The 144179-nt window shown below is 39.9% G+C and overlaps 6 protein-coding genes across 6 annotated transcripts; 2 read left to right on the top strand and 4 right to left on the bottom strand.

The window, feature by feature from the left end:
• Positions 1-53344: 53344 nt before the first annotated feature.
• Positions 53345-69120, bottom strand: nomo (nodal modulator). The gene is made up of 31 exons (XM_031753831.2): positions 68913-69120; positions 68303-68392; positions 68176-68221; positions 67965-68065; positions 67589-67695; positions 67400-67472; positions 66553-66705; positions 66229-66366; positions 64953-65042; positions 64721-64826; positions 64459-64609; positions 64189-64366; positions 63604-63745; positions 63340-63471; positions 62666-62802; positions 62479-62566; positions 62239-62302; positions 62044-62139; positions 61682-61903; positions 61357-61439; positions 61088-61247; positions 60054-60180; positions 59332-59445; positions 59076-59203; positions 58791-58932; positions 58512-58595; positions 57649-57759; positions 57418-57519; positions 55637-55756; positions 55432-55524; positions 53345-55200 (listed from the first exon to the last, which is right to left on the bottom strand). Exons 1-31 carry the CDS (start codon positions 69066-69068, stop codon positions 55069-55071), a joined length of 3666 nt encoding a protein of 1221 aa, XP_031609691.1. The 5' UTR covers positions 69069-69120; the 3' UTR covers positions 53345-55068.
• Positions 69121-69685: 565 nt separating this feature from the next.
• On the bottom strand, positions 69686-81706 carry LOC116331233 (transmembrane channel-like protein 7). The gene is made up of 16 exons (XM_031753843.2): positions 81558-81706; positions 78487-78751; positions 78246-78394; positions 77913-78068; positions 77740-77822; positions 77512-77657; positions 77288-77435; positions 74337-74519; positions 74075-74220; positions 73863-73977; positions 73459-73556; positions 71960-72143; positions 71725-71855; positions 71378-71533; positions 71212-71290; positions 69686-70592 (listed from the first exon to the last, which is right to left on the bottom strand). Exons 1-16 carry the CDS (start codon positions 81571-81573, stop codon positions 70392-70394), a joined length of 2256 nt encoding a protein of 751 aa, XP_031609703.1. The 5' UTR covers positions 81574-81706; the 3' UTR covers positions 69686-70391.
• A 136-nt stretch (positions 81707-81842) lies between these two features.
• tmc5 (transmembrane channel like 5) lies at positions 81843-92166 on the top strand. Its single transcript, XM_039613861.1, has 21 exons — positions 81843-82532; positions 82999-83191; positions 83780-83979; positions 84175-84243; positions 85294-85410; positions 85548-85650; positions 85941-86019; positions 86129-86410; positions 86937-87070; positions 87342-87486; positions 87619-87771; positions 88070-88245; positions 88702-88777; positions 88894-88991; positions 89075-89170; positions 89314-89389; positions 89935-90068; positions 90243-90416; positions 90596-90674; positions 90832-90924; positions 91013-92166. The coding sequence occupies exons 2-21, from the start codon at positions 83118-83120 to the stop codon at positions 91589-91591; spliced, it is 2937 nt and encodes a 978-aa protein (XP_039469795.1). The 5' UTR covers positions 81843-82532; positions 82999-83117; the 3' UTR covers positions 91592-92166.
• A 140-nt stretch (positions 92167-92306) lies between these two features.
• LOC116331734 (germ cell-specific gene 1-like protein) lies at positions 92307-97486 on the bottom strand. The gene is made up of 5 exons (XM_031754515.2): positions 96903-97486; positions 95469-95516; positions 94722-94874; positions 94037-94148; positions 92307-93412 (listed from the first exon to the last, which is right to left on the bottom strand). The coding sequence occupies exons 1-5, from the start codon at positions 97189-97191 to the stop codon at positions 93118-93120; spliced, it is 897 nt and encodes a 298-aa protein (XP_031610375.1). The 5' UTR covers positions 97192-97486; the 3' UTR covers positions 92307-93117.
• A 7826-nt stretch (positions 97487-105312) lies between these two features.
• Positions 105313-114670, bottom strand: sec23b (SEC23 homolog B, coat complex II component). The gene is made up of 19 exons (XM_031753818.2): positions 114508-114670; positions 112677-112904; positions 112236-112293; positions 111996-112082; positions 111235-111471; positions 111003-111085; positions 110748-110892; positions 109590-109748; positions 109390-109505; positions 109160-109283; positions 108943-109023; positions 108761-108850; positions 108395-108501; positions 107704-107857; positions 107451-107528; positions 107151-107312; positions 106923-107009; positions 106581-106802; positions 105313-105946 (listed from the first exon to the last, which is right to left on the bottom strand). Exons 2-19 carry the CDS (start codon positions 112895-112897, stop codon positions 105857-105859), a joined length of 2301 nt encoding a protein of 766 aa, XP_031609678.1. The 5' UTR covers positions 112898-112904; positions 114508-114670; the 3' UTR covers positions 105313-105856.
• Positions 114671-115880: 1210 nt separating this feature from the next.
• Positions 115881-138500, top strand: ccdc85al (coiled-coil domain containing 85A, like). The gene is made up of 4 exons (XM_039613135.1): positions 115881-116549; positions 117856-118954; positions 135055-135112; positions 137437-138500. Exons 1-4 carry the CDS (start codon positions 116304-116306, stop codon positions 137453-137455), a joined length of 1422 nt encoding a protein of 473 aa, XP_039469069.1. The 5' UTR covers positions 115881-116303; the 3' UTR covers positions 137456-138500.
• The last annotated feature ends 5679 nt before the right edge of the window (positions 138501-144179 follow it).

The raw sequence follows: 144179 nt of genomic DNA, 5'->3' as shown, positions 1-144179 counted from the left end.
GATTGTTTAAATCATGCCACCTATCTGAACAAGCAGCATGACTGTCAAGTCTCGTTGTAGATGTTTTAAATCCCTGAAAGCCAGTTTCTAATGCACCTGCCTGTGCAACCTGATGTCGTTTCATATTAAATAACAGAGGTTTGTAGCCAACTACGATATCTCCCCAATACAAATAAACCCAGATAGTCTTTATCTTGCTTATTTACAGTACCTGCTAAAAGCTGCATGTCATTGTGTAGATTACAAAGAGCGGGAGGGAGAAAAAGAAAAAGGATTGTTAAACATCAGTTACTAAATACCAAATTACTATAGGCCATCAGAATTTAGAGGGAAATATTGCTGTCGTATATCAGGGTGACAGCCGAGTTTCTCCATGTTGAAACAGGGACGGTTGCCCATAATGAATCTTAAATGCCAGTGCCTACTGGCAATATAGCGTTCACTCCTTCACTCTTCCTTCCTTCCTGCCTTACCATTTCTGTGTTCACTCGTGTTCATACCCCTGTCAGGCTTCTCCTTGCTCTCTAGTTCTATCTCTCCCTTTAATTCTTGTTCAATTCAGCGTATCATAGGCCCATAGTCAGACATCCTGTATGACAGCAAGCTGAAGAGCTCTGAAGGCAGTTAACCAGTTCTTTTCTCTCTCTCAAACTCTTTTCTCCACACTTTTTCCTTTCACCTTACTTGTTGATAGTTTCAATTGAATATTTTTCCAGACTTCTATGTGCACAATTTAAAGATACCACCGTTAAATAACTTCTTTTTGCATTGGCCCTCTGAAATATTTGCCTCCATCTACACTTTCAAGACAGATGTGTTTCAAACTTTTCCATAGAAAAGAGAGACAAAGGGTGAAGAAAGGCATTTTACACAAATATATATTCAGTTTCTGTGCCTATATCTTTCACTGCTGTAGTCTTCCATTGAACAGATAGACCAGTGATTAGCTTCCCTGTGATTAACTGAGTGTACACTATATTAGCTATTACATTGTCATGCTTGCTTTCCAAACCCCTAGCTGTATAAAAGTGGAATTTGGCCAGTGACAGTGAAAGCATCATCAGCTTAATTTCAGTTTGATGATTGCTGCCCTCGAGCTAACCTAACAGTGACAATGAATACCACAGCTTGCCATTGCACCATGCCAAATTATTTTACTACTATATATTTTACTGCTCTTCTCATATCATTGTGTAACTCTCATCCTATCGACATATTTGACATACCGGTACACAAACTACTAGCGAGTCCCTGGGGACACAAAAAATAATTTACTGTGAGAAGCAAATATGATATCAAAACATATGTTTTCTCAGATTATTATTATTATTTGTGCAATTAATGTCAACCAATAGAGAAAAAATATTATTATAATTATTGCTGAGTTACAAAATTATTTGCGCATTTTGTAAATTTTTACTTTATAACTTTTAGCTTTTATCCATTATTACTTAAAAGCCTGTTTGCTATCCTTTAATTCAGGTATCAACTATTTTTTCAGTCATTTCATTTAAACATTATTGTTTATGTTATGTTGTATTTATGTGATGAATTAAATCAGAAACAGAGCAATATCTAATAAATATACAGGTAGCCCAGAGATCTCTCCAGCATGTTCTGAGTCTGCACAAAGAACTTTCTCTGTGGAAGGTCATACCAGAAACACCTACGAGGTTTCCAGGAGGAATTCTGGTCAGATGCAGCTGACACATTTGGTTGAAAAGGAGTAGCTGCTCTACTAAGACTGAGTCCAGACATCCTTCAGAGGAAACTTATTTCTGCTGCTTGTGTTCTCATTCTTATTATTTCGGTCACTACCTACAACTCATGACCACAGGTGAGGGCGGACTGACCTGTAACTCAACAGCTTTGCTTTCAAGGTCAGCTCTCTCGTCACCACAGCAGTACAACATCTGTCTGTCAGTGTCCAGCTCCACTCTCCCCTCACCCATGAACAAGACCTTGAGGTACTTATACACATCCACCTGGGGCAGCAGCTCATACCTGACCTGGAGTGGGTACTCCATCCTTTTCAGAGGACCTCAGAGGATGGCCTCAGAGATGCTAATTTCAGCTGCTTCACACTCAGCTGCAAACCTTGCCAGTGTAAATTGGAGGTCATCACCTGATGAAGCCAAAAGAACATCATCTGCAAAAAGCAGAGACGAGATCCCGAGTCAGTCGAAAAGGAATTTTCCCTTCCAGAAGGGTGCAGACGTTTCATTTTTAAAATGACTGACAGAGTAGCCCTATCCCTCTTGATACTGCATGACATTAATTATGTCTCACGGCAACCATTAACTGAATAAACACTTCCATTTATTTAAACTGCATAGGTTTAATTTGGTGCTTTTCCCTGAAGTCCACTGGGACCCAAAACATTTGCAGTTTTAAAAAGCACCAATAAAAGCAGAAATAAAAAAAACAATGGTGTTTTGTTCCATTAGGAACAAAATGACTGACAAAGTCAAACAAACAAACATAATACCCAAACTGGAATGATAGAAACAAATCTGAGATATGACAAAAAATATAATTTTGTGGTCTAAATGCACCCCAATAGGTAGGATGAGGGATAAACACAGTATTATGATTCAGACACTGTTTTACTAAAAAGAGTAAGCATCCCAGTTTCTCTCAGGCTGTGATAAGGATCACTGACTTTAAATCATCCTTTAACCCTAAGGGTCTTCATTTTTTAAGGCCGTCAGCACACTCACTTGTTAATGCATAAACCAGCCACTAGTCTGTAAGACTTCCATACACTTGCACATAAAAACACATAAGGACAGACACAAACTCACAGCCATGTACCGTCATCTGTCTCTGACATGAAGTGGGTAGCCGCACTGAGGCGTGTCTAGGGTTGGAGGGCATGAATCAAGATCACCATAAACAGAATTAAAGAGAATAAATACTCAGCTATCATAGAGGCCGAGTGATTTATTCTGCACTTTCACAACACTAGCAGAACAGCAGCCCCCAAGAAATCAATATGTAATTATAGACATCCTACCCTGGGCCGTTCCTCTCCAAGCATCAACCACCCACCACCTGCCCTGCACCGACACCACCGCCCTCAAAACAAATGTCAGAATGGGACAAGTCCCGGAACAAGAAATAAAAGGCTTCGCCCTGCTGAGAATAGCCCTCTGTTTTAGTGTGTTTACTGTCTGTGCATGCAAAGTCTTGCACACATGTCTTAGAGACACTTTTCATTACGGCTTCTTCCTCTGGATTCGATTTTAACTTTATAGATAATTCAGATTGTTATAAGTTGGTATATACAGAAGACATTTAATTTTTTTTTTTAAAGGCGATAAAGTAGGAAATGGAATTCAGTTCATTTCCAGACTTATATTTATCTCTCCTTCCTTTTTTTAATGGTAAAAGAACCTAACCATATCTCGGCTACAGCTTCTTATGTGGTGTACCAATATTAGAGTGTTAGGCAGTGTGTCTTATCTCGATTTTGACAAGCAAATGGAGGTATTCCCACAAAGGGAAACCAGCAAATAGATGTAGAGTTTCATCCATCCATCCATCCATCCATCCATCCATCCATCCATCCATCCATCCATCCATCCATCCATCCATCCATCCATCTTCTTCCACTTCAGCTGCCATAGGACAAGACAAACAGTAAATCCTGGACAGGTTGCAAGTCTTTAGCAAGGCTAACAGAGACACACAACTATCCGCACACATTCAAACCTACAAGCAATTTAGAATCACCAATTAACCTAACTCTGGTAACTGGGTGTCTGGATTGTGGGCCAGAGAGATTCCATGCAGACACAGAGAGAGCATGCAAACGACCACGTGGTGAATTTGAATCCTGGACCTTCTTGCTGTGAAGCAACAGTGCGGTGGAGCAGTAAAAGTAATCCAACTAGCTAACTAAAGAATGTTTTCTAATAGTAGAAAACTTACTAGTAGGTTTTTGCATCAACTGGAAGCCAATATGTCATGCGGCTCTTTTGCTTGTTTGATATATTCAGATACTGCTGTATAGTTACATTGTTTATGCTACACGGATAGCAAACATTAAGCCAGGATGCAGGCTAGACTCCAGCACACAGCTGTTTAATTCAAAATATTTATAAAACCACGGACATCAGAATATTTTCCAGACTTACAGAATGCAACATATTTTGACTGTTTTGATTTTGAGTCAGCACGTGGTGTTGTGCTTAGCTCTGCCATCTCACAGTAAGAGGTTCCTGGGTTTAAATCCGCTGGCCAGCTGCAGCCTTTGGTGTTGAGTTTGCATGTTCTCCCATAGCTGCATGATTTCCTTGCGTTTGCTCCAGTTTCCTCCCAAAGTTCAAAGACATGGCTATTAGATGAACTAGTGACTCTAAATTGGCCGCTGGTGTGAAAACAAATGGTTGTCCCTGCCGCCTGTCCAGGGTATAGCCTGCATCTTGCTCCATGACCAATGTGATAGGCTTCATCCCGTCTGCAGAGTAGCCCCACAGGATCATTTACAATCAAAAACCTGAACATCAAAGTAATTTTATAACAAAATAACAGCTGTCTTTAAGATGTTTGGATATTTACCTAATTTCCCTGACGCATTTGTAATAAATGTCAAAAAAACATGCATGTCATGTGCAGACTACATGTGTATTTGAATAACTATTATATAACACATCTTCACACTTCCAAATATGTTATCAAGAAACAAATGACTATCTGGGTTTTGGAATGACATTCAAAGATGTCATTCCAAGATCCGGGATAAAAAATAGAAAACAAAGTTGAGCTCTCACTCTAGTGTCTGATGACTCTAGTCCTTGTCAGTTTCTGTTGAAGTGAGCAGCATTAGCTCAGTTGATATGGTCACAGACACAGGCCTCGGTGGGCCCCGCATAGGCCCTGACACATTGATAAACAGCTGTATTAGTATGAACTCTGCTCATCGCTCTGGGGTCTCTCCCAGTTAAATCAATGATGTAACCAGTCAATTCTTGCCCACACTCAAGCTATTGCCAAGCCCTTATCTGGCCCTTGCAGTTTAACACTGACCCCCGCACAGGTAGCAGGAGACACACTAATCCATCTCTCGAGTCCAGACAGACTCATCTCATCTCATCCCAGCTACTCCTACCCCGTCTCTCCACACTTCACCCATTCTGTTATTCAAACACCTTTTTCCACCCTTTCCTTCACTCGCTCCCTTGATGTCTTGCACAGTTTCATTTCCCCCTTATCTGCGTTCTCATCCATTTCCCGGCTGCTGCATTTCTCTCCGTATCCTGAGCTATCTCTACCCCCACCCACTGTTTTTCACGCCTTGTTCATAGCTCTCTCCCTTCCTTCTTCCCTACTCTCACTGCGGGTGCCTCTTGGTCTGGCCATGGGGAAACAGCTCTGGTCAAATTAACACACACATCATTGCCTATCAATATCTGCTCTCAATGAGGGCAGAAATTATTTAGAATTTGAGCTGTTTTGATTCACTTCTCCCTCCTATCACCTCAGGCTCCAGTATTTGATTACCAAGAGCTTTGGTTGAGCTGCACGAGAATGTCTGAAAATATCCATAATGGCCAAATGGAAGTAAAGTCATTTGATACAACACACCTCTAGGATAATTGCAGAGGAAGAAGTGTGATAGCAGATTGAGGCTCCAGACATATAATTTTATCATACAAGCAGACAGTAAATTGGAAACATCATATCACTTATGGTGTTATCCTTGTGAAAACAATTAGCTGATGTTGTAAAAACAAAAGACTTACATAGCCTAGCAGCTAAACACAGTTTCTATGGTGATAAAACACAGCCAAATGGAAGCCTTATGCGAACCTATTCATTGTGAGAAAATCCCATACAAGAAAGCCATGTAATTATTAAAAACACATTTGCATATGGCTGCAAAGCTTGTCTTGTAGCTGTATGAAGTGCTTAAACGACAAAATAGAAAAAAAAAATCTCGTCAGTGCCTGCAAGACAAGGCAAACCCAAAATCAGTCAACAATTTGAGTATTTTTGGATGTGGTTACAGAGATCATCTTAGGATTCCTTATTCATCTGTGACACATGTACCATTACGACGATGAATGCTCATTGCAAACATGGCAAAAATTTCAAATAATGAGGTCAGTGAAAAGCTCAGGCTTTCGTCTGCTCTAAATGCTTGATTTCAGAAATCTTTACTCTTGATGCTCTTGGCTTTGTATGATGTAACTAGAACAGATATCTATAATATGGCCATCTCAGAGACAGAGCTCTATGAGCCCAAAATCCCCACTTACATGCTGTGCAAAGCTTTTGTTTGTGAGGGGCAGACAATCAGAAAAAGTTGGCTCGGAGGTTGGGAAAGGAGCTAAAATGGATTGTTTGAGACCTTGACTTACTTTGGGGGCTCCAACAAATCACATCACATAATATAAGTAGGGCACTTATCCAAACTGACATACATAAAAAAAATTAAAATTCAATAGGAATAAGAAGACACTTTAAAAAATATCATCAGGAATAAGAACGAATCCAAGTCTAAATCATCAGAGTTGCCTTTTAGACGGCCACTATCAGAGCACCAACCCATGTTAACTCCCTCGTTCTGATTTATGGGCCTCTTCCTTCACTGTGCTCAGTAAATAAATGACAACTAGCCCTGAAGTATTCTCCTCTGTGATCCTTAGCTTGTGGAAAAAGTTGCTTCAGAATGTAAGCACTTACCTCTTTAAACCTAATACGTTCTTTCTCTTTCCATCTATCTCACCATTCTTTTCTATCTTTCCTTTAAAAAAATCTCATTTAACAAACACTTGTAGTCCAGAGCCAAAACATTTGAACAGTTTCACATTTTTAAGGCTCTGAGCTTCATCACATTCAGTGTGAAAGAAAACTGATACTACATTCAATTGCTAAGTTGGAGTTTTATTTTAACTAGCTTCACTTAAATACAAAGAGACTTGTGTGCAACAAACTCCTGCTAACATTTCATTTTAAAGCTTTCTTATGTGTATAGCTACAGAGATGTCACACAAGTGGTCACACAAAATTATCCTATTTAGTAATTTGTTAAAAATTCTTAGCTGTGGATGACCCCCAAATAGGAAGATACTAGATGCTTTGTATCTTACTGTGGTCTGCTCTCCCAGACCTTCACTGCAAACACCCTTAGGCTTTGTTGGTTGTGAAGTGTCTCTGGCTTCATTCTGCTCTACAAGTGGAATGTATTGTGTTGAAATCAGGGGGCTAACCTTTACAAGGATATGTTCAAACTTTTCCCTTCTCTCAATGTCCTCAATGATAGTTTATAAAGGTACTTTAAAGTATTTCAGGACCTCCAGCAATTGTGGTTTTAGATACTCAGCAAGAAAGCTAAATCTGCCAGAGAACTTCATTTGTAGAGTTTGCATGTTCTTCCTGTGCTTGCAAGTATTGTCTTAGCTATGACAAGACATAATGGCTGATGCTATTGAGGTATTCACTCACAAAATCAGAAAATAATCCCCCCAGCATACGACTTGTCTCTGTGTCTATCTTTTTCATGTGCTTATGCATAGTTATCTTCCAAATCCAGCTACTAAAGAGGAGTAAGGGCATGTGGTTTTTCAGAGGTTGTGGCTAATTTCAAATGTAATTTTTGAAACAGCTCAAAAATACCAAATACACAAAGTGTTTTATATGTTTAGTTATAGAACACCAGCTTATATTCAACGAAAATCATGAGACTATAAGCTCATGTTTAAAAAGGTAATGTAATTCCTTTTTACAAATGACTTTAAACCAAATAATGTACTAATTAAGATTCTTGTTAATTCTTATTGGGTTAATTTTTTAAAATGGAAGTTTAATGATAATTACTTTTTATCTCTGTAACAGACTGATGATGCATCATTCTGATAGATGAATAATTGTTTTTATAAAGGCTGCATGAAAGTACTGATCACAAAAACAGTACTTGAGTTAATATTTCATTATTTGGGGCCAAACAGGTAGAGGGACACACACAGCATGGCTGACCTGTTAAAGCTTAATTACTGATCAGCAAAAGCGCAAAAAAAAAAAAAAAGAAAAAAAAAATGGCTTCATGGTTTGTCAGAATACAATAACAATTGGATACATTGAATCTTAAGATGGCACAATGATTCTAATTCTTTCTAATTAGCTCAAAGGGAGTTTCTGTTAGTGGAATGCTTTGTACTGCAGCCTTGTGGCGTGAGGGTTAAGGGATGCTGTTGTATTGCATAAAAAACAATATATATGATATGTTGTATGGCGTTATTTTTGTGCCACTATTCTGAGCGCACGTAAAAAAAAATTGAGCGCACGTAAAAAAAAGTTTGCAGGTGCAAGTGTTGTATTTTGAGGAGAAATTTATTTTGAGGAGAAATTTATTTTGAGCGAAGAAAAGCTGAATTTGAGTGAACAAAATTCATTCCTGCGTGCAAAAAATGTATTTCAGTGTTTGTTATTATCCACACACACACACAATAGCAGCCCCTCTTGCTCAGTTTTTGCATTTGCGCTCGCTCGCAATGTGTCGCTCGCGCTCTCAACATTTCTGCCCGTGCGCGCTCAACTCTTTCTGTACACGGTTATAAATCAATCACAGACTTGGATGCAAAAAATCTGATTGGCTGTTCTGGTCTCCAATCAGCTTGAAATGACGAAATGCAATATCCCAGAATCCATTTCGTCCAAAACTCAAACGAGGCAGTGGTGGAGGAACACAGATTGGCAGAGTTTGAAATATTACTCTTTCTGGGTCACAAAATAAACTTTAAAGATATTTTCATGCGAGAATGGTGCTGTGTAAACTTCTAATACCTGCTCGATTCATCAAGACATCACATATTTGCATAACTGCTCTAATGTTTTCCTAACCAGGAAGTGTTAGGAAAACTAGGGATCACTGAAAATAGATAATTGATTTTAGGAAGGATTAGGAATGGTTTCAAATCATCTTGTATTTATTTAAGTAGCGGAGTAAAGTTCAACAATTAATGCACATATATTTAATGTTTCCTGTCTGAAGGTTACACTGTCAGCCACAACCCCCTCATTCAGACAAAGTGGTAAAATGGTAGACTTTAACTAGTTTATTGAGTAGCTGGAAACGTCTGAAAATGAATCAATAACCTTAAATGATTGTGGCAGAGGAGAATAAAGATCCTGAAGGAATAATAACACATCATCTGCATAAAGGACACTTCTGCGTTCTGTATTAAATGTTGAAATGCCTTTAATATTGCAATATTGCCGGTAGCAGCAACTGGTTCTACAAATGACACAAACTAATAGAATCTCCTTTTGCACATAGCAAGAATGCCTTGAAGATGTTTGCAACGGTACAAAAGCTGCAAACTGCATTTGTGCTTCCAGATTTGCATGAATGAGAAATCAATTGGTTGACTGAATGTATAAAGTGTAGCCACATATTTTGCCAATAGACCAACTTAATTTTTCATCAAAATATTAAATCCCCTTGTAGATATTGACTATTAACCATGTCACATGGTGCTCACAGCTTTTAATTCAGTTGGGAATTTTCTGTCTTTTTTACATTTCAAATGTACTTTTTAAAATCAAAATCTTTGCTTGTGTTTCAAAGCTCATTATTGCCTTTGCTTGTCCTTTCACCCTGCAAAAGTTGCCTCACCCATACTTTTGTCCACATGTGACAATAGACTGCAGTATTTAGTATTTACACTTTTTGCTCTGTGTAAATATAAAGCACACAAGATCATATTTTCTCACTTGTGATTCCAAGGTGCTGATACATTTGGTGTTTTAATCTATAACCATGTTTTCACTCTGTACTGACCATTTATCTTCATAGTATTTTAGCTATTATTTGTCAAATATACTGATATAGTGTTTAATATGTACATATCTATATCCACTTTGTTTGCACACTTCTTCTCCTTAGTCTCAGGACACTATGAATCTCAAGCACAGACTCTGTTTCTACTGTTACAGTTACTGGCAACAAAGAAAGCACCTATAAAGCATTTCATTTGCATTTCATCTTGCCTCTGAACACCTCAGCAGTGACGGGCAGCTTTTAAAGATAAAGACATTACAGCGGTGAAAAAAATACGCCTGGCACTAGAACCTTCTGTCATCATTCCTTCTTTGCTGACAGTTCAGGCAGCACTCTGGGCATCGCCCCATCATCTTTTCAGTACATGAATTTGATCAAGATGGAGGCACAATGAGAGGCAACATTAACATGATTTATAGTTGCAATCACGGTTGTTGTGGCAACCCAACTTTCAATACTCTTACCTCTGTGAAAGCAGTTTGAATCCCTATTCCTTGCCCACTAATGCTTGTGCACATTATATACTGGATGTGGAAACACTCAGAGACCATACTCATTCACGAATGCACACAAACACAAACACACCCACACAAAAGATTGCTCAGTGAAAGCGGCACAGTTCTCCCAAGGCCAAGGAGCTTGTGTAACACACTTCATTTGACACATTCATCGTGCAGCTTGAGCTAAAAGCATCGCACTCAAATATAAACTGAATTCATTTGCACGAAAATAAGAGAACAAAAACATTTCAATAACCCACTGAAACGACACTCGTTTTCTCCATCTACTGTGACTCGGTGCCTGCATGGACAGAATGAGTTATGGCTGGAAAAAAGGAGACAAATCCAATCCACTAGAGCTGTCGTTGTGCAGATGAGTATAATGCCACCTAAGCTCATCCCTCAAACTCTCACTTGCTGTTTCTGTAGCTGAACCACAGCCACTCATTGCTGTTTTGCTCCTGTAGTGACCCATCAAAGTCAAGGCAAGGTTTCAGTCATGTCTTCCTGTTTTCAGCTCTTATGTCTTTGCCAAGGTAAGGTTTAGCAGCCCCCCCTGTGGCGTTCATCAACTGCATCATGACAAAAAAAGGGGCAATCAACAGCACAACACTTCACACATGACAAATAGAGAGATCCAAGTGGATCGAATGTGTAATCTGTGAGAAGGGTGGTGGTGTTGGGGAGCGGAGTAATGAAAGACTATCACATTTTATGATGGATATCCTGTCAGTGAGAAGGCAGGGCTGCAAGCAGCATAGAGGCATTACAGTACATGTTCCATCTAAACTGATGCCTGAACATTACCCGTTGTAAACAAAAGGACATTCCCCAAGAAAAAGTTGCTGCCATCATGTGTCAAAAATCTTTTCTTTTTTTTTGGTAACGTCTTTGAAAATATTTTGATTTGAAAACACTGTCACTGAAAAAACCCTTCTTTCAACACATTTATCAAAACTTTACCAAACCATCAGCAAAGTCAGTTTATAGCTTCACAGCTTTTCAAACAACACTGCAGTTTATTGTGTCTTTTACCACTTAAGCATGATGCCATCCGTGACCGCCTGCCTTAAACTATACTGGTCAGCTTCATGCTCAAAAGGCCATACGGCTTTTCTAATTTTATGGAGTGATGCAGGGATTTGTAATTATGTTGATGTTCGACGAGTGAGTCATGTTGCTGAAAGTAATGAGACATGATAGAAAACAAACGTTAAATTGATTTTCATGCCGTGTAATATAGTAAGTATGTGATAATTATACTAAGGAGTTCCCTGACAGACGAAAACAGACGACCAAGAAGAGGAAAAAGGTAAGGGATAATCTGATAATCACACGGATTTCTTTCACTTAAAGACTGATAATGTTTATTATTGGCTGGACCTTTGTTTTAACAAACCAATTAATAGAACAGCAATGATTCAATTCAATTCCAGTCGCCTCAAGGCGCTTTATATTGTAAGGTAGACCCTACAATAATACATTTAGAGAAAAAACCCAACAATCATATGACCCCCTATGAGCAAGCACTTTGGCGACAGTGGGAAGGAAAAACTCCCCTTTAACAGGAAGAAAAGAGCCTGGCAGAGCCAGAGCAAGACAGGAAGAAGGACAGGATGATGAGTTATGGATTACTATCTGGCACCAAAAGAGTTACATCTTACAAAACAGTTTCACGTGTAATTGAGTGCCCATGTACAACCCTATCTTTAAACACGTCTTTTCATTAATGTCTTTGTGTAAACCCAAAAAGTTTATGCTGTGTCCCAACCCTTTTTAGGATTGTTGTGCCATCAAAGTCAAGATAAGCTCATATTTTTCTTTAAACGCTACATTGTCTCACTTTAAACATCAAGCATTTTTTTCTGTGCTCTAGTATGAATAAAATGGGTTTATGACGCTGGCAAAACGTTGGATTCATTTTTTTCAGAATCAGGTTTGTATTATGTAAATAAGAATGTGTCACATGTGGTTGGACACCTGACTAAGCTGTGCTATGTAATAAACGTAAAAAGCTAATTAGTTTTTTAATGAGTAATGTGTAAAGACTAATAATAAGTTACCCTGTGTAATATTCAGTTGACATGTCAGCATTAGGTGCATTTGCTTCAGATTACAAATCTTGTCTCCATTTCTCCTCCATTGTTATCATCTTACATCTTTTTCCACCAGTTAGGTCCCATCCAGCATATATATATACACACACATATATATATATATATATATATATATATATATATATATATATATATATATATATATATATATATATATATATCTTTATAGATATAGATATATAGATATAGATACAGACTATTTTATACCATACATGATGATTGATCTGAATAGAACTCATAACAAATAGTCTTTTTCCCTTCCAATGTTTTGCATAAGTGCAGATTTTTGAGGGGAGGGTTTGCACTCACAAAATAACATATCTTTTGTCGAGTATGTTCCCTTGTATTTTCCTGAAGCATTTGTTACACACACGTTTTTAATGGAAATTTGTCTTTGGCCAGATGGATTTGGATTGGTTGATGATTTCAGTGCATCTTTGTGAGCTGGATGGATACACTGATGTGCTGTACAGCCTTGGTTTTATGGGCATCTGAGCTGATGTTGGATGACTCACGTTAGCAACCATTGCATTGTTTTTCTTGGCCTTCATGCATTAATTATATCGCAGTGTGTGTTGTGTTTTCGGGTGGCTGAACAAGTTAGTTGTGTTGCTTTGCACCACAGACACAACTCTACAGCGGTCGTTGCATATGATTTCTTCTTCGTTAAATCAATTGTGCTAAATCCAAAGTATTTCCCTGCAAAAATTATTATCCATCTTGGGAGACAAGCCCTTCAATTTCTGATGCACCAAGCCTTTACGTTTTCTTGTATACTGCTCTTAGTTGCCATTTTCATGGCAAAATATTAAAAAATGTGTGGTATCTGAAGACCTCTGCACAATACTGTAATCCTTGTGGAAATTGCTGCGCTAACTTGCAGAAGTCTATGATTTCCTATTAAGCTGTAATTCAAAATTCATACTTCAAGGTCAAATGTTAATGCATCATGGAACATAAAAGGTAAAGCACGGTTTAAGACTAAAAAGTATTATTTTATAAACTCCTAAATAATTTACTTGTTATGAAATATTGACTGGGTCTGCTGGCATGGCAGGTTAAGCATGCAACAGCACATAGGTAATTAAGCCTTCTTAACATTATCCCGAGTGTGATGTTATTTGCAAAAGCAACTTTATTTAAATGCAGCTGAGGATTTAATATTCCTGTAGCAACATTATATCTGCCAAGCGATCCATATTATTTAAATGAATCAATGCTAATGTGACGATTTTTCACTGACACAAGCCCCATGGGCATACCTGACCTGCCATCCCTCTTCTTCTGCTCTCTGCGCACTCCATCCATCTCACCTCACCCCTCTCTTCCTACTCGTCTTCCTGCACTCCATCTTGTTTTGTATCTTTTCTAAATGTCTGGCCGTGACCTATTTTCTATCATCACTTCTTGCGGCTTCACCATTTGAATCAGAGACAGTGGATAAGCACAAATAAATAAAACATCACAAGATAGAAACATATAGCTTTAATGTTTCAGTTAATATATGAAAAGTACAATAAGTTGACAGAAAAGGATGCTCAGGATAGGGTGAGATGAAGGCAGGCGATCTGCTGTGATTACTCCCAAAGGAGACAGCTGAAAGAAGAAGAGAGAAAGATACGAAAAGAGTAAGGGTAAGTAAGGTGTCTAAAAGTTGTAGATAATGATTGGTGCCTTTTGACCAACACTTCTGGCTCCTCTCTTTCTTTGGCCCCACTCTGTATTGGATTTCTTCTGTTTTGTTATTGCCAGCAAAGTAATTTCACCTCAGCATACAACTTTATTTACATCTCCCCCAATTCCCTCAGCAATAAAGGCCACAGCTCAAAGCAGCTGCAAGGACATGAGCTTGAACGGGGCCTTGCTTTGTACGTGTTTATGCATATCTGTGTGCTTATGTTTTGAATTCCAAAAAGTTTTCAGACACATTATAGGTGATGTTTAGAGTTCCTCAGATGTCTAAAAGGAGGATTTGTTGCATACAGAAAATTTGGATTCATACGAAACAAATTCGGCTCTGTGCAGGCCTTTAGTCTTTCAGTATCTCTTGCGTCCCTCAACCACAGCTCTAGGTCAACATCCCCCCCAAAGCCCTATCAGTACTTTACAATTAGTTGATTGAACCTGCCTCCAGTGAGCCGTCTGCCTGGGCACATGGTGGAACTGATGTCCTCACCTGCCAGAGGCAATTAACTCTAAATACGACTGTCTCCGCTCGTGCACCACAATTCTTCTCCCAGCTGAATATAATAAGGTTGAACTATGTTGAAGATGAAGAGGGGGTGGGAAGCCTGCTCATGGCCCCCAGAGGGTGATGGGTAATTACTTCCGTCAGATTTATACTGGCAGTCATGCGGAATGGTGGACGACTGTCTTCGACCCTCGTAGGCAGGAGAAGCAGCAGAGGTTTTCTCTGCCGCCTTGGGTCAACTCGAATTGGAGGATGGGACTGAAAGATGGGGGAGGAAGGCAAAGGAAGGGCAGCCACTTGCGTGAAGCCAAGGTTAGGTGATTAATTGGAAGAGCGGCTCAGGGTCAGCCTCTATTGTTGGGGTGATGGGTCAAATGAGTGCAGCATTGAGAACATCACCTGATGCATGGCTGACCCTCCTGTCCTCTGATATGGCAGAAAGATGATGTTGTAACTCAGAGCGGTACGAAGAGAAAGATAGATGAGAAATAAGAGAAGGAGAAGGGATGAGGACACAAAAGAGACAAAACAGAGAGATTCTTTAGATTTGGAGTCCCTGTCTCTCAGCTGACATTTCAATTAAATTGGTATCACAGTTGCCAAGAGTATTGTTGACTTCATATCTTTTTTCACACTGAAGGATTTGAATTATTTGAAAAAGTGCAAGAAATGTGCCCAGCTAAAGCAGGAAAGGATAGACGTGCCAGAAATTGTCTCAGGTTTCACTGCACTTGACAATAATGAGATGTCTGCTTGTAGAAAAGAGCAGTCTAAACAAACAAAGGTAGGGAACAGCCAGGGAGCGTGTTTGTTCACAAAAATCAAAATTCACCTAAAAATTAAGGTAATTTCTCTTCACCGTTCCACATGTAGAAACCGACATCTCTAGGTTTTTTTTTAAATCTTTTCTTTAAACATCCCCCCAGGTTTCTGTGAATGTCACTGCAGCCCAGTTCTCCTGTTCACCCATTAAAGTCAGCCTGGAACATGCCAGATCTTTGAAGCTGCACCCCCCACTCTCACCGGCGATGTTCCTCTCCTTACTGCCTAAAACAATGAGATCTGTGCAAAGTTACAACGCTGTATTTCAAACCCATAGTGGTAACATTGTTGACAGTGGTGTATTTCTTCAGAGTGCCCTACCTTTATTTCTCCCATTCCTTCTATTGCATCTCACTCTCTATTATTCAGAAATGGCATTTTATATGGTGTTGTATACCCCCAATGTCCTTGACGAAAAACAATGGAGATGTACAGAATGCTAAGAGGCACATAGGCGTATCATTGATAGCAGCAGAGAGCTATCAATCTTCGAAACAGATGGCCTATCAGTCGCATGGCTTTGTCCTCGACATGTCTACTACACTGCTTAGAGGTGACCTTTAGAAGATAATTCACACTAAAGATGATGGTATATGCTTGATTCAACTTAAAGTAAATGAACTTTTTTTTTTTTAAGTAGGACGCCATTGTATTTTACTACTTTCAGAATTTTGATAATCAATACTAATGTACATAATTAACAGTACTTCTTATATTTTCATGCCCTGCTTTTTTTGGAAGCTAATGAAAGCTCGGATGAAGTGTAAAATAAATGATTAGGCTATAACCAGCTGCCCATTGTTCCAGCAGCACATCCCGCTTATCAACCGCTCCATGTTGGCTTTCACTGCACAAGAAAGAGCAGCCATGTCAATCCTCATTAATTCTCCCAGTGAATTAGAAGCAAAGTAGATGATAGGAAATTAATGTCTGCAAGGAGATACTTAAATTATTCAACAGTAACAGGATTATGATGAAAGATCCCTACACTGACTTCTTTCTCTTCTATCCGGATCCATTCTTCTCTCACTCCTCCACCACCCCCTCTTCCTTTTTGTGCTTTCTTCAGCTTTTCTTTCATTTTAGGCACATAGCAGCCATTGCTTGGGCTATATGCATGTATGAGTGAATACATATATGAATCAAACAATCCTGCCTAATACTAGTTTTATCCCCATTGTTGGTTTTGGTGTTACATCTTACCATGCATCAAGTTATTCTAACACTGTTGTTTTCATCTTTTAATCCTTAAAAAATCAAGTACATGCATTCAATTTTTCCTCTAGGAGGAGATTAAAGTATATTCAGAGTCCAGTCTCGTTTGTTTGCATTGTATTCAAAAATAAAAAAAAATAAGGAATATTAGCAAAATGTGGTGGAATATGACTTACATGACTGAGAAGCCAGACTAAACCCCAAAATGAACTGGTGTATAAATGTGTCTGTACGTGTTTGTGTGTGTGTCTGTATGTTTGATAGAGAGAAAACAGGAACCAAATAGACACACTGTACATCTTGATTTAAAAACAGCATCTTTTTTCATTGGTGAATGTCGTTCATTTAGAAAAATAGTCTAGTATTTTTTAATTCATTATGTTTGTTGTGCAGATTTCAAAGATATACGGTGTTAATTACTCAGATGCTTATCTACATAACCAGCCAAGCTGTTCCCTCCTATTTTTAGTCTTAATGCTTAGCGGTGGTAAAGGTCGTACGACAGAGATCTGTGGTATTTTTATGCGATAACATTATCATTACCATTTTATGTGTATGAATCTGTGTTGCTAGAACAAGAACTGGAATAAGTGGCCCACGGTCACTGGTCACTGTTTACTGATTTTTATTACATTTTGACATTGACACGTCTCTGCGTGTTATCGGTGACATTGTTGATGATGATAAAATGGTAAATTGACTTTTCTACTCTACCTGAGCACTCCAAGAGATTTATCCAAGGAGTAAACATAGCTCATTTGTGATTGATGACAGTGATAATGAGGTGAGTTGTTGAGGATATCTGTAATTTTCTGTAAGTATGCATTGCTGTTTTTGCATCCATTAGCTGCTGTTAGCTCCTGTTCGCTGCTCTCACTGAAAGTTTTGTTGAAGTAGATCTTACATGGGTAGACTCGTATTTAGCATACAAACTCTCATATGATATTAAAATGTAATCAAACTATTATCTGATGGAAAGTATTAGTATTAGCAGTTTTAGGACATTCAAGTCTAACATTTGCTGTCATAATGTTAGCTTATAGCATTATGTTGTTGTTCCATCCAGCTCTTGTCAGCTTTCCAGGGATGGGAGGGTCACATGTCTAATCTGCTGGCAATAACTAATTGTGACAACACCAAGAATAAATTAGCATGTAGGTTTTCTTATATTAGAGCTCTGATTTCATGAGTGAGCCTTCAGGTCAGGCGATAACTACCTGTCTGTTATCACATCCAATATGGGGGACAGCTCGTGAGCGATGTGCACATGACTTTACATGCAAAACCTCCCATTTCTCCGATGTCTTGAACCCTTTTTCCCTTTTGCTCTTTAGGGCTGACCTTGCAGTTTATAATAGCCGATCACCAGTTGTACAGGTAAAATAAAGCCATTGTTTCATTTGTTTCCTGGGTTTGGGGACTTCGGATTGATCTTTCCTCTTTGTTTAGAAGAGGAATCAGACGCATGTCATCCTGCTCAACTACAATTTAACCTGAGGATTCAGCAACAGATGTAACAATATGTCAGAAGATACTGATATTAGTGAAGTTGTTCTAAAAAATATCTGAACTGTAACTCTATATACTGTGATGCAGCAGCATTCCACATTCATTTTAATCGGAGTACTACTCAGCCTTTTCATTCACTGAGCTATGCTTTGAAAAATGATGCCGGCTGAGTTTTTATAAAAGGTAGATCCTCCAGAGTGGAAGACGTTATGATCTAAGTTTGAGTTATTTTTGTAGAAGTGGATGACACTTTTTTTTTTTGCAACAACCAAATACCAAAAAAACTTTTGCTGATTTTGGGAGACAATGACAAGCAGCAACTCCAGGCAAGAAGACAGATTGGAGGGGCTGTGGAGACATTTGAAGATGTTATTGTACTATGACACCAGAGACTGAAAAATATACTGTATGTTCTGCCCATACAGTCTGTGCCTTGAATAGAGGCATGTGCCACTTCCCCTTAAACATAAGCATGGTAAAAGGAAGAACATTGTGTCCTACTAATGATCAGTGAGTTTAAGTATAGATGAAAAATAAAAGTGTTCTGCCATGCAGAAACAACCACAGTAAAGTGAAACTGAAGAAGAAAAACAGCATCTGAATTTGAAAAGGAATTAATATAACATCAGTTTCTTCAAAGTAAATAATAAATACGTAAATGTTCTGGGTATTACATATTTATTACACAATCTAAACTTAAATTAGAGCTCTTCTTGTGTTGTGACTGAGGTCTCTCTGTACTTTTAAAGCTATTTAGAACAGAGTGCTTTGATGATACTTTGAACCTGAGCGATGCCCCAGTGCTTGCCATCTCATATTATGTGAGAGAACATTTCCACCTTGGTTACCAAATGTGGCAATTTAATTGGGCCTGCTGCATCATCCGAAGTGCATGGTACCTGTTAGTGTATTCATTCTTTTTTGCTATAATGAACACAGTTATCCAATGAAAAACTCTTTTTTTGTAAGAATATATTGAAAGAACATGACTGTATAAATGAAAAGCAAACCAGTTCTCTGTAGTTGAAAGGCCTTGATTATGAGTTCCCTCTCTAAAGTTTCTATAGCGTATATTCTTTTACCACTAAGTAAAATATGAGGCAATTTTTGGAATGCATAAGTTATAAAGCCAAATGTACTCACATCACATTTTGCTTTTACACAGTCTAGAGAAAAGGGGTCCTTAAATGCACCACAGCTGGCTCTCCAGACTGAAGCATGAATTTGTTAAATGAAGCCACAGAACAATTTGTCCCACTCACCAACCGGTGCTTTGTCCTTAGCTGGCACTGCAGGACGACCTCAGAGCAGTAACCTGAGGCCAGGAATATACAGCGACTGTGCTCTAATTATCAGTTGCTGCAGGTAATGGTCAATTAAATATTCATCTGTGTGGATTATAGGGACATGACACCAGACTTGCATGAGAGGTGCCTGAGTTTAACCTCAAGCGATTGTATAAGCAGGGTGGGTCTGTAAATGTTAATGTTAACACCATAATGTGCCCAGACATAGACTATTAATATGAAATAATAGCCAGTTCTTTTCCCAGTCACAGTAGGAAGTGCACATTTTCCCCCTCAGCTTGTCCCTTAAACCCTTATATTTAAACATTATTTTGAGCAATAGCACTCCTATACAGACTGTAGACTTGGTGTAAATAACTGGGGGAATGAAAACAAAAGGTTTCCCTAATGTCACAAAGCCTGAGGACTAGGTTAAATGTGAAGCATCTGATGAATTTGCTCTAAAGAATTATGCAAAAAAAGAAGAAAAAAAGGAAAAGGCAAGTGGAACAAAAGGATACAGAACAGTTGATTCATTGTTTCTCCTGGGGTCATGGAGAGAAACCAGAGCAGGAAAGAGGCAGAGAGAAGATGTACAACTGGAGGAGTAATTAGACACAGTTTACAGCACATAGTGGACATAGCTTGTATCAAAGCTATTGCCATGACCCAGCTGAACGGAAGGACATATTTGGCATCATGTGGATCTTTCCTAGGACATTTACTGTACTGTATATGTGGAAAGCATAGGTTAGGACAAGCAGCAGCAAGATTGCAGAATAAGGCAGCAACTAAGGAGAAGCTGGGTTGTAAAGCAGCTTGAAGATGGGAAGTGTCAGAAGGCTAAAGAGGCTTAAATACCACGCCCACCTATATGAGATTTGCTAGTAGGATGTGTGAAAGGGTATCAGCTCAGCCACAGCCTGATGTGGGCTGGCAGTGGAAATCAGCTGATCTGCCTGGATTGAAGCTGAGCTTGACTTTACAGGATGCTGCTGTGCTTGATTTTTAGAAAATAAGAAGAATAAAAATTCTCACCACAGTGTAAAATTTTAAATAGCTATAGACTATATTAATTTGTCTGTGCTTTTATATGCCACAACTGGAAAACCTCTGGGCTTAAAAATAATATGAAAACATCACAAAAATAGTAACATAGTAACACTCAGAACAGCATCATGTGTGTTTACTTTAAGTTGGTATCTCACCCTCTGCAAAGCGTTCACTCCGTAGCTCCCAGACACCGATCAGAGAAGATGTCGTCACACTGAAAGAAAAGAGCGAATGAATCCTTTACTGACGCCAGCATCTATTTAAAACCAGCAGATTGAGTAAGCCAGATGTCAGATGTGTTTTCATATTAGTCACAGCTCACTGGCAAATGGGATGAAGTTGGCCACATCAACAAGACATCCTGGCAACCAGCCAGGGCTACCCAGGCAAACACAGGCGACAGCCCCATCAACTGAATGACAAAGCTAGGTGGCTAAGATAATGTGATGTAATTCATTGACAGTGCATTTTCCTACTGAGCCATTCAAAAGCTATCTACATAAAACTGAGCTAACAAATGGCAGACAGGACTATTAAGCGCTACAGAAATGAAGCTCCCTCTCCGTGAATCGCTACCTTATCGTGGTGGAGGGGTTTGTGTGTCACAGGGATCCCAGGGGCTATGTTGTCTGGGGGCTTTTGCCCCCTGGTAGGGTCTCCCATGGCAAATTGGTCCTGGGTGAGGGACCAGACAAAGAGCGATTCAGAAGACCCGTATGAAAAGAACATCGAGGGAACAGTTTACCCTGCCCGGATAGGGTTACCGGGGCCCCCCCTGGAGCCAGGCCCGGGAGGGTGCCCGAGGGCGGCGTCTGGTGGCCGGGCCTTAGTCCATGGGGCCCGGCCGGGCACAGCCCGAAGAGGAGACATGGGCCCATCCTCCCGCAGGCCCACCACCCGCAGGAGGCGCCATAGGGGTCGGGTGCAATGTGTGTCGGGGGCGGCCAGGAGCGGAGGCCCTGGCGGACCGATCCCGGCTGCCAAGACTGGCAATAGGGACATGGAATGTCACCTCTCTGGTGGGGAAGGAGCCTGAGTTAGTGCGTGAGGTTGAGAAGTACCGGCTAGATATAGTCGGGCTCACCTCACGCATGGCTTGGGCTCTGGAACTAGTCTCCTGGAGAGGGGCTGGACTCTGTCTCAGTCTGGAGTTGCCCCTGGTGAGAGGCGGCGGGCTGGGGTGGGTATTCTAATATCCCCCGGCTTGCTGCCGCACGCTGGGGTTTTTCCCGGTGGATGAGAGGGTTTGTTCCCTGCGCCTCAGGGTCAGGAACGGGTCCTGACTGTCATCTGCGCTTATGCGCCGAGTGGCAGTTCAGAGTACCCAGCCTTCTTAGAGTCCCTGGGGGCGCTGGAAGGTGCCCCACCTGGAGACTCTGTTGTCCTACTGGGAGACTTCAATGCTCACGTGGGTAACGACAGCGAGACCTGGAGGGGCGTGATTGGGAGGAACGGCCTCCTGATCTGAACCAGTGGTGTTTTGTTATTGGACTTCTGTGCAAATCACAGTTTGGCCATAACGAACACCTTGTTCAAACATAAGAGTGTCCATAAGTGCACGTGGCACCAGGATGCTCTAGGCCGCAGGTCGATGATCGATTTTGTAATCGTATCACCAGACCTGCGACCATATGTTCTGGACACTCGGGTAAAGAGAGGGGCTGAGCTGTCAACTGATCACCACCTGGTGGTGAGTTGGATCAGGTGGCGGGGAGGACGCTGGACAGACCCGGTGCACCTAAACGCGTGAGTGAGGGTGTGCTGGGAACGTCTAGCAGAGGCCCCAGTCCGCGAGATCTTCAACGCACACCTCCGGCAGAGCTTCAACAACATTCCGAGGGAGACTGGGGACATTGAGTCCGAATGGACCATGTTCAGCGCCTCCATTGCCGGGCTGCTGCATTGAGCTGCGGCCGCAAGGTGGTTGGTGCCTGCCGTGGTGGTAATCCCGAACCAAATGGTGGACACCAGAGGTGAAGGGAGCCACCAGGCTGAAGAAGGAGTCCTATCGGGCTTGGTTAGCCTGTGGGACTCCAGAGGCAGCTGACAGGTATCGACAGGCCAAGCGGAATGCGGCTCAGGCAGTGGCTGAAGCAAAAACTCGGGTGTGGGAGGAGTTCGGAGAGGCCATGGAAAAGACTTTCGGACTGCCTCAAGAGATTCTGGCAAACCGTCAGGCGTCTCAGGAGGGGAAAGCGGTGCTCTACCTGCACTGTGTATAGTGCTGGCGGTGCGCTGCTGATGTCGACTGAGAAAATTGTCAGACGGTGGAAGGAATACTGAGGACCTCCTTAATCCCACTGACACGTCTTCCGAGGAGGAAGCAGAGTCTGGGGATGAGGGAATGACCCGCCAATTTCTGGGGTCGAGGTCACTGAGGCAGTTAAACAACTCCTCGGTGGCAGAGCCCCTGGTGTTGATGAGGTCCGCCCGAGTTCCTGAAGGCTCTGGACGTTGTAGGGCTGTCCTGGTTGACACGCCTCTACAATGTTGCGTGGAGATCAGGGGCAGTACCCTGGACTGGCAGACCGGGTGGTGGTCCCCATCTTTAAGAAGGGAGACCGGAGGGTGTGTTCCAACTATAGGGGATCACACTCCTCAGCCTCCTGGGAAAGTCTATGCCAGGGTGCTGGAAAGGAGAGTTCGTCCGTTAGTCGAACCTCGGATACAGGAGGAACAATGCGGTTTTCGTCCTGGTCGCGAACACTGGACCAGCTCTTTATCCTCTCGAGGATACTTGAGGGTGCATGGGAGTTTGCCCAACCAGTCTACATGTGTTTTGTGGACTTGGAGAAGGCATTCGACCGTGTCCCTCGGGTGTCCTGTGGGAGGTGTTGCGGGAGTATGGGGTGTCTGGCCCACTGTTACGGGCCATTCGATCCCTATACAACCGTTGCAAGAGTTTGGTTCGCATTGCCGGCAATAAGTCGGACTTGTTTCCGGTGGGTGATGGGCTCCGCCAGGGCTGCCCTTTGTCACCGATTCTGTTCATAATTTTTATGGACAGGATTTCTAAGCGCAGCCAAGTGGCGGAGGGCTTTCACTTGGTGGCCTCAGAATCTCATCTCTGCTTTTTATGGATGATGTGGTTCTGATGGCTTCATCGGTGGGGGCCTCCAGCTCGCACTGGAACGGTTCGCAGCCGAGTGTGAAGCAGCGGGAATGAGGATCAGCACCTCCAAATCTGAGGCCATGGTTCTCAGCCGAAAAGGGTGGAGTGCCCACTCCGGGTCGGGATGAGTTCCTGCCCCAAGTGGAGGAGTTTAAGTATCTCGGGGTCTTGTTCGCGAGTGATGGGAGAAGGGAGCCGAGATCGACAGACGGATTGGTGCTGCGGCTGCAGTGATGCGGACGCTGCACCGGTCCGTCGTGGTGAAGAGGGAGCTGAGTGTAAAAGCGAAGCTCTCAATTTACCGGTCGATCTCGTCCCGACCCTCACCTATGGCCACGAGCTGTGGGTAGTGACCGAAAGAACGAGATCGCGGGTACAAGCGGCAGAAATGAGCTTCCTCCGAAGGGTGGCTGGCCTCTCCCTTAGAGATAGGGTGAGAAGTTCGGCCATCCGGGAGGGGCTCAGAGTAGAGCCGCTGCTCCTCCACATCGAAAGGAGCCAGTTGAGGTGGTTCGGGCATCTGACAAGGATGCCCCTGGGCGCCTCCTGGGTGAGGTGTTCGGGCATGTCCCACCGGGAGGAGGCCCAGGGCAGACCCAGGACGCTGGAGAGATTATATCTCTCGGCTGGCCTGGGAACGCCTTGGTGTTCCCCCGGATGAGCTGGAGGAGGTGGCTGGGGAGAGGGAGGTCTGGGCTTCTCTGCTTAGGCTGCTGCCCCCGCGACCCGACTTCGGATAAAGCGGATGAGGATGGATGGAGAAATGAAGCTCTTTGTCATATTCATACTGATGTTTGTATGAGTTCCAGCTTAACTTTTTCTCCCCTTTTCTCTTTAAACACAGGTCTCCATTGTATCAAAGAGAATAGAAAACAGGGCTACGCTTGTTTCAACTGAAACCTCAAGCAGTGTGTCTTGATTTCTGCTAACACTGCATCACATCCATTTTTTGCTCTCACCTACTTTAACTTGAAGAGCTTTGAAAAAAATGTGACAGAGCATGTTGAGGGAATAACCTCGTGCAGCCTAAAGGGGTTACATGTTAGGCTCTTATGGTATTTCAGTGACGGTGTGCAGCTTTTTCTTTGTGTAGTATTTGACATGATTTTGTGCTTGAAAGGGGCACTTTTGAAAGGCGTGATACTACAGCACAAATACTTGTGGCTTTGATTAGAAGCTTTTGATGTTTTTCTTTGTATGAAACTACTTGATTTGATTAATGTCATGAACTGCTATTTTTATCCCAGAACAAAAAAAAACAAAACAACTTTTGTTCTGTCAGAACAGCAAAATATACCAAACATGCTGTGGCGTTGGTTCCCCACCACACTGTAGTACTACTGGACACAGAGAAATAACAATTACCTTTTAAGGAACTACAAAACCCAAGTTAGAGCAGAGTGGAGTGCAGTGGGGTAAATCACAATTTTAACTGAACATGCTGACATTGATGCTTACTGAGTGCTTTTAATTGTAACATCAATAGGACTTTTAAAAGTGCCCATGTGTCACCATAGGCCACTTCAATAGATCATTTGCTTCCATCTCATTCCTATTCTGTCCTACCAACCTTCTGTATGTCCTCCTTCACTATATCCATCTTCTTTGTAGTCTTCTTTTACTCTTTTCTGGCAGCTCCATCCAATATATTCACTATTCCTTTGCTTTACAAGCCAAACCATCTCAGCCTTGTTTCTTCTCTCCAAATCACTTAACCTGTGGTCCCTCAGATATACACATTTCTAATCTTGTCCATTCTGGTCTCTCACAATAGAAATGTTAGTATCTTCAGCTCTTCCTGTCTTTTTTTTTTTTATTGCCACTTTGTGCCACTCTTGTCCATTGTCTGTGCTTTGGATGGTTGATATTTAAACTCATCATCTTTCATAGCCTCTACTTCTCTAATTCACACACGTGTTCCTTCTTGCATCTACTGAATATCATTCCTCTTCTCTCCAGAACATATCTCCACCTCCTCCCCACTCTCACTACAGATCGCAAACTCATCTGTGAACATCATATTCATACTAATGCCTGACATCATCTATTAACCTGTTCATCACTATTTCAAGTAAGAAGGTGCTTCTAGTTGATCTCTGGTGTAATCCACCCCCTGTCATGAAACAGCTGTGTAAAGCAAGCAGGATAGAAGCCCCACTGTAGACTCATAGGCTGAACGGAAAATACTACAAACCTAAACCGGGGAATTACAGGAAACTAAACACATGGAGAGGCACACAGAGAAACACACACCCACGAGGGAGATCACAACACTGGACAGAGGGAAACAGAGGGCTTAAATACACCAGGAATGAGGAGGGAACAGGAAACACATGGAGAACACAGCTGACGCAAATTAGACACAACGAGATAGAAGAAGCAAAACTAAACACACTGAACATGGAACGCGAGAGTGTCACAATAAAACAGGAAATGATGGAACGCAAGGCGGACGCACAAGCGTGACACAGGAGTGGAGGAAAGACAGACGAGAGAGGGAGAGAGGGAGGACAAGAGAGACATGATGGGTTGGGGAACATGGATATACATGATAGACGGGGTGAACATGGAATGAAACACAAGGAGAGGAACATGGGAACAGAGAAGGGACACACACATAAACACTGAGACGGACACAGAGGACAAGGACACAAGGCGAACATAATAGACAAGAACTAAACAGTGAAACCTGTTTAGGTCCTGTCTTGTGGCCCCACTGTGGCTGGGTTGGCATACAGCACTGAGGGGGTCATAATTATTCAGAATTTAAACAGTCTGGTTTATTGTTCATTTATTCATTCAAAATGTATTTTACTGTCGACCTTGCACAGTTGCCTACTTGTTTACTCTTAGGACAGTAATCAACATTCAGTTAGAGTTTTTATATTCGCATGAGAAGCACAAGGGTGAATTGAAAGGCCAGATAGTTATAAATTGGAATGATATGCCAAGCTTATGTCTCCACGCACAGACAAGGCTAAATAACAAAATGATTGATGCTTGAACAAAGTTCTGCAAGATCATGTGTTTCCACACACAGCATTTCATTTAAAAAGGCATTTTGCCAGTTTAGCACTGTATGTGTACAAAGATAGATAGTTTGAAAAGCAGCAGAATCTCAGATAGTTGGAGTTTTGATTCCTAATAAAGGCCAAGAACAAAATTACTGGATCCTACTTTCTAAATAAGCTGAATGTCATCATGGTCAAGGTCATTTTTTCAAAGAAAACACGTCCATGCCCACAGGCTAATCAAAAGCATAAAGCAAGTCGGCATTGTGCTTTTTCTGAAAATGTGTTAAAACATCTGATCAACAAGTCAATTACAAGCAGTGTTTGACTTGCAGAGGTGAAACAGATGCTACTGAAGTGAAAGAAAAGTCACCCCCCCACCCCCCTTTTTTAATTGCCCACAATGCTTTCCAAGGCTGATATAGCAGCTAATTTAAATCTATCTAATGTATTTGTTTGAATTCATAGGGGTAGCTAGAATACATTGAAAGAGTCTGGATAACCTTCAGGATTGGTACAACAGGGCTCAAAATCAATCCAGTCCACTCCATTGTTGCTTGTTAATGCAAACAGCACTTATTCTGCAATCTAAACAAATAAAAACAAAGAAATAAATAAAAAATGGAGAATTAGGATGTGATAAGCATTAAGGTGATATAGTTCCAAGAATGCTGTAAGGTAAATTTAATGGCAGTCTGACAGTATGGACTATAAGCAGAAGGAAGAGATGACCAATAAGGTAAACTGTTTTTGTATTTAGCTCTGACAAGGTGATTTTTATTGCTGGTACAAGACTCATATACTTTGAGAACAAAATGATGAAACAAAAACCCACTGCATAACATCTGAATTTAAAAAAAAAAGACAAGAGCACAAAGAGTCAAAGGTCTGCTTTTCAACTGGAGGACAATTTTGGCTTAGCAGGAAAACAGCTGAAGTTGAGATGAAGGTCTGCACTTCGGTTACTAAGGTCATCAGAAGGCAGAGTCAAAAGTGCAGCCAATCCACAGCCAGACATGTGCTCCACTTTAATAGAAGGCGCCCATCCAAAGGTCAAATCACTGGCAACAAAATTTGTCAGAGCTTCATTTAAAATGATTTTTTTATATTACGAAAAAAAAAAAAAACCCCACACACAACAGCACAAGACACAGACATTTTCCAATGTCACATAAGATGGAAATTTTTTAACAAGTCTTGAAAGGGTCAGACAGGTCAGACTCATCTGGACGGAGACACTCGAGGAGTTCTCTAACAGAGAACTTTTCATTTCTACAGTTTAAGTGCTCTTCGGAAGACAGCAGGCTTTTTGTAGATGGTCGATTAAAGTGTTGTCTATGGGGGCATGGTTTAAAACCTTCAGAGTACATTTCATAACCCACAGATAAGAGTAAAGTGGTCTTTTTTACTGGTTTACACTTTTAATCATTCGTGCTTCCCTCGCATGCAGACAACACTAATGTCCTTGGAATTTATCCATTTCCCATTTGTAGCAAAAAAGCAGAAAAAAAAAACAAACAAGAAGGGCACCAGTAGATCCTCTGATGTAAGCAGTAAAAGTGTTTATATAAATGTTACTGAAACAACTGTTTGAAAATGCAAGATGTATTTATTACCACACCCATCTGCAGCCAGTGGACAGGTTTTTTTAATCTCCGAATTGCACTATACTGCACTTAAAATAGAGAAAAGATGAGTCACTTCAGCAAAGGAGTGGAGGCGGCGTTTTAGTGTTGTTCAAAGAAAAGCAAGCACAAAGTGTAGAACATAATGTGGTGAAATGGCTGTGATGTTTGTTTATGACAGATGATGTTTTCTGTTTAATAACCAGAGAGGCATGAGTGAATCATAAAGATGAAGCCTCTCTCGTCCTTGTAACTGAAGTATAGGAAGGAGGGTGATACTGAAAAGCACACTCATCTGTGATGACTTCAGCTTTTGGACTAAATACTAAACAACCTCCAAACTCACATGTATTCTTAATGATTTATTACCCAGGTGTTGCCTTATCTCCATATCCATGACACTGGTCCAGCCTGCCGTAAATAACCTTGTGTCCTCTCATTAGTAGGACAGCCATGTCTCCCTTTGGCCTCGTTGGCACATACCCACACACAAACACACACAATCCCCTCTGAGACCTGGCCAGCCATCACCATCATAAATCCATGGGACGCACAGTCTGGCAGCGAGGGCTGGGCAGCTAATTATCCAGACACGAAGAGCTGGGCATGGAGGTGACCCAGACGGACAGATGGGGAAACCCAGATATGCATATGCAAGCTGGTGGCAAAATGTCGCGGGTCCTCCGCATGAGAGGTGGACCCCTAATCTCACTTCATGACCGAGAATTAAGTAATCAATTGGCTTTACCCACTTGTTGCTAATTAGGGTCACTTAGGGTAAGCATTTGGCTTACACTGGATGGAAAAGAGCCTGGACAGGTTTCTCCTCATTGCAGGATCTCACTGCCGAAAGGCCACTGTGATATGTGAGGTTTTTATAAAGTGCAAAATATAAAATGCTATACAACCACTGCATGTTTTAGTTTCTAGACTCTGTATGCCACAGCCAAAATCTCAACAACATTTACTTATTCGATAATAATAATTATTATTATAATAAAGAACTGAAATCTTGACAGCTTGAAAAAAAAGCAAATGAACTTCTTTAGGTTTATGAAGACATTTCACCTCATCCAAGAGGCTCACTTGATCAATAGTGCATCAGTGACCCTCAGAACGACCTCCACTCGGGGTTAGATATCCCAGACTCTCCGCCGTTTGTTTTTAGTATTGAAGAAGCCTCTTGGATCAGAGGTGAACTGTCTCCACAAACCTAAAGAAGTCCGTTGCCTTAAGAGCTCTTAAAAGCTCTTAAGATTCCCATGACCTGTGAAAATACTTTCAAAGCCAAAGAGCACAAATTGAAAAATGGTTAGCTATGAGAAGTGTAATGAATGAGGCTGGAAAGGTGGGGTGTTATACACACTGTAATATACTGGTGGAAAGATGTAAAGTATACATGACTCCTACAAAAAGGTTAAACACCCAGTGGTTAAGTATCTGCGGTTGGTATTTCTGGGAGAAACCTACAAACACCTAGAATAATATTTACACCTGTCAAAATGCAAGATAACAGGTAACCCTGGATAATCACAATGTTACAGTACAGTACAATTACAGTACCCACTCATATTTAATAAGCCCGATTCATAAAGGAAGAAACTATCTTGTCAAGTGAAAGACAAAATGAAAATCAGTTCAACTTGTAACAGTCTTTGGATATTTTAGAACAATAATCCATAAATGTAGACTTACAAATGAGTCAGACCACTTCCATTCAGAGTTGGCACTTCGTGGCTGTCTCCCACCTGGTGTAGTCACGCTCCAGTGGATCGACTCAGTGGGGGGGAGATCAAAGCTCGCCAGACTCAGCCCAGCTGCTGATAGAGTCATACTACTGCTGCACTGGGTATGTTTATGGGGGAGGCACTGACAGACAGGCGATGGCGGCCTGCTGTGCTGCAAGGTGCCAGAAAGTCAAGGTGCATAGATGCAGTATGTGTGTGACTGTTTATATCTGTATGTAGTGGACTTGATGAGCAGACTGTGAGTGGGCTGTGTGAAGTGCCAGGAAAGGTTGGGGTGCTTTAGTATCAGAGTGTCGCACTAAAATATTTGTCATATGAAATGATTTGATAATTTCTTAATGGGGAGGAATGCATAAGAGAGATAGTTGTTTCTATTTCTGACTCTATTTACAAAAATCAGTCAAAAGTCTGCTGTTGGGAACTCAGCTTGAGCTTGACACCAGTCAGTTTAAATAGGTGTAACATCAGAGATCTATTGAAAATTATAATTTCTTCTCGGACTATTAGTTTATAGCCCTGAGCAATGTTTTTATTTTTTGCAAGTGAAGTTGTGTGCCATTTATTTATGATTGTGAAATATCCAAGGGAGTGAAGTTCAGGGTGGTAGATGGGGTTGCAACATGACTTGGATGCAGGATGCCAGGGTTTGTGCCAAAGATCTTCAATAAACATTTGCTCTTGTTTTAGCTATTTTTCCTCACCCTGGTTTATGTGCCAAACCAGTGTCACAGGACCATAATAGTTGATAAATATGAGTCAATAAATATTGGAACTGAATGTCAAAATGAAATAGTAATTAAACACAGCTATATGTTTTACACAGCTATGCATGTTCAATGTCATTTGGATGGCAGGTTCAATGATAATGCTTGTTTTTACAAATAAAATTCAATTGGCCTAAAGTTTACCATTGTGTGCAGTCATGTGCAAAGGTTAGTGTGTTGTTTGTTTTTGTTTTTTGTTTGTTTGTTTGTTTGTGACCACCTGGGACAATACCAAAAAAAAGATTAACAAAAACCTGACGTGTTATCACAGTAAAGTTGAGGTCAGTGTTTCAGCAAACACTTCTGTATTTGCAAATCAAGTGAACAACACTGGAGTGGTGTTTTTTAAAGTGTAATATTTTGTACTATTCTTGCTGTCTTGGTTGATAATTTGGCTGCAATGATGGTTATCGATCCAGGGTGAGTAGCAGTGAGTGAGCATGCAACTGGATGAATATATCTGCAGTCCTTTATGCAATTTTGATTTTTTATTTAGTGGTCTGCCTATCATCATGTATGGTTATGATCGTAGTGCTGTGGAGGACTTGCAAAGTTGAGCACTTTAAAACAACACACTCTTGTGGAAGTCTCCATTCCTCTGTTTGACAAGTTTCTGAGGAAACTTCAACATTCTGTTTAAGCACTGGTCTGTTTGTTACATTTTTTCTCAATATATCCCTCCTCAGAAGTCTCCGATTTTCATTTCATAAAAACATGTGAAACCCAAATCAAACCAGGGTCAGATCTCCGACGTCATGAAGCTTTAACATTTGTCACATCTCTCTAACACCCAACCCGTTCCATCAGCTTTTGTCAGAGCTGGTTTCCAGTGCAATCAGGTTTGTGTTCTGCATGTCACCTAGCAGCTGGCTGCATTCTGACAACCCAATCAAGAGCACCAGCGGGAAACCAGTAGGACCTAGCCACACTCAAAATGAGATTACAGTCCAGTTAGCAATACACCTGCAATCATGGTCAGAGTAACACAGAGCAAATACCACGATTTCTGTACTAGTGAAATCACTTACGTGTTTTTGGGCTCTGGTATAGTATTAGGTTGCATATATTAAAACGAAAACTGCTTTAGCTGCAAATGTTGTACAAATGGCTGCTGACTTTATAGACATTAGAAATGAACAGATGCTTCAGGTACATGTGCATGGAATTCCTTATGTAGGCAATGCAAATTACCCAGTACTCACAACAGTCAGGAGAAGCTGTATATCAAATAAATAATAACATACACAATATTGCATAAAACAGTTAAGATTTCAGCAACAAAAAAAGCTAAAGCAGTCAGGAATCAGCAGTGCAGAGTAACTAAGCAGACGAGCATTTATTTCTCGCATAAACTGCATGTAGGTGGAAGAAAATACAAGGTTGACTCCAGCCACCCCAGCAGTCATCTGACAAATTCATTCCAGTGACACTGTGCTGTACACGATGGATGGATCTGCCAACTGCCAACCTCTCACCTCCCGGACCAATCAGAAAGGAGAATGAGGTTCATTATTCAGGACAATTAGCCAATGGGCTGGGTGTCCTCTGTTGTTACTCATGGCTCGTTTGGTCACAGTCAGATGACAGTGCCATGTCTACTCAGGCTGCATGCCACTCAGGGGAGCTGACACAGAAAGACTAGACAAGCAGCCAGTTCAAGATCCGCTCAGTCAGGAATACAGCCCTGCTTTCTGGTGTAAGGTGTGTTATATGCTCATGACTGTATTCATCCTCTTTATAGCAGATTCTGAAAAATACACAAATACTGTAAAAAGTGACAAGAAATAGAGAGAAGGGGAGTCATAGCTAAAGACAACAAGGTAACAACATAATATAGCAAGCATTTGATGAGGTAAATATTTTACGGCTTTTATCATATAATGTATGTGTGATTAAACCAGAAGTCTCCTCTCCCACAGTATTATTAGATCAGTGTGTAACTGTGTAATCAGTAAAGTTGGCTGTTGTATTTTTGCATGTGGGATCCTAGCTATCTACAAAGGAGACAGCATTTATAATTTTTGATTTATCAGTGTTGTGGCGTGGGCTCATATTTATGATGTGTGGTACTCCCATATGGGATTCTGCCTGTGCATCAAATTAATCATTAATCATCAACCACAAATGCTGCTGAAATAGCTGATTACTTCTGAAATCTGTTTCTTGTCTTTATAGCAAATAAGAGTGTTATTCTTCACTAAAGGGGGGTGGCGGTGGACTAGGGGGTGGGGGTATTTAGTGATGACTGCCCCTTGATGACCGTTTTTTGACTGGCTTGACTTTGGACTTTACTTTTTAAAGCCAAACCTCTGGATACCTCTAGATCTTCTCATATCATTGCTAAAGTTTTGTCACATTTATCAGTGTATCACATGTACAGCTTTGCTTAACCACTTTCGGCAAGTTTTTGATGTATGTATAAAGGGTCCCTGCTCCATCCTGAATAGTAGCTCTGACACCTGCCAATCCTGCCCACTCCTTTAACCCATCATTATATGGCTTTAAGAGTCTCAGGGCACTGGGTTTTGGTTGGGACCCTCCATGCAATTTGAGGAGTGTTTGGTAGTATCCATCTCCTCCCTGTGATCGCTTGGATAATCATCCTACCACTGAGCTGACTTCTCTGCCCCCACCCCATGGAGATGTTTTCCTCTGGCTGACTTTCTTGCATCCTTGTAGTTCTTTCTGGACTATAGGATACGCAGGTTGTATGTTTTTATGCCCAGTCTTGCCTTTCCAGTCCCAGTCACCTTCCCTTATATTATAAATTATATTCCTGTATCCTCTCCCTCAATCCTGGTAAGGTAGATGAGTTAGTCAATGTTGTTTACACCTCTTGCAAAGCTAAATGTTATCCACACACAGGAGGCGGCTGATGGTCATTTCATTGCTAAATCTGAACCCATATCTATGCTCTGTGCATATGCAATGGCCTGGGAGCCAGCCACATTAAATTATTGATGGAAGTTATCAGTGACCATTTAGCCTCTAGTACTAGTTGCTTAGTCGCAGAGTCTTGGTTGATTATGCTTATTGTGCTTACTCGGCCTAGCAGTTATGATGCTTGATGTGTGCTTCATTGATGTAAAGAGGCAGTTTATGGGCTTGTAGGTCAAAGGTGGTGTACTCTTGTGGGGATCGTATGTCTGTGTCACTGCCTGCTGTTAGCAGTTCACTAATTATGCTACCAGGTAATTATCGAGAGTGATTTGTGTCTGTTTTTGGTGTCCGTTCAAAATGCATCTTTCTCTTTTTGAACTTATTTGACCGTTTCTTGTTTGAAGAGTTTGCTGTGATCTGCTCTTAGATCCCTATATGGTTGCTTGTTGAAACTCCCTGGATGGAGTCTTGAATGGGTAGGGTGACCAACCGTCCTTTCACGTTCTGTCCGGGGCGTTCGGGGGTATTTTCGAGATTGATAAAAATGTCCGGGTTTTTCTGTAGTCCGACAGAGGACCCATGTGTGTGACTTCATCCCCGAACTGCTGCTTTGTGAGCGCTTGTTCTGCAATCACAGACCGGACAGACAGCGCGCAGCAACGCGCGCAATGATGTTTAAAAGATCCCAAAGTGCAAGTGCATCTTTTCAGACGAACTGCAAAAGAAATTTCCCTCGTACCGTCCTGGTACTGGTAATTTTTCTTATGCAGATGAGGCATTATTTCTGTACCATTATTTAATTCCAGAGGTTTTTAAGTTATTTTTTTTTGCACTTGTTGACTTGTAAAAGCCTATTTGACATATTTTATTTCACAATTCATTAACCGCACAGAGAAGGCATCGTTTAAATATGTTAAATATGTTTCTTTAAGCAAGTTCTTCATGACTGAGCCAAGTGTCCTCTTTTTTGGAAATCAAAATATGGTCACCCTATGAATGGGAGAACAGATCTTTGTCTTCTTGGTTTCTGGTGTTTCTCCTCACATTAGTAGCCACAATTGTGAACCTCGATTTGCAAGTTCAAGATGCTAGCAAGCTAATGGGACTCGCCTGTTTTAGCCAACTAACATACAGTTTCTTGATCTTGATTAAGCACCATGACATGACTGCTTTTGTGATTTGACACTATATAAATAAAACTGAGTTGAATTGAACTGAATGTCGGCATGGAAAGCCCTCTTCCACAGATGACACTTCCTGCATGATACTGTTTTGATTACTGTTGCAGTGTAGCATACCAACGCATTTTATTTCAGATGCTAACAAACTTGATCAGTGGATAGATTGAGTTGACTAGTCCTGCTAAAAGCAGGCAGCAAAAGTTCCTGATTAATTACTTTGACAGACCATGCACATTACAACTCAGCAATACTTCATTAGTACATCTATTATTCAGGGATAGAAAGCTGACTTAGTTTTATAGATTTGTGTGTGGCAGCCGAAAGTATTGATTCCTAAGAACAGTGCATAAAATTCAAGTCTTTGCAAAGTTTTGGAAAGCTGCTCAGGTCTTTAGGTACAAGGTTTACTGGATTTTGAATTGATTTAATTCTTAAAATATTGAGACTGAATCATGTTCTAGAAATATACCAAACTTCTTTTTTGACTTCTACTTGCCAATTTAAATCATTTACAGTGTATGGCTGTCTAATCTTATGAGCTGGTGGGATCTTATGGTACCTGTGGGTGTGTTTGAGCAAAACCGAAGTCATTATTAAATCTACTATTTTTGGTTTTTACTCGAGGAGCTTGTTCGCTTCCAAATGCAAAGAGTGTAATCTTAATCTCTCCATTAAACTCATACTTGAAACAGATGGACATCGTTCTTTTATAATTTTCATCTCTGTAATGAGGTTTAGGTTAAGTATAAAAAGTTGTATAGACTACCTATTGCATGACTGGTCTTTAACACCTCTGTTTTTGTATAGGAGAATTACATAATAGCTTTAGTGGGAGTGTCCAGAAAACATGGTTTAATCTGTAGGATTTATAAGCAGGTGAATATATAAAATGACTCCGGTTTCCATTAGGCATGTTGCACCAAATTGTTTATCGACCCATATCTCAGCACTGACACTCTTTGATTAATGATGTTATTAAGGAGGGAGGAGCAATGGGGGCTAGGACATGACAAGCCATTTTGAGACTGCTCAAAAACACTGAGCATTAAAGCGTGTGGTTGTGCATTTGTGCATTAAGTTTAAAACATGCCCATTCTGCCATGTGTGTCAGTGTAAAAATGTACATTTTAATGTGGCCCTCATCATTCTTTCGTGTTCATTCATGCTGTTTGTAGAACTCCATCACTGACTGTAATGAGCTTTGTGGATATTAAAGTAAACATGTATGGATGTACAGTATGTATTGACAAACTCATCAAAAAACAGCGTAATGTAGTCTGGCAGTGAAGTGTTTTCGTGTTGTTGTACCAGTGTGGGGTAATTTCTCGGATAAAAACGCACATTCTAGCAGATTATTGCATCAAATACTTATTTGTGAATATCGTCTCCACTCTGGATTGCACTTTTTGCCAAATGGAAGTGCTTTCATTAAGAACGACAATGGCCCTTTCAGCCTGGTTAAGTGTTCAGCCTACATTTTGAACAGCATGCTAATAATAGCAACCAAATGCCGAGGTTTTTGCAAATGACAAGCTATATTCCAAATTTCAGCTTTTATGCTCTGTTTTACAATGAGTCTGTGACATTGCAGAAGAGGCATTTTTCCCCACTTCTGTAATGACAAGCGAGATGAGATGATTTCTCCGAATCATATGTTAGGAGTGATTAGTAGTCCAAAATTGTCACTACCGCATCTCGTGTTTTTGCACACACACTTGTATCACAGAGGAAAGTTTTTTATTTATTTATTTCCATCTAAGGCTGAAGGCAATTCCCATCACTCTACCCGCTTCTTGAAGTACTCTGTCAGCCATCAGTCCCCCTGGATGGAGCCTTGTCCACCGGCTGTGAGCCCAGTCAGACAGCGGTACTGCAAGTCTAGGTGACCTTTGAGCTGTGGCAGGCAGCAAGTCATCTGACACCTGTCTCATTCACATCTGCTTCAGGACCCATGGGCCGCTGATTTTTAGTATGTGTGTGCTTGGACTCATGTAAGTGAGACAGAGTGAGAGTGAAAGAGTGAGAGAAGCGGCCGTGCCTCACTACACCTACGACGGATCAGTCGGGAGGAGGAGAAAAATGAACTAATCAGCCTCTCCAGTGGTGGAATCTCACCCAATTTATTTCCAAGCTAACAGGCGTTGGTTAATGAGCTGAAGCAAAGCATCCTCTCTTTTCCTTCTCTCTCCTTTCCTCCTGTCCTCTGCTGTTCCACTGGTAATTCTGCAGACCAAACCAATTACTCCTGAGAGCATCTATTCATTCGCACACACGTTCACATTTGTGGGACCAGTCATACATGTTCACAATGCAGTTTGAAGAGAGAAAAATAAAGCACACTGGTATATAGACAGTCATTTTGAAGCCCTTTGTGCTCTTTGTGTGCCAATTACAAAAACTCTTAGCGAGGGTAAAGTTCCTATTATTTTAAAAAGCTGTGAAATTCAGATAGTGCCTCTATCTAAAGATCTTACTCGACATAATATCTATAGGACCCTAATTGAAATAACACCTTGCTGACTTTCTGTTAAGGCTAAAGATGCAGTTCACACAGCTCCATGACTAAGCTATAGTGGAAAACAAATCCTTGCAAGCCTGCCGCGCCTTTTCGGTTTTTATGCTCATGTGGCAAAATAATGATTTTGAAAACCTTTTTCTTACTCTACCTTTGTTTCAGTAACATCTCATGAATAGGCACATCTTACTAGCTCTCTCCCTCTTCTCAACTTCTCAGACTGACTAGATAAACAGAAAAAAAACCCATCTGTCTCCACAACTTTATATTCCAAGGCACAGTGTGTATTCTCTCATCCATCAATGCCTTCCAAAACTATCACAAATTACTGTCCGAGAATCAATTTTTTGGTGTACCAACAATGGTTAGAATTAGGCACAAAAACCCACCTGGCTGGGTTTAGAGAAGAATCATGGCTTGGATTCCAATAAGCACTTAGCTGAGGTGGGAAAAAAACATTGTGGTTTGGGTTGTGGATGCAATGCTAAACGTATTTATGGTCATGCATAAAACAACATTGACTGTAAGTTTGAAATAGGAACGGCACGTCTGTCTCCTCTGTTGATGTATAATTAATTTTTCTTACAACCTTGTGCATTCAAGCATTAAAACATTCAAATGCTTGTCTGTGAATCTGATGGTGGGAACATCATGCTGACTTGTCAACCGACCGATCAGCGTCTCGACTAAACGTCCAGTCCTCTCCTGCTTATTTAATTGAGGGTTGCGGGGGGTGAGGTAGGGGACTGTGTGGGGTCAGCTGGAGACTATTTGAGCTGCCACAGGGTGAGAAGCTGACCTGTGACTGTTTGCATGGTGTTGTATATCTTCCAAAACCATGTTTGACATGTAGGAAGAAAGACAGATATAACAATACTGCACATTACTGTGAGACTAGGTTTTCTTCTCTTCTTTAAACATTCCACTTCTGTTTCTTTGGCTTTGGAATTTTGGCTCAGCACAAAACCATCCTGCATATATTCTGCAATCAATAACTATAATAGTTATGGGCTTGCCTGCTGATAGCATGCCAGTATCACCAAACATATCTGTGAAAAAGCATGCTCTGAAAGTTGTACAGTATAACTGAACAGTGAACAGCTAAGCTGACCTTTTGAGAAAATGCCAAGAAAACCTTGAAGCAAAATCCCACATTCCTGGAACAGCGGTCCTGACATTATGGATGGGGGTTTGTAAAATATGTGGCAGTGAAATCTGGCTTCCAGTGCAGGAAGCTAGCTGACCAAAAGCCATGGAGTAATTAACCCATTACAAACATCCTCACACTCCAAACCTCCTTTAATGGAACTGAGAAGGGCTACAAAAGTTTATAGGAAGCTATGATCCACTGATTTCTAACATAACACAGTGATGGGTAGAAAAAAATGTCCATGTTAAGTTACACATATGTCAACAGTTGGTGCGGATAATAGAAAATTAGTTTTGCATTAGCGGCAGTCTGAATATTAATATACTTAAAATGAAGGTTTGACTCAATGACAGATTCATTGTGATCCATTAAGTATTAATTTACATAAGAAAATTATTTAGAGTATTCAATAATAGATGGTGATGGATTTTTGTATTCTAAGCTCTAAACTGATAAATGTGCTAGTTTGATTAAAAGTGACAACATAACTGTAGTTGAGCTGTCAAATGTTACATCCGTGACAGCGTTCATAGGAGGATAATGTAACGATCAAAAGCATATACAGCAAAATTTCAGCTGAGAGAAACTGATGTGTCAACTCTGATAAATCACTTGATAGAAGAGGAGAGTTTAAATTAAGTTACACGAACAGTTTATGCTATTTTTAAATGTGGAGGATGAGTTTCATGTATCCTCAAAATGCAGAGTAGTCGGGTGGGAAGCAGTAGGACGTGGGAGCGACAGTTTTCCCCTTGTCTGACCTGTGACACATGATGTTTATGATCTTGACCTTGGGGATTTCAAAACCCATGCCTTTTAACCACATGATTAAGTGAATTAACACGCATTTTGCATTTAATCTGAGCTCATTAGTGTGAACCTGAGTTTGCTTGTCACGTTTGATCAGCTCGTTTCTGAATATTCATGCAGAGACGTGGCAGGAAAGGCCAAGAGTTTAAGCCCCGCAGGCACCGACACCAATCACTCATGAGGACAAGGCACCTGCTAGTCATGTTCCCATGACAAGTGTCTTTTCCCTCAGTGCTGTGGAAACCAGGCGTCCCTCTGTGTGCAGAGAAAGAGAAAGTCAGAGGGAGCACAGACTCAAGCTGAATAGCTCAATATTCTATCTGAGCCTAGTCTCATAAAGAAATCAATAAAGTCAGAACATATTGGAGCACAAACGCTGTTCAACACAGTACAAGAAAAATTCCAAGTGATGGCTCCCATTCAATAGCACACTCTAATAGACTGTTACACAAAATCTAGGACATAATCTAAATTAAAATGTGCCCGTGGATCTTTGCTTCATTGTGAGATTGTTTATTTTTTTTATCTTTCACTTAGCAGATTTTTTTGTGAGGTCTCTTTTTCCAAACTTGTTTAAAGAGACGCTTCTTTTCTTAGAGGGGAAATGGCAACAATTAAAAGAAAAGTGGCTTTAACAAATTCCGAGCATATCTCTGAGTGCTGCTTGGGTAGTAATTAAGTCCTCCAGAGTGCTGCAGCCATTAGACTCTAAGAAACCAAATGAGGACACACCCAGCCCAGTGTGACCAGATTAAAAGAAGAGAAATCAGCCCCTTGCTGCTCCCAAATGGCCGTCATCGCTTCGGGCAGTCCATCAGTCTACGATGTACGACTTGAATCACGCTCCGTCGGTATTAAAGTGACATAAAGTTCCCAGCTGGCTGCTTAACAGCAGTCATATAACTGTATTTACACCAAGCTGCTCCCCCAAAATATTGTCTCAAAGCTTTTCAGGACAAATGTGTACTGGTCTTTTGGGTATATTTTGTGGGATGATAAATGGCTTGTAAAAGCATGACAACAATAACTTTCTTTTAGGCGCCATCACTTTCTTGGCAACATCTAGCAGAGGAACAGATGCTGCAAGTTCACATAATGTTACCTCTAATACCCATGAGAAACATCATCACACAAAATTCAAAAAACAAACAGTGCTCTAATGAAAGCGATATTCCACGTTTAGCTTCTGTGGTCTTTTCAAAATCATTTTCCAAACCAAAATACAAAGGTGTAATGGCTGGAAATGGATAAAATTGTGTTTTTCTCCTCTGTTTCAAGCTGGCTAATAAGCTTTCTACCCTCAGTAGAAAAACAAGCATAATTTAGGCAGGCCACAAAGTCAAGCTGAGCCACAGACCCAGCAGGTCAGCTCAGCTCCCATCCTTGTAGATATTACAGTGAGAATGTACAGTATATCTCTCAGATACAGTTTATGACTTTTGCTTGAACAGGTAATGCTACTTTGTAGCATTGATTCAGCAAAGTGCTGGAAACATTCCTTAGAGATTTTGGTTCATTTTCACATAACAGTCTTGCAGATTTGTCGGCTGCACATGCACGACGCTAATCCACTCATTCTCTGATCACCCCAAAGGTGCACTATTGGAGTGAGAATAAGGCTGGGTGGATCAATGCCTACATGTTGTTTACGCCTAATCTCATCCTGCCGTCTGAGTGTTACAGAAGAAATACTCATCAGACCAGACGACGTTTTCTGGTCTTCTGTTGTCCAACTGCAGTTTCGGTTTCTGTTCTTAACTGGTCATTCCTGTTTGAGACTTGGAGATGCTCTCCTGCATACATTTGTTGTAACGCATGTTTTTTCCTATCTGTTTGATGAAGTCTGGGCTTTCTCCTCTGATCTCTGGCATGAACTTAATTAATCTTTTCTATCAGTGATGTTTCTAGTACAAGTCAAACACCTCACCGATTACGATGAACATATCAGACCAGTACAGTCTCCGGCACCAATGAGATAGAGTCCAGTTCTTTCGATTTGTCTTTCACTTGAAGACCTCCTGAAGAAATATGACGCGAGGCTACTCGGGAGGAAACAAGGAAAACCCTTTCATTATCTCCTGTGTCTGCGGTGTGGGAGAAATCAATAGAGGTGTCCATGCTGGATTCATCTATATTCTACTGTGTGAACCTAATACCCTCACATTGGGAAAGGAAGATGAGTGGGTGGTTTGAGGGGAAGAGGTGAAAGAGTTTGAGAAACAAGGAAACACACTGGAGGGGAAAAGGACATTTCAGATGGAGAGGTCACAGAATTGTTTATACACAAAGTTTTTTTGTGCACTCGCACAGGTATGAGCGACTTGCAGCTTTGGGGAAGTTTTCTCGATTTAGATGCAAATGGGGCAGTGGCTGTGCAAATATCACTCGTGAACTGGTTTGAACTGCAGCAGAAAACAAAACCTCTCCCAAGTCTAAGAGATATAAATGGAGACAACAGCATGTGGGTTTTTTTCTGAAAAAAACATATGAAAAAGAAACATAACAGACATAACAGGCATTTCAGCTGTGGGAGTCATGCTAACGAGGCACTTGTTCAAACTCTGTGAAAATCCACACCCACACACGTACGTTGACACACACGTTCTAACAACCACATCACCTGTCACTGGGAGCCTCATTAAGCTGACAGGCGCTGGCCTGTCAGGGCAGGCCAAGACGTCAGAGCCCTCTCCTTCCTGTCATGACATGATGGATCTCTCCACCACTGGCTGCCAAGCTGCCACTCAAGTCCACCTTCCTGTGGCCGTCCATCAGGAAACACTCGCAAAGCATCCTGTTGATCAGCTTATTTGTATATCCACCATCACCTTTCACTCTCAAGTCTGACTGCATGTCCAGGAGAAGATCAAGATTAGCTCTTTTAGAAAGTTCTTCCCCTGTCCCCACTGTCAGCATGTGCACCAAAGTATTTGTATGAATGGAAAACTTTAAACTGTACTGTATACCAGCATTGCCTGTTTATATGTTATGTATCATTGCGATGTCACACATTCACCCACTGTTTAGACCAAGAGTGAGTGCTAAACTATCAGCTAATTCTGCAAATAAGTGGCAAATAACAGACAAACTGAATTTCTCACCAAAAATCAGATTTCTTCAGTGGTCTGAACATCACAGCAGAACAAATGATTTTCCAGATAATTCCAGTTGCTAGTCACACTTGTGTATTAGCATTTGTTTGGAATAATGTTATTTACCCTTGTTTGTCTCCTAAACTGCCAGATCTCTATTGAACTCACCTGGTAGAATACACCTGGTACTGGACAGGTACACAGGGGGCAGAGTTTATAAGCACAGCTCATAGGTTATTTGAGATTGAAATATCTTCAGAAAGTTTGCTAGCTTCTGCTCTGTGAAGTAAAATAAAATAAATACATAAGAATCCACAGTTTCTGTCAAAAGCATTTCAGGATTTGGATTTCCTTAAAGGGTGATTACTTTAATCTGTGATGTCAAACTGTCTTTCAGCATAAGCGTTAAAGTAGCATTAAAATCCTGAAATGAGTGAATTTTGGTGCGGACTAGAGAAACATTCAACTGCTAATGACGAGTCTGACTTTGATGAATTCCCTCGTGAGTTTTGGTATTTTAAGGTCTTTGAGGAGAACCAATAAATTGTCGGTACAAGTGATGATCAAGCCTGACTGGACAGCTGTCAGCAAATGGGTGGCAGTGAGAGCTGCATACAGATGTGGTGCTGTATTGATGGTAGATATAGTTCACTGGTTTCAGTGCTATTAGGGTTTATATGGCTTTTTTGATGTGGGATTTGTAGAACTAAATGTCATAAAGGATCATCCATGCTATCTTTCAAATTCTTCATGTGATTGGCTACAGATCTCAGGTCGGTCAGTAAATCTAAAAAAAAAATGCACGGTTCGATGAATGTTCTCTTGTTTTAAGGATCTTGCTGGCTGCCTGCAAAGAAAACTAAGACCTATTGATTAAAGTCATGCTTCATTAGGTGTGACTTTGTACTTCAGCTTAGATCAATTTCAATGAATTGTCTTGTGACTTCACTAGAAAGGAATAATAAAGTCAGATTGCCGTGCACAAGGATGTGTAGCTCGCGTAATTTAGGTGCTCTCCGAAAAGAGATACACTGCATCAGTGTCAGTGCCATGACACAGGACCAGATACTGCGTTCATCAATGTTGAGCCTGTGTGCCAAAAAAACACAGTTACAGTAAACTGTTCTTTTATGTAGTTACTGACTATTTGTGAGATCCACTTTCACCAGATTTCTTATCATGAGGTCAACCTAGGTCAGCCTGCCAGTTGGTGCATTTGTGTGCGGAGTTTGCATGTTCTCTTTTGTGCATTTTCCTTAGCTAATCCTGCTTTCTTCCACATTTGAAAGGCATGCATGGGTTAGGTCATTTAGCATTTCTAAATTTGCAATAGCTGTGAATGTGAGCAGGAATGGTCGTCTGTAACTCTGTCAGCCCTCCAATAGATAGGTGGCTTGTCTAGGTGTACACTGGCTTTTACCTTATGATGTCTGGGATACAATGGATGGACTGGGTGTGTACAGATGTCATATAAATGTGTGAGATTTAGCCATATAGACTATTTTGTATCTGCAGTAGCTGGCATGTTGACAGTAAAAGAATACATATCTTCTATATACTTGTCATTTTCCAGGTCAAAAATGATGCTGGTTGTTTAGGTGCCTATATTAAGTTCTTTTCCCCACATATAATAGTTGCTTTTCAGTTGGTATTACAGACTGAGTAGGAGGTGGCATCTCAATTCCACGTCTCCCTTACAATATTTTGGTTTCACTTCAGGGGTGGCTGTCATGTTGCCCAACTTCAAACAATCTATGGCGTATACCTGCTGGTGCCTGAAGTCTGTGAGCCGAGCTAATCTGATACTGAGATTTGTTGACTGTCAGCCTTACACAGAGCTCTTTAAGTAGTTATGCAAACACCTTTTAACCATGCTGAAGCTGAATACACAAAGATCCCAGGCCGGACGTTAATATCAGACAACCGTTAACTACCTAGAGACACAGGACGTTGAATTGTATGATTAACTGAATGTATTTCTTCAAACACTTCTCCTGAAGCACATCCACACCTCACAAAGTGTAAGTACACAGATATTGTCAGCTTTGGAGATAACAGTATCAGACACCTGACACCTCCAGTGCTCGATCCCTCCATCCAACATTCCTGTGTGTCCCTTTCTCTGTTAGTATCATCAAAGAGCAGCTGGTGGCAGACGGTGTCCCATTGAGATGTGTATCCATCTGGTGGAGCCATTTGACAGCAGACAGCTAGTGAGGCACACGTACGCTCAGCCAGTTTGTACCAATTTAATGCTGCATGGTCTCATGTGTGAGTCCCAGCGGTGACCCTGTGACCTGCACACGGCAGAGCAGGCGGGGTTGTAAATAGCTTGGTGCACATAAGTAATGAGGTTATCAATTAGATGGAGGCTTGCTTGCATTTGTCCCTGTTATGATGCTGTGTTGTCAAAATGGCTTCTGGGAAAAGGGAATCTAGGTGTGAATTTGTAATTTTCACTTCATTTAAAGACCCAGAAGCTTGTTTCCTATTATGGGTTGTTTTATTGTGAGCAGATGTTTGCCACTGCAGAGAAGGTTTGAGGATTTGCACGATAAATTACCCAGACAAGGCTACAAGTGATGATGTCCCATTATCTAGCGAAAGATAAAACTGTGCCATCAAATATTATATTTGCTTTCTGAGCTCATCCTCATGCACACAGAGACCACATATTCAGGTTTGCTGTGGATTTCTGTTTATACGTGGTGACCCACCGATAATAGCGTGTGTACTATGGTGGGTCACTCAGTATTCCTCTCAGCAGCTGGCCAGATGATGTGAGCCAAAGGGTCCTGGGAGGTGAGGAGACAGAAAAACAGCCCAGGCCGGGGATCTTATTCTCTCGCCGCATCCTTACCCTCAGAGGCCATGTATTATTCACATAGGAAGACAAAGGATGTACCTCAGCTTGAGGCTTGGCAAGAAGAAAGAGGGAAAATGATGAAGGGAAGGACAGTAGCAGGCAGAGATGTGATGATGGCAGCACTTGGGGGATGAGAACTTGTGAGAAAGAGATAAACTGATGCAAAGTGATGATATAAATTTAGTCAGGAGATCAAAAAATGAGATGAAGATTGCTTGCTAGTATAAAAAGCTGTGCGCCATCGAGGGCCGTGCATCTACAGCAGCAAACACTTGAGCATTTGATATCACTGATTAGCACTCCTTCAGTCAGAGGGGAGGAACTAATCAGTGAAATCACCTGCTGTTGTGTGTGGCTTAAACAAAATCTTGCATAAACATGATTTCAGTGGCACAGGGTTGGAGCCTGAGGAGCTAGACAGTAAACGCTCTTTTGATTGTGGGAACTTTTTGGAAGCAGCCTTAGACTGCAAAAAAAAAAATCTATATTTTTACACTGACAATCAATCTTTTGACTGCTTGTATGAAAAAAAAAATCCGATATCTCAGTATATACATCCTTGATTCACATCCTGTCCTCATGTTTTAGTCCCTCCCACCACAGATTCAAGATCAGAGAGACAAGAAAGAGACATGGGGGGGAGAAGTGGTGGCAACAGGCATTTAATAAAATTTGGAGTTGTAATTTTAAAGTAAGCTAAAAAAGACTTGCTTTAAAGTGCCTTCATTTTTCAGCTTATTCATAATGAGCATAACACTGTTCATGTAAACGCTGAGATTTCAGACCGCTTTGAATTCAATTCTGAAAATAGGACCTATTTAATGCATCATGGGTAAAACAAAAATAAACCTATGCATCCTCAGCTATAGATGCTCCAGCAAGTCTCCTCATTCCTCGCTCCGCTCTCCTCTTGGTGCATTTTAAGAAGCGAGAAATTCTTCAACAAGGCATACTATCCCAGCTTGTATTGGGCAAGAGGCAGGGTACACCCTGGGCAGGGCTAACACAGAGACAGACAACTATTCACATTTACATTCACGCCTATGAGCAATTTAGAATCACTAATTAGCCTAAGCCCCACTTACTTCATGTCTTTGAAGCTGGAGCAATGAGAGAAAACCCACGCAGGCGTGGGGAGAACATGCAAACTCCACACAGTGAGGATCATGTGACAGTTTGGTTTAAAAGTCCCCTAAAGTTACCTCTAAAGTAATTGTGCTAGGGAATAATTTCTTTAACATGTGGATCTAAATAAACAGTGACACACCTGCAATTCACATTCTGGGTTTCACCCTTGTTCCATGACTGGTCTGCAGTTATTAAACTGAACAGTTAAGACACAGATTATTGAAATTCAGCAGGTACGGAGTAACCTGCCAGTATTTTATTTCTCTCTGTCCAGGCGTTAAGACAAAAGAAATCGCTTTCTGTTTATAAAACAACAGATTTTCTTTTAATGTCTGCACAGTAGAGAATTAAATGCGGGCATGTGTTTGCGCTTGCTTTAACAATAAATACATTTATGTCTTTAAACTTATGTGTTAATGATTTTTTGATGGTAAAAGCTGCACAGTGCATTTAAATTCTGACAGCGTTCCATCCATGTGTCTTCCGTCTTGCACCAAAGACCGCCCACTCTCGCTTACCCATTCCCACTGTGTCATCTCTTCCTCTTCAGGCTAACCAACAGTAGAGGTCAGTGAGGATTTCACACTGTCTCACACACATACCTTACATGCCTCTTTTTTCTTTTGTTTTGCACACCCACATTCGCACGGCTCGGCTAATCATATGCACCAAACACCAGTCAAATAAAATTTGCATAGAAGACCCTCTCGTGCTATCCCTCGCCTGACTGTTCATGTACCTAATTAATCTAATTCATCAGAAAAGGTATGTCTGTGTAATCAAAACACGTGTTTTGTATCTGCCAGCACCATCATTATCCTGACACCGGAGCTCAGCAACGTGTGAAAGGTGAGACAAGACGATGAAACTTTAATTCTGCTTTTCCTCCTTGTTTCATTATCCTCAGTTATTGTGAAACATGACATTTTCCAAAGGCTGACACTAAAGCCACAGATTCCTCAGTATGTTTGGACCAGACATTTTTGACAGACTGAGTCCAGAAATGAAAGTTTGATTGGTTCGCCGTAGCTGTAAACATAATTAATAAACACCTTATTAAGTCGTGCATTCGTATTCGCTGGATGTGTAAAACACAGATAACCACGGCAGATACATTTCTCCCGACATTTTAGCAAATCCATACAAGTTACAAGTAACACAGCTGAATATCATGAATAATTTTGCATATATATTTAGCAAATCTTTGATTTAAAAAAAAAAAAACCTGCTAATTTGCTCATCACTATGCTGTCCTGTCCTGGAAGGGCAACTTTAATGACTAGTTGGGCGCTAATCAATACTAGTAGCACTGCAAGCCAATGTTTTAGATTTAACATTCAAAGCTCATTCCGCTGATGTACGAAAGAAAGGTCTTAGTATACAGAAGCTTTTTGGTCAAGGCTTCCTCGGGGGTGTCTGCAGCCATGCCTGCTGCTTTTGTCCTTCTCTATAATGTGACTTTGCTCAAGGACTTCTCCAACTCCAGACTGATCAACTTCTCCACTGCATACACCAGACATCCCTCCGTCTCTCCACACCCTTTGTGTCAGTCGTCCTCCCCTTTCGTCAAGCTCCAAAGCCCATACACATGACAGTATAGACTACAGCACCAGTCTGTTGGAACCAAAGCTGAGCAGAGCGATGAGGGGAAGGGGAGGAGACATGTGACAAAACGAGATGGATAGAGAGGAGGAGAGAAAAAGAGTCAGTCCTTCCCAGAACCTGTCAGCCTTTTTATTACCATGATGTCTGTGCTTTTATCACCGTACCCGCCAACAAAAATCTCTTAAAGCCAATGGGCCGGCAGCTATGCTGAGACCTTGTTGAATGCGAGCGGGCCTGAACAGTCGATTGATCCGTTAGGCATTTGAGCTTCACTTGTGTGGGATGTAGGGAAGGGCACTGGAAAATGTGTAGAGGACAGGCAGCGGCAGTGGTCAGTGAGACTCATTTGTTCAAGGAGAGATTTGTGGACAGGCAGAAGATTAGAAGACACCGCTGGTACATGGCTCACCTTACACTGTGAAGAGCTGCGCAGCAGACACAGACTAACGCTGTGTCGTAGTAAAACAATTGTCCCCTTGGACTAAAAAGAAAGGAAGGCAGCAAGAGATAAGAATCAAACAAAGATCATATATACATTAAAATGAATTAAAGCTTGCATTTCAATCTACATAACATAATGGAATAAAACCAAATTATTGGAATTCAAATGTATTTGCATAGATATAATCAAATATCTTTGGTGGCCATTCGATTCATAAACTTCTCTATTTCAAGTCAGGAGACTTTCTTGCATGGACCTGGCCTCCATTATTCTCCCATATTTAAGATACACAGCTAAGAGCATCACAACTCACTGAATAATTGCTAAATACTTCCAGACAAGCCAGTGTAAGGCATACTGAATTATTGATATTAATATTGATTAAGAGAAGCTAACTCAATTAAAAAATGCCTGAGCACAACAGGAAGTGGTATTCATTCATGCATCCTTTATCTATCTATCTATATATGGAGTTGTGTTAAGATATGGAACAGTTTCTTAAGCATGTGGAACCACATGCACGATGACACACCTGCAGTTCACATTCTGGGTTTCACAATTGTTCTACTGTTGGTCTGCATTTATTAAACTGAACAGTTAATTCATTTACAATCATGTGACAAATGTAAGTCTCCAACAACTTCTGGGGAAACTGTTTGGCTCTTGTGTTTCACTGTCTTTACAGCTCATTTCTCACTTTGTTATTTTGAGCTGGGCAGAAAGTATAAGAGTACAGCTGGTTTTAGATGGGTTTTGCTAAATAAAAGCTTTCTGCTATGGCTCCAAACAACAATGATGATAGTGCTCAGAGTGACTCAAAACATTAAAGTTGTGGTCCAGAAAACTTAATAAAAAGAGCATGCTATAAAGGCTGCAGATTTAACTTGCACTTAAACACAACTGTAGCGAGAGGCAGCCTTGGGGATAAAAATCCTGTTTTCGGTCATAATATGTATGAATGACGGGAGATTTTTAAGGCTTTCTGTGCACTCTTGCTCTCTCTGATTACATTAGTGGGGACACAGCCACCTCAGCTGTCATTGCATCTGGCATGCAGTAAGTAGGCATTGGGTTTCATAAAAGGGTGACATGACACACCTCTTTGTACAGATAGAGACTGGCACTTAGAGTCGGCCTGGTTTGCGTCTAGGCTCTCACACACACACATACAGGCTTCAGCTCCCACAAAAAGCAGCCAGTAGATACTATTACACATCATCCCCACCGCTGCCCGTCTTGTCATCATTCCCTATGAATATTTAATTTCCCCCCACCCCCATGCCCCCTCTCTCTGGCCTTCTCATCAAACGTCTGGTATTAATGTGCCACAGACGGTGTGCTGCGCTGCTCTCCCTCCGCTGCTCTACGATGACTTGTGTCCTGGCCAATGCACTATGACTGGTATAGGTGACTCAGGCTGGGCAGTGAGCCACTGGAGTGTGGGACGACATGAATGGAGAGAGTTATGTTAAGTGACAGCGTGATGCAAATATGCAGGCAAAGGCCCAGGAAATTTTTATAAATTTACTTACAGTAAGAACGAAAACCTCATTGGAAAAAGGTTTTCTATAATAAGAAAGGAGCTGTTTAACTGTGGGAATTTACAGATCATCTGGTTTATAAAGTTCACACTACTCCACAGTCTGCTGTTGTCATTAGTATGAGACCTCATGGGTCACTGAAATACAACCGGGAGCTGCAATAACACTGTTTAAGATGCACAGGCAGTGTTTTCTAAGCATAAGCAATGACAGCGTGTGATATATGCAATGGAACGGCCCATAAAATCACACTAGAATGTCAGCAGACTGTAAGATAAGGATCCCTGCTAGCAGAGGTACCTGAGGGAAAAACAATTTTCTCAAGAAATATATAGAAGTAACAGTAACTCATGTCTATAGAAGACTGCCATGTGTATTGAACTTGAGTGACAATGTTATGTGATTAAACTGATGACACCGGTGTGTGTTGTTGTTGCAGCTTTTATTCCCCAGGTTGTTCCAGACAGACGCTGAGCTGAGTGGCTCACACTAATTGGCTGCATCTCAATCTCATCAATTCAAAATGCCAGCAGAGGAGCCCCAGTATGGCGTCTCAGCCGCTGTCAGAACTTTGTGCATTGAGTGACAAGACACCGGCACTCCTTTACAATGAAGTGGATGGAGTAAAAGGAGGTAGTCCATCCAGGATTCACATAAGCGTTGTTGTCACATGTACAGTGTGTAGGTGGGAGAGGAGACAGCCTAAAAATTGTCACAGAAATAATAAAAAAATAATAATAATAATGATGGTCAAAAAGCTCTCTATTTAAAGCACAAACTGATGAACAGGAAAAGGGCAGAAAAGTAATTTTGCTGTGGTGCATACATCACTTGTCATCAACTATGCATTCTACCTGTATAAAGGTTCTTTTAAGCTAAAGTTTGAATAAATGCCTTCCAGCTTACCCATATATAGCATGTTATATACTGCATGCTGTAGCCATTGTTACTGCCATTTATGTGATTAATTAAACTTCATAAAACCTCATTAATTTGACTCTGTTAGCATCCTCCAGGGCTGAAGAGCAAAGCCAATCAGAAGTGTTCAGTGGCCACTAGAGGCTGGCCCAAAGGCGAGTACATCCCTACAGACTCCTGTGTTAAAATGCCCAAAATTATGTTATTAAAAAGCATGTTAATAGCCTGGGACAAAAACAGGTTTTGGTCTCTGGATAGTGAACTGGATAACGAACTTTTTTTTTTTATAGTATATCCTTCTGGATACTGGAGCTGATAGCATGTTTGCTTTCACTGACAGGCATCTCAGCAGTGGCTGAAAACTGTCCATCAGGTTTTACCTTTGCTAATTGGAGTCAATGAACTGGTGCTATTAGGAGCTTTTTTTTAAATGATGACATACAGTATTGTGCAAAAGTCTTCCACTACCTCTCATTTCCTTATATTTTGCTTCCAAGGAGCCAGACTTTTAAAGTGGTCGTTAGAAGGTTTTTTGCTTTGGAAATTGACTGTTTTCTCAATCTTTCAGTCCAGTCCTTGTACGTGACCATTTTCAGTGGTATGTTTGTTTGGTAAGCCATTTAACACTTAAAAGGCACCTAACTGAAGGGATGAACCAGCATGTTGCCTACACATAACAGAGGACTTAGTAAAGAACTCATTTTGAATCATATCTTAAGGCATTTTGAGATTTTAAGCAAAAAAAAAAAAAACCCACATAATTTGATCCCATGTCTTTAGTCATAGCCAGAGACAACAGTTCGACAGGCATAAAATAGCATTTTTGACCCAAAGAACTATTAGTAAAAACTTGGCATATTTTGTGTGCAATGTGTTCTTAAAAAAATCTGAGGAAACTCAAAAGGTGAAGGACAAGAGAAGAAGCCACAGGCCTAAAAAAACCTTTCAGCTGATGTATCTGTTTGCTGAAGCCTCATCAGAAATGGTCTCGGTGGAAGGGTGTCTGTCAAGCAGCTATTCTTCAGGAAGGAAAACAGGGACATGAGGCTGAGGTATGCCAATTACACAAAAACTGTACTGAAAATCAGTGGCAACAGGTTTTATGGGGTGATGCAGCCAAATGTGACATTTTTGGTTTAAATCATTGTCAGTATGTATGGAGGAGGTCAGGAGAGAGGGACAACAGCGAGTCTGTACAGCCTTTAAACACGGTGGAGGCTCTGTCATGGTTTGGGGCCGGCGTTTTCAGCCAGTGGTGGTGATTTCAAAACTGATGTAACATCACTGTCAATATAGTAAAAGCATACCTGCACAGAAAAACACACTAAGAACACTATCAGTCATGGATTGGCCTCCCCAAAGATCAGAACTCAGCATTACTGAGGCAGTGCGGGGTCGTTACTGAGAACGTTTTCATACCAAATACTGATTTTCAAGGTTTTTGGAGTTTTTTGGCTTCTTGTTGGCTGAAGAATTTTGCGTAGCACCATAATACATCTCGCTGTGCGGTCCAAGGCATTTATGCTCCATTTTTGTATTTTATTCATCTCCTAATTAGCACTAATTTTCATGGTTAGCAGCTTGCTGACCAATCTTGTTGGTGTTAGCTGATAACTTAGTCCAGAGTCTTCTTTAAATATGGTAAAATGTGTCTGAGAATTTTCTGAGAAAAACAAAACACATGACAGAATACTAAACAAATGGGTGATGTAGAAAGCTACATGAATAACTCATAAAAATAGTGCATTCAATTAATTTTAGTGTTCCTGTAAGCCATGCCAGCACACCAACAGGCAATTAACCCAAGCCTTGCAAGTGCTGCACCTTAGAGGTTGAAAAGGCATGGTTAATGTAATCTGTTCCACCTGATGTTTCTTCTACTGCAGGTCAAAATGTCAGATGTGAGGTCATAAACCTGATCAATAGTGTAGTTTGTTTATTATTAGTTGGCAAAGGCTACTCAAAAAATACAAACTGTGATCAATTTAGCTTGTTTTTCCATCAGTTAACACTTAAAAACTGTCCAGTGCTCCGGCTTTGTCTGATGCTGTGTACAAAGACAGGGTGGGGCGAAGATCTCAAGACAGCACAGAGCACATTTGTTATTCATGCGTAAGCTTCCTTTTCACATTAAAACAATAGGATTTCAGTTGAAACATATCCCTTTAGGCAGCTCTGCAGCTATTTAAGCCGTTTAACCTCGCTTCCCAAAACATCAACTTGTGCAGGCTGTTCTCTAATGTACCCTAAGGCACTTTATAACACGTACTGCTCGGGTGAAGGGGAGTAATGAGATAAGTCAGACTCACACTTATTGATTTTCTGAGTCGACTTCTTGTGATCCAGAACTGATATAATAGGAGTTTTGTACTGTAACACTTAAAGGATGAGGAGTTCTTGCCAGTTTTATTATCCTATTATATCTGGCATTACACTGCCCCCTACAGGCAAAGCTATAAAAAAAACGTTAATCTTATTCCAGTCAAACTTTATTTATTATCTGCAAAATTAACAGATTCTGAACAAATGACAATTACACCCCACCTCCCTCATCTTCCGTCTCCCACCCCAACCAAAGTAATCAACTTCTGAATGTGGACTAATTGGAATATCTTTCAACTCAGTAAATAGTCAGTGGCCTTTTCATCTTTCTGTAAAAGGCAGGCACTGCTGAGTTCAGATGAATTCAATACAGAAAAAAAGACATGGGGTACATAGATTTCACAGTGCATTAAACTGCTCTGCAGTAAGACAATGAGCTTATGAAATCACAATCCTGCCTCATCTTTCTAAGTTTATCTAAAGGTCATGAACGACCCTTTGTAGATATTCATTTTCAATTCAGTCCATGGGTCTTCTGAAATTTAATTTAGCTTGTCACACATATTTAATCTTAAGGAATATAAATGAGAAAAAAATGAAATCAACCACACTTTTGAAAAAAAACATGTCATAGCATTCAAACTAGGTTATCGTTCACATCTGATTAAACATATGTTAATAAATTAATCAACTCTTAGTTAGCCCTATCACTCCCTACCCCGCCACCGCAGCCCATCCTTCAAAGAAAACACAGTATTCAAAGCAAAATTTCCCGCATCCTGTACCTGAGCAAACGGAGGAGTCAAAAAGTCTAACATCACACTTAACGCCTAATAAAATGCCATCAGGAGTGAATGCATTGCAGTATTTCATTGGTGACTGACATTTGTGTGATTTAATTTGACTAACAACCATATTAGCTCGTCAACATCTTTGGTTGTCTTTCACTCGTAACTGGAAGTTACAGAATCCCTTGTTTGTGATGGGATTATAAGGCTCAGTTCAGTCTTAGATCAAGTCCACGGGGACACATCAAGTTCAAAAACATTTTAAGCTTGTGAAAAGACCAGCACATAGTTTGGAAACCTTAAATATCCTTAAGCCAGCGGTTCTCAAACTATGGGGCGGGCCCCCCTGGTGGGGCATAAATCCATTGCAGGAGGGTTGTGGGTGACCCGGGGAAAAAATACAAAGTTAAATTAAGCTTTATGACTATAATTTATGTATGTAAAATAATCAACTTTGCTGATGCTGAGGAATAGCGCGCGCGTGTGTGTGTGTGTGTGTGTGTGTGTGTGTGTAGCTTCTAAATGGAGGCATGCCAGGAAAAAAGTTTGAGAACTGCTGCTTTAAGCTAACACTTTATCAAATTAAAGCCACGTTTTAATGACTTGGCCCCAGTGCTGATAGGCATACAATGTCTCACAGTCCCAAACATTATTAGGACTATTAAAACAAGCATTGTACTCATTAAAAAAACAAACAAAAAACCTCACAAAAGACTGTTGTTGACCTGGATAAATTACAAATATAAAAAAATGGCTCATATTCTATTACAAATATCAACAATTTTCTTCGACTAAGATTAACTGTGGACAAAAAACAGTCTGTAAAATGTCAGCTATCGGTCCAGTGAATCAAAGTGGCTGATGATGAGGTGGTGGTGGTGGTGGTAAAGGGTGTTGAGTGGTTCATGTTGGGCTTCACCTGGGCCCTGTTTCAAACACACCTTAGCAAGCTAAAAAGTTCACTAGCACACACAGCACTTGGTTGGTAACAATGAAGAAGTGTAACCCTGGTAACCCATTGCTTTCCGATGCTGGGGTCACGGATGCTAGCGGGCAATTTAGTGTACAAAGATGTGGCTTAATGTGCACCTCATGTTCGCCTGGCTTTCTGTCTCTTGGCCTGACGTTTGGCTTCATCCATAGCAGCACTTTCGCTGTTGGCTTGAGCCATGCTCCTCACTCCCTGGATGCGGCTCCCCAACTGTAACATTAGGGGAATCACCTGCAAACAGGTCAGGAAAAGGCATTAAATGAAGCTTTCTGGATCAAAAACTTTAACTATAAAAACCAACCATGCGATAACTATTAGAATTACAGGGTATTAATACATTATAGGCTTGGCCCGGACAAGGCTCACTTCTAGTGACATTTATTCCTCAGATTTAGAAATTGAAAAGTCAAACAAAAGCTTGGTTGAATAGTCTGTCTTGATTAGATGCAACTTGTTCTGTACCTTCTCATAATTGTAGGCCGCTAAGAGGAGAAGTAGAGTGAGCGGCAAAGCTATGTAAGACCCCTGAGCAACATCCTGGTCAGGCACTTTACGCTGTGGGAAAGTGCACACACATTTATATAAAAACATACTGTTCTGTAACAAATAAGACAAAACAAATATTCTTTGTAGGAAAAATATATACTTAAAAACATCTGTATCTTACAGTGGGGTGGAAGGTAAGAGTGACATGTTTGTAGTAGCCAGTGGAGGTGAAGGAGACTTGAGGCAGTGTGAAATCATATTGGGAACGGGACAGTGTGGAGTACAGCATCAGTACGTAGCTCTAGAAAAGAGAAGAGAAAGGTGACTATGGATAAACAGCAGTGTATTCTGGGTCATGTTTTGCGTAGAGCCAACTATGAATTACATAACATACGCAATTAAGGACTAAGTAAATGATGTTGTTGACGTTGTCGTCACGACTAACGCGATTAACAATTAACTCATCTGGAGAGCAGTCTGACTCAAAATACTAACACTGACAGCACTATATTTTAGTAATACTGGCTTAAAAACCAAAAACCATCAAGTTGCTTTGCATGTTTCACAGTTGAAAAATAATCCTGCTTCTAGGGCTGCCACAAACGATTATTTTGACAGTCGACTAGTCACCGATTATTTTTGCGATTAGTCGACTAATCAGATCATGCATCCATTGGACGTAAAATGTACAGCTTATTGCACCAGCATGCGTCTGCTCTTATATAACTATCATTAGCTTACAGCTTGAAGTGTTTAAGGTATGTGCTAACTAAAAATAAAGACAAGATGATAGTTTATTACACTTTTAATGGAATTTGCAGATTGTTTCAGTGAAGTTTAATAAACGCAGCCGTCTGCTCCTTGCTATCTAAAAATCACACTTCTGATAATCAGTTGTCTGCTTGACGTTTATTCATCTGTGCAAAAACTATAACTTTATTTCTCAGCCAAACCAATTTACTCAGGAACAAATAAAATACTAAAAAAAAGCCAAACAATAACATTTTTAAGTTATCTAAGTGACTTATATTACATGTTTAACCTGAGTAGCGAAAGACGGCGGTCAGCTTGAAAACGATTTGCCGGGAGTCCGGTGTTCTCACCGACTCTAATGAGCCTAGAAACCCGGCTCGCTATCGAGCTGGTGGGTAACAGACGTCTCCGAAAACATCGGAGCGCTTTTGAAAATATGTGGTGTCTTGATAGACTGAGCAGATATTTGAGGTTTACACAGCTAAATTCTCACCTGAAAATATGTTAAACGTTTATTTTGTGACCCAGAAAGAATAATAAGAGTAATATTAAAACTAACTAGCTGCAGCCATTGTTGACAACTGCGCTGGGCCGCGCTATGAATTCTGGGACACAGTTTCTTCTTCTTCGGGGTTTAACGGCAGCTGGCATCCTTGTACATGCAGTGCTGCCATCTTCTGTTTCAGTCCGTTATTACACTCTTAAATACTACTACTTATTCCTGCGTCTTTTGGGATCTTACAAAGCTTCAAACGACGCGTCGACTATTAAATTAGTCGTCGACGATTTTAATGGTCGACGTAATCGTGACTAGTCGACTAATCGTGGCAGCCCTACCTGCTTCTATCTTATACTCGGCCTCATTGAACTGAGGGCCTGCACCAACCTTCAGAAAGGTGTTTTACCTCCTCTCTCTTTAAAACCGCTCTCCCTTTAAGCCAGGTTTCTTCTGATTGGCTACTCCTGCTAAACAGAAGGTTTGAACATCAGGTGGGTGGTAAATTTGCTCATATCAAGAGCGCTATCCCTGACATGACCCTGTTAGGGACGTCCTCTCACACTGACATTATACATGTCTAATAGTAGGAAAAAAATTGTCTTAGTGGTCTGAAACCTAAACTTTTTGGCTTACTGAGATTACTAAACGTACACTGACCTCATTACTCAAACCAGGAAAAGCTTAACAGATGCTCTTTAAGACTGAATTACCTCGCCATCTCTGTCCAAAGGAGGGAAGTGAAAGAAAAGGGACTGTCCCAGAGAGACGCTGTTGATTGGATTGTCCAGATTGTCACTCTTATACAATTTCACCTGGGGGGAAAAAGGGTAAAGGTAAAGCAAAATGATTACAGGTCTAACTTATCTACAGCTAATGTCAAAGCCTTGTAGACTTAAAAGTTTCAAAAGAAAGACAAAAATGCCGGATTTAAAACGCCCTACTGATAGTGTTGGAAGGTGTTCAGGAGACGTGATGATGTTTCCACTGAGGTCAAACTGATTGATCTGCCTGAAGGCGATAATGTTGACCCCTTCAATGTCACTACTGCCAACCTGAAAGGGAATATAGAGCTCATTATATAGATGTAACAATGGAACTTGTGAAGAAAATACCCAATGTGAACCACGGATAAAGTTTTTTGTTCAAGTCACACGGCGTGATAATAACAGAGAATTAAAGGGAATTAAGGCATTTCCAGCCCTGCGAGGGAGATTAGGAGCGCTGCACTTTTCAGACAAGCTAAAATTATGAAGTGAGGTTTAAACTTTGGCAATGGGATTATCGCTGCTTTTGTTCTGAATATTGAAAGGACCCATGTGATGAGGGTGCCGATAAGTCATAATCACAGGGTTCCCACAGTTATTTTAACAATTCAATTACAAAAGTTTTCCATAGCCTCCTTAATAGTTTTCATAAGTGTGTTAAAGCAGTGCGAGTAAGACTTGAAAATGTGTGCAAAATTCTTGAACTTAAAGTAAATACACAGTGACCTTCATTTAGTAGCAGCTTTGTCTTCAAGAGTAATACAAGTCAACTCTGACCCACAGCTTTAAAGTCATAAACAAAATACTTCCTAAATAAAGATAACTGCACCATTAGCTACTGAAAAAAAGTCTAAATATGTAGCCAAACATGTAAAACTGACCAGTTATGTTTAAGCATGTGTGCCTTCATGACACTCAAGTGATCCCTCTCATATTTAAAGCTCTAAGAAACTTGGTATAATTGTAATTTCTCAACCTCATTAAAAGCCAAAGATGCTGAACATCTGCACAGGACAAACTTGAAGCAAGCTGCTGCCTACCTCGATAGCTCTGTGTTGTGGCAAGGCCCTCTCTATGTGGTCGTTGCCTTCAGCTCGCAGTTGAATGAGATATTTGCAACCCGGCTGCAAGAAAAACATTACATGAGTTAGAGGTATAATCACATACACTCCATTGCAACTGAGCAAATCATATACTGCTTACAAATCACACTTTGCAAAATCACCAGTTTCCCTAGTAATCCAAGACAACACCTAGAGGCCATGATCTGTTTCAATTCTCAAGCCTGGTCTTATTTTAAAAGCTCATTCCGTCCTCACCAGCAGACCCCTGAGTCTGAATCGGCCCTCCTCATCAGTGAGCGTGTCCTCGCTGTAGAGGCTACAGTCTCCCTGACCCACTGCCTCCACAGCCACGTCCCACTCTGCATCCCCGTTGAGAGACTGCACCATTCCGTAGCAGCTGAGGACAAGAGTACAAGACTGCAATGAGCACATGTGCAAGCTGCAGTACCCACCAGCAGATGATTATAGGCTCAGTAATTTGCACACTCAAAGATATTCCTATGCTTGCAAGCTAACAGTGGACAATGTACACTCATATACCTGTATGCAGTTTTGATGCCAGTTATATCAATACTGAGGTTTTCACCCTCCTCCACTGTAATCATTTGAGATGCCGGCTCAAAGCGGAACTCCTTCATCATGGGCTTGAAGTAGTACTGACCAGGACTCTGAGGAAAGCAGAAAATACAGGATGGACATTAGGTGAACCAAGACACAGGTCAAAATATCCCTAGAATTACCTTCAACCACCAACAATGCTTGGCAGTCTGACATACTACTAACAGGAGTTTCTTACCAAGTTATTGAAAGTGAGGATGCCAGTGTCTTGAGTCAAAAGGTTGGAGCGAAACTGACCCCCACTCAGAGAAAGAAGCACGCCGGCGAGAGGCTGACCATCCTCCGATTTGATCTACAGCACAGACAGAATACTTGTTAATTTTACTGCTAGACAGGGACCTAATCGATTAAACCCCTTTAATCTTTTCACAATAAAAGATCACACGGACAAAATATAATGAAAGCCCGTGGCTCGAGTGAGTGCCAAATTGTGGGTGTAATCAGGCTGACAGGTGAGCTTAATTTCAGAGAAGATGTACAAGTGAAAAATAAACATGGGCACAAAGCTCTGTCAATGCTGAGCAGAAGATTTCAAAGCAATTTATCACACAGTGTGAAAAGGAAACTAATACTGATCATTTGTGTCAGGATCTCACGGTCGCAGTAGGTAATTGCAGATCCTTTTAACAAAGGGCAGCAGAGAGGCAGTATACTGACAGCACGTGGCAAAACACAAAACTGATCCGACTATGCATGAGCGCTCTTCTCTTCTAATGACATTTTTCCAAAACATACGGTAACAAGTGCTTTTCATTATGTCACTTCTTTATTTCATGTCCAACCACCATAATCAGTGAGGGTTAGTAAATGTGAACAAACAGCTGGACAAATATAAAAAGTACCTAAACGTCTGATGATTACTGGGATGTAATGCATGCACATGAGGATGGCTGCATATACCTTGAAGGTGACGCCAGCCAAAGCAAATGCCTTAAAATCTCCCTGGGTGCCCTCCACGGGACTCAGCACGAAACCTTCTTTGCTTGCACTGATGTCGTACTGCCGGTCACTGTGGAGCGGACCCACACTGAAGAAAACCGGGGGAAAAGTTAAGTGAAGGTCGGAATTTCTTCAAGATACTTGTTTATTACTAAATGCAACATGATTTGAGCACAAGCCAATCTATAAAGCCTATTATAACGTCAATATTAAAACAATGGAAAAAAATATATACATACAATACAAGCTTTATTCATGTGAAAGAAAAAAGGCATGTTTCTTTGCTCTAAGGACACAAGGTCTACTTGCAGCCCTGTGAGGCTGTCCCTGTGACCCTAATTGTACAGACTAAAATGCTTACAACAGCATCAAGATCACAGATCACAGGCTTGATAATGTATAACAAGCCCTGCTTTTCTGCATACTGATTCAGCGCCAATGTCTCTAATGCCACCTGTGCTTTCTCTCTTATGACAACTCAAAAATATCTGCTGTAAAAATGCTAGCCTGGTTGATGCTTCGTAAGTTTCCAGGTTTTTTTCTTTTTTCAAATAAAGAAAAAAGAAATAAACAGGTGAACACAAAAGTCATTGAAATTCATCCTCTGGGCACCATGAACATCTGTGGCAGCCTCCGTGGTAATGAATCCAACAGTTGTTGGGTTATTTCAGTTAGTAACAAAATGATGATGGCTGCGCCCACAGCCATGAATCTCAACTTTTTTTCTTTTTTAACTTTAACTTTTTAGTCCTAAATAGAAAATTATATTTCTGCGAGAGCTTTAACAAGAATTCACACCTCACTCCAGGCCAAAAAACTTCTTCTTTTTTTTTTTTTAAAAAAGTGCATTTATGAACTAGCCTGTTAGTATAATGACTTGCTAAGGCAATAACATTTATAGCAGAACCCGAAGGCAGCATTACCCGAATGAAAAATTCTTGAATATCCTCCCTCTCATTTTCACACACCCTATTTTTATCACCGTGTTCTCATACCTGTATGCTCCCATCTCATTAGTGGCCACAGTAATGAGTGGTGTTGCAGCGCCTCTCTCACTGATAGATATTTCCACACCTTGTAGCTCTGGCGACACCTTGCCTTCTAAGAAAAGACCTGCACGACCAGTGATGTCCACCAGCCGACCTGGACACGACTCTGTCAACAGCAAATATAATATGCGGTTCATTTTAGAATAACCTGCGTGGATTGTATCAGAGCCCGTTTTTTAAGGTTTCCAATAGACTTTCTTCTTGTGTGAGTTTACCTCCGGTGATAGTTGCCTCTACTTCAGGAGGGTAGAACAACAGCTCCTTGGAGGAGGGAGTCACTGTGATCTTCTCACCAGCCCTGCATATTTACACAGAAAGAAAAAAATCACTAACAGCAATGAACAACAGTTCTAGACTCAAATGAGCCCCTGATTTGTGATGGTTATTATTAGCAGATGTCAGCAGAGTTCCACTCTTAATTTCTCTCAAGTCCTGTTAATTTTCTACAGAGATATAAAGCTGGAATTTCCAAGTTAACACTAAAGTGAACAGAAGTTTTGCCGTCAGCCCTACATGGTATTTTAAAGAGCAAAAACTGACCTGGCCCAGTAGGAGAACTCATAGTGGAAGGGGCCTGTCAGTTCATCAGCCTTTTCTTGGATAGGAGGACTATCATCTCTGGCACCTCCTTCCTCTTCAGCTGCACGACGTTCTCGCTCCTGACGGCGCAGCTCGATCTCCTGCAGTTGCTGCTCCTGCCTCTGCTCCTCCAGGCTCCTCAGCGGACCCAGCACGAGCGCTGGCTCGCTCTCGATGGACGACCTGACCAGGGGGATGAGGATTTAAAAATAAATAAAAACGCTAAAGCTGGTCATTACCAAACACACAAATGCACGGCAGCATTTGTGTGTTAGCACACAGCATCTCAGAAAATGAAACTACTCATGCAGAGTCATAATTACTTGATCGTGACTGTGACGTCTAGAATCTTGTCGGTGGTGATGAGTCCTGTCATGTGATGCCGCACTGCAGTCAGGGTCAGGATGCTGGGGGCTGAACTGTTACACACAGGTTAACAGCAGTCATTAGAATGCTTTGGCTGCATAGTTGCATTGTATTAACCCAGAAATAAAAAGACACGGCGTTGCATTACTTACGTATCGTAGGTGTAGAAGTCCTGCTCAAATTGGTGACAGGAGCGAGGGGTGACTTTGTAAACACCTGGAAAAGCCATTTTTAGCTGATTAATTATTACTTTCCAGTGGTATATTTAGATAAGTCTGACATAGGCTCTTCGACTGTACATGGAGGAACAGTTGGTACAGTCTGTTATTTTTTTTGAATATGCTAATTTATGCTATGTTGAGCTAATGAGAGGTCAGAAGAAAGAAACTCACCAGGCTTGGAGAGGCAGAAGCGGTTGACTCCCTTAGAGAGGTTGTACACGCCAACGTTTTCAGGTTTGCTGCCATCTTGGAAGAATTCCTGTGCAGCACCACACATTCAATAATACATATGGAAGTGTAAGCATCTGAACTGACAGGCAGCATGTAGCGCAAGTGGAGTGAGCTACCGATTACTAACCAAAGTGATGGCATGGGAAAGGGAGCAGCGCAGGATGTAGCCAATCTGTCTGAACTCCACCCCCAAGACGTCCGATTCCAGAACCTCCACCTCCACCGACTTATGTTTCCAGCACCACTCCTCGTGAGAAATACTTACTACAAGTGGTAAAGATTAGAGAGAATAAAAAGTGAGAAATAGATTTCAAATGACAGAAAAAAAAGAAAGATGTAAATTAAATATGTCACACTATTATAGGTGGAAAAATATCACAAGTTTCGTTCAGGATCTTTGAATAAAAAGAATAAAAAAATGATTACACACAAATTATATATAAAAACTGTCCCAGCAACACTATAAACTGAATAAACATGCAGTGTGTGCAGATCACTTGCAGGCAGTCAAAGAGTTTGTGTGGAATGAACAGATGGATCCACATTACCAGAAGGTGGGGAAACACTAGTTGAGTAATGGCATGCCTGCTGAAAGCTGCTGCTATAAACCAGTGATTGAAAGGCTGATGATTACTAACTCATTTCCCTATTTGAGAATAATTACTACAACTTCCAAATAGAAGTGTGCATAGACTGAGGGGTTTATATTGTACAGAATGCTTGACTGAGTTGTTCCAGTGAAAACCTGACTGCATGCAGAGTTTACATTTAAATTAAAAAAAATAGAAGTATATTTAAAACCTTTGTATTTCCCGGGCAAAACGTTGTCAAAAGAGAAGCTGAGGATGTCGCTGCTCCCAGACAGAGCCACTGCCCTCCTCTCCCCCTGCCTACTCACTGGCTGCAGGGTTACAGAGAGGTCATCACAGGAAGCTAGAGGACAACCAGAGAACACAAGGTTGGCTCATGTGAAAACACATATATTTCTTTATGGATTAAAGCTAAATCTCTGGTAAACTATGTTTCCTCAAAAAGACTGTAAAGTGTAAATTACTAAGACTTTACCTAGACAGTACACCTTTCCGGAAACAGAAGCCATGAACTGGGTGAAAACTAGGTCTGTGAGTGGCCGATCCACAAGGGAGATGTCCAGAGCCTGAGGCTGCAGAGCCAGGCCTGCCTTCACCTCTGCTTCAGGTAGAGATACCTGAACACATGAACAAAATTCTTTTTGCAGAACACCATATTTTTTAATCACACAGCTACATGAACACTAAGCTCAGCTGCTTTGGTTTGATAACACAGGGAAATCTGAATTTCTGAAAGAAAGTATTTAAAGATTTGGGTTTTTTGCTTTTCAGTGTCAAATGAGTTTTTCAGATGATGATCTGTTGCAACTGTTAAGCCGTAAATCTGCAAATATCATAGAATATGGGTAAAAAGCACCATCTGCGCTTTAGACAACATGACAATTGTTCGTCTTTTAGAAGGCTCACCAATTAAAACTGAAAATTGAATATGCGTGACATATGTCAGTTTCTTGTATATTTTTAATACTATTTGAATTAGCTTTCAAACTGATTAAATAAGAGGTTATAAAAATTAAGATATGGATATGTCATATAAAATAAAATGCTGCTCGAGTCTTACATGGACACTGTAGTCTCCGGGTTTGGCCTGAAAGCAGAAGGCCCCCTGATGGTCAGATTCAACAGTCCGAATGAAAGCCCTGTCTGGGCTCTTGTGCGTCAGAGTGACCTTGTAGCGACCTTGCTGCTTCATGCCTTCAGGCAGGTGGCTGATGGAGATCTGGCCACAAACACTGAACCTGTGTTGGACCAAAATAAGGAAGTCATGACAATATGAAGAACTACACTGCAGCTAAATTTATGTAATAAGCTTCTAATTCTTATAACGTACCCTGCTGTGACGATATCAGGAAGTTGAGGCGTATTAGGAGCGATCTTCACTGTGACTGGCTCGAAGAACATGAGCTCTTTGTTGACACGGATGGTGTAGGTACCAGCTGTCATGTTCTCCAACCGGAAAGAGCCATCTTCTTTGCTGACAACTGTGAGGACAGAGTGGTAAAGCAAGCTACAGTTTAAAGTGTGACAGAGAACCACTTCAAAAACTATAGTTAGATATTCCACTGAAAACATGAGTCTTTTATTTTGATTACCCTTGATCTGGTTGTTAAGGTAGACCGTAGCATCGGGCACACCTTCCCCATCAGGACTGTTGAGAACCCGGCCAGTCACAGAGAAGCCCATCACACGGAAAATGGGCTACACATAAAGAGACAGAATGTCAAACTTGAACATTTTGCACAAAACATGTTTCCTCTTGTAACATGCTGATATGTATTAAAAAGAATTATTTAAAACTAATTAAGATCTAATGGTTCTCTTTACCTCAAGTTTCAAGCTGTTGTGTTCCACCTTGAAATTCATCCTAGAAGGAGCAACATCAAAAGTGATCCTTTCTCCTCTGTAGAAAGGTATCTGAAGTGAAGGATTTCACAGAAGCACATTTAGATGGAAAAACGATTACATCTCTAAGACAGGAGATAGAATTTCATTGTTCGCAAATAAAAGTTATGCTTTCATAAAACCCATTATTCATACCACCTTGTCTCTTGTAGTTATATCAGCAAAAAAAAGTTCATACATGTAATTCCTGCACTGGATTCGGATTGCCTAGCTAAATGTGGGGTGGATTAGAAAACAGGAAACATAAAACATGTTGTAGTTGCCATTACAATATATTGTAATACAATCCTATGAAAGTCTTTGTTTGGTTAATTTAAGTAAATCACCCACACCTCTTTAAATGGCGTTAGAGCTGTTTAAATAGTTCAAATAGTACTGCTGAAGTACTATTTTTGTGTGTGTGTCGTCAAGTTAAAAAAAAAGAAGCAAGACTTAAATTTGCGCTGTTTTTTAAATACTGAGAGGAGTAATGGAATAATGAGTACCTGCTGTGAGTGGTTGGATAAGGAGCTATGAGTGTCATCACCTCTAACTCCTCAGCAAGATAACAACTGACTTTACCGTGTCTTGCTCCAACTCTCCTGTTTACTTTCTATTCAGGCTCCAATGTATTCAATTAGGAGTGAAGCAGCTTTGACTGATAGGTGGATACCTATGCAGGTGTCTATTCTAGCAGCTGTCTGCTAAGCTTTACCTCAGCCAAGCCAAGTCACTGAACATGAACTCAAACATTTTTGTGCTCTTGGTGCCTTTCAGAGATTAATAAGGCTGTCTTTGTGGTCAAATATATTTACAGAAAATACAGTTTTAGGATCAAATTGTAGTATTCTATTTGTATGTTATGTAGCGGTAATTAGCGTGTCTCTATGACTGTCTAATGCCCTGTTACAGTTAATGGATGCAACTTGTTGGCGCTAGCTGATAATTAAACACTCCCCCCTCTCATCCAGAAATAGGAAACATGGAAGCAGCCAAATAGAGGCTTCAACATAGGAATTCACAAAGCAGAAAGTGATGTCATGGTAGATAAACTTACGGCACGAAGGAAAAGACTCCCTTATTAAATCAAAGTAGCTGCACTGCGTACATATACATCATTTGGTCTTCTGTTGTATTTCTGACACAATAGCTCAAATTTAAACAAACAAAAAAAAAGGACAGACAAGGTCTTCTGTTGGCTTTTGCAACAATGACTCACCACAGTGTACTCGCCGCTGGCTAACGAAGGAAAGACGAAGACACCGTCGTCTCTGGACAGAGCGCTGCACAGGTAGACCAGCGTGCTGTCCCCAGAATCTGCACCCTCCACTGGGGAAGTATTACAGCCACTTATGTCCTGGAAATGACAAACAACATGAACTGAATCAATGGAGCAATGCGAAATTCAGCATATTCTAGAAATTACAAGACGTGGGAAACGTGTTAAGTTAAAGTGTTAAAGTGTGATCATTTACATATAATGTAGGATGGATATAAAAACTCGACATATTTCTGTGCAAAAATAGAAATTATGTAGGTTTACCTCTCTCTTGACTGTGGCTGAGTAAAGTAGGAAGGTGACCTCTTTCATGGGCTCTCCATCACTGCGGACCTCCCCCGAGACATCGTAGCCTCCAACCACCAGATGGTCAGTGGCCGGGGCATTGGCATTGGAGACGTGCACTGAGGTAGTACTCTATATGAAGATGGCAGAGGTCGCCCATAAGTTGCATTAAGAGATGGAATAATGGCCCTGTCAGGTTCACTGTGATTACTGCTGGAGCTCATTAGTTATAACCTTGCTCACCTGACAAGGAACTGTATCAGCTAAGCAAGTAGGTGAATAATGAAGTTTTCTACCCTCAAGCGATACAGAATCAAACAGACCTCTGAGATCATGCATTCGCTACAGTATTAATGAGAGTACTTTAATTGGAAACTGGGGCGGTGTGGTACTGAGCGTGATGGTAGGTGGGTATGGGGGTGAAATAATGTGGGAGAGCTTTAACCTGAGTGCTTATTCGCATCATTAATTACAAATCTGACAGTGTATTTTTGTACAAAGAGATTTTAAATCTTTCACTAAAAGTTTACCACACTCTACTTATATTCTCACCTTTTTCCCCCTCCATCTAATTTTAACAGGAAATATGAACTAAGTTACACTTTATGGCATTTATTTTACATATGCTTTGTTCTCAAGTTTGTCTTGCAAAGTCCAGCTTTCTTCAACAGTCCAAAGACATGCATGATAAGTTGATCATCAATTCTAAATGGGGTTTGGTGGATGCAAAAAACTGACATGAGGCACTCAGAATAGAAGGTGGGCAACACGTTTTTATGCAACATGCAGACGCAATATCGATCGCCTTATAACAACGTGAACAAACCTGCTCAAGAGTCCAGGAAGGATGAGAAGCTGTGATGTCATACTTTCCTGGTAGTACTTTAAAGAAGGTATACCTGTGTAAGCAAACAACCACAAAAAAAAGAAAGAAAGAGGCAAGTTCATTTCAAACATATGTATAATGCAGAAACACACATAAACACAGATGAACACAAAGGTGTGAGTAGCTTACTTTCCTCCAGGCTGTGTGGTGACACTCTGGAGCTTCTCCCCTGTTCCGGCTCGGCTGAGTTTGACTTCCACGCCAGCCGGGCCCATGAGATGGCCCTTACTCAGAACCTGAGCAAAAAACAATATATTTGAGGAAACTAAACACTAATCACCACTTGATACTATGTATTTATTTTATTAATATCCTTTGATGCATAGGCTAAAGAAGCTTTAAAGGGCTCAAAAGTTTTCTTGCATTTAGATAAACCCCATCAAATGTGTCAAAGCACTTTAAAAAAAAAAAAATCACATTTTGCAAAGTAGACGGTATTAACTGTTAAACTTTCTGTCTACAAACTATAACAATCTAAATTTCTTTTCAAGAAGACCATTCTTACCGTTCCTGACACTGAGAATCCCGTAAAAACAAAATTGATGTCTTCTTCTTTCGTGCAAATGTCACTGACTCCATCCACATGCAGGTCGACACTGGTAGGCTCTGATGATATTTAAAAGTTCAAAAGGAAAAGAGACCAGAGAATATGGGACAATGCATAATGGCTTTTATATAATTTGTCAATTATGGGGATGTTTCTGTGAGAGTCTTACCAAAGCTCCACCCAAGCGGAGGCTCGATCTTCAAAACGAAATCTCCCTGCGTTAAAGTGACAGCATGATTAAATTCACCATCAGTGAAAGAATTAGTTAGAGCTAATCAAATCAGTTGCTGCCATACCTTGTCATAAAGAGGGATCATGAAGTAACCATTGATTGGAGCACAATCCGTTTGATATTTCAATGATCCTTGTTTGGTATATAGTTTAATCTGAGAATGAAGAACACACAGTGATCATTAATCATAATGATTAATCATAATGAAAGTTATTATAGTGATCATACTGTAATAACTAAACTGAGCGACTTATGTCTGCTAGCACAAAGAAACAACCTAGTCTGTCGGATTTAGTTTATTTCAATATCTTAATTAACCAAATTGCTAATCCCATGTAGCCCGTGAAAAAGAAGGGATTAGGACGGGAGCACTTACTCATCAACGCCTGCAAGTTTTAGGATTAGCAGCGAATGCCTTGTGTGATATATGGATATTAATGCTCAGTTGCCGTCAGCTATCTAGTAAGTAGCTAAATCAATGTCAAACAAGACCAAACTCACAAATGTTTGCGAGGAATCAGAAACAGATTAAACACAAATACACTGCTTTTGTATTCATTTCATTCAAACTGTCATTGAAACGAAAAACTCCGCCCAACCTTTAGCTTTCTACCACAAACCAGCTAGCTGCTGGTTAGCTGCTAGCACGCTAGCCGGGACATTTGCACTCTCACCTCGATCAGAGAGTAATTGATTTCAACGTCGGATTTCACGAATCCACCGCATGCCACAACTATGTCATCAGAGGATACGGCCAAGAACTGAGAGTAGATGACACCGAATAAAATCCAAAGGGATCCCATTTCTGCCCGGATGGTAATTCTGAACATTTTGACTGGTTGAGCCGAACAACCGCACGCTGCCTCCGGTTCCGTACCAGCTGAGGGGCTGTCAATGAACTGTCACAGGCGGCGTCTGCAGCGACCTCTGGCGGGTCGGAGGTGCCATTTTCTCCTTCGTTCGCGGCCGCTTGTAACGTTTTAAGTTGTATCACTGCCCCCTTCTGGTTAAAGTTACAAACTTCTACGTTTTTACCGATCAAAAAAGCCTGTGCATGTTCTAACATCTCGGTAGCTGGAGAGGAGGACATTGCTTTTTCATATTCTGAAAGTTCATACCCTGCAAAATTCTATACTTATTACCCTCTCCTTTTGATTACTCTTGATCACTTTTATATATCATCCAACTGCCTTTTATAATATTTATGTCTTATTTTCTGTCTTTTATGTGAAGCACTTTGGTATACCGTTGGTTTTTAAATGGGCTCTATAAATAAAGTTGTATTATATTGTATTGTATTTTGTCATAGCACCATGACAGAGCTTTTACAACCATTTGACTATTCAAAACTGAGTATTTCACATTCACTTATATCAGTTTGTTCCATAAAATACCTGCATGATGAGACTGACAGAGTGACATTTATTAGAAAAAAAAGGAGAAAATATACTTAAGAAAACATTTATTTTATATGTACAGTACCCACAGTCACATTAAGGCATCATGAAAGTACAAGAGTATTTTCACCCAAATCTGACAAAAATCCCCAGAACAGAAATACTGTTAATAACATGCCTACAGTCTAGAAGATATTTTAAAAAGGTAATAAAACTGAGTATAAAGTAATGTTAAAAGTAATTTCATTACAGTGGTATACAGGTATTTTAAAATGTATTAGGCAGAGTCATAAATATTCATTTGCATATGTAAAAACACCCACAAATAAACAAGTCAACAAGGAAGCTGTAGTAAAAAAATCAAAACCAAAAAACCAAACCCTGCGTTAATACATTTAAAGTGCATGAAATTGAGAAACTTTTAAAAACAAGTCCAGTAGTTTAAAAGAATCGAAGTCCTTCTCAGAAGGAAAAGATTACATGCAAAAAGCAAGTAAATACACTGCAGCTCAACAAAAATAAAGTTTTGGTTAAAGGAAAAAAATATTTACTCAAAATATTCAGACTGTTTTTTTGGACAAACAAACAAAAAACACTGAAAAGGTCAGAAGCATTGTGAACAGGATATCTGTTTACATTGCAGTGTTTTCACAGTTAATTAAACACACTAAAGATATTAGTCTGAAAACTTAAAAATGCTTTTACAGTTATCTAAGCATGCATCTCTGCTTTGTTCAGTAAAATAAGGCCTTTGACTTAAACTTGTGTGGAGGAGCTTGGAGCTGCATGGGCCAGGAACACCGCATCACTGAAATTGGTAGCGAAGCTAGTGTGGTAGCTAGGACTGCTTCTGCTGCTGCTGCGGCGGGGTTGGAATTTGGATTGTGGGGACCTCACACCTGAGTGCTTCTGGGCCTGGCACAGCTTCTGGATCAGGAAACGCCGGTCGCGGCCCTCCTGATTGACAGATTAACACAAACAGATTTCAGTTCACACTGCATTTGGCAATAACTGAATTGATAACAAGAACACTCAGAGTACGCAACTCCCCCTGAAGGACAAGAGCTATAATAAAACTTTGATTTTTTTATGATGTTTTTATTAAAACATGCTGACGTCAGCATGTTAAGCCATCACTGATATTGTACAGAACATATTGAAAAAATAAGGTGTGTTATACAGCTATCTCCATGCTGTTTCATATGATATTACTTAACATGGTTTCTTGGAATTTGAAATCAGGTCAACTTTGATCTTGAGCGCTAAAAATGAAGCTAACATGCTTAGCCAACTTAGGTACTAATGTCCCCCAAGGCCTAGTTGTGAAGTTTAAAGACAATCCATAAAAAACTGTTGATAATATAGGTTTTACTGATTTTCACATTTTGTGTAACTTCGACTAGATTTTCACCAACAATAAATTAAGCCGTTATCGGTATCTACAATCACACAAAACTTGAAAATGATATCTTTAAAAGTGTGGGCACTAAACTTCTAACAAACAGAACCAATTACACACTCCCTCCCTTTGGGGGGAGAATAAAACTTTGTTGTTGTATAATATGAGTAGACCTACCATTTCTAGTTGGTGCCTTAGTTCATTAATGACCCTCTTGTGTGCTCCAGCCAGTGCAATCACATAAAACATGGCCAAACTGGAAAAAACATGGAAACAAAGTATAAAATTACAGCAGAGGAAAAACAACGTTAAAAAGGTGAAAATATATAATAAGAGGACCAACCATGTGAGAACAAAGCAAGAGACAGCAAAGGCCTCTGAAGAGAGAGCCAAGAGAAGCTTTTTGACTCCTTCGGGTAGCTGATAAACTGTAGCTGGCACCACGCCCCAGGAGGTGTTGTAATTAACAAAAGGTCCACAGGCCTGAGAACAGTTTATTCTGTACAAAAAGGAAGTGTAAGTGAGTGCTTACAAGTAAGAGTTCCGATATTTATCCATATTAAGAAAAAAATAATTATATGGCAGTGGCCAGATTTTGACCTTTGGCATGAATATTTCTGCTAGAGGTTCTTTTAAAGCTCCACACAAACTATACAAATATAATTAGAACACAGTATGAACATTACTCACTGTGCTATACTAGCTATGACAGGCACACAGGCAAGAGTCAGGCCGATCAACAACACGCCGAGGAAAAAAAAGTTGGAGCTGGATGCTCGGAAAGGACGTGTGGCTGGACGACAGTTTTTGATTAATGATACCTAGCAAACAAAAATTTGCAAATGAGGCTTACTAGAATATTTCATGCTTTTTTCCTTCACTCTTGCAAGGAAGAAAACTACATGCATTCAAACCAAAATGTCACCTTCTTGATGTAAAAGATAAAGAAATATTTGAGGGTGCAGATAGCAGGCAGCAGTGGGCAGTAGAAAGTGCCGATCCAGCAGATGGTCTGACCATAGACGATCTCCAGTACATTCTGAGGAATAGAAAATTCCTGTTGGCTCATCCATTTAGCCAGGGCAGAACTACTGTACCTCAGAAGCAGTCTGGGTAGGATAGAACAAGAAAGACAAAAATGACTAAAGCAGAAATAATCAGAGAAAGCAAAGCCTTCAGTGACAGAATAATTTTAGCTACATTTATTTAGACTAACTAAGCTAACACTAAAACTACCATATTTTTCAGACCATAAAGCGCACCGGATTATAAGGCGCACTGTCGATGAATGGATCCGTTTTCATACATAAGGCGCACCGGATTATAGGGCGCATTAAGCGAAACAAAACAGTCAGATAAGTCAAACTTTACTCAACTCATTCCTCTTGCTTCCTCCACTTCCGTACCATTGATGCATTAATACTGAATTCTCTCACAGCTGCTCTATTCCCATGTTGTTGCAGTATATTAATGACTTACCTTGTATTGTGGATGGATTGTCTCAGTTGTTCTCCTGACTGAAGTTTGATGCATATACAGCATCCTGCCATGCGATTGCATTTGTCCCTAACCATCGGGAACCCTCACGTTAACTTTTATCGAGTGGAAAAAAGTTAGCGTTCATCCTCCAGTTTCACTGTGTTTATGTTATGCTAACATAGCTGTGTCGTTAGCGATCACGAAGCACATCATTATATACCAGCTAGTCCAACTTCAGTAACTCTACAAACATCACTGCTGTTTAGTTTTCTGTCCTTATTTATGCTGGAAGTGATAGCAGAGCTGTATGTTTTAATTTTTTCAGAAATCTCAGTCAGAACATGCTATATCATGTTTCGGTGTAAACTAGCGAGCTAATTTCATGCTAACTTCTAACTCTGTTAAATTTAATAAATTCTGTTTTCATGGATACCTGGATGTTAAACTTAATTGTTCCACCTGGTAAAGCAGCAACACTGATTATTTTATTAAAGATGAAGGAATTTAGACAGTTTTTAACTCTCAGTGATGTCGCAGTGTTCATCTGTCTATGGGACCTGAAGCGGACGCAGTTTTCGACCCAGATTACTCCGCGAGGCTCCTGACTACGGTAGCCGTAATTCTCCGACAATCCATCAGGCGGTGCGGCTTTGTAGCTTACCAAAGTCATACTAAAACATTTTTGACAGATTTTTGAGCCCCGTGTACCACATAAAATCAGTTCGAGGTCAGTAAGCACAACCAGAATTCACACATAAGGTGCACCGGATTATAAGGCGCACTATCGAAAAATACGGTAGTCCAAGTCAGCTCCTGTAACTGTTACATTGGAGATTCTTAATCTTTTATGAAGGTGACATGTTTACACCTCTTCAAATGTCATGAGATGATCACAAAACTAGATGAACTGTACTTTTTTTCTACTGTGGATAAATGAGGTCTTACTTTCGAGGAAACTCCACAAAGATGGTGACGGAAACGATGACAATGAAGTCAAAGATGGTGAGTTTGTACATCTCCTGGCCCACATGCGTTTCCCAGCACTGCCGACAGCAACAAGGATATAGAGACTGGATTTTACCATACATGCATGTCACGATTTAAGAAATGTATTTTATAGGGTGATTAGGAATATACTGATTTTTTTAATACTTTTTTTAATTAAAAGTCTAAGAGACCAAAATATGGGCACACATTCGTGGAGTTACAATTAACATATGTAATATTCACATTCTAACACATACGTATAACAGCTAATGCAAAGATAAAAATGAGTTTGACACTGGTACCTGTGGCACTACCCCTGTAAACCACTGTATATTACATTAAGACAAAAGAGGATTACTTACAGGGTAAACATCGTGGTTGTAGCCACAAATACAGGGACCATCTTTACATTTAGTGATCCGAGACCAGACAGAAAAGAGCAAAACGACAATGCTGGTTAACCGCATGAAGACACACCTGTGAGGATAGGAAGAAAGAAGGCAAATCAGAAATACTTTCAAGTTCAAATCTGCGTCTATGAGTAAGCAGGTCAAAACACGAGACTCCATTTTACCTCAAAAGAGTGAAGCGGATCTCGAAAGCAGGAGAATAGTCCTCAAAGTTGATGATAAATGAGAAAAGTACTGGGGTAATGAAGTTGGCAAAGGTGATAACAATTGAGGGTAGATACTCATAAATGAGATCTACTATGAAATTCACCTGCAAAAGAGGAGAAACAACAAATACCTTTTTTCCTGTGTTGCCTACATTTATCAGAAATTTCCACATGGAGGTGGAATCAAAACGGACAGAACGAATAAAAAAAATTGTCTTACCTTTTGGTCAGTCATTTGGGCTTTCTGGGAGAAGATGGTGGCTAAATAAATGCAGTAGAAACAAGCAGCCAGTACACCAATGACGAAAAGATTCAGGATGAGACGGATGAAGTAAAGCCGACATTTTTCTTTGTGGGTGCGCTCTGCTATTTTCTGCTTGATCTTCTCATCCTCCAAATCTGTCTAAAGATATACAAATATGAATTTTAAAATAAGGTGTTGGGATTTAGAGATTCTTTTATTGCTATCATATAATCTGCCTTATGATGAATGTATTAATAACATGTTTTACAGTATTATTTTATCAGTAATATTTCTTATAAGGTTCATATTGCATTGAATCACATTCATTCTATTCACAGGTCTAGTTCATTTTATACACATTGCATATCTGTGCTTGTTTAGAGTTGATGTTCCATCTAAGAGGGTTTTAAGCTTCACTGGTGAGAGTGTCCAGGTGATACATGTTGAGGGAAGATGAGAACATAGCAGGTTAATTGCATGCATGCTTACAATACACATAAATCTAGTAGCAGGCCTGAGCGAAGGCCCAAGTGTCTTCTGCTTCTTATTTGAGACTTGCTGTAATTCTGTCTACTTAGAGATTGAGGACGAGGGTCCATTATTAGCCCTTAGAGGCCCTGAAGCTTAAAGTTATTACCTTAAAAGGAAGGTGTTATCAAAAAGAGAAGTTATATGTCTGTTTATAGTTATTAAGATGTACAAGATATACCCTTGTCTGTAAACAATGACTGTACACAATGTATTTTTGATCTGTATTTGACGTGTATGTGGGGGTGTGATCCTCTATGCTATAAAACCAGAACCCAGTGTATTTTTATCAGAGCAAAACAGGCCATATGCTGATGGTTGTTCTCCGTTGTCAATAAACTCATCGTTTGATTGCACTTGTCTGGTGCCTCCGTCGTTTGTTGTCTGATCTGCAGTTGATCGATCTCGCTTCAAAGGCAAGACAACAAAATGATGGTGTTTGGTTATTATTTTTTTTACTTCAGCTCAGGGGTCGGCAACCCCCGGCTCCGGAGCAGCATGCGGCTCTTTAGTCCTTATACTGCAGCTCCGTGTGGTTTGGGAAAATAAATTAGAAGTATTTAGCTGAAGTGCATTTTATTTGTGTTTAGTTCTTTTTTTTTAAAAACTTGTAGTTCTATATTGGAAGATTGTTGTGATTTTGAAATATAAAAATAAAATAATATTTTATTATTTTTTTCATCGCTCAAAATAAGCGTTACACTCGGGAAGCGGTGTACCCATGGCTTGCCGTGCATTTATCGAGACTTTCAACCCCAGGTAGGCCAATTATGGATCTTCGGATCCACATTATGTCGGCAGCTGTTCTCCACCGTGAACTATGTTAAAAACAAACACCGCTCACGCCTCACAGATGACAGCTTACAGTCCTGCGTAAAGATGAAAGCTCCGATTTGCAGACGCTGTGAGCAGAGGTTCGGGACCAGAAGTCTCATTGTAAAAATATCACGGCAGACCCGACGATGTTTGCATGAACATGCTTTTCAGCATCTCTATATTGACCACTTTTCACACACGGTTGCTGTACGCATACAGCGGGCTGTAGCTTTTCAGCTCACAGCCCGACAACACAACAGCAGAAAGAGCACAGACTTTAAGGCGGCGAGGCGCGATTGCGGGTGCCGCTCAGGTGCGTCCGACTCCCATTCAGCGGCACTGCAGACCACGCCCCGCCACACACATTAACAAGGTAAAATAGATATTTAGGCAGAATTTTGCAAATATCTATATTTTTTTTTTTTTAGCGGCATAGTGCTTTTTTTCCCCAATTACTTTTTAAAAGGGTGGCGGCTGACAACAGTTTTTGTTTGCTACATGGATCATTTTAGTTCAGCTGGGTGTCTTTCCTTTTGTTATATTTCTTTAAGAGTTCAAAATGTGTTAATTGCATAAATGAAATGTAATTTTCTCTGTAGCACTTCATGGATTTCATAAGCAACACACCTTAGTTGCTCTGTGGATTCTTTTAAAAAGCAGTTAAAAGCTTTTGTGTTCAAACAAGCCTATTGTTGATCTACGTATTTTATATTCTTTACATTATTTACATTTGATCTTTTACATTGTGTATAATGTCTATTGATTGTATTGTTTATTTTAATATTTGTGTACAGCGCTTTGTGACTGCCTGTCTGTGAAAAGCGCTTAATAAATAAACTTTACTTACTTACTTTAGTTATTCACACAAAGCACAAAGGTAAAAAAACAATATATACAGTGTTATCTTCATTTTAGATATCAAAAAGTATTTGCGGCTCCCAGTGTTTTCTTTTGCGTGGAAACCGGGTCCAAGTGGCTCTTTGGGTGTTAAAGGTTGCTGACCCCTGCTTTCAACTGTGTGATGTGGATACATTTGCATTAGTTCACTGCAAAAACTCAAAATCTTACCAAGATTATTTGTCTTATTTCTAGTCAAAATCATCTCATTACACTTAAAATAAGACAGAATCAGCTAAAGGGCAACATTTCTCTAAGGTGCATATGAACTACAATTGGCAGCTATGTGGCAACCAGGGACAATAGAAAGTGAGTGACATTCAGTGACTTCATGTGGTTAGAGGCAAAATAACTGCTGGCACTGTGAAGCAGGCGGGACCTGTGATAAATTTATTTTAACTTCCTGGTGAGGATTTGAAGCGACTACTAATGATAGCACAGAATACTGCTGATTAGCATGTGACCCGGTAGTAATGCATGTGAGAACTGGGGCCTTGAATGTCACAAGACATAAAAGTAGGTTATATTAAAATGCACATCTTATTTTTACTTTACAGTAACTGTATGTAGCTGCTGGGGTGCCATGTGAGCACCCATTTTTTCAAATTAGTTTAAAGCAAATTTGTAAACTGGCCACTGTTTTGACGAGTCAGTTTTACAATCATGCTTCTGATGTATAAACTAACCTTCAGCTCATAGAGCAAAGTCTTTTTCTTCAGCTTTGCAGCATTCTCACTGGTGATGCAGAAATCCCAGCCAGCAAAGATCTTGTTGCAAAAACTCTGAAAGCAATCCTCATCCTGAATCAGATTATGTTTGAACCCCGCGGCAGACCTTAAAAAGAAGAAAACACTCAAGACCACATCTCATCACATAAATGTTATTTCTCACGAGTTTGCCTTTTTCATACCTTTTAACAATCCAGATAAGACTGAGAAAGAGGTACCCTATAGTGACCAGCAGGTATGCCAGTGCCAAATTATAAGTTATGTGGGAGAAATGGATTTTGTCCACGTTGTAGAAGCCGTAGAAAAGATAGGTCTGTTCCAGAAAGCCCTGCAGATGAAGCACAGCAGGTGAGTACAGAAACTACAGAGCGGACTCTTTCTCAGGAGACTAATAATGTGACAACACTTACTTCGCCAGAAAGCAAATCAGTAATATACTTATGATAGTTAACAAGACCTCGACGACTGTCGCTTTTATACACGCTGCAGTAACCTGTAATATAACAGACAAGTTAACCTTTTTATTCTTTCTTGCTTAGTATTTGCTTCTAATTGAAACAAACAAACAAAAAAATCCTCTCACTTTCATTCTGGCTGAAGGTGATATTTCCTGAAGCATGGGGTGCAATGATGATGGGCAACATGACAAAACCAAACATGAGCAGAAAGATGAAAAAGTTGAGCGTGACCAGGAAGCGCAGAAAGGAGAAGTAAGACAGGATCCCTGTTCCAAACATCCCTAGTGACAAGTGAAAGAGGCAAAAAGGGAGAACTTAAGTCTGACACAACAAAAGGTACACTTTCCGTCTCCACAAAAGTATAATTACTGATTAGCATCATCTGAACAGAAATCCAAAAATGTCTTTGTGTCCAAAGAAACAATTTCTGTCAGACAATCTGTTTGTCTTTCTTTTACCTTCTATTAGGTGGATGTCTCCCCTCCAGAGCTTCAAGGAGTTCAGCCATTCTTCGCTTTCATCTCTCATCCTCCTCAGATACTTGCGGGTGCTTTGTCGCCACTGTTGCCAGCTGCTCAACTTTTGAGCATCTTCTGCACACTGTTTCCTAAAACATCAAACAGTCTAATAAACTCCTGACACACAACAACGTTATTTAGCTATTAGTGAGAGAAGTCATAACAGACTACAGTTTCCTACTTGTGTTTGCGTTTCTCAGCCATGGGCTTGGCTAGTTCTCTGATGTGTCGCTTCTCAGTCTGACTCTTCTGTTTCACGGTTAGTCTTACAAAGGTGTTTATACCCCATTTCCCACTGCCAGATGAGCCAACCCTTGCTCTAGAGCTGCCTCTTTGTTTGGAGCCAACAGTTGACGACTTCCTGCGGTACAGCAGGGACTGGTAACTGGGGAGCTGGTCCAGCAGAGGGTTACTGCTGATTCGCCCACTGTGATCAGTGACGAACACTTGAAAAGACAAAGTAATGTTTCTTACATGACATTTATTTTAGCTGTTCTGGAACAGATGCTAATATTGCATCTGTACAGAAAACAAAAATCGATGAAATATACATAATACAAAGAAATTTGACTGTGTTTAACACCCTGAGCTAATTACCCCTGCATTTTGACAACTGTCACTTCAAATCAGGATCAATCCATCCATCGATCCAGTCACGTCCACATAAAAAGATGGACGGCTACACGATTCAGTTGATATTGGGATAGCACAGATATTTCTAAGGATGTATATGTTGTCTGAGATTTGCATAAATTAAAGTTTTTTTATTTGCAGACTCAAGTTGAGATTCAAGTTGAGATAATAACTACAATACCACGCAAAAGTCACAAACCATCCCTCATTTCTTCATGTTTTGCTATGAAATTGAGAAATAAGTGCAGGGATCTACTGACAAGTGCAAACATGCATAGAAATAGAGTAAAAATACTATACTTGTACAGCTGTACTGTACAAATACAGTGCAGCTTGAAAGTCAACATTTCATTTGACCACCTTTATTCTTCAACACAGTCTGAATTCTCTTAGACAAGTTTGCTTTTTCTTTTTTTCCTAATTTTTTTTCCTCCACATATCCAGTTGTATCATAGGACCAACACACACCATGACAAAAGAAATGGGAACAAATTATGTGTTTTGGAACAAACTGATATTAACATAGTGACTAAAGATAAAATTTAAACCATGAAAAAACAACCTCCAGACTGGCTAAAAATTGTTCAACACCATTTAAAAGAATAGGTTGTAGCAGTGGAGAGAAAAGTACTGACTATGTAGTGCTCCAGCAGAGGGGCCCTTCCAAGTCAGGAATGAAAAGTTTGCTTTTGTTTACATTTTTTAATCCCTATGTAAATTATGTCATAATTAAACTGCCTGAATAAATCGGTTGGATGATTACAAAAATAACAGAGGCTCTCTGCCAGACTTACAAACTTAGAAATGGTTTAGTCCAACACACATTGAGGCTCAACCTTATAGCACAGTTAATTTATTCTCTCCAGGTGACTGCTAATGAGTCTCATTACTCATGTCTTTCTCCAAGAAAGCAAAATTGAGAAATGGAAAAAACAAAAGAATTGAGAGGCAAAGGAAGTAAACTCAGTTCACTTGTCAGCCATTAACACATTTCTTTCAAAAGGAAGGTCAGCAAAGATAACAGCTAAGAGGTTAAGAATGGCTAAGAGGTTGTTGAAAACGTTGAATCAATATAAGATGTCTCTCAAATTTACCAAGCTAAATTTAACACCATTATAACATGTGGCCATGAATTTCAGAAACAGCCAGATAACCAGAAGCAGGTCTCCTCCAAAGTATTTGACACATGGTGAGCTCGTATCTTGAGAACAAAAAGTTCAAGTAATCATTTGTTTCGATAGCAGCTTGAACTGAAACTTTACTAAGACTAACATCAAGTAGAATTCTGCTTTACTGTATGTGGAGCCAGCTGTGAGGCAAGCAAGGCATTTTGAGGAAGCTGGTATATTTTAAGGCTTAAAATACCACACTGACACTTCTTCTTAATCTAAATGAAAAGAATGAAAGGGAAAAACATTCACATGCCGATAGTTTCGTTAGATTTAGCTTTTTCTACATCTAACGAAAAACCGTCGGGCAGCATACCTGTGGAAACCATTTTTACGTATTACTGAATCACCCAGTTTATATCTGCAAGACCTTTAAACTGCCATATAACTTCTCTGTTTGATAACATCAAAGTAAAACAAAAGGAAAATGGCTGTCACAAGGTCAAAACAATGAACATATCATAAATCTAATTTAATCTAATGTATTTTTAACATACTGATATCAGGCCTTCTCAAGGTACTGTAGTTATAGTGTTGGAACTCATTTAAAATTTCACAAATATAAAGACAGCTACATTATTCGCAAGAATTAAACTGTGCCTCAATGATCAGAGTTGACCTCTGCCATGAGCCCCAAAAGGATGAAAACTGAAAAATTATACGTCAAGTAAGAGTTTGCATAGCAGAGTGAGCAAGAACATGTGATAGAGGATGGTGGAAATGAAGAGAAAGGGGGAAATTAAGGTTGCACTGAGAGTGGTGAGAAGGATGAGAGGAGGATAGTTTTCTAACACTTTTCTAAGTGATAGAAAACTGCGAAGAAGCTGTTTTATATTATAGGAATAATAATAAAAATCAATAAAAATGAAGAAAATGATGCACCCTTAAATTCGACATTCCACACAAATAAGTAATTAATTATAAATTAAATTGTTGACTACGGGATACTGATATTCCAAACTGTGCACACTTATGAGCTTTTAATAAATACTGTATATGAACAGTTCACTACTGGCTACCCTAATGTCCCTAATACCCTGCGCCTTATAATAAGTTTACACATACAAACAATAACATCACACCACAACTCAAGTATATGTTCCCACAGCTAACAAAAAACGTTAAAATTCGACACTTCTCTCCTTTTTACGTTTGCCTCCCAGGAGAAAAGACAATGGCTAACCAAGGGAGCAGACTTCGCAAACAAAACTGCCGACAATTCAGTTTCGACACCGTAAACGCACTCGAGCCAAACCAGACAAACAAAATCTCTTCCTGCTCCCATTTGAACGTCTCCCTGTAATCGTTATATGACCCTCTGTCAAATCATTAACCAGCACAACAAACTTTTAGCTACTTTTTAGCGGCTAGCATTGTTAGCTAGTTAGCTAATGTAGAAATAAATTGGGTTAATTAATGTTCTGAAGTACCGCACGAACTTCGAAAATACCTGAGTCGACTTCCATTGTTGCCTTTCCGACAGAATAAATACAGTTATTTATTTATTAGCTAACAATTAACTACCAGACTTCGTCAAAAGCAAGGAGTTAACTCTCCCAGCTGTCAGGAAGAAAACAGCAGTCTTTCCCAACATCTACTTCCTGGATGTGGATACAGCTCCAGGAGCGACACTAGCTATTATTTATTTATATGATATTTCTGGGTGATGTATTTGGTTTCATTTTATAATAGTCCATTTCGCTATTTACATTTTTAATATTATATTCTATGCTGTTTAGTCATCTTTGTGGGATTTTTTTAAGCGAATTTGCTAATTATACTAATATGACGTATTTGGCCAGATTTAAGCTTAAAATAGGTTTTAGTTAACTCACAGTCTCAAAAGAAAAATAAAATAAAATTATGTACATACAGATTACATATTATATTAGTTACTTTCACAGTCACACAATATATTCTCAGTTTGTCTATTTTTTTCCTTTCATTTACTTAAAATGCTTGCTCACAACTCTTCCTTCCGTGACACATTTGTCCCTGGTTTTCCCTGTGTGGAGCATAGTAAACCCAATTTGCAAGAGCATTTTTTCCGGTTTCAGACTATTTGTTTATTCGTTATAGGTTCCATTTATCTGTCTGTAATAAGTTCCTACAGTATTCGCCCCTATACGTCAGCCTTTTGAGCGTTCACCTTAAGTTTTAATAAGGATGCTAAATAATTATTAGCACTGGCGGTTTAATTATTCATGTCACAATCTAGCGTGACCTTTCAATATCCAAGTGCCAGTTCAGAAGCAGCGGACTTTTACCTTTGTGTGCTCAGGCTAAACTTCCTGGTAGGAGGACAGTCCTTCTTTTTATGTCACTGACGGTAATTCAGAGATACTCCTCAGACTTTTAAGCTGCAACTCTGTATTGTCAGGACGTCCTTTTAGATATATTCTCTCCATTACAGGACAATAACCAGGTAAGCAGAGCTTAATAACAGAGCAGAATATCATTTGACAAGTTCTTTTAATCTTTACAGGTTTGTAATTATATGAGAACCTAACTCTAACTACACATTTCTTATAGGTTTCCTGTTTCCATAGTTCAGCCATCAGTCTGTTGTTTTACTGTTCATTGTTATATAAGACAGAGGTGTTCTCTTGCCATAATATAATGTTTTTTGTGAGAACCACAGAGCTATACCACTGCAACCAAACCTCTTTCCCCAGGCTGAAACCAAACCTCCTACATGAATTTATAATGATCAGACCGAGCGCTCTAGAGATCAAATTGCACATGCTTTCTATGAAGCTGCCTCTATACAGAAAACCCTGTGGTATTAACATGTTATACTACTTGTTTAGGGTTAGTCTTTAGCTTGATAACTTGACTTCAAGCCCAATTCTATTGCTTTATTTTAATTTTTGTCTTTCATATGGAATAAGTCGTTTACATTTTGCCACTTGACACCAAAATCCTCATCTTGGGAGCGACTGGGGCATACTGAGCTGAAGAATCACTGCTGTCTCCAAAGAAAAGCAAACGGATCGATTTGAAGGATCTCATGACAAGTTACAGGAACGGGGGATTTTTCAACCCTGCATACCATGACACCGAGACTCTGGAAATTGATAGAAGGTTTGTGTTAATATTATAACATAAAATTTGTTTTTGTCCTCAAATGTGGATCAGAGAAATCTTTATTCCTGAAAAGTATAGAATTACAATTTGTCAAAGAATGTGTTTGTGAAGGAGTTTGAGTGGTGTGTTGTTTGTGCTTGTAGTAAGAGGAAGTACTGTGAAGAAAAGATCGCAATGTCAAGCAAGCAAATAAAAAACTAGCTTTAACAGGATCTCCTCAAGATACAGGCAACAGCGCGAATTTGGTATATATATTTGCTTTATCCTCGGCTGGTTCATTTTAGTGTTAATCTTTTTGGCACAAGATTTAAGGTCTGAGGATTGTGGATGATTATATGAGAGCCCTAAAGTAAACATTAGTACACTGGTCTCTACAGTTTACTGTTAAAATCAGTCTGACAGTACTCTGTAAGACTGAATGTGCTTAAAATTAAATTAAATAAAACCTCCACAGTTTAAATTCAAATAACTCTATCAGTAACTTGAAATTTCTGTTCTCTTCCTGATGTGATAACGTCAGTGCTCTTAGGTGCCACAAATTTATATAATTTATTAATGATTTAATTTATTCTGTTTGGGCTCTAGGGCTTCCAGCAAAACCCACCATACTAACCCCTATGACAACCAAGACCCAACCTGGTGGGGTGACAGGGCTAGCAATGATGATGCTATAGGGAGAGTGCCTCAAGGTGGCTGGCAGGAGGAGAGCTGGAGGGGTAGAGAAAACATCCCAATGGACGCCATCTCCATACGCCCAAGGAGTCCTCCAAGGCACCATGGACCCAGTATGTGTACCACCTCTTTGTGGCCATGTTAAATTATTTAACCATAAAGCAACATAAAGTGTTTGTATACATTTGTGTTTGTTTGATTGAAAAAGTCGTGTTACTTGTTCAGCAGCTTCGTTTTTTGTATATGCCAGTGGATGTTGCTAAGTAACCCTTTGTTGATACTTCCTCTCTATCTCCTCTACATTTTAGATCACAGTATATCTGGGATGGACTCTGAATATAATCAGTCAAGATCTATTCCACTGCCATCGTCTTCAGGTAATACGCTTCATGACACTTAAGATTACACAGTTCCTTTATGGTATTACTAAACACACATTAATCTGTAAAGTTTGCATCACATATTAATCATTTCACATAACATTGCCATTTATCCTCATACTTATGTCTTCACTAGACTGTATCCTTAATTGTGGATATAATGGCTGTCAACAATAAAAGCTACAAGGAAATTGGCAAAGAAAATAAAACAGAGCAAAGGGGGTTATTTAGGAAATGTTTTATGCATGAAGTTCAAATACAAAGTTACAGCATACAGTAGAAGTGTTTGTTGGTCTGTTTTTCAACTATAGTTTGATTACCATAGAACATGACACAGATATACGAATTTGACTTACATCTGTTTTCACTTGTCTAATATCTATTTCATCACCTATGACATTAAATACATAAGTAAACTGTATTAGCAACTGTTGGATGGACTGTAATGGAATCCATATAGATAGAAATTCAGGATAAATTATAACTATGTCTTCCATTTCCTCCCATTTCATTTGATCTCTATGCTTCTGAAAGACGAAAAAGAAATTCCAGAGTCATACCAAGAGTTGTTAAAAGGCATAACTAATACATGCAAATAATACACACAGACTAATACTCTGAGAATAACTGCAAAGTAATACAGTTTGGTGGGCAATGGCACCAACACCTTCAGTATCATAGCATTATATGAAATGAAAATAAATATGAAATAATAAATTCATCACAAATAAAGATTTTGAACAAACAGTTGCATAATAGGACCCACATTAGTTTGTATATGGTGCTGTGTCCTGTACTTTCTGTCAGTGTTTTTGCAGTCGATATTTATCTTTAGAATTAATAAATAAGTAGCAGCTTATTGCTATTATAGAAAAAAGTAAGTGATAAAGGCTGCGTAAACGGCTGCAGGTGTTACATTGAAAAATGCTACCCAGTTCATTTGCTGACTGTCACTCTGTTCTTGTATTTATCTCATGCGTTTGAGTTTGAAAATCCACAATAATCACAACAGAAGGCTGGCTGTCTTTTGCTTGTGTGCAAATCCAGGAAACATGACAATGCGGTGGAGAGGAATAGCGATGAGAAGGATGAGCATGTTTCCTGATGCAGATCATACCCAAACAGCTTTCACAGAGGATGCCATCTGGAATGAGATGCAAAATGGTAAGCGCACCTGAGGGGTGTCAGATTATCCTGTGGATTTTTGGAAAGTGAATTATGACACCTGATATGTATTCTGAATGGCAGTACTTGCAAAGATTTAACAGCCAGCACTTGTCTTGTCATCTTGTGTCTGACAGAGCAACAAAACCTGCTCGAGGAACTTGCTGCTCTGTCAACACGAGACAGAATCAAGGCCATTCGGGATCTTCCAATGAGCTTTAAAGAGAAGAAACATATCAGGTGGGTGAGCCACAAACAAATAAAGGTGATAACAAAATCCTTCTCAGTATCATTCAAAACATTTAGTTAAACATTGCATCCTGCTGGGAACCATAAACTAAGCTGTATGCAAATGCTTGGAGGCCACAGGTGTTGCAATAAAGATCTCTGGAGGAAGTATTGCTATTTTTGTCCAACACAAATTACACAAGAAAGTACTAATTGAAGTCCAAAGGGGCTTCTACAGCCTGCAGAAACGTGTGATGCAGGTAATTTAGTTGACAAGGATCCCAATGGTTTTACTCTTACAGGAAAGAATTGGAATTACAGTCTTCCAGGAAGTCTCGCCAATTCACATGTTTGGCAGATTGCTCTGAAAAGCTGTCTCTGGTGAGTGTTTTATCTGTCATAAAAGCAACGGCTGCATCTCTTTATGAGCCCAGCTCATTCATAATTTGTGCTCATATGCTACATACAGAATGTTATGATCTTTTTTCAGTTTTCACGAAAATGCGGGTACCATGTAAAGTCAGCCAAGCAGACCCTGGAACTGTGGCAAGGCGCTATGAAAAGTATTGGTGGGAAGTTTGGGACCAGTGTTCTCACCTATTTTGTGTTCCTGAAGTGGCTTCTCATGTTTAACATTTTCTCATTCCTGGTCAACTTTGGCTTTGTCACCATCCCTCTGCTTGTTTACAAGCACACCCCAAACATTTCTCAAAATGTGAACAACGTACCCCAAAATGTGACCTTCAGAGGACTGGAGATACTAACTGGAGTTGTAAGTAGTACATGCATTTATCTTCTGTTGAAGTCACAACCATCATTATTTTAAAATTTAAAGCTAATGTAATAATTACCATTTAATTAAATGACTATGTAATATTTAAAGAGCTAATTATTTGGTTTATGCTCATGGCTCAAATCTGCATTATTTTGAATGCAGTTGTTTGTTTTCCAAGGATGGATAGGGTGAGCAGTGTGCTACAGTCTGGACAGATCGCCAGTCTCACATCCACACCTATAGCCAATTTAGTCACCAGTTAACCTAACATTCATGCACAAAGAGCACATGCAAACCCCAACCACAAGTGGGGTTTCTTCAAGTGGAGTGACAGTGCCACAGCATTTGTTTTCACAAAAGAAAATCTAAAAGATGAATCTGCACTACATGGCAGATCATAATCAATTAGAACTAGCAAACACTGTTGATATGTATTATGTAATATCATGTTAGATATTTTAGATATTATCCAATTCTCTCTGTTCTGAATGAACAAGAGTTGCATATATTTTGGATTTCCTAGGGTTACTTCAAATATACGGTCATGTACTACGGTAGCTACAGCAATGGAGCTCTGGTGGGTTACAACATGCAGCTGGCCTATTTCTTCACCATTGCAGTCTATATGGTGCTATGTGGAATTTCACTTATTTACAGGTTAGTTAAGTCCTCATCATGATAAAAATCCACAGGGAAATTGCTTTGTTATGACTCCTCAACATGCATGTGGGAGAAGAAGAGATAACTCAAAAGAAAAAATTGATAAATATAATAATAAATTATTAGAAAATGTGAAAATTCTAATATAAGTATGCCAAAACAAGAAATCATAACATTGATTTATAGCTGTAGATATAAAAACTCTCATAGCTGCTCCAATAGCTCTGATTCTAACAATGATCCTGAATCTTGATTTGTCCACATGCAGCATGTCAGTCAATTTCAAGAACAACTATGTACTAGCAGACTCGGCATCAAACAGTGCATGGCAACTTCTTTGCACCTGGGATTTTAGTGTAACCAATGAGAAAGCAGTGAAACAGCGCAGGAACAACCTTTGTGTCCAGCTCAAGGTGACTTATAGCGTTTTTCTTTTTTCTAAAAAAATATCAAATGCTGAATTAACTGTGACAGATTAAAATTCTGTATTTTAAACCTACATTCACATCAGTATTTCATTGTTTGTCCTCTTGCTGCTCGTTCAGGAGTCTTTATCAGAAACAGCCCAGCAGGAACGCCTTACAGTCTCTGAAAAACTGAAGCACTATGGGATTCATTTTGGTTGCTGGCTTCTCTCCACAAGCTTGGCTTTTGGTTGTGCAGCCGGTATTTACTTTCTCTGCAAGTATGAGCATAAGGTACATAAGTTAAAATGGAATAATTAGACTTTGGAATTACTTGTGTCTGTTAAATGTAGACTACAGGCAATGCAAATGCATATTTTTTCTCTAGAGAAACCACTTTTCTTGTTAGTAAAACTAGTATAAACTAAAAAACATGTAAAAATATATACCTCACCTGTACTCTCAGAGCGTGAAAATCTAAACCAGGTGTCATAAATTTACTGAAAGTCATGTCATTTACCAACAGCGCAGGGTTTTTATTGTTTCATTGTACACAGTATTCGTCATTATCCACTATCTTTACCTGTTTTAGGTTTTACTGCAGACAACAAACACTGCCAATTGGTCTCTGCTTGACGAGGCAAAGACACTCCTGGTTCCCTTTGTGGTGTCTTTAATAAACCTGGTTATTCCACTCTTCTACTCCCTCTTCAACAAATTTGAGCATTACTCCACCCACCGCAAACAGATATATGCTCTGTTGATCAGGTGAAGTAAAACAATATATGTATATAAATATGTCTATGTCTATGTCTATGTCTAGATAGATAACAGAATATAGATATCTTAGTTTACCATTAGACCGGAAATAAGGAGGCAACTAACCTTGTTTTGGTGTGCCTATGACATCATCGCAGAGTCACCAGCATGGTAGCAGGCTCCCAATCTTGTTAAAGTTAATTGTAGTGTAATTTGTGAGCTGTGTTATAAAACGACGCAAGTCTTTATGCAGTATAGTGAGAAGACTGGGGGTTCTAGGATCTAGGAACAGTTCTAGGATCAGGCTTAAACAAAAGTAAATATAAAGTATAGTGGTATCTATGTAAAGCCATGACTGTATATATTTTAAAGTGGTGCAGCTATCGACACATCTAGCACAAAGCAAATACAATTATTTATTTAACCAATAATAAAAATTGAAATACTTTCTTTTTTCACATATAGAAATGTCTTTCTCAAGATGTCCATTCTATCTGTTTTGTGTTATTATTGGATGAATAAGGTGCCTGCTAAAGATCCAGTAAGTAATAAATATCCATTTATTTCCTTTTTTAAACACAACATACGTTTATTTTATCTGTCCCTACTTTATTCAGTAGGCATAGACATTCATTAGTGAATTTGTTTCATTGTCAGTGTTGGGAGTCCACGGTAGGGCAGTCTTTGTACCGTCTGGTCCTTTTTGACTTCCTTTTCCTGATGTTGGGATCTTTCTTTGGAGAGTTTCTTAGCAAGTGAGTTATAGAATTTCAATTCATATTTTAAATTGTTAGATGGACCTATGTTTAAAATCACATACTCAATTTCTTTCTAATAGCGTGATTGGGACAAAATTAATACCACGCATGGGGGTTCCTGAGTTTGACGTAGCCAGAAATGTCCTTGAACTCATCTATTCACAGACGCTGGCCTGGTATGAACCATATGAACAATACATTCAACATTTCATAAGTTCTAGCAGTGTGTCAGTGGATTTTAGTCAAATCTTATGTTATCTGTCTTGATCTTGGACCTTCTTAAATTATTTAAATGCGATCGTCTGTTTTCTCTCCACAGGATTGGAATCTACTTCTCTCCTCTGCTACCTGCCATGCAGATTCTCAAATTCCTCATCCTGTTTTATCTAAAGAAGGTAAATGCTGCTACCGGGACTGCTCCATGCTCCATAAGGGTCGTGTTACTCTATTTGCGCACCTCAGTCAATAATTAATTAAAATCCTTTCATCACATTGAATAGATGCTTTATTTTGGGTAATGGAAAAGACAGCCTGGGTTTCGGATTTAAGGAGTAACCATTATGGTTTAATGGTACCAGACAAGATCAATCAATCACTGAAATTTAATGAACTTTGTAGGATTTGTAATTTGATCTAGGCCGGATCTGCTATTGTGGCAGTCACTAATGCTGCAAAAAGGTAACTTATTAATGTTTCTGAGACAACAGATTGTCAACGTGAGTTTATTCTAGAAAACTCTTTTTATTAAAATGATGCTGTGTGTTTCATGAACCTGCTGAATGATCTTTAAAAAAGTCCATTCCAAGCTCTGTTTTCTGTTATGGCCTTAAATGAGCTCACAAGTTTATTAGTAAAGTTACTACAAAAATAAATCAATAATATATTTGTTTATGGATGTGTATTTATGGGGTAGTACAAGTTTGTTTTTTGTACTTCTCAGGTCAGTCTCACACATAACTGTCAGCCCCCGCGGCGTTCTGGCAGGGCAGCTCAGATGCAAACCATCTTCATCTTCCTTCTCTTCTTCCCGTTCTTTGTGGGAGCCCTGTCAATTGTTGCATACACTGCCTGGAGGTAAGAGGACATGACTTGAACTGCTAAAAAAATATATCCATCAATTCTATTTTATTCTTTTCTAAGATAAAATAAAATAATACATTTGTCTTTGATTAATAATGCATTTTGTACTGATAATACAGAAAAGTTCCAGCCTCAGTCTTGTTTTGTTCACTCTGTCTTGCTCCATAGCCTGACTCCCTCAGAGGGCTGTGGCCCTTTTCGTGGACTCAACAATTCCTTCACTGCGGTTGATGTCTGGATAGATGATCTAAAAAACGTCACTGGCTCTCAGTGGGTCATCGAGATTTACAGTAATGTCATCCTGAGTGAAATCTTCTATTTTCTGATCACACTCATCATCCTGTAAGTGCATAGTGCAAGTGCTGTCTTATGTCCACAGCATGTACTTTGTAATGTTGACTGAAAAAGTCCAAGCCATGTTTTGCGTATAACTGAGCTTTGCATATGAATGCTCATGTGTACTGATGCAAATTTTGTGTCATTAAGCAAATGGTTTTCCTGTGTGCAATTTTACTGCTCAGTGTCATCATATACATATTGTGGCAAGTCACTAATGGCCGAAAGGAGCTTATTCGTCGTCTGAGACAACAGATTGTCAACGTGAGTTTATTCTAGAAACTCTTTCCCTTAGTATATATTTCAACAGACCTCAGGAGCAAGTGGGAACTTGTCTAGTCTTGAATAGATTTACATTTACATTTTGTTTATGTTTTTCTGTTTTTGTTTGCCTGACTGCTTCTGTTTCCCCCCCCACCAGGAAGGGAAAGACAAGTCCTTCTTGTTAGAAAGGTTACAGGACCTTCAAAAATCTCTCCCAAACAAAACCACCAAACAAAAGAAACAAAAAGGGGTTTGTTGTGAAAATTATTTCGTGCTGACATCACTTTGCATGTAGAAGCTTGTTATCAGCCTTACTGAATATTTTATTTTCTGTTTAGAGCATGAAACAGCATTCAGATGATCACTCATCTGGTGATCAGTCCAACTCAAATGCCATGGTTCAAGCTTTACTTGCACGTCAGCAACTTGAAGAGGAGGAGAAAAGATACAGCATTGGTGGAGTACCTGTTCCTTCTGAAATGTCCAACTCTAGTCCTCTGATGCAAGCCATGTTGGCCCGTCAACTAGCTGACCAGGAGAATGAAGATCAGTATCCGATGCGTGATGAAAACCCGTCATCTTCCAGTGCACTTGCTCAGGCCATGGCAGCCAGAAACAGGGTGGAGGATGAAGAGAATAATCAATATGACGTTTTCAACAGATCCAGTGCCGTCACACAGGCCATGCAAGCCAGAAGAAGAGCAGAGGACACAGACGATGACATGGGTGACCTGCCGCATCCAGTGTCAAATGTCATGATGCAGGTCATGCAGGCCAGGCAGCAAGCACAGGAAGATGACAGAATTCAGTGGATGACTGCTCCGCCACAAAACCCTGGGCCTTCAGGCTCCAGTGCTCTTATCCAGGCCATGCTAGCCCGGCAGGAGGCCCAGAATGAATACGATGATGGTTACTGAACAAAATGCTGAGTTTTATTTTACTGTGATGAAAAAACAGATGTATGAAAAACATCCAAGTGGCTTTTTAAGACTGAAATTGCACTTTGTGAAGTATATGAAGGAGATGAGTGTGCAGGTCCACCTCTTATTTCAACTTTTATACAAGTAAATTTTAGTGAAATCTTTCTATGATAGTATGTCAGCTTTGTGTGATGAGTAATCCTAAACATGAACACTAGAAATAAATTTGTGTCATTTGTAATGTAATTTTTGTATAAGTTGTTAATTGTTGCACATAATTAAATGTAAAATAGAAAAGACAAGATAACGGCAAATATTAAAAAATGCCCCTGCAAAATTAGTTAGTTGTTACTGGAGTGAAATGTAATTTTTCCAAGTGGCTGATAAAGACAACACTGCCCTCTTCAGGAACTATGCATACATTGCTACATTTGATTTTGTTGTTTTTTTCAAATGACAGCTATCTGCTCGTGTTGTGGTCATTTTTAGAACACTTTCCAGACACGGGAAAAAAAACTACTAGGTTGAATATTATTTTTTTATTTGTGCAAAAAAAAAAAAAAATCCACTTTGTTATATTTTTACAGTTCAAAAATGTAATTGAAAAGTTTAATAAACTGTGTGTTCTATATTTGAATCAGTGTATCACACTAAAAACCCCAGATGTGTTTGTGGCGGGGAAGTAACAGTCAATCAAAACACAATTTTGAAATGGGGAACTTTAATATTCATCATACTTGCCTGAAACACTCTGCAGAACCATCATAAAGTTTCTACTTTTCTCCAGTTAAAGCAGAATCATCAAATGAAAATGACTTACACTGTTAGAAATGTGGTGTACTGACTGTGATCACTCCAATAGTGCTAGTGTTTATGGGAATTTTATTCTCTGTGGTAATTTTCTTTTCCAGTTTAAAAAAAAAAATTCTAGTCCATCAAAAGTGTTTTGCAGATAATTATTTGAGCTTTATGAGACCATCAAACTTAGCCAAGGTGAACATTCAAAAGAAAAATGATACATTATTACCAACAATCATTCTGTGTACAAACATAATTGACATCTATTTTACAATAAATAGTACTATAAATACTGTAAACAGGCACATCATTTGCAGTATATATTTATGGCTTTGATTCACAATAATGAAAACCCAGTTAGATTTTCTGACTGAACATGTCTAATAAGGCTAGAAGCATTAGAGAGACACTCATTCTTTTGAAACAGTATAGATACACTTAACATTATATTTTAAATCTACATCGTGGTAAGCTGCACAAAAGGAAAAAAAAACACCTTCATGTCCACTTTTCCCATTTGTCAGCTGCAATTTTCCAACTTTAAACTTATATGACTTGAACCTTCATGATGGGTTTTCATTAAGGCAGTATTAAAAATGTGTCACCGCGGCCTGTTATCTTTGTAGGTGTTGGTCCCACAGTGAACACTTACCAAAGACAACTATGCTTCAGTCCAATGAGATGCCACATTGAGAGAAATGTCGCCACCTACTGTCCTGTCTCACTCAGCACTGCTCTTCCCCCAAAGAATTTGCAATGTCACTGAAGTCCAGAGAGTCACCTGGTATAGGAGTTTTCCTGCCACTCTTTAGGGTCTGACTAGAGTAATAATCCACAGATTTGGAGATGGAGTGCACAGAGTGCTCCCGGAAATATCCGAATGCCTCCCGTGCGTCCTCCTCCCTGATGCTTTGCTCGAAGGTCTTGCGTTTGTGTCTGAACTCAATGACGGTCTTCGTATAGGAGTTGAGGGTGGTGACAGATGCACCCATACAGCAGGTGAAGGAAGCCCAGGCCATGCTGATATAAAACAGCAAGAAAATTCATATTTTAATAAACAGATATGGTAGCTGAAAAAAAACTAACAAAAAAAGTGAAAACCTAATGGTGCGCTTCAGTGTGGTGAGGCATTCTGACGTTTTACCCTCAATACCGTGACACTGTATTTGGTAAGATTAGTGCCAATCACTTTAAGTCCCTCTGGTCTCCTCAAGCAGGCTGGTTCGCATGTGAGGTCAGACAATCAAATCATCATCCCATGTCGTTTTCATGCAGACTGGATAATTCCCACAGAAGGTCAAGAATTGTTTAGCCTCCAAAATGAATTTTCAGCATACTGTGCATATTGTAAAGGAGTAAAATATTATTCCCTTATGCAATTCTAATCACACCCGCACTGGGGCTTTGGACACCAAAGCCTAATCCTACCATAACACGAGAGCTTTGGGCTTTTTTCATTACAGACAGTGATGCTGAAGAGAGGTGAGATCAGAGCTTCTGCTGACAGTGTGAGGCAGCGACATGCAGAGTGGACTTCATCCTGTTTCTTAAAGAACGATTTGACTTAACTCTATCTATGTAACACTATAAATAACACAGCGTATAAAATTATCTGTACTGAGGTGGATGTTTGCAGAGTCTTACCAGAAAGACCAGCCATAGTCCCAGTTGTAGGGCCTCCAATCTGGTGGGCCAAGGCTGACGGTGACCTGGAAAACCTGTGTGTACATGACATGAGCCACCATGCCAAGAAGACCTGAAATCATATGCACAGTATATTGTTAGTAAGCTTTTCTGATCCAGTGTACAAACAGAAAAGAAGAACAGTATTAAAAAAATACTTTGATGATTTCTTTCGAGTGCAGAATCAGCCCTTTCCATGGGTATGGAAATATGAATATTTTAAGTAAAAACAGTGATGTTATCCAGGTGTAGATAACCTTAAATCCCCATCCAAGTAATTTGCTAAGGTTCATTTACAAACTGTTATTTTGGAGTGAAGAAAAGAGTGAAAAAGAAGTGAAAAACATGTTCAGCTGACACTCTGCTTTCTTCTCAAGGCTTCTGTTTCTTTTTTAGATTTTGAATTGAGTTCAGATTTATTTCTGATCATTACAAGGAAACCAGAGGGATGTTTCTCGGGTTCAAGGACAGTTCCCTCCTTATCAACAGATTAACCAGGATATGTTTGTTATGTTGTACTTCAAAAGCTGACTTACGAAGATAAATGACAATCTTAGAAACAAGAATCAGATACTTGAATACAGTACACTGCAGGAAATGTCACAAAAGCATTAAAGTTAATGAAAAATAGAATCAAGCACACTACCTGAAAGCACTGTAAAGATGGCAGCGAAGGCATTGAGTTTGAGTCCATCAATGACATTGCTGGAGTGCACTAGCTCCAAACACATGAGACTGAAGCCAACCACCAGCAGAATAATGTACAACATCTCAGAAACAAGTGACAACCACAGCATCCCTGAAAAATGCCCCAAAAACAAACAAAAATGCACAATAACATAAATTAAGATGAAGATTCTTTATTTACATGGAAGATTTTGATTTATTGTCATCTAACATCTCAATCTCACTGGATAGTCAGACTTAATGTGGGGTGAAAGTAACATGACGATCTCATATGAAGTGCTACTTGAACTGATGTCAAAGCTTTCCGGTTTACAGAAAGCTTTATTCAGCCTTCCAATTAATCTAGTGGAATATAATCTGGCTGCACATGATGATCAGACATTTCAACTCCTCTTCACTCCGCTTCTCAATTTTTTGCTTATCTTGACAGACAGACTGACAGGAATTAAGCATTTCTCAAGTGAAAGTGTCATCACAGCTAAACATCTGTAAAACTTTAAATTGAATGCGTGAGCCCTCCTTCATGATTTCACATTAAAACAGTCTTGAACTGACAGTTGCTGATTAAATTAGAACGGACCAAGATGTTACAGTGATGCAGAAATATTCACAAACATGGGGAAGTACAGCTCAGTGAATGAAAATGGGATAAGAATTAGAGGGCTTAAAGAGTTTTGATAACCAAGGTTAAGCAGATAGCACTCACCTTTTTCTGATGCAGGGGCTAAATCAATAAAACTTCGACATCTCTCACCTAGAAACACAGCAGAAGATGACATGCTGTCATGATTTATTATTTATTACTGATTTACATATATATGCACTTTGAAAACACGGATTCGCTCAAAAACTGTGGCATAATGACAGCCTGTGACAAATGGGATACAAAATAACCAGTGACACTAAGGATTCCTGCAGACATGATGTTTTCCATCTGTTGACCAGAGCATGCCACTGGATTTGTTGCAAGTGGAACGCTTTAATCAGGTAGAAGGAGGGTGGCAACAGCTGTTTTGAGGAAAAACTCATCAAGGCCTCTGTTACATAATCCTTATTAACTCAAGCTGTCTCAGCACCCCCTTCCTCCTCACCATCCCACAGTCACTTGATGAGATAAAAATGTGTTATTGCAATTGCTTCTTGGATATTTTGAATTTGTGGTTTGTTTCTAGTACATCGCAAAAACACAGATTATCAGCACAGGTTGTCATGACGTATTACAGAGCTGACAGACAGATACTGCAGCAATTCCTTATCCAGCTGTAATAAACTAAACAGAGAGAGGACTAATCTGGGCTGATCACACCTTTTGTCCCTGAACTTTTCATGGTCATGATCACTCCTCTGACACATGTATAATCCACCCTCTTGAGCCCTCTGTTATTAATTTACAATACTCCATAATGGTCAGACTTAGTGAGTAACTCAAGCAACACACCATTCAAGTCCCAGACAGCCTGCCAGCTGGGGATCTAAGTGCCACTTTGTCTCCCTTAAAAAATAAATAATGATAAAAAAGTGAATTAAACGATTTCAGACTCAAGCTTTCAAGTGCTGCTGTTTACTTTTCTAAGCCATAATGACACAAATGGAGAGCCATTTAAAAAAAGAAGGAAAGAAAATCTCTGAAGGAGCAGCCAATCGCCATTTTAACTAAATGTTGTATTTTGACAAAGGAGGAGATTAAAATGGCAAATTTATAAAAATGACTATTTGCTTTTTTTTTCTTTTCTTTTTTTTTTTTTTTAAATTCATTTGACTATTTTAAATTTTGAATGGTTGTTGGTTAATGCTTACATCAGCTCAGGTAACAGAGTATTGTAAAGTTTGATGATGGTAACAATTATGAAAAATTAAAACAAAAGATTAAAAAAGATTATAAATAATAAGAAAAAATAGCCCCAAATGGTTAAAGTTTTTACACTGATTTCAAAGCCATTCCTTCATAATCATGTATTGGAGCATGTGCCATTTTTCTTCACTTACAGAAGCTTTTATTGCCGAGATTATCGTTGTGTTAAATGAATAGTTATGTGTTTCTCTTAAGTCAGGAAAAAGAACCATAGTAGTATGTAATCATTCCAGCTGCTGTGTTAACTAATAAAAAGCATTCACGCACTACACACACACACCTTCTTACTTTCATCGTGAATATTTTCCTCGCATGAGATCCAGATGCCGGTGTGGAACTGACGGAACAGGAACCTGTCGTCGCCTGTCTCCCAGCTGTACACCACTTTGTTGGGGTCTGTTTCGTTCACCCCGTAGTCTATACACTGGTGCGTTCGCAGCTTGCTGCACTTTGGCTTGGGCACTCTCTGCGTCCCGACGCACCAGTAAGTAGTTATGAACGCGGTTATGGAGAAAAACAGGGCGAAGAAGTTCAAGCTAAGCGACAGAAGGGTCCTGGATCGGCGGCTCATCCTCATTGTCTGCGTAAAGGATGAGGCAGCGCGCGGCGTTCCGAAAAGTTCATGGGTGCGAAGTAGGAGGGACGCGCGAGCCGCAGCTAATTTCAAAACACAACAGGTGAGGCGATGATCACATTTGGCACTCCGCAGTTTTCAACAACTTCCACTGATGCACAAAGTGCAAACATCATCTCCGAAAGAGCTCAGCTGTGCGCCAAAATGTCATATTTCCGTCATTTTCACACGCGCTGCCCCACGAGTGTCCAGCCTATAGGATGTCACGTTGTGTGAGGATTTGACAAAGTCTGGGATTTTCTTATGACGCTCTCTCCCTCACTCCCTCTCGCCGTTATTTACGCCTCCCCTCCCTCCATCCCTAACAATTTATCAGCTGCAAGGCGATTATAAGACTGATGCGTAGGAAGTTACCACTGAAACATTAAAAAAAGATGCATCAAGAGTTTAAAAGTGAAAGCTCTAAGAGGTTATTCTGGGATATGTCAGTGTATTTTCACGGAGCGGAAAATTAAAATCCAAAATCTCAGACCTATAAAACAGTTCATATGGTTGATCCTGAGAGTTCAGCTTCAACAAGCTATTTTTAAAGCAATACAGTTAAAAGAGACTTTCTTCTGACATCTCAATAGTCCACTATTTGGAAGACACTTAGTAACTGTATTCCATAATATAAGAATAGTGGCTGTTTAGCATTAAGTATCAGACTTAAAACATTACAGATGAATAAAGAATATCTATAATGTCCTCAACAGTTCATTCAGTTCTTAAAATGAATGAAATCTAATAGAATTCAGTTGCATAAGAGCTCATTTGAAATTCATTGCAACACTTTCTACTTCTCGCCTTCATTTCTGAGAGTTGGTTTTGTTTTCAGAGAAGCTGACCTGCGCTCTTGCATTTAGAGGGGAGGTCATGTGGGGAGGATGATGAGCCTGCAGCTGCTCCGGACAAAATCAAAAGTGAGCAGAGCTCAACGGGCTTGAGCTCTGCTCACTGATATAAGCAGAGAAAACGGCAGACTCTAGAGGCCAGGCGCCGAGAGTCCTCAGCGAATGACTTCTAATCTGAATTTTGCTGGAAACGTGCTTATAAAACAAAAAAACAAAAAATTTGGGCTCCTGTACAATAAAGACAATAAATATTTACAACCCCAGGGGAAAAAGAGGGCAAATAGGACTGCCGTCTCTGTTACCCCAGCAACATGCTGTCATTTTCAGCCTGGGAAGCTAATCCGCACTTCAACATGACTACGGAAACTGATAAAACAGGCCAGAGCTGTCTACCATTGTGTCCCAAATACTCATGAACAAACTGCTAGTCATACTAGCATAGTAGGGCAAGGTATTAAACACCTTATAAGCTCAAAGATGATTAAGACGTGAGGGAAACATTTGCTGTTGTTGGATTAATCTTTAACTGACATCTACCAGTCCGCAAAGGGTTACAAAACCATTTCTAAGGCTCTGGGACTCCAGTGAATCATAGTGGGCACCATTATCCACAAATGGAGAAAACTTGGAACAGCGGTGAGCCTTCCCAGGAGAGGCTGGAATACCAAAGTTTCTCTAAGAATGTGTTGATAATTAATCCAGGAAGCCACACACACAAAAAAGCCAGAACAACACCTAAAGAACTGCAGGCCTGACTTTCCACAGTTAAGGTCAGTGTTCATGATTAAAAAATAAGGAAGAGACTGGGCAAAAATGGCAAATTGGGAGAATTCCAAAGAGAAAACCGCTGCTGACCAAGAAGAACACAAAGGCCATCTCACATTCGCCCAAAACAATCCCCAGAAAAATATTCTGTGGACTGATGAAACAAAAGTTTAATGTTTATTGGAAAGTCTGAGTCCTGTTAAATCGGCATAAACATGAACCATGAATGTGCTACCATAAAATCCTGAAGAAGAATGTCCAGCCATCAGTTTGTGCCCTAAAGCTCTAGCACACTTGGGTTATGTAGCAGGACTAGAATAGCGAGTGCACCTAAATGAATGCTTTGGAGTGACCTAGTCAAACTCTACACTTAAATTCTATTGAGATGCTTTGGCATTATCTAAGGAGCTTGGAAAGACAGCGACTGGACTTCTTTAAGTATCTCGAAGACATTTCATCCAACAAGCTTCTTCAGTTCTTCTCGGATGAGAAGTGAAAGTCTTCAAGAAACCTTAAGAAGTCTAGTCATTTTCTTTCAAAGCTCCTTAGACTAGAATGACCTGGATAACTAAGGACCTACACAGACGCTTTGGCATAATCTTAAACAGACAGTTAATGCTTAAAAAAAACCTTCCAATGTGGTTGAATTAAAATAATTCTGCAAAGAACAGAATACCAAAATCCCCCCTACCATGATGTGAAAGACTCACAAATACTTGATTGCAGTTCTTGTTGCCAAGGGTAACACAACCAATTATTAGGTTCAGGGGGCAATTACTTTTTCACATAGGTTTGGATAATTTTTCTCTCTTAATAAATGAAATCATCATTTAAAAATGGCATTCTGTATTCATTTGGGTTGTTTTTTTCTACTTAACATTTGTTTGATCTGAAACATATGAGTGTGAAAAATATGCAACAAACTAAGAGCTCAGGAGTCAAATAATTTTTAAGGCACTGCACTTGTCTACAGTCTTGTAAACTGCTTATGACGTCTCTGTGCTGGTCATAGGCCGTCTCTTAAGCTTGTGACAAGAAGTTAATCCGCGCTTTTAAGTTAACCAGTCTTTTCCTGTAATGTGGGAAATCCAATCACACATCCAACCAAGACTTTGAGCACAATAATTCAGTTCACAAATGTGTCAGAGTTTTACTATGCACACGGCATCCACCAATGGAAATTAAGATTGATTCAGTATTCATATCAACACAGTATAAAGCTAAGCAAAATAGATGTTCTCCAGTTCTCTTGAACTTAAAGTCCAGCTTTTTTTAATGTATACTCTTGGTTAGGAACCATAACTTTGGAATAGCCAGGGCTTTCGGTTTTTGGATGGTAGCTGAAGTTGTCAAAGCATGTAAAACAAAGCAGTGTTTTTTTTACTTGTGCACACTGGGAATGGCATTTCTCCTTCTTTGTTAGCACTGACAAATGTTTAGGGCATTAAGGCAAATGACTAAGCACAATTGTTCAAGCACTTCAACTAATTACAAGTTGTATATAGCGTTGTGATCAAAGTAGATAATATTTCAGATAGTTTTACTCTCCAAAAGATTTTTTTTTTATTTGATTTGATTTTTTTTTTTTTTGTTATCTTGGGAGGCACTTCATGGACAGTAATCCATCTACAAGTCAAAATCTGCTTATGCCACAAGTTTAAATATGACTATTGTAAAACAAACCCCCTCACAGGAGAGAAAGAAAAGTAGCATGGCAGTGTAGCAAGGAGGAGAGCATAGAGTAGATCCAGAGAATGGATGTAGTGTACTCTCGCTTTAGCCAAAATATCTGTGGCCAAACAGGAGTGACAGGATGTACAGTGGTCCACAGCAGTAGTTTACTTCTGTGGTATAATACTGCACTTAGCAGACCTATGTAAGTATCTTATTGGTATGCAAAAACTGAAGACTTTCATCTTTAATCCAAGGGATTTAACAAAAGCATTGCACCGACTGTTTAGGAATAATGAACAATTTTTATACTCAGTTTTAGAGGCTCAAAGGCAATTAGACAGATGACTGATAAGAATACCAGTTCCCCCATTACTTTATGAGAGATTAGACAGATAAAGGATCTGGAGTGTTAATCTAAAGTTAAGTGTTGCACTTGTAGTTGCCGTAGTTTAATCCAGCTATTCCCTGGAACTCTCAAGATGAAGTCCAAAGGAATGTCAATGAAAATGAGGTAGGACATCATTAACCTGAATAGTCAAAATCAGATAGATAGCAAAATATTTAGGGGTGCCCAAATCAATAATCTAAAAAAGAATGAATGCACTGGTCAGCTCAGCAACACCAAAAGGCCTGGAAAAGCAGGAATGATGATCACAATACTCTTTCTTTGGTTACCACTTCAAAATATCCTCCAAATTAAACGTCCGTGACCAAACAGGAGTGAGAGGATGTCACAAGGAGGTAGGCATATTATTTTCAGAGTCTGCAAAATCAAGAGACATTCATGAATGCAAATGCAGAGATTTTACAATAAGTTGCAGACCAGTGATTACACTGAAGATCAGGAAGATTATATTTAGCCAGAAAACATCTAAAAAAGCCTTCGCAGTACTGCAAAGAAAAAAAATCTTTGGACACATGAAACCAAGATTAACTTGAACTAGAATGATGAGAAGAGAAAAGTGTATAAAAGGAAAGAAACAGTTTATAAAGAATACCAAATTATCTATCAAATATGGTGGCAATGTTATGGAAGGGCCAATGGAACCGGGTCATTAGTGTTTACTGATAATGTGATTGCTGATAGAAGTAGCAGGATTTATTCTGCAGTGTCCATACTATCTGCTCAGAAGGCATTACAGTCCTAATGACTCGAAGAATACTGTTAAAGCAAACCAGGAGTTTCTCGAGGCATGGCCATACAGCAGGGGTCCCCAACCCCCGAGCCACGGTCCGTGAGTCGTTTGGTACCGGGCCGCGAGAGTTGAGGCTCGGGTGTTAAATTTATGGTTCTCAGGAGTTTTATTGTTTTTTTTAAGCATTTTTATCGTTAACTCGGTTTCCCTGGGTCTTTCCCTGTGTGTTATGAATAATTCTTCTTTCTTAGGTACCGGTACTGGTTTTATTTTGCTGTATTTATCTGGGACACCTTAAAGGCTGGTCCATGAAAATATTGTCGGACATAAACCGTTCCGTGGCGCAAAAAAGGTTGGGGACCGCTGCCATACGACATATTTTCCATCACAGAAGACAAAACTGAGTGCAGGAAGAGTCACAAACAATCAGTACCTGAAGGCAGTAAAGGCCTGGAAGAGTATCTTAAGGGAAGGAAATACAACAGTTGCTCATGTCCATGGGTTCTTGGCTTTGACCTTGTGTCCACAGTTGTCGCCATGCTCTTCACAGTCACAGTCAGGATGCTGTAAGAGATACTAAATGCACAAATCATCTTGCAGCTGAGGTAGTTCACACATTGTCACTGCTGTTCATCGGATGGCGTGGCATGTCGCTGCAGGATGCTGTGGTAGCCATGTTGGTTCAGTGTGCCTTCAATTTTCAATAAATCTCCAACAGTGTCAGAAAGAAAAAAGCTCCCCCACACCATCACACCTCTTCCATGCTTCACAGTGGGAAACAGGAAAGTAGAGACCATGTGTTCAACTTGTCAGAGTTCAACAAAGACACGGCGGGTGGAACCAAAGATCTCAAATTTGGACTCATCAGACCAAAGTCCAAATTTCGACTGGTATAATGTCCACTCCTTGTGTTTCTGGGTCCAAACAAATCTCTCCGCTTGTTGCTTTTCCTTAGTAGTGGTTGCATTGCAGCTATTTGAGGCATTAAGGCTGGATTTGTGAAGTCTCCTCTGAACAGTTGATGTAGAGATGTGTCTGCTGCTGGAACTCTGTGTGGCAGACAACTCTGTGTGGGCTCTAATCTGTTAACTTGTAATTTCTGAGGCTGGTGACTCGGATGAATTTATCCTTCTTTTTTTTTTTTTTACCCTTTTAGACCTTCAGTTCTTAAAGTAATGATGAACTGTCATTTCTCTTTACTTAGCTGACTGGTTCTTGTCATAATATGAATTCTAATAGTTGTCAAATAGGGCTGTCAGCTGTGCACCAACCTGACTTCTGCACAACACACCTGCTGATCCCAACCCCATTAAGAAGGCAAGAAATTCCACAAATGAACCCTGAAAAGGCACACCTGTGAAGTGAAAACCATTTCAGATGACTACATCATGAAGCTTATTGAGAGAAGGCCAAGGGTTTGCAGGCCTGTCAACAAAGCATAGGGTGGCTATTTTAAGGAATCTAAAATATAATTACTTGCTACGTAATTCCATATATCTTACTTCATATATTTGATGTCTTCAGTTTGTATATACAATGTAGAAAGCAGTAAAAATAAAGAAAAACCATGAGAGAAACCATGAGAAGGTGTGTCCAAACTTTTGACTGGTAGTGCATAGACATCTTAGCTTTCAGGCACAGGAGCCAGAATTGATTTCTCTAGTTGCTGGGATAGAAAAATACAACTGAAATGTTAGGATTTGATAGGACAAAATAAGTTGGCACATTTCCTTGCAGCTTTTCCTAAGCTTAGGGCACAAGCGTCATGAATTATCATTGATGGAAGAAGAAAAAAAAAGAAAAAAAAGGAAAAAAAAAACTAAAGCACTAAAAGCAATTGTAATGTTCTTTTGTCCCTTGGAACATCTTTGGGTGACAGCTTTTGCACGAATCAAGATGACCAAGTATATAGACACACAGATTAACAGAAACAAATTTTCCTTCAGGAGATTATTTCATATCCATGTTCTATATGACCACAAAATACATGCAGCATAGCCATTTTTAACTGCAAAATGCATAGACTTACAAGGATATTTTGATAGTATGCACAACTATCCATGTCAAAAGAGATTAAAAGCCATTGCACTGTATGTTGTGATTTGGTCATGAATACCTTTAAAGCATATGCAATCTCATAGCGCACATAGTAAGGGCTAAGCTCTTGACAGACACAGCATTCATTTGTATTTCCACAGCAACTTCCACTTAAAGCTGCTAAGAGTAGAATGTGCCTCTAAACAGATAGCCCCTAAGGATTAGTCTTCATAATCTGCCGTTCACTGATCCTCGAAATCATACGGTCTGGGTGCTCTGAAATCAGCTTACAGTGATAGTAGATGGTGTGTGAGTGGTTTTATGATTGGGATTGTGTTCTATGTGGGCTTTTCATACAGTAGCAGTGAATGAAAAAAAAAGACAATTGTTTGGGTATTGGGTGTTGCGTCCAATCTGCACAGAGGATGTAGACTGTAGCAGCAGCACGGTTCATGCCATTCCAGTGCTCACACTTGCACGCAACCTTTCACATTTGCAATGCTAGACAGTAAAGAGTATTCTTTATTCTGTTCAAGAACCTTGGTGTCTGCACTGAGCATGTTTGCCAAGAGAAAATCCAGAGCTGATGACAAAACATGATTTTACACCTATTATACAAGTGCAAGGAAAGACTATGTGGTTTTCCTGTTCTACAAAAAACAGTAACAGTCTTTTATACAGCTGTACAATATAATAAAGTTTGAGTTCAGGAGACACCTGACAGTGCACCTGGGTTGTGGAGAATGAGATAGTGAATAGGACAGGATTATAGTACACTCCGAAAAAGAATATCTAAATGTTTGTCATAGAGAACATACTCAGTCACAATTGAGCTGAACTGATTAACTTCCTGTGGTGGGGCGTGGACTGCGGAGCCGTGTGGACGCACATGCAAGGAGGTAACTGGAGTTGCGAGTTGTATTGTGGTGTGATGCATGTGCAGCTGGCAGCCGCAGTCAATAAAGATGGCTCGAAACTATGATCTCTGGACCCGCCGTGTCTCATTCACACCACACTTCCATTCCTCAGAATATTAATCAGAATTATTCAGGGAGAGAAAATTCACAGAAAACATTTAAGATCTTAGGCAGATTTGACCTAAACTGTACCATCTTCAAGTAAAGTGATTCACAAGAGTCACAAAGCTTTCTTAGATCAACTGACCAGTCACTCCTTGCTGTCCTCATGTCGAGACTGAAACACCGGGGTGACCAAGCTTTCGCTGTTGTGGCCTGCAAATTATGGAATAAGCTGCCACTCCATATTAGGCTGGCACCAACACTTGAAATCTTCAAATCACTTTTAAAAATACTCCTTTTTCCAAGGCTTTTTAGGAGTAGTACCAGAGTCAGCTTGTAGTCAGTTTTAGGTTGCTCTTAATCTTTTTATTTTGTTAATTTTATTTATTGTATATTTTATTGTCTATTTTACTCATGTTTTAATATTTAATACATACTGATTTATTTTTATCTTTTTTCATTTATTTATTTTATTGTTATTTATATTTATTTTTTTGTCTGTTTAATGGTTTTTAACTTTTATCTCAGTTTTTTACTGGAAAGCACTTTGGTCCACCATGTTGTTTTTAAAGTGCTCTATAAATAAAGTTGGAATGGACATTTTTCAAACAAGTGGTACCATTATAATTTATTAATGAAAACATTTCTAGACATGTCAAATTTAGCTATAGACAAAAGCAGACACAAATAATCATCCTATTAAACAGCACCTTATACACAGTGCGATGCAGTAGATACAAATTTTATAACAAAAAGAAAAAAATAGATGAAAGTATTAGTCTAATCATTCTGCATGTCAGAGGTAATACCAAATATTAAACAGAAGTAGGGATATTATTGATATGAGGAAAGTTTGGTTGTGGAAACTGGAAACATTTCTCATAAATAAGCTGTTTATTGAAAACGAGTAGACATGTTATTACTATCTTTTCTTTTCTTTTTTTTTTAAAATATACCAATGTGCCATCACCCTTTTTTGTGTCGTATAAACATCACATTGGCCTCCAAACAGCAAACTGAAACAAGCACAAACAGTAGACTGTCTCGGTTTGGCTCCTTTACAAAACTGCAGAAATGTTAATGGATCCCGATGGAAGAAAAATGCTGCATCAATTCTTTTCTCTTTGAGGTGGAATAGAGAGTTCTATGCTGAGCTGGAAACAGCCAGTTTCTTCAAGTGGTCCATGAAGACCTGCAGGCTCACGTCATCAGTAAGGATCGGGGCTCCTGTCTCCTACGGGAACAAGGGAGGAGCAAAATGGTGATTTACTCACTTTGCAAACACATCTCATCATGACATAACTCTGATCACTTTAATGAGCAAAATGCCCCGCTTTGAAGATTGGCTTATGCAAGACCACGCTCTGGTGATAATCCTATTCTCAGACTTCCGTAGATTTTCTCTTTTTTTTGCAGTATTTGTACAAAGCAGGGTATAGTTTGACTCTTCCTTGACTTGGGAAATAAGAGATTAGTGCTATTTTCAGCTAGCAATCTTCTACAGGTTAGCTTATCCGAGACTTGTATTTACTGACAGTTTGCCTGTCCTGTGGGTGAAAAACCAATCAGGATGGACGTCTCAGAAGACTTAAAGTCAATCCTGGGATTTTAGTGTATACTTGTACAAATAGATGAAATGAAAACTTTATGGAAAATAAAAAAAATGTATGCATGAGGCAGGAGACAAATCCACTACATTTGAGAATTTTACATTTACATATTTGAATGTAGCTCAAATGATATAACTATACTAAAACTGCAAATTTGGTGCCTTTCATTAAACTAAAAACAAAACAGGCTAGTTGAGAATTTCAGGCCAAAGGTTTCAAATACAAATGCAAATAAAACAGTATATTTTAATACTGTACCTGTCCCCAGGCATAGAGGTTGTTGTGGGTCTGCGATGGGTTGACCTTGGAGAGCAGGAAGCGAGCCTGAGAGCCTCCGTGCTCAGTGTCAATGTAGCGTGGCATGGGGAAGCGTGTCTGTAGGATCTCTTGAGCATCATCCAGTGGAGCCTGCAGCAGCTGTTTGAAGTTCTCATACTCGGCCATTTCTTGGTAGCCTGCTTTTCGCCATTGAGCAATGGTCTGGAACAAAAAAGAGAAAAAATCCCAATGTATCACAACATGCAATGTTTTGTGTAAATATTTTAAGCATTTAAAATAACATTTTTAATGGATAATTTGTTGAAAAATCAGCTGTCATACCTCTCCATGGTAGATAACCAGCTGGAAGAAGGTATCCATCAGCAGGATTCGATCTGGCAGGATACTGCTACTGTCCAGGAGCACAGGCTGTAACACATCCATGACACAATGCACAACAATTTAGCACCAAAAACATAAACACTTTTGCCAGGAGCTGGCTGTTCAGCTGCCAGTGAGTAACACAAAACACTGATGATAGGATGATAGTGTTGAGCGTATGAGGCTGACCTCTGGTGGTCCGTGGAAGGAGTACGAGTAGAGGATGGGCTGGATCATGATCAGGGACTGGGTCAGGTCTTGCCTGACAAAGTGATGCCTGTAGTAGGATGACTCATCTGGGCTGTTGTTGAAAACTTGCAGGAATGGTGACCGTCGCAAGTGAAACATAAACTGGAGGTGTAGGAGAGAAAAATGTTCGCACAATGTTCACATTGTTTTTCCTAGCAGAGTATTCCAGCATACATGAATTAAATTAGGGGAGTGTATGATAATCATAATAATGGCTAGATTAGATTTGAAAGAAATTACCTGTGGATAGAGGGACAGAGACTCTGACAGTCTAAAGGATGTCGGATCATCTTTGTTGAACTGGCCAAATTTCTGACACTGAAACAAAGGAACAAGATAATTTGGTTTAAATACATACCATTCATGACATTCGCATCAGGAGGAGGATAAATATCAACACTCTCTGTATCTATTCACAACACAGGTATCGGAAGTATTCCAACTATGTATTGTTAACATGTTGCAAACGCTGCTGCGTAGGAGTGTCAATTACCAGGCGGATGAGCTGCCTGTCAAGCCAACGCAACACGTCAGGACCCTCTTCAGACTCTGCCCTAAAGACACCCAGGCGGGCCATGAGCACTGCAGCTGCTTCTTGGTCAAAGGATGATTCGATGTGCTGAATCTGAGATTGGGCATCTGCCCAGCTGGAGTAGTTTAAGAAAGAAAGAGAAGCGAGAAAGAGAATGGGAGGGACAGAGATAAGGAGAATAGAAGAAACCAGAGAAGCAGAGGTCAGTAGGTGTGGTGTAAATGACGCACATGCAAACAGGTCTCAAAGGCGTTGGTCTAAATTGCAGGAATGCAAACATCCTTTCTAGTGAGGAAAATATTTATGCAGCTGTCATTGTCTTGGCCTCATTAAACCAACATTTTACACCCCCATCATTTTCTTTATTGAGAGGAACCAGTTTCCTAAGAACATACCAAATTTAAGTACATTTTAGGTGCAGTCTACTTGGCCATGTTTCACATCCATTTAGATGAACAATGAAAAGGTTGCAGCTGTCATTTTCTTGGGTGCGTTGGAGGATCATTAAACCATCATTTTACATACCCGACATTTTCTTTATTAAGAGGAACCGGTTTGGTAAGTGCATATCTAATTTAAGCACATTTTTAGGTGCATTCTAGTCGGTCAGTTTTCATATCAATTCAGATGAACAATAAAACAGGAGTCTTACTTCCTGGCGATGGTGGTGACCCGTATCCTTCTTTGTGTGTTTGAGTGCTGGTACTGGGTTACAAACTGGACTGCCCCACGTCCGCCCTGAGGGACTGGTGCATTGTGCTGCAAACACAAAACAGTAGAAACAGTAAGAATGCAGTCGACAACCATTTCTATTTTACTGGGAAAAGGGGGGAAAAAAAGAAGAAAAGAAAAACCCATACAGAGACACAAAAAGCCTTTGTTTGAAGAATCTTTTACTAAACAAAGCCACGATTCTTCATTACAACTATTCATTGTTTGGCGTCCTAACATTTCCACTCTTATCAGCTTACTGTAATTCTATCAAGCTAAAATGCTGAGGTTCAAGTTCTTATTTTACCTGATTCACAACTTCAAAATAGATGCCCAAAGTAGTGGAGGGGTTGAGACCGCACACTTTCCATTGGCTGGTGCCACCAATGCCCAAGTCCTGCACAAAACAGAGAGTGCAATTTGATAAATATCCCAGATTACTCAACATGACAGTAAAGAATCCAAATCATATCTGGGTCAGTCACTCACATTCTCTGACACACAGGGAGACTTTGAGTTGAGTGAAACACACGGTCCAATTGCACCGCAAACCTTCAGCTCTCTCGAGGTCTATAAAGCCAGACAGAGAAGGAAATACAGTCAACGTTTTCAACAGTTAACATATGTTACCTTTGTTCTATCATTACAAAACCCAATATAGAAATTAATCACACTTATAACTTAAAGGACTGAATCAAGCCTTTACCTTCACTTCCAGGACACCTCCGAAGGCCATGCGGAAGTCACCATTGTAGTCCTTACTAAAGACTCTCTGGAAGGTTTGCTTGAACAATGAGGTATTGAAGGAGTCTCCCATCACAATGTGCCCCCTGAAACACAGCACAATAAATTGTCAAGATTCTTAATTATTTTTTAAAAGGGCATACTAATTCAATTACACACCTTCAATGAATGTAATAAATAGTGCTTACTTACCCAGTGAGATTAGATAAGCACTTCATTTCAAGCAGTCCAGTCTGGTCTAGGGCGCAGGCATAGATATCAATACTGTGGCCATTTGTTGCTGAACGATTGGCTAAGGCTTCATAATACTGTGAAAAACAAACAAACATGTTAAATTTATGTAATATGTAAGGAAAGGTTTCAATCAAATGCAAGTACTACTGCACGCTTACCTTGGTGGCCTTTTTCAGATGGCGAGCATTGTCTTTCTGGATGTCATGCCAGGAACGAATTGGAGTTTTCAGCTCATCTCCCACCACCATTCCAGGGCCCTGGGTGGGTGGCCCTCCAATAAAAAGCATCACACGAGCCCCTGTGTTGGGGAATGTACCCTGAGGAGACAGGAAATGGACTTCAGTTAGTGCAAGTATCATTATACCCCAAGTTAACATTCAGCAATTCTACGATCACCTGTAAAATATATCGTCAAAACTTTTTTGCTTTTATAACAACCAAAATGTGCAAGTGGAATTTACATCACAAAATAAAACATCATTAACCAGTCCATTTGAGAATGAACCATAAAAGCATAAATGTATTAAGGGAACAAGTCAGAATAAATGGTTCAAGGAACACGTGTAAGCAAAGGGCATACTTCATAACCAACTCTTCCAACAGTGAGGTCCAGAGTCCAAGAGTCTGGGAAGGTCTGAGATACTGAAATATTTGGAACTCAACCAAGTAGCCACCAAGCAGCCGGAATTTGCTTTAAATATGACATCTGTATTTGATAATACATTCTATGTAAAGGCTGATTCATTTACCAAAGGGACAAAGAGCTATCATTCAAAGAGAACAAACAAATGAGCCAGCTGATACTTGATGCCAAAAGCCGTTTGCGGTTCTCCTTTATATGGGAAAAAAAATAAAAAATAAAAGACTCATTCATTTAGTCATATCCCTTAAGACAAATCAGTGAATCTGAAGTCAGTGAAAGAGCAAAATGTATTCTAGTACAGCTGGGGAATGTTCTGTTGTACTATCAGTTATATAACCACACAGATTAGCAGTACAAGAAGGGTGGTTGACAGTGGAGGGAAAAAGCACAATGCAAATAGGTAACAGCCTTTGAACAGACAGAGAATATTTACTGTTTGTCAAGAGGATCATTATCAGACAGCGTGTGCTGTTCGGAACAGGTACATGTGGCACAATTGTCTTTAAGAAGCTAAAGTTCAGGTTGCTGTGAATTACTGTATTTGCTTTAGTTGTAGATAAACCATGTAAATGACTGCTTCTGTGATCATAAATGGCTTTATGTGTTCTATTTCAGATTATTGACAGTACAGCATCACTTGTATGCAGTATGAGAAAATTTTTGTCTTTCATACCTCCAGCAGGCCGACAGCGACGGACAGCGCAACACCAGTGGATCGGAGTGGCCGTTTACCCTGAGGGACAGGCCACGGGTCTCTCTGAAGCTCTCCCAGCAAATCTGTCAGATTCATATCGACTCGATGCACAGGCTGAAGAAACCTGAATATAAAACACACACGCACATGTTTTAGAAAAAAAAAGTGCTTTGCTTTTTTTTGTAAACAATAACCATCAACTGACAAACATGAATTGTTTGTGCTCCTACGTACTTGCAAGTGGCAGCAGCATCCTGAGGGGCCAAAGGACGACCTTGTTGTCCTGCTACAGCTGGCTTTGTTAAACCCAGCATCTCCTGAAATGAAAAGCAAAGGTTTTACACGTTTGATAATAGCTAACCTTGTTTTTTGTACTTTTTAATCTAAATGGACTTCCTGTTTTTTTTTTCTCCTTAATAAGTGTGTCACTCACACCAGACTACCAAAGGCCTTTGGCTGGACTTACCTGTATCTGTTTGGCGGTAAGGTCCTTTGTGCCTCGGAACACATAGCTCTTAGCAATCCCCTCGCAGCTCAGCTCATGAACTTGAACCATGCGACCAAATGTGATGAGGCCCACAAGAGCGTTGGGGGGCAGCAGACTGAGGGACATCTGGAGAGACTCCTTGAGGGCCTGGAGATCTTCTTCTTCCAAACATGTGTCCACCACATACAGGAAGATGAGAGGAGCTGCAGGACCACGCTGTAAAGAAGCAGGAGAGTAAGGTCAAAAACTGATGAAATCACAAGCCTTGTATCCAAACAGTCATAATCACGTAGTGACAAACAATTGAGACTATTGTTTATGCATTCCTTTTCATGTGGTGCTGTGTGGTTTGCTGCTTGCTTCATATACATTTCTGTATTACTGGGACTAGCAGAGATGGCATGTGAACATCAGAAGCTCATATTCAAACTTTCTGAATACACTATACATTATAAAGTAGTAGTAGTATAGTTACAAATGCCAACCACAACAGACGTCAGGCCCAAAGTGGTTGTGCTTTTATAATTACAATTTAAAATGCTCATTAAAGCCACCTGTATAATTTAACTTATGTATACTTTTCTGTTATTACATCTGTCATTGTCACAGATAAGGCATCCCTAAAAAAAACGTATATGTGATACTATTGGAAACTGTTAATGTTGACCTTTATACCTTACATCTTTTGGACTTAATACAAATTGTTAAGGTCAGAGTGCAGACATGTATGCAGTATTTACCTGTACTATGTACTCAATTGTAGAAAACTGTGGCATAAGCTCAGCTGGCTGGTTCATGTCTGATATGCCTGCGTAGGAGGGAGGGAACTGCACACACACACAGAAAGATATTGAGATTAACCAACCTAAAAAAGGAATGTAGCTCATCAACATTAAGTTATGAATGCAGAGACACGTTTTGGCAGCGATATGTTTCAAATAGCAGCAAGACTAAACTATGCTCTTAGCCACAGTACTTACAGGGTTTCTCTGGAAGCAGAAGTTGCAGGCCCATATTTTTGCTCTGAAGTCAACTTGACTGTAAAAATAAGAATAAAAAAAAGAAAATAGAGTTTGTATCTAATTGTCATGAGAGTGGCTGTGACTGAAATATACACAAGGTGTATTTAGTGTTTGCAGTTCTCATGCACCACACCCAATACTAAGAACACCTCAGCATTTAGAAGTGCTGATGTGTCAGAAAAAAAGTCAAATTCAAATCCCTGCATCTCCTTTCACTCACATTTACATTTGCAAAAATAACACTTTAGTAAATAAATGTCAGGAACAGACATCTGTGGCTTTAAATGATGAAACTAAAATACTAAAGGTCAAGGAAATTATATCATATACATATACCAAAACGCATGATTAAAAGGATACACTTTATAAGCTTGAGTACTGTTTTTCTGTGAAACTCACCATAGTGGGTTGAGCACTGCCTTACAGTTGGCCCGGCTGCAAAGAACCGGCTCATACTGGACCGGTGGCAAGTTGGGCCTCTCTTTGAGAGGTGTGAAGAGGCAGGAGACAGGGACTACCAGCCTGGTGGCTTCCAGGCGGCTCGAGGGCCAGAGGTTCCAGCTGAATCTCACCCCATCTCTGTCCTCATTTTGTTGAATAAACTCCTGGTAGGTTGTCATCACTGATCTTCAGAAGGAAAAGATCCCCAAAAATAACACAGTGAGGTTATCAGTCCCACTGAAGAATTACAATAAGCGTGGAAGTGGTAATCCGAATGGTACCACTCCAAATCTTCCGATGTTCCCTCTCTGCTGTGTACCGGCTTTCTTCTGCTAGCTGCAGTCAGCACCTACTCTTTATACCTGCGATCTTTTCTCTCGTGTGCTATTAAAAGGAACGGATTTTCGAAAGCATGACGCACAAATTTTAACATTAGAAAACCTGACCAGCAAGTTTTCAAAGAGTGCAGAGGAAACCTGCAGGTATTTTAAAGCTCTACCCTTGTTAGTGGACGTCACTGAAACATTAGTGACGCCTTTTGCAAATCATTGCCAAGCATGCTGTTGTAGCAACTGTATACTCTCATTCTTTCTCTTCACTGTGTGAAGCCACATAGTCAAGAATAAACATCAAAGGACTACAAAAACATGCAACACAAGTCATACAATGTGTTAAACGTGGATTAAATTATATACGAGTTTTTATTATTCACACATTACATTATCTCTTCTAATTTTTTCCCGGTTCAGCCAACTAGCTTATGTGTAGGTCAACATATCCCAGAGCCAAGACTGACAGCACAGGGTCCAGAAATTCTCATCTCATAAAACAAACAGAAAAGGCATTATAGATTCACACAACTAAGATGAACTTGTACAACAGATTTATATTCACAGGGAAATCTATTCTTTTTTTTTTACTCACGTGTTGTATTGTTCTAAGCCACTTGGCAGTAGTTTAGGTATGCAGGCTATTGTTATTCTTTGATTAACTGATCTACTGTTGTAAATTATTGAAAGCATGCACTTCCATTGTTTACAAAATGCGCTTCATACACAAACCTTTCTTACTGACTGCAATATTTGGGAATGACAACTAATTTCTGCAAATACTACTTTTCTGTGTATTTTATTTTTATTAATGCTGTCACCAATTAAATGACTCAAATTTCTCTTCAACTCTATTACTACTACACCTGACCGCTTAAGATTGTAATGCTTAAGGCAAAGAAACTAAAAAGCCCCCGCACAGTCTAATGACATATTAAAGTTTGGAATGAGGAAAAGAATGTCCTTTTTTTAAAAAAAAAAAATGTTGGTTTTTTTTGTTGTTGTTGTTTTTACAGAGTACAAGGAAATGCGGAAAAAAACAAAAGAAAAGTCAAAATTTTGAGCAACTTTTAGAGTTTTATGAATCTGAATAGATTTCAACACAACATACAGGCCACGTATTATCAGCAACGAAGCCACCAGTGAGAGTTGGTCTTTATCAGAACTCGTACTCATTCAAATGCTTATTTACGCTTTGTATGCTGATAGCCAAAACACAACATAACAGCAGTGGCGTTTATAGAAGCCAGACTAGTTTAACAGTTGGCCTTATTTTATTAATCTTCGCTGTAAAACCGGCTCTCTTTACTTCTCTGGCACTCATCTGCATGCTAACGCCAGCGCGTACGGCTTGCCGGGTTAGCTAACGGAATGTAGCATTAACCTACTTCCTGTCCCTTCGTAAATGAAAGCAGAATTCGGGCGGTCTACTTTCGAATAAATTTAAGGCGAGCTCTTACCTTTTATATTAAGTTGAGCTTAGGTCTGGACAACGATAAAGAAACTGTTCGGTTCGAAACGAGTTACAGCATCTGGAGATAAATGGAGACGGATGCCCGAGAGGACACAGAGACGACGTTGACGAGATCACTCCCTATCAGCCGGGTATGCACTCCACTAGAATGACGTGTTACTCCAAGATCAGGCGTGTCCTATTGGCTCGCATTTCCATGACGTTCGTACGTCATGCTCAGCGTATGCAGCGGAAGCGTACAACTATGGGAAAATGAGTTGTTTAGTGACACCGCTGCAGCAGTAACGTAAGCTCCGATAATCTCGGAGTTGTAGAGCTTGTTATGTCCACTGAAAATTTCGTACTGTGTGATAACGTGTAGTTCGACAATTGTGCGGGACTTGTATTATCTCACTGTACTGACACATGTACATTTAGATGTACTAATGAGTATTTTAGCTGTATGCCACTTTTCTTCTACTTTACTAAATTTCAGAGAGAAATAATGAACCACATGCTTTACCTTATATATATTTCAAAAGTTACTGTTCATTTCAAATAAAGGATTGCAATTATCATTTTTTTTTAATTTAAATTAAAAAAAAATGATAATTGCAATCCTTTATTTATTATTAAACTTTTGTTTCCTACACACAGTCGTCAATATGTTCAATAAAAATGAACAAATGGTTAATGGTTACTACCCATTCTTAGTACATTAATACAAATACTACTATTTCTACTACTACTACTCACTTCTATTAATGTGGTGTAGTTGGGGTGTATAAAAGAAGAAAACAAATAGATGAACATCAACGAAAGCATTATTACTATTATTATTATTTATCTTTTGTGCTCAAATATGGGGGCTTTTGGTCCAAACCACTTAATATAGCAACACCATACCTACCTATTTCCCACAGAGGAAAGTTCCGGTATCTAAAATATCAGCGGCTTACAATTTGAAAATCACAGACAGTAATTTAAACTTAAAGGACTACACGGTGCAACATGAGGCAGTCCAGTGAGGCTACAGACATCAGTGGATAGCCTGTTGCTTAGTTTTAGAGTATAACCTGTAAAGGTGATTATTAATTAATTTATTATTATTATCTTTTTGGCACTTATACAGCCTATGTTTTCTCCTAAATCGTCACACTTGCAGAAATGATCTCGTTGGTGGAAAGTACCAGAATCTTACTTCAGAGTACCCCTGCAATTTCAAGCGAATCCGAGAGGTAATTAACGAAGCATTTCAGAACAGGTTGCAATAATTTTGAACGTTAGGTGGCGCTGCAACCAAACTATGATTTCGGTGAGGCTCAAGCCCCCGGAGGGAGAGACCTGGAGAGAGAGAGGGAGGGAGAGAGAAAGGGGAGAGCTGTTTCCTCTCCCTGTGTTTCTGCTGTGCACAGCGGACTATCTCCTCTCTCTCGCAGTGTGCTGAGCCTAGATGCGGCAGGTGTGTGTGTAAACCGAAGCTTTTCTCACTTTGACCACCTGACCGACAGAATCTGGATTCTAATGCATATCGGCTGCGCACAGAGTCCATTTCGGCTGTGAGGATGTTGCAGTGATAGTAGAGCATCTTCTCCGCTGTATCGCGCCCAGCCGGCATCGTCAGCTGTTGCTCTAGGAAGAGAGTGGAAGAGTGGGGAGCAACAGAAAAGGCCAAACTATGCGACTGATTTACAATCGGTAACCGTTTCCACCCTAAGTCGATCGGGGAGCGGATGCGAGCAGAGGTTGTCAGCGAGCCTCTAAGTATTTCTACCCTTTGTCGGTACCGGAGGAGCTGTGCCAATGGAGAAAGCGACTCCACCGCCCCAGCCTGGGCTTCAGCTCTCGATAGCGAAGACTGAAAGTCCAGCAGAGGACATCTCCGGTCTGACTGACGAGGAACTGCTCAAGTGGACCAAGGAGGATCTGGTGCGCCGACTCAGGCGGTCTGAGGCCGACAAGATGAGCGTGATTCTGGACCACGGGAATCTCATCCGGGAGGTCAATCGTAGCCTCCAGCTGCACTTAAACGAAATCAGGGGGCTGAAGGTGAGGGGGCGCGCATCGGTGAAGGATGAGATCATAGGCTTGGAGCACACCTGAGAACGCGCATAGCAGGAGCAATGCTCGGCTGTTTAGAGAGCGCCTCTGCAAACATGGTGTGAGAATAGATGGTATATCTGAAGTTCAGGGTGCCATTGTATGGGTCATATGCGATCATTTGGGTTTAGATGGATGTAAAGCATATGTGCACTTTTGCACATGCAGGCGCTAATAAAAGCCTCTAGTGTGCATTTTAACTTTTTTTGAGGTGGGAAATACAGGCTTTTAAAGTGAACTAAAAGGGGAAGGGATGTTTGTGCTTGTTAGCAAAATCAATACCAAGCTGTGCCCTTTCCACTCAGATAGAGCAATGATGAGTAGGTTTCACTTAAAAATGCTTTCTTCTAACAGTAGTGTCCGTCTATAAATCAGTGGATTTGTTCACGCAGTGCTCAAATCTGATCTTGTCTTCGCATACTTTAGATTCCTAGAAAATTCCTCCACATAAATCTACAGCATGTGGAACACAGAATCAAGTGGCAGATGCTCTGAAACTGTATGCAGGCTTTCTCCATTTCAGTAACCTTTACCCAGTGCCTTCATTTTCTAATAAAATAATTATGGCACAGTGTCCACAGTGTTTACAGTTAAATTCTGAGAATCAGCCTGGGGTTGTCTCAGCTGAAGCACATCGGGATCATTTGCTTTTCTTGGAGACCTCGTCACCTCTCCACCCATCCAAGCAGCCTAATTACACAGGAAAGAGCTGGAGGGTACAAAAGGGGGAGTAAGTAGGAGATGGAGGATAGCGGAGAGTTAAGTTGTTACAGAAGAGGAGAAAAGAAGGAGGTCTTTTGGAGGTGAAGAAAGAATCCTTAAGTAAATGTTGCTTAGTATAAAATGTTTAAGGCATGTGATTTCATTTCCATGACCTTGCCTCATTTCTGTGTGGCCTTTTCATCTCCTACAGCTGAATCTAATCTACATTACGTATTTCACATGGTACACAGTGAGTCACTGCATTTATGGGAAAGGACGTAGGATTAGGATTTCATTTCATTATGATTGCATACACCATTTGATTGCTATCTGAAAGAGCAGTGAAATGTATTCAAATTGCACAATGGCTTCAGTGATTTAGTTGAAGTTAAGTAACCCATGAAAAATGACTTTGTTTTGCAACATTTCAAAAACTAATTTGTGTTCCTTAAGGAGCTTTTTTTCCTCAGGCTTTCTGGTTCATACACATAAAACTGTGTGTCGCTCTTTTCTAATTTCTAAATTTCTATTATTTTTCTTCTTGCTTTCACAGGACATTAACCAGAAGCTGCAGGAGGACAATCGTGAGCTGCGGGACTTGTGCTGCTTCTTAGATGATGATCGTCAAAAAGGAAAGCGTGTGTCCAGAGAGTGGCAGCGTCTGGGACGTTACAGTGCCAGCATAATGCGTAAAGAGGTGACCCTTTACCTCCAGAAACTCAAGGAGCTAGAGCTTCGACAAGAAGAGGTAATCCGGGAGAACCTGGAGCTGAAGGAGCTCTGTCTTCTACTGGATGAAGAAAAGGGGGTAGTAGGTGGTGGAGGTGGCATTGGGGGAAGTGGAGGTGGAGGCAGTGTGGGAATGGGAGGGTGCCGTAACTCCATAGACAGCCAGAATAGCTTGCTGCTAGTGCCTGGCCAGGGGCTGCTAATGAGAGACGTAGGGGATGGAAGCAGCACTTCCAGTGCAGGGAGTGCTGACAGCTCTGATCACCCTCACCATAAACAGCCTCACCTGGCTGCAGGAGTGGGTGGGGTTGGCAGTGGTGGGGAAAAAGGAAGCCCTGAGCTTCTACATAAACCCAGGTGTAGCAGCATCAGTGGAATAGGAGGTGTAATTGGAGGAGACAGGGAGGTGTCCAGTCCTGAGCACCCAGCTGGGCGCCATCGGAGTACAAGCCTGGAGTACCCATACACCCTCCCTCAGCTCTGCCGGCCCCGCTGTGGCTCTATATCTGTGCCTGACCATAGCCGGGTCATGCGGGGGCTTAGTCCTGAAAAATATGGAAGGAACGTGGGCCACCGAAGTCCGGAGCAGCACCCCAAGCACCACAGCTCTGACCTCGTCCTGGGCCAGAGGCAGCACTTCCTAGGTCAGGGAGGCACCGGGGAGCTCTATCAGCGGCACAACAGGAGCAGCATCAGTAGTACAGGATGTGGAAGCCCAGAGCCCCGGCAGGCACATTTGGGGACTGGAGAGCACCATGAAAAGGGCTGTTTCATCCAGGGGGGCAGCCCGGAAACTCACAGGCACCAATACAGCATGAGCCCTGACCATGTGAAGTTTGGCAGCCCAGTGAGGGAAGGGCAGAGGAGGCCGGCTGGAGATGAGCTGTCACCACATCATCGGAGCATCTATAATGGCATGAATGGTAGGTTTATTTGTGCCTTGTGATGTGATCATATATACTGATCTTCTATTTAACACCTAGTTTTTCCATGCACACACCCCATTAAAGTCAAGTGAATGATGTTGCCCTTGCTTGTCTTTTAAACATAAAACATACATATAGCAAGCTGAAATAAACTGATTTATACACCTAAATGAGTGGCAGGAGACACTATATCAAAATAAGTTGAACTGCCAAACATACCGCCTTACTTATTGCACTTATTATGAGTGTATATAAAAAATAGGCTAATATATATTCAAGTGTTTACATGTTTTCCACACCTTAGTCACTAAGTTACTAAATCAATGTCCATACTCTGAAGACTTTGAAGCTCCCAAAACTCCTTACTTCTGTTCTCTCTAATTGCTTTGCATGATTTAACATTGAAAATAATCCCTATTTACCTCATACTGGGCCTTGATGCTTCTCTCTACTCCATTCTCTATATGAAATTAGCTGTTTTTTGTCCTTTTCTTCCCTTAAGGTCAACTTAGCTTTGAGCCAACTTTCTCATAATTGTTGCCTCTCATAAAGAGAAAGTTTGGATAACAAACTCATCTCTTCACAGCTGAGTGCCCACGATGGCCATATTAAGGATATCCCCTGTCTTGAGCATTTAAAGCAGTCTGAAGCCTGAGCTTTTTAGCTCACAGCGATTACTTGTGCATACAGTGACCTCATTATTTGAAACTTTGACCAAGCTAAGTATAAGTCAAAAAGGAATGTAGGCTAAATAGAGTCAAAACTCTTAATTTTTTTCTGTAGCAGACTATTTGTTGATATTGCAGAACATTTGTTTTAATATTTACCAGTTTCTTCTGTTTTACACTTAAGATTTATTACCATTAAATTTATATACTATCAGTGCTACTTTTTGGTGGGCATATTGAGATGCTTCCTATACAGATGGTGAAGGCTGAACAGTGTGAAATATTGTAATCAAATAAATATTTCAACATATATAGGTATACAAATATACAGCCACGTGTGCAGACATACTTAAGGATGAAAAGTGTAGCATTTCAGGGTTTAGTGTTACAGTTTGTAATAGTGTAGAGGTCGTTTCTTTCTCTGTAAATGCAGACATTTTCTAAAATGAGATTTACAGGTTAGTTTGGAATTGGAATACACTTGTTTGATTGAGAAAACTGAGATACTCATGCTTATTCTGACTGCTGCAAAATTTACAGCATTATTGATTTTTTTTTCATTTCAAGAGAAATGTGGGCTGACTCGGGACAAACTGAGAAAAAAACAGGTATTATATGAATCTTTCCAGCTCAAATGATCCACGCACAAATTTGAGTTGTAGCATTGCAACTGTTGCCACACAATGATGAATAAACCTATTAAATGATGAATTACCTCTAAATCTTTGCTCCATTCACATCCATCTCTGAGAGATCGTGGGGAGCTAAGGATGATGAGGAGGACGAAAAATCAAAGTACCAACTTGGCTGCTGTTTAAATACCCCACAGTGGCTGATAATGATTTCTGGAGTCCGGGGGGGAAAAGTGCTGAGTGGCACAGAGCTCTCAGATGCTAAAGGACAAATTCCTCAAGGTGAAATATCTACCTGACTTTGCAATATAAGCTTGAAATTACAAGAGAAATAGAAACAATTTACACAGAGCAAACTCAACTTTTATAGCGAGGATTTTAACTGTTTTTATTACCAGATGATGACTCATTTATGCCAATTGGATAATTATATGTTTACCTAACAATATGCAATTAAAAACTTTACAACTTCAAAGAGGTAGTACACACATTTTGTTGCTTTTGAGCAGCTTTGGGGGCAGGGATAGCTTAGTAGGTAGGGTGGTGGCCCCATGATCGGAAGGTCGGGGGTTCGAATCCACTGAATGGTTACCCTGAGGTACCCCTGAGCAAGGTACCGTCCCTACACCCTGCTCCCCGGGCGCCCATTGGCTGCCCACTGCTTTACAGAGTGAACGAGTTAAATGCAGAGAGGAATTTCCCCACGGGGATCAATAAAGTATACATAAAACAGAATCTGACAAGTGACCTATTGGTGTCATCAGGGCAGCATGGTGGTACGGTGGTTAGCACTGTTGCCCCACAGCAAGAAGGTCTTGAGGCTTTTAACTTTTTGTGGCACTGATTATCTGTAAAACCCAGTGTAATACTAACAATGTCTGCCTCCAGAGCCACCTGAAATTAAAGCACTAAATGGCCAGTGAATGCATTTTAAGACACAGTAGAGCCATGGTGACCTCAGAAACTACTGTACAGTATCAAGCATGCTCTCTTTAGCCATTTTGCAATCTCTATGGATTGCGCTGGATTATTATAAAGACACACACAACTTTGATTTGGATCATAATTCTGTTTCTATTTTAAGGCTCAGCACAAACTGTAGCTCTATGAGAGATTTCAATCTTGATGTAACCTGAAACCCATATGATGTCTGCAAAAGCCACGCCACATTAATGCCTCACAAATCCTTAACTGGAAAATGTTGTGAGTGCACAGGGCCTGGTAGTTTGCCAACTGTGGCATAACTGTTGTGAACTTAGCTCGGAGTGAAATGCATGCACCAAATAGCCGTTAACCAGGGCCGTAAAGACTTCATTAAGCCTGTGTATGACAGCGGCTGAGCATGTGTGTGGCCTGTGTGAAGTCGTATTGGTATATCATAGCTTGTTATCTGTCACAATTGATGTTTATCTCCATCATGAACATGTCGCTACAGGGCTTCCATGCCTCCACTAACCTGACAAGGGAACTAACTTTAAGTGTCACTACAGGATATTTACACTTAGATAGAGACATGCAATCAACACGTTGCCAGAGGATGATGCTTTTTCTGAAGTTAACACAAAAATACCACCCATCTGATGCTGGCAGATTAGGATCCACTAAAATGCTACTTAAACTAATACAACTGAAGGAGAATGAAAAGGACAAGAAAGATGAGTAGATACAGAAAAAAAGATGTGTGGGGTAGGAAACGTAAAGAGAGCAGATTTGTGGCGATATCCCTTTGTGTCATACACTGACCTAACCTTGCTGCCATGTCCTTTTTTGGATGAAGAGGGAATTTAATTCCTGTGACGATGTAGTACACTCCACTCGCTTGGATTATCCTCTAAGCCCTTTGCACAGCATTATTTCATTTTTTATGATCTTGCATGTATGCGTGTGTGTGTGTGATTTGGGTGGATGTGCTAAAGTGTCCCAGGGTCAGTGTAGCGATGAGGGTTTATTTTCTGACAAATGAACGTCTCATATTGATGTAAAACTCAACAGTAGCGAAGCTCAGGCCATTTAAATTCCTGACAAAATCCACAAAGAAAGCAAAACAACACTCTGACCTCTGCAGCCTTTTAATACAATCTGATGCAACATCTTTCAGGAAGCTTATCACACATAGCCTATTCTGTCATTATTACAGTCAGGAGGAAGGAATACCAACAAAATGAAAGTACTTGTGCTTTTACTTTGGTTCAACTCCGAGTTTCTGCCTGAAGAAAAGAACCATTATCTTATTTTCTCATCTTGATGATATATATCCAAAAGTATATTGACTCATTTATATATAAAAAGGGGCATTACAAGAAATTACAAATGAAATCAGGCCATGGCGCTATAAGCTTTAAAGCAGCAGTAATTATTGGCTTGCAAATATTAAATTGCAGTAAACATTAAAGGCCGTTTTGACTTTGTATGCGATGAGGAGCTTTACAAATAATCAGTAACAGCAAAAGATCAATTGTGACTCATAGCACAAATATCTGCCTTGTGATAAAATCCCTCTCTGATACTAATCAGCCATGAACACTACAGTCTCCTGACCCAGACTGCAGGGATGAATGTTCACTAAGCCTACAGGATCTCTGCACTGCAGAGGGTCTTCTTCAAAAAAAGAGGAGAGACTTAATCATGTTTTCTGCTTTAGCAATCACATGTTCTGCATATTAGCTTAAGCTGCTCAGATGATCAGGAGGAGAAAAATAGGCTGCATGGGAAAAGAAAAGATGGTGCAGTGTGTGGGGAAACCTTTGCTCTATTTTCTTACAGTACATACAGTACTGCAGATGTGTGGCACTCTATCTACTGTATTTGTAGTTTGCTTGAAAAGTGTGTGTTTGTGATAAAGACAAAGCCATGCTTTTTTTTAGCCAGTGATTGCTACTTTATTCTAAGTTGTTTTAATGAAATAGCTCAGTTTGATGTGATACATGCACAACACGAGCCTTCTCAGGTGACAGATCAAAATAAAGATGCAGTATAATGTCTAGCATTGTAATGCAAGCTAGTGCTACATAATGGCTAAACCACAGATATATGAGGCTCTCATGTAATATTTGATATCAGTTTAGGCAGAATATTAGTAAGCCCATATTAGCCTTCCAAATACCAATAAAGCTACATTTTTCTGCTAGGCTATAGCGTTATATTGCATACATTGAATATGAATGTCAGCAGAATATAATTCCTGTTTGGATGATTTGCTTACACTCGAATAAGAAACAGCATATAGGTGTAATATTTTGGTGTTTTATTGTTTATATATAGAAGGTCTAACCCATTAGTCTGACAAATATAATGTTATGGCAGGTAATGGGTTTGGTGGAGCATAACATTTGTAGTAAAGAGTCGCTAAAGTTAGCTGAAACTCTAATATAGTAACATCCACCTCCCACACAGTGGAAAAATAATGCACAGTAGAAATGCTGAAGAAAGCATTTTCTAATAAAACCCCATGAAACAACCATAAAATAATAAACAGCAACTTATTTATTCTCTCAAAGAAAGTGGAAAGAACTCAGAAAAAATCTTTTAAAGTCTTTGATTTAGCTAATTAGCAAGACATTAGCTTAACATCACCTTATACGCATACACAGTTTAATCCAGTACCTATAGTTTAGTGTTGTAACTTTTTTTAATTGAAGAAACATAGAACAGATTTATGGCAAACAACTACATACCTTTGCATTTTTTTCCTATTTAAGTATCAGATAAAGTTCCATTTAGGATTTCTCTTGGGTACTCCCAGCCCGTTCGCACTCCCGAGGTATAATTTAATGATTATTTGTCAAGTCCTGCGGCGTTCCTGAGGAACGTGAAAGGTGACGGTCCGCGTTCTTATGCTATGCGCCGGGTTATGGATGAAATCCAGCAGAATCACGCTCCCGTGATAATACACTTTCCAGCCATGTATTCCAGCCCTAACCCTAACCTTATCCCTAACCTTTACGTGTGACGTTAGTGTTTTCCAAAGCGATTTAAGTAAAACGAACATACATGTGTAGATTCATTCCAAACGTTTTTTTCATTTTTCCGACCTCGTAATGTAGGGACATGTTGGGTACCCGGAAGCGTAACATATTGACGATTTGTCACATAGCGTAAAGTGTTACGCTTTGGGAGTGATAAAGTGTTGGTACTTCACATTTCTAGGGAGAATTACTACCCGTGAACCACATGGCCATCCAATGGCATACAAATTGACCAATGAGGTCCACAATATTTTTTTATAAATACCTTGATGAATGCCACAAACTGAAATAATTCAGTCAAACCCTAAAGTTGTTCTGTATTCTGCAAGTGCCGCTCAAACCTTTACCTTGAGATTTAATTTTTTACAAATAGTTTTCAAAATACGCTCAACTAAACACATTTTTCCGTCCTACTTCAGGCTTGTGGCCATTTTATCAAATCTCTTGCTATAACCCTCTTTTAGTTTTCTTTTTTATATACTCAAGAGGAACTGACACGCTCTGGTCCTCCATTCTCAAGCATGTGATCGAATTAGCAACGACCAATCCACTGTCTCATTCCATCTGTTAATCTCTATAATTGTGGCATTAGTTCAGACTGTCCAGCTCCTCTGGCTGTTGCTTAGAAGTGCTGCTGCCTGTCAGTGCAACAGGAAATCATCACTGAAGCTGTGGTCTCAGATAATGTTCTCCCTCGCCAGTGTCGTTGAAAAGCTAGTCTCTCTCTCTCTCTTTCTCACTCTCACTCTCTCTCTCACCATCCTAATTGGCTGCCAGTGTGAACAACCAGCTGTCGGAAAGAGAGAAAACTCTGATTACAAAGCCCTGTTTCAGGAGGAAGCTGGAGGATGTGGTGTTTGCCAGGCTGAGCTAAGGAAAGAGGGTTGAGGAAGTATTTGAGTGGATTACTGGCTGTTTTCTTCCCCTCCTTCTCTCCCTCGTTCTGTCTTCCTCTCTATAATACATCTTTTTTTTCCCCTCTTACTCCACTCTATCCTCTTCTTCCTTGCTTGTCTGCCAAGGCGATGGATGGAAAGCATCCCTTGAAAATTTGTCAAGTCTCGCAGTCTAAGCGGCCTGGGGAAACTCAAATGTTTGTCACAGCTGCTTGGTATGAAAGGATTTAGGGGAGCATTAGGCTGGTGTAAGTCAAATGGAATAATATTATAACCAGACAGCCTCATCTGCCCTGACATTCCAGCTTTACCTTTCAGAACTTCTTGAACTTGCTTACAAGACAAATGCTGCGAAGACCAACTAATTCTGATTCCAACCGTTTTTTGTTTTACAGTCTATCAGTAACTCAGTAACAGTAACTCATTTTAAAATCCCATGGCATTGGATCTTTCTGCAAATAAGAGATGAATGTTTAATCTACAAGTTGAGTAGGCATTCCCTTATTGATGTCTTCTATCATTAAAAAATTGGTTAAAAATTCAAAGATGCTTTAGAGTTAAGGCCATCAGAGACATTCAATTCTCAAGGTGGATGTCTTCATCTGCAGAGGGGAAAATGTTACTTTTAAATGTTATCATGGCCTTTGAATTTGTAATCACATCTGAGACCAATTATCCCAAACACCCTTGCCTATAGGCCATCAGAGCAGCTATTAACCCAGGAGTGCATGATTAGGCATTTTGTTTATCTTCCACTGGTGCATATCATTGTCATTTTTAATCAAGCTGCTGTAAGCTTTGTCAGTTTAAAGCCTCCTCCTCCCGGATGCAGCAAAACGCCGTATATTGCCTCTGCAACTCTCAGACAATGCCAGATCCACACAAATACTCATGACTGTGGTAATGTCAATGGGAAATGGGGTGTAAAATGTGTCTAACATAAAAACAAAAATTGTTTTCAGCAGACTAAATTATAAATTAGAGAAAGGAAAGGAGGATGATTTTGTGCTGCAGATTTAGGAGAGATGAGCTCATAATCAAATATCTATCCATGCATGGCTTTTAGAATCACATTGTCTACACTGTGGCATGACTGATGTTATGATTATGGGTTCATAAAAAAACAAAAAACATAAGAAGATAACTCTGAATTTTTGATTATGTCGGGCATTTAACTATTCTAGGATTCTCCTAAACATTTCCCCCACCAGCAGCTCGTAAGTGGCTCTTTGAGTTATGAAGGAGGCTGCTTGGCGCATACTAGCGTTGCTCCGGCCCAAACCCCAGAGGTATGTGACAAATGTTGCACAGTAGCCCCACTCATCCGGTAGACATGCAAACCCAGTGGAATGGAGAACAGTCTTTGTCCTCTTACGCCATGCCAGTGGGGAACAGCCCACTGAGCTGAGAGGAAATTAGCTTGCTAGGCCAGGTAATTAACTGAAAGTTGAGTGGCTGCCATGTATGAGGGCAAGACTGGGCCTGAGGGAATCTCTCACAGTCCCAGAGTCACCAGCAGTAACCACATTTTGCTACTGTTACATTTACTTCAGTTGTAGCTGTGTGCCATTCTGAGAGCTGTCAGTCTGAGAGTATCAGGCGATGAGGTGCGAGTGAAGGAGGAAAGTGAAGCTGGACTGATACACCTAAGTGACGCATGGGAAGTATGCAGGTGAGGCTGTGAGAAGAGGGTTTTGCAGATTTTGGGTGTCTTTGATTTTGACTTGAAATAAATGTATACATTTTGGGAGCTTTAGCTTAGTGATCACATAAATTGCATATTAAATTAAGGTTAATTTACCTTCACTTTCACTGGCAGCAAATCTGTGGTTTTTGCTAATGTGGTCACATATTTCTGGATAAGTAAAATTCATTAGAGCAGTCTAAGATTGATCTTCAAGTCAGGGGTTCAAAGTCAGACAAAATGCTTTTACTTTCTTTCTGAAAGTAAGATGTGACAATTTCACATTTCTATTAAAAATATCTGTCATGTTGCTTTTTAATTATTTGTTTTAAATGATTTGAATCTGTTTTCAATTGTTTTAGCCTGCTTTTAAATGTTTATTTAATCAAGTTAAATAGATTTTTTTAACTTCTTCCCAGTCTTGTGTAGCATTCACTGAAATTAAAAAACAAAAACAAAACATGAACAAAATATCAATTTTTTTTTACTTTAAACAAAATTGGCTGCCTTAAAAACTACAAGTAGTTATATCAAATTAAAATTCTTTGATTCCCCTTTGAAACACAGAAATAAAACACAATATTTTGTGTTTTAACATCATGTCAGAATCAAGCTGTAACAGCACGTAGCAAGTAGTGAGGAATCATGTCTTCATTGCAAAAAGCCACATTTATGTTGGTTGTTGCGTAATCAAAATATAAAACTCTGCTTTAGTTCATCTGTCATTATCACTGGTCCTGCCCGACAAAGTATGCCTCTGTTTTAAAGCCCCTGATATATTCCATTACATAATTTAAATTTTATGTTTGTGAATTCAACTTTTAATCTTCAAGAGAAAGAACCTATTATTAATTCTTTATAAGGGTTCAGAGTCTTGTATAGGGCTCAGTTAGCTTGTCTATGGTTTGTGCCAGTTGTTGTGCATTGCCACTGGTCAACCACGCTGCTGCTCCTATCAGAGCGATGGCTTTTATAGCTCAGCTGTCTGTTAAAAATGAGATAACTTATCAGGAATATAGCATGTTGAAAGGATGCAGTTATCTACTTCCTGGGGCATAAATTATCTAATGCCCATTTTGTGTGTTTGAGGTAATGGTTTTCCTGATTTACAATAAGGCACGTGTGGAGCTTCCATTACTTTACATTATGTTAGACCATGAAATGATTGGCACCACTGTCATTATATTCATGTCGTTATCTCTTAGTAGTTCTCTTTCAGCGATGTCTTTTGGTCTGTGAGATTTCCTCTCCGAGATATTTAAATCAATTTCATTACCCCGACCCCCCACTGCTCCAGACTGACTGGCTCATTTCCTTTACAGTTATACTAAAAGGTACATTTAATCATTTAATTACCTGGCTTTGTGAGAACTTTAGCTGCAAATAAAGCATCTAGTACACAGAATTTCTCAGGTTGCTTTAAATGACAATAGATGGTCAGTAGTTTTACTAAATGATAACATAATGATGAGTTTCCCAGTAGAAACAGCTTAATTTTGATCTCTTAATATTCTGCTAATGTCGTCTTTTTATCTTATATTAATAAGTGCTAACAAAATCTTATTTTCACTTTTTCATGTGAGAACAGCTATGTGAGAATATAGGGGGGGGGGGGGGTGTAAGAGCAGAATGTAAATTCACATCCACACGTAGATGTTAAAGTAGACAATGTTAATACTGGCTCATCCTTAACACTCAGTGTGACAGATGGTTACCTGTGCTCTATATTGCATAATATTGTTTTGAAGAAAATGCATAAATTGTTACAGTGCATTGCATTATTTCTAGCTAAATCTAAAGGCTTTTAATATGATACAAATGCAAAAAAAAAAAAGCATTATTGTTGTTTTTAATAGCAAAGGAAGGGACCGCCTGAAAATGTGTAAACAAGCTTCAGCCCCAGGGCATGGGTCATCGAGGTCCCAAGGCTTTTGGAAGATGAAAAGCCAGACCCTTTAAATGCAGACCCTTTGTGTCACGCAAAACCGCAAAGAATTCTGGGATATTTGAATATCTAATTCAGAGCTGATGAAATTACCAGTATTGTTTCTCATCCCCACCCCTCTAACTGGCACACGCATCGCAATCCTCTATACGGTGCTCTGTGCCCAGTCTGTTATATTATTCATCAGCACTGTGGTGTGATGGGTGGTGACATGTTAAAATAGAGCAACAGCAGTTTATCTTGTGAATGTCTGCTTAAATATTTAATTTGCCTTTTGAGGATCATAGCAAAACACTACAGCAGTGCATGGAACAACAACAAGCTCTTGTAGAACTCGAGGAGATGATGTGAAGCTTCAACACAGAAGACAAAAGCAGCAGAAGAAAAATGAGAGACTACAGTTTCTATCTATAAACCATCATGAAAGAAGTCTCCTTTGTTCATGAAGTTAATGTCTTCAATTTAACTAAATTTTGCCATAATTTAAGCACTGCTAGGTCAACCTAACCGAACAGGCTTGTTATTCAAAAAGCGATGTCTTTGCATGTGTTTACACGTTGTTTCGTGAGTGTGCACCGTCTATTTGATGTATGTATTTCTTTCTGAAAGCACACACAAATGCAAACACACACACAGACATCCCTCGTAGGCTCGATCAGCCAACGGGGCGCCAATTATTCACCTCTATTCCAGCGAGTTTCATGCTCTCGTGTCTCCGTGGTCTACTTCAGCTGAACAGTGAGCCATGCAGCAGACACATGGGCTTCAAGTTATTTGCTGTTTCTCCCTGCTGCCATCACTTACTCTGTTATAGTTCTCATGCCTCAGTTGGCCATTGCACATTTATCATAGCAACGTGGCAAAAAAGGCAGCTTAAATTAGGGAGGTATTGCTAAAAGCCACGGTTTGTAGGATTGAAGTTAAAGCAGATAAAAATATGTTAAAAAAGAGGAATAAAGAAGAACAATTTCAGCCGATAACACTGGACTGAAAAATCTTCTCCTAAAAGTAGTGAGTGACCAATATGTAGGTTACTGACTTGCTACTGGGTTTAGTGTCACTTACAATTGAAAGAAATACTTATGTTGAAAGTAAGTATTTTTTTTAATATAGCATTAAATTGATCAGGAATGTTGTCACTGACAGTTAATAATTATTGATATCACCAATTACTTGTTCTTTTTGATTAGTGGCATTTCAGGCCAAGTTGCAAAGAAGGCAGTTATATCATGGCACAGGCATTGGCCAGTCTCAGGTATTACCTTTTATGTGAAACTCTACCTGGAAAGCCTGAAATCACTGGAATCACTTCTTTACTGTTGATGCTGAGACCGGAGTTTGTCGGTACCATTACTGAGAACCTGTGTGGCCTCTGTTTTCCAAAGTGCACACTGTGATGTTTATGCCCTCTTGCTCAGTTGTGCACCATGTCCTCCCATTTCTCTTTCTATTCTGGTTAGAGCCAGTTTGTACCGTTCTGTGATGGGGGTAGTGCACACTGTTTTTAGCAATATCTCTCATGTAACAGGCTTTATTGCTTAGAACAAGGATGCTGTGTTGATTTTCAGAAGTTCTCCTTCCATTTTAGGAGTGTAATCAAACCTGCAAAGGCTTCTGCTCCAGGTGCTCAAAGAGCTGAATTTATTGCTGTGATAGAATTTTGATAGATGGAATTCATGATTTAACTAGCATTAGGCCTACATTGTGTGCTGAAAAACAGTAGCAATATTTGCTGTGCAAGGTGTTGATATGCCATTAAAAATCACGTATGATACGTATATATTATTGTATTAAACATGCTTGTCAGATAGTCGTAGATAAAAACAAATGTCCTTTTATTGAAAAAGACAAAAAGAAACAAAAGAATTACAATTTCTTGGTGAATCAAGGTTTTTGGTGTACACTGTCACACCATGAGCTCAGTTGCTGTTTGTGAAATCTAGTAAGCAGATTTCTTTCTAATAAAGCTAATTTATCTTCTCATCTAATGCTAATCTTTTTTGTGTGAATTCTAATAACATAATTCATTATTTTCAGGCATATTCAGATATTTAAAGTAAAGTTTAAAACTATGTTGCATCCATCCATTTTTTTAATTGGTAATCCAGCTGGAGGCTGTGGAGTGGCTGGGGCTTTTACAGGGCCAAAGGTGGGGAACATTTTGGACAGGCTGCCAGTCTGTCACAGGGCAAGCACAAAGACAGAGAACCACACACTCACATCTAAACCTGTGGCAAATTTGCAATCACCTATTCACCTAACAAGCAAGTCTTTGAACTGTGGGAATACCTTGGAAAGAATCCACACAGGTACAGGGAGAACATGCAAACTCCACACAGAATGGTCGGAACCAGAACCTTTCCTTTACTGTGAGACTAGCCACTGCACCGCTATTTAAAATACAGTCTTTAAGCGTGACAAAACAGTCCTGCAAAACAAAACAAAATTCAGTGTTATTCTCTCTTTGTGTAATTTTACTGATTTAAAAGATAAGAACAGGCTCTGATAGCCTGGTGAAACCAAGTGTAACCAATTAGCATGTTGTTGCTGCTATATAGTGCTGCAGAGATGACCAAGCAGAACTGAAGTGGTACGAGCTTGAAGTCTGGTCTCACAAGACTGGGCATGGCCAAGCACAGACTCCACAAATACCCTGCATGTTCCTCTTTTCATTTGGTGTATGTATTATGGCCATGCATAATGTTATGCATTCCGAGCTTGCCATCGCGCTCCAAAGTTGCACATAACAGCACAGACTTCAGCTGCCTGAGGGACATTAAAACAAGCCGCTCTCCTGCCAGATAGCTTCACTGACTGACTGACTGACTTTAGTTGTCTGTCTGACTGCCAGCTAAACGGAAGGTCACTGATCTACCATGCATCTCAACGGGCTTTCCTGCCCAGCCAGCCTGAATAATTTATATGGCAGATTTTTAGAAGATCTGAGGGAATGGCCACGTGAAATTACCTTGCATTGATTCTGTAAATTGAGAGAAGGAGAGAGAGAGATGAATAGAAAGCAACAGATCGAGGAGGACTGCGAGATGAGTAGTCCTGAGAGCAGGTTCATGTGTTTACTGGCTTGATTCACACATCAATAAAAACTTGATTACCGGTTTTGATAAATTATACAGATACCGTCATTCTGATTTGTTTTTGCAGCTCCTTTATTGTTATTGCTCAAAGCCAGCCTTCTTAAATAATTTTCAAGCAATTTTCATCAAAAAAGAGTCTTTATTTTGTTAACAAAGTGATAAAAGGTTTTGCAACTTCTTTATGAAGTGCAGGATTATGAGTTATATAAAGTTAATAATTTGGTGTCTGGTTGCTAAGGGAAAAGGGCTATATTCAGTATGGGAGCAGCTTCTCCCAAGCCAATCTTGCAGATCTCTTTGAGGGGAAATTTGGAGCTTTTCACTTGGGCTTTGGTGTACAGAAGCGAAATTTATGAGAGCTTACCCCCCCACACATTATTCTAGACTAATCATATTATCTATATACTTGACCCACTGCTAACCCCCTTCTCTCTACACATCTCTCGCATGCTGTTAAATCCAATTTTGGTTTTAACATTAGGCTTCCCCATAACAGAAGCAAACACCGCCTAAGTTTATTGTATGTTTTCTCACATTGTAACTCTCCTTCAAAAGGTCACAGGTGCTGGTTAGAATTCAGGAGGAGCAAGTTTAATTAGACGCTGATCAAGTTCTTTTAAAGGGATTCTCTGAATTTTGGCACACAGCTGGTGTGTAAACTGAACTGCACCATCACAAGACAGCAGTTTATAATCCTGTGACCTGTGTGTGTGAAAGCTGACCTTGAGACAGCAAATCCATTCAAGCCAATTGTTTCTGTGAGTTACGCAGCTTGAATCGAGTTACTTCAAGCTAACACGGTTGAATGGTTGAATGAAAAACTTTTGTTTCTCCTGTGTTTTTTCCAGGTATATTCTGCACTTCTAGTTGTCTTTATACTGTGGTTCAATTGAATTCAATTTTATTTATCTAGCCCCGAATAACAACAACAAACACCTCAAGGCATTATAGATTTATACAGTGACTATATATCATGTGCTAACATAAGCAGCTTATAATGACAGTCTGAAAGAGTCATGTAAAGATGTGTATCAATACTGCTTTTTAATGCTTTTTCTTGCCACTCTTGATCCTGACTAGATGAAGAATAGTCAAATTGTTTACATTAAAAAACCTGAAAATTCAATTTTATAATTGTTCTATAGTAACGAAGCCATTCTGAGTGTGAACATGCCATGAAAATCATGAAACACATACCCTAGACATCCTAAGCTCTTAGCTCAGGAACAGAGGTGGCTTGAATAGGGAACACATGAAACTAATCACATGTAATATGTGTTTGTATGTAGAAGTAGTAATAAGTGGCATATTAAATTTTGGGCTGATATATGCTAAAGTAAATTTTAGCATTAATACAAACCCGGATTCTGAAACTGCACACAGACCATGTTCAGAGTAACATCTTCTTTCAAGTGTAGCAAATGTCTAAATACAGTAAATATTGGCTTCACCTGTGTTAGCTGTGTGAGTAGAGAACGAGGTGCGTGTGACGGTGTACTTTTTTTTACCCTGTTTGTGAGCTTTAGCCGTGAAATCAGTCCCATTCCCCACATGCTGACCTCCAAGTGAAAATACCCCCCAGCCCACTGCTGCATCTACCCAACACTTTAAAGCAGTTTTCATATCTCTGTGTTATCTTGCCTTGTTCCCTGATGACCACACCGAGGGAAGGGGCAGGGAACATAGTGAAAGTGGCTACTGGAATCTTTTGCACAACTTGGCGGTCACAAGAGCATTATAAATCTTTAATGTGAGATGTTAGAGCGCCAAGGAGAGGAAATGTGCTGAAAACATGATTATGGACTCATGGGGAGGAAGAAACCGCTGGCTTGGAGAGAAAGAGATAGAGATATCAAGCAAGGGAGCAAGGATAAAAGAATTTTGAAGGGCAAAAGAGGTAAAGAGGGATAACTTTTTTTTTGCAAAGTTTGGTCTGCTTATAGCAAAAACATTATTGCGCTGCTTTACCGAGTTGTGATCAGAACTTCTCGCAGAGCCATTTAAGTATGGCAGGAAACTCAAAATGATGTCAAGAGCTTTCCTTGTGTTTAGGAAGAGCAAAGTTGATTGCAATGGTTCCACTGCGAAGGTGCAACAGTTTCACTTGCAGAGAGTGAAGTGAGCTACAACTAAACCCACATAATCTGGCAGTGGGGTATGCAAAAAATATCCTAAATTAGCACATCTATCTAACCATTACAAAGAAAAAATAATCAGCTATAAAAGGCTTAAACCTCAGTTTAACCTCCAGCAAATTTAAGTATTTACCTTCAAGGTCACCTCAGTCTAGATGTTATATTATAGTACTTATGTAGATTTTGTAGGCCCTTCAGGGAGGAGAGAGCTCAGTAGGTAGAGCGTTCGCCCCATGATCGGAAGGTCGGGGCTTCAAATCGACCGAACGGCTACCTTGAGGTACCCCTGAGCAAGGTACTCTTCCTACGCACTGCTCCCTGGGCGTTGGATTGGTGGCTGCCCACTGCTGAGTGAATGGGTTAAACGCAGTACAGGTTTTGAAGTAGAGCCCATTTCATACCATCTGAAGTCTGATTCATATTTGCTTAGTTTACTAAATAAAATTAAAAAACCCCTGAAAAGATATTATTTCAAAAGGCACTGTCTCCATGCTGCTTCCGCTTTAAATAGGTCACAGCAACAAATAATACTTTATTTGGATCTTGTCTTATGTGGTCTAATCAGAGACGTCAAGCGTGCACTGTGCGCCTCCGTTGTGAAGTACAATCCACCAGTCAAACCTGTTTCGTGTGAACTTGAGCTGGAAATTGATTGGCTGCCTCACTAATCCAAATCATGCCTGCTCGCCTTGAAACAAGTCTAATAACGCAGGTGCATTTTGTCTTCTGAACTTGCAGCAAAAAGGTGATTGTGTTTTTTCTCTAAAATGCCAAATTTTCCAGAGTCTCTCATTCTGCTCAGTCACTATGCAGGGTGGGCATGTGCTGATTGGCACCACTGTTCTAATAACAAACTTGCTGCATTCCAAGTTTGATTTCCGACATATAATTTAGCTGATAACAGAAGCAGCTACTCCATTAACATGTTTTATTTATTAGTCATGTTTCCTTGCTTTTGCAGTCTAACCAGACAGACATCAGCTCTAAATCATTAGATTAATGAGACAATCCAGTCTTGTCAAAACAACACATTCACGTCTCTTCCTCTGTCTCGTTCCTCTTCCTTTTTTGTCACAGCTTTGATATCAGCCGGCTGCTGCACCAACAACTGTAGAAATGTCAAGCTATGGGACAGGTAAGAATCCCTCTCCACCTTGTTTCTTTTTCATAAACTTTTTTTTGTGTGCGTTAATTAGAATCTCTGAAAGAAGAAGAACAGCTAATGAAGGTCGTTGTCTCTTCTTTCCACAAGGGCCCATAATCCTGTAATTAGCTCCCATTATTCTATTTTGCCATACAGTGTGCTGCTTCCTTTAGCTTGCGTCTTGAAACCTATTTAGTCGGATGGAGGGATTTACATTAGAAGGATTTACATGAATAAATAATGGACTCTTTCAGTCAGGAGTGTTTGAAATACATACAAAACTATTTGGACTTTATTCTCTTGCTAATCAGGAGGTAATCTGGATCTGAACCCTACAATGACACAGGATCACAACAGATCCTGTGTCATTGCAGGGTCATTCCGTGACTTAGTCTGGTGCACTGCCTCCAGATGAGTAATGTGTTGGCATGCTTGATCTAGCCCAGGTGTAATCACAGTGGGTTTACTGTGGGACTACAGAGTTAGAGGTGACCCTCTTCTGTCCCCGTATGCCATCCTACATCTTCAATCAGTCCCAGCGGGAGGCCGAGATGGTTGTGTTAATATTTAATGACCGCGAGACAAGACGTACCTCCCCCTAGAGGACAGTTGGGGCCCCCCTTGGCCACCCTTGTCATTGTTTAGTACACCAACACACACAAGCTGTAATTACAAGCCACATGCATGCTTATTCCCCCAAACATGAACTTCTCTAACATGCACATTAAGGACTGTTTGTCCTTTTTCTTTGCATTCGTTTTTTTCAATCCATCAGCTTTTCATGCCTGAGCCCATTCCCAATTACCTTCTACAAAAACATCCGTGACTCAAGTGAAGAAAAGAATAAAGTGTACTTTTTGTCAGAAGATGATTTGCAAGCTCAGAAAAGGCAACAAGGATGTGCTAACAATGCGGACTGCAGTCAGGCCTTCTGGTCGTCCCTTGGCTCTCCACTGAGGTGGAGACAGACGCAGGCAGGAACAAAGGGATCTGTCACTGATAAGTAACACAAAAACCTGCAGAGATGAACATCTTACTCGCTCAAACTCTCTCTCGTGCTTGCTCTCTGTCCTCCTCTCTCTCTTTCATTCGCTCCCCTCAGCAGACATATGTAGCTAATGGCTATTTACTCATGCAATCTTTTTTTTTTTGAGAAGAAGTAAAGAAAAAATAACTTTGAGAATCGGGGCTCAGATTCCTTTGTTGAAAGCTCACTCACATTTACAGCTGTCGACACTGCAAACTATTGTAAAAAAGACTGCCTTCAAGGTTAAACAGTGGAAATAAGAAGCTGGTGACCTGTACTTGTCCAGCAACAAAATACAGGCAATCTGGCCTTTTTCCACACAACAAATATTGACAGGAAACAAGAGTGTGCGTAAAATGTATGATGACTTTATTCCATTTAACTCTGTCATGTTCATTCTTGCTCTCTGTCATGCTGTCATGGCTTACTGGGACTCTCAGATAGAAATCAACCAGCATTATCATTGTTAGAAACATATCTGTTTTTCCTAACATAACAAGGAAAACTGCAAATATAGAAATAATTAACATAGCAATATATCTGTTATAACTCCTATTTATCATTTAAAAGCCATTTTAATTCATGTCCTGTTCCGTGACCTGCACACTGAATAGGACTTTGAATTACACATGCTGTAACGCCCAAGCTTGAGATTAGTGAAACACTATCCCATACCACTTGAAAAATCCCTTCTTCTCAAGAAAATTAATGTGTTGCAGGACAGTGAACAAGAAAGATGTTATGTTTGCTGTTGTATTTTAATATTCATGGATTTATATATATTAAAATAAACGACAAGATTTTGAGAACTTCCAAAATATAAGATACAAAACAACCAGGACAAGCTACAAAAACACTGCAGACACTTCTGCCCAAACAAACTGGAAACAGTGCGTATATATGCTTAGCCCTTAGCACTCTGGTTTATCAGATCGGTCTGGGATGAATAAGGCCTTCCAAAATCAATCCGGTTGGTTTTTGACATTTGTTTAGGTGTTTTTGTTATTGTGTTTGGGATTTAAAAAGTTTAAAAAGATTTAAAAAGTTAAGATATTTAATAATAAGTTATTACAAACAAAGAACTCTTGAAATGAAGAGTCTCACAGCGAGCACATGCACCCCTGTGACCTCACACTCACTGATTTCAGTTATTTTTCCAAACACACATCATTGTTTCAGTTAGTTTTTATTTCTTCTAAAATGTCACTCAGTTTGATAAATGTTTGTTTTCAGACCTGCTTTTACTTTATAGTTAACTGCAATGGCATGTCTGTCTTTTCCTGTGCAGCTTTGACGCTTCCTCTTGACCCCAACTTGGCGACCCACGCCTCTCAAAGGGAGGACGGGTTGCAGTGAGACAGCCCTCCTGCATCTCAGGCCTCGATGGACACAAGCGCCCCTGGATGCCACCTTCCACAGCTCCGGATGGTCTGTAGTCCACGGCCTCATCCATTTCCTTCAGCCGTTAAACAGCCTGCCTCCATGTTTTCGTTTCTACATATCGAGAGTTTGAGCAGACAGGGGTGGGAGTTTTTGTTTTTTTTTCTTGAATGATATCAGTTTAGTTGGTAAGAACTTGTGATGACTGCCGCACCTAAATGGATGCAAATGGAAATCTCTCCCGGCCAACCGAGACATGGCTACCTCCTGGAGAGCACCCAGAGAGAAAGTGAGAGAGGCTGGGGATTGGTGTGAGTAGACGAAAAGGACTTTGCACTGTATGTGCTGCTACCCTCTGTTTACAAATGCAGATCACTGGTGGAGAAGCACATAAACCTTTCTATATCCTGCTGTTAAAAACCTTATTTTCCTACACTCTCCCATTTTTTTCTGCTCCCCCCTCCCCCCGCCGTCATCTTTAGGAGTGATCTTCAGTGTATGTAATGAGACTGGTGTAATCTAATGCTCTGTCTCTCAGTCTACAAATCCAGATGATCACATGATTGCCATCGTCCCCTCTCTCATTCATACTAAAAATTCAGAACTCTTTCAGCCATTTCAACTGAAGGTAAAAATAAGACAAAATTGTATATGTCAAAGATGTTCTAGCAAAGAAAAAAAAACACATCCTCTTCCTGTGTCTTAAACCAAGATGGTCAACATTACTAGCTGCTGACAGATGTTCTTATTCTATGAGATGCAATGTTCAGGTGTAATTTTTCTTTTTGTATTATCTTCTTTGCTCCCTCAAAGCGCCTATATTTAAGCTGGGGAGAAGATTATACATTTCTCCATGTTGTTTTTTTTTACAAGTCCAAGTAAAAAGTAGATTATTGGATTAGTTTTCTATATATCTATATATATAAATACTATATGACTATTATTTTTGACTTACTGGTATTAGAACTATTATATGAAAATGCATATGATACAGTATATCAAATAATAAATAGACTTCTTTATCTAAAAGTGGATTGTTGGTTCAATTTTTATTTGTGTGCTGATTGCGTGAGTGAGCTTTGCAGTTAAACGTCAGGTTGGAGTATAAGTTGGTTCACAGCTGCTGTAAATCAAAAGTTAGATGTAAAAAATATTATTCATCAACATAAATATAAGTTTAAAGTAATCAGTCGCTTGAAATACTATGAGCAGTTGCAAGAAATCACATGTTAAACATGATAACCCGAAATGTAGCCACATCTCATTCTGTCAGATGGTAGACAATAGTACAAAAATGGAAACAATTTCCTATTGAATCACAGTTGCAGTTTGCTCTTCCTTCCTCTGCAGCTATAACCTTTCCTCATATCCTGCAACATCTGCTGCACTACTAAGAATTTCCGTTATAGCTGTGTGCCGGTCAGTGTTTACGGTTTGGTGTAAGGGTACGGTGTCCATGACACTCTGGTAAAAAAACACTGGTTTTAAATAAATATGTAAATCTTTAATACTGAGTTGCAAATAAATTGTCTAAAAGACAGCTGGGCATTTTCGCAAACGTCAGCTTAACAGAAGAAAGCAATGTGCTCGTTAGGCGCTACATTCAATAGCGCACTGATGCATATTTGGGAACAGTATGAGAACAAGACAAGTCTATGTTCATTGTAATAAAGGAAAATGTCAGCGTTTGCAGCACTGTCATTCACTGTTTTAATGTATCTGTGATAGAGTAAGGACAAGAAGGCTCTAAGGCACAGGGGAATAACTTCTTCCTGCTCTGGCTACACAGACAAAGTATTACGAGACTTCTTATTTGATATTAGTCTTGGAGTTGTATATGTATCCAAGTCAAGGTCAAATGAGGTCAGTTAAGTGCATAAATACAGTTGTATTAGACTCTGGGTTGACCCTCACTGGGTTGAGGTATACACTACCCTAATAGTGAAAATAATTGACGTTGATCTGGTTTGATATGATTGCTCAGAGTCATTAGGGTTTACTAATATGCCCCAGAAAGTCTCTTTAATGAGGGTCTGTCTTTCACTGGTATTTAAATCACATTTCTTTACACTGCACATATGGGAACTCCTGCTAGGGAGATGGAAGGATCTATAGTGTCTGATGGAAGTGAGTGATTGCCTTATGTATTAAGTGTTAAAGTGAAACGGAAAAACATACGATGCAAACAAACAAATATATCAACGTGTGCACATCCTGTCTTAGTGTGTTGTGTGTGTCTGTGTGAATTTATAAAGGGAAGTGTGTGTGTGTGTGTTGTTCCAAATACAGTCATCTATGAGGTGTGTGCATTTCAGTGAGCCAGTCAGCAGCAGGTTGATTAGGACACACCCATGCCTGCTCGTCCAGGACAAAAAAAGTGTGCGTGCTTTTATTGATTTGTGAGCATCTGTGTATGTGTTCCTATTTCATGATATAAAGCTGCAGGTTATGTGTTTGCGTAAGTGTGTGGGTGAGAGCATGCAGCGCCCTGATCTGCTCTGCTGCATTGCAGCACGTCCTGCCCAACCCGAGGTCGCCGTCGTCCTCCGCCAGGGCATTCTTCCAAGGTCGCAGCAGGTCAATCCTCCCCATCTGCATACCCAGCCACTGCAAGGGTAAATCTATAAACACCACACCAAATCTGTCAGCTGTTAGAGCAATGAGACACCAGTAAGAACTAACACAGAGATCAGACATGTAATCTACCCAGATGACCAGTCAATCAACCAGGAAAAGCTATCAACACAAAATGAACTACTGACACAAACATTTTATATGCAAACACATGCAGCTTGAGTCAGATATGGTGACACTTTAACTGGGAAGCTGTTAGCCTAGAGGAATTTAAACAGGGGAGTGCTTGGTTTGTGCAGTGCTACTGTATGTGTGTAGATTCAGCTTTAGACTTGGTAGAATTTAACAAAATTACTGGCAGAGATAATATGACTTCTACATGACTAGATACGCTTTTATATAAGGTTGGAACTCTGTTTAAAATTTTCTGGGAAGTGTGCAGAATTTATTATTTATAAGTCAAATGAAAAAATTAGATTTTTCATTTGTTACTGACAGAGATCTGACAGAGTAAGATTCATAGCTGTGTTTTGACACTACAAACCTTTCTACTCACCGTAAAAAGTACATTTATTACTATGTCTTGCATTGGGCAAATTTCCTCCGTTGCTCCACATTAAGCTCTTTTACATTAAAAGACTGGTATTACTGAGAGCCAGAAATAGGCTGTCTGGATGAGGATTCAGTAAAGAGTTTTAGGATAGACAAAAAGCTTTTGCAGCCATGCTTAGAACTTTGGGAAATCCATCCATGTGACTTATGCAGTCATTACTGACTTAACACTAATAGTAACACATATCACAACCATGCATGCTTATTTAAGCCATCTGGGCAAAAAGTAGAAAAAACCTTTAATTGCAAAATGTCATAGCAGCCATTTAATTGTTTATATTCTAATGTTTTGTTTCCATAAAGGCAGTTTGGGGTTGTGTTTAGTTTCATATCATCCCTGTACTCGCAAAACTTAGCCCAACTTTAACTCCAATACCATAAATTATTTTGGTGACAGATAAATAAAGAGCGTGAATTCACTAGAACTAAAAATGTTATATGCACCAGTGGTATTTATCCTCAAAACATTGATTAAATTGTCTTAATAATTTTTAATTTACATGTATGCATCTTTATGTTTAGCTAGGTAAATGTGAAATGAGTTTAGCGATTTGCAGAAATGTGAAAGCATATAGGGAAATACAGTATTTAAGGAAAAAACAGAATCTCTTCCATTTCAACCTTGAAAGTCAATATTTAGTATGACCACCTTTATTTTTCAAGGCAGCCAGAACTCTGGTGACCTTTCTTGTAATGTTTTAAGTAGTGTTGAGGAAAAGTTCTCCAGGTTTCTTAAAGGACACTGCAAAGCTCTTCTTTGGATGTTGGCTGCCTTTTGTTTTATTTTCCATTAAGATGAATCCACACACTGATAACAGGTTGAACCAAAACTTTTCTACTTGGATTCATCACTGAAACACAGATAGCTCAAAATATAACCCCCCAACAAACTAATTTGGTACGTAGGAAATGTGTTGAGATGGGTGGGGTATAACTATCTGACACCAAACACAGTATGACAGTATCCTGTGAGTCAACTGGTAAAAAAGATAATTAAATGGAGTACAATAACAGAAATTAACCTTCTAGACACTAAGCAATATGTTAGCATGCTGGTGGGAATATTTGTAGGTTGTACCTAAAAAAAAGCTTGCCAAAAAATGGCTTTTTGAGATTGCATTTCAGCAGCTGTAATATGTCTTTTCCTCTCTACAAGTACAACCAAAACCCACTTCAATGTGACTGATATCTAGAACTCAGAACAGATCTCTGTTTATAGAGATTAACAACCAAGCAAACGGGAAAGGTGCAAGTTCTGCTTTTCTGAGAAAGACTAATCAGACATAAAATGAATCTTGTGGTCATCCCTCTGTTCACCTCACCACAGCTGAATCATCAGATTTCTTCTCTGAAGTATTTTTCTACAACCTCCTAAACAATGTTTATATAAGCCCTTGCCCATCAATTAAAAACACACCAACAAAGGATTCTGGCTGAAATATATGATATTAAGTCCTTTTCTGCAGTTTTTTTTCTATTAATGCATTGATAGCAAAAAGTATCACATGATGAAGAGTGAGAGACTTTTGGGTTAAACAAAATTCTTCAGCTGACAGCAAACTAACCCTCATTCGGACCATGTATCTCACCAAGTGTGACTTTGGGGAGCTGTTTGACAAGGAGTGGCTCGTTGTACAAATACTCAGCCTCAGCTCATTCGCCAGGATGTTTGGGGTTTTATTACATTTTTGCAGCAGGAGGATTTCAATCGGGATATCAATGATTTATCATCTAGATACAGCAGAAACAAACAAATAGATGGCTTCTATGATTTAGTGTAACACGGCAAACTGTCACATTTCCCCTGTATGAAAGAAACTTGTTTGCTTATGTAGGTGGTTGGTGTCCCAGCGAGCATCTTGGTATAAAATGTAAACATATCATCTGTCAATAATAATAATGCATGCTCTGCACACTCCAAGAAACATCCTCAAGTTACACTGATATGATTAAGTACACAAATACTATTTTCATTTCATTGCCATATCTGTGCTTCACAAAACTACCATGTTCTGTCAGCATAAACACTTCTTGAATATTTGTGCCTGTGTTTGCATATTAAGTGAGGAAATGAAGTGCTTTGTCTGCATTTTTAAGGCGATCATAAAAAGGGAAATACTTCACAGCGAATGCAGCTTTACGAAAAAGCTTGTTTAACTTCCCACTCCTTGTAGGTCACCATCATAAGCAAGACAATGAAGTCGATGCTACATACGTCTTAGACTCGTTTGCTAACGATCCATCTCTAGAACAATGGAGCTTAATTACGTCCTCTAATGACTTCACACACAAAGGCTAATGGCCAACAGAGATAACAGATCTGTCATTACCACTGCATATATCTTGGTCGGAAGCTTCATCGTGAGGACACTCGCCAAATTTATCTGGGTCCTACAGCGAGAATGACTAATAGGTGTGTTTAAAATCCACTTTTTACCAAATTTAATAACTGACAAACTGAGAGTCAGAAAAATATTTTAAATCACATTCAAGACAATAATCTGTGACACTTTTTTATTAGAATAGTCTAAAATGGGTAAATCTTGAAATAATCAAATATTAACTGTTTGTTTAAATGTCCACAAATGCAGCAGCTGTTACTGCTATCTGTCAGTGTACGTGGTGAGAGGCTGTCATGCAGCCATGTAGAGAAAATGTGTGAAAGAGAGAGAGAGTGACAGCCAGAGAAAGTGTGGTCAGGTCTGCTTTTTATAAACGAAGCAATCAGACCCTGATAAAAACCAGCTGGCTGGGTCATGTGACCTACCAAGACTGAAAGTAAAGTCATCACATGAGAAACTGTTGAAAACATGCACAAACAATGCTTAAGCATCATATTTCAGGGCTTATGAGCAAAACTGCAGAATGCTTGGTACAAAACTAGACCTAGGCGTTATCTGTAACAGCATATAAACCACATATTTTATAGGAGTTACTTTTTCAAATAATATCATTTTGACAAACAACCACAAATGGACTAAAGTCCTTCCCTGCAGCAAGAATAGGACAAGAATGAAGTATGCAGTGAAGAAGAGCACAGGGTCACCTAACTTACTTTATTTTAAAAATATTCTGACTACAGTTGAGACATGCAGTGGCCTAGCTCAAAAATAATAATGTTTCAATTGGATGTGTATGTTTTTTTTTATAGTTACACAAATATCCCTGATCATCCATGAGCTCTAGCTGAGCCTCAGTGCTGTTATTTTTACACACAGCCTGCTGATACCTTCATTTATATAGCATCAGTCAAACGTTTGAACCTTTGATTGGTACAGCAAGTGCAATTTTGTAAAAGGCGTCCACTTTAACTGTCTGGTTAGTAAATATTTATTCAACCTTCGAGCCAATCACACTTTCGAATTCTCCGTGACCATTGTCTGTAGTTGCATAACTCTAACCCTCAGGCAAAAAAGAAAAAGCCTGTAATCCTTGACGTCCTACACTAAGTGCACAGTGTTGTCT

Source organism: Oreochromis aureus, linkage group 6, assembly GCF_013358895.1.
Source record: "Oreochromis aureus strain Israel breed Guangdong linkage group 6, ZZ_aureus, whole genome shotgun sequence".
Taxonomy (NCBI): Eukaryota; Metazoa; Chordata; class Actinopteri; order Cichliformes; family Cichlidae; genus Oreochromis; species Oreochromis aureus.
The sequence above is the reverse complement of the archived record's forward strand: the minus strand, read 5'-3'. Positions and strand labels throughout refer to the sequence as shown.

What these genes read in the sequence shown, in the direction of transcription:
- ccdc85al (XM_039613135.1), top strand. Translation starts at nt 116,304, where the DNA reads ATGGAGAAAGCGACTCCACCGCCCCAGCCTGGGCTTCAGCTCTCGATA. An exon ending in ACGAAATCAGGGGGCTGAAG is followed by an intron (nt 116,550 to 117,855) that starts GTGAGGGGGCGC and finishes TTGCTTTCACAG; the next exon opens with GACATTAACCAGAAGCTGCA. An exon ending in CATCTATAATGGCATGAATG is followed by an intron (nt 118,955 to 135,054) that starts GTAGGTTTATTT and finishes TTTTTGTCACAG; the next exon opens with CTTTGATATCAGCCGGCTGC.
- LOC116331734 (XM_031754515.2), bottom strand. Translation starts at nt 97,191, where the DNA reads ATGAGGATGAGCCGCCGATCCAGGACCCTTCTGTCGCTTAGCTTGAAC. An exon ending in AGCCCCTGCATCAGAAAAAG is followed by an intron (nt 94,875 to 95,468) that starts GTGAGTGCTATC and finishes GGCATTTTTCAG; the next exon opens with GGATGCTGTGGTTGTCACTT. An exon ending in GACTATGGCTGGTCTTTCTG is followed by an intron (nt 93,413 to 94,036) that starts GTAAGACTCTGC and finishes GTTTTATATCAG; the next exon opens with CATGGCCTGGGCTTCCTTCA.
- LOC116331233 (XM_031753843.2), bottom strand. An exon ending in GCTGAGAAACGCAAACACAA is followed by an intron (nt 78,395 to 78,486) that starts GTAGGAAACTGT and finishes TTGATGTTTTAG; the next exon opens with GAAACAGTGTGCAGAAGATG. An exon ending in TTTGTGGAGTTTCCTCGAAA is followed by an intron (nt 72,144 to 73,458) that starts GTAAGACCTCAT and finishes TATCCTACCCAG; the next exon opens with ACTGCTTCTGAGGTACAGTA.
- nomo (XM_031753831.2), bottom strand. Translation starts at nt 69,068, where the DNA reads ATGTTCAGAATTACCATCCGGGCAGAAATGGGATCCCTTTGGATTTTA. An exon ending in CCTTAACAACCAGATCAAGG is followed by an intron (nt 64,610 to 64,720) that starts GTAATCAAAATA and finishes CTGTCCTCACAG; the next exon opens with TTGTCAGCAAAGAAGATGGC. An exon ending in CTCTTACCTTCCACCCCACT is followed by an intron (nt 55,525 to 55,636) that starts GTAAGATACAGA and finishes ACTTTCCCACAG; the next exon opens with CGTAAAGTGCCTGACCAGGA.
- sec23b (XM_031753818.2), bottom strand. Translation starts at nt 112,897, where the DNA reads ATGACAACCTACCAGGAGTTTATTCAACAAAATGAGGACAGAGATGGG. An exon ending in GCAGTGCTCAACCCACTATG is followed by an intron (nt 112,294 to 112,676) that starts GTGAGTTTCACA and finishes TTATTTTTACAG; the next exon opens with TCAAGTTGACTTCAGAGCAA. An exon ending in GATGCTGCTGCCACTTGCAA is followed by an intron (nt 110,893 to 111,002) that starts GTACGTAGGAGC and finishes TTTTATATTCAG; the next exon opens with GTTTCTTCAGCCTGTGCATC.
- tmc5 (XM_039613861.1), top strand. Translation starts at nt 83,118, where the DNA reads ATGACAAGTTACAGGAACGGGGGATTTTTCAACCCTGCATACCATGAC. An exon ending in CTGGAATGAGATGCAAAATG is followed by an intron (nt 85,411 to 85,547) that starts GTAAGCGCACCT and finishes TGTGTCTGACAG; the next exon opens with AGCAACAAAACCTGCTCGAG. An exon ending in AGGTGCCTGCTAAAGATCCA is followed by an intron (nt 88,778 to 88,893) that starts GTAAGTAATAAA and finishes TTTCATTGTCAG; the next exon opens with TGTTGGGAGTCCACGGTAGG.